Source organism: Microtus oregoni, unplaced genomic scaffold (assembly GCF_018167655.1).
Source record: "Microtus oregoni isolate MIOR12 unplaced genomic scaffold, Mior012 000012F_ref0000307, whole genome shotgun sequence".
Taxonomy (NCBI): domain Eukaryota; kingdom Metazoa; phylum Chordata; class Mammalia; order Rodentia; family Cricetidae; genus Microtus; species Microtus oregoni.
The window spans coordinates 659,672-803,850 of record NW_024543071.1 but is presented as its reverse complement, the minus strand read 5'-3'; the positions used below and the strand labels follow the sequence as shown (position 1 = coordinate 803,850).

General features: G+C 42.3%; 2 protein-coding genes across 6 annotated transcripts; both read right to left on the bottom strand.

The window, feature by feature from the left end:
* Positions 1-16,800: 16,800 nt before the first annotated feature.
* Prlhr (prolactin releasing hormone receptor) lies at positions 16,801-17,988 on the bottom strand. The gene has a single exon (XM_041660727.1). It carries the CDS (start codon positions 17,986-17,988, stop codon positions 16,876-16,878), a length of 1,113 nt encoding a protein of 370 aa, XP_041516661.1. The 3' UTR covers positions 16,801-16,875.
* A 48,802-nt stretch (positions 17,989-66,790) lies between these two features.
* On the bottom strand, positions 66,791-126,349 carry Cacul1 (CDK2 associated cullin domain 1). Of its 5 annotated transcripts, XM_041661210.1 has the most exons (10): positions 125,544-126,344; positions 114,096-114,134; positions 106,525-106,651; positions 105,572-105,674; positions 81,878-81,973; positions 81,204-81,306; positions 76,961-77,050; positions 73,081-73,219; positions 68,854-68,897; positions 66,791-68,641 (listed from the first exon to the last, which is right to left on the bottom strand). In XM_041661210.1, the coding sequence occupies exons 1-10, from the start codon at positions 125,929-125,931 to the stop codon at positions 68,601-68,603; spliced, it is 1,170 nt and encodes a 389-aa protein (XP_041517144.1). In that variant the 5' UTR covers positions 125,932-126,344; the 3' UTR covers positions 66,791-68,600. The 5 variants fall into 5 exon arrangements, with proteins under 5 accessions (XP_041517144.1, XP_041517148.1, XP_041517146.1 ...); XM_041661214.1 differs by lacking the exon at positions 76,961-77,050 and having other exon boundaries at positions 81,204-81,256; positions 81,882-81,973; positions 125,544-126,349; XM_041661212.1 differs by lacking the exon at positions 76,961-77,050 and having other exon boundaries at positions 125,544-126,348.
* Positions 126,350-144,179: the final 17,830 nt, after the last annotated feature.

Below are 144,179 nucleotides of genomic sequence, written 5' to 3'. Positions count from 1 at the left end.
ACTTTCAAGCACTGTAAAAGCTTAAGATTTGGTACACTCATCCATTGCTGGTGGGAATGCAAACTTGTGCAACCACTATGGAAAGCAGTGTGGCGGTTTCTCAGGAAATTCGGGATCAACTTACCCCTGGACCCAGCAATACCACTCTTGGGAATATACCCAAGAGACGCCCTATCATACAACAAAAGTATATGTTCAACTATGTTCATAGCAGCATTGTTTGTAATAGCCAGAACCTGAAAACAACCTAGATGCCCTTCAATGGAAGAATGGATGAAGAAAGTATGGAATATATACATATTAGAGTATTACTCAGCAGTAAAAAACAAGGATTTTTTAAATTTTGCATACAAATGGATGGAAATAGAAAACACCATCCTGAGTGAGTTAAGCCAGACCCAAAAAGAGGAACATGGGATGTACTCACTCATATTTGGCTTCTAGTCATAAATAAAGGACATTGAGCTTATAATTCGCGATCCTAGAGAAGCTAAATAAGAATGTGAATCCAAAGACAAACATATAGGCATCCTCCTGAATATTAACCTTCATCAGGCGATGAAAGGAGACAGAGACAGAGACCCACATTGGAGCACAGGACTGAAATCTCAAGGTCCAAATCAGGAGCAGAAGGAGAGGGAGCACGAGCAAGGAACTCAGGACCGCGAGGGGTGCACCCACACACTAAGACAATGGGGATGTTCTATTGGGAACTCACCAAGGCCAGCTGGCCTGGGTCTGAAAAAGCATGGGATAAAACCTGATTGGCTGAACATAGCAGACAATGAGGACTACTGAGAACTCAAGAACAATGGCAATGGGTTTTTGATCCTACTGCACATACTGGCTTTGGGAGAGCCTACCTAGGCAGTTTGGATGCTCACCTTACTAGACCTGGATGGAGGTGGGCGGTCCTTGGACTTCCCACAGGTCAGGGAACCCTGATTGCTCTTCGAGCTGATGAGGGAGGGGATCTTGATCAGGGAGGGGGAGGGAAATGGGAGGCGGTGGCGGGGAGGAGGCAGAAATCCTTAATAAATAAATAAATTTAAAAAAAAAAAAGAGAGAGAGAGAAGCAGGACAGAGTCCTTGCCTCCCAGAAGAGCCAGAGAAGTAGCCGGACTTGAATACAAAGACAGTGTCTCAATTGAGGGTTCCTACAAAGTCAAAAGCATGTCAGATGTTCTTATTCCAAGAAAGAAGAACCAGGCCACAGTTACGATCAGATCAAAGCAAAAGCAAAATCTAACCATGCAAACAGCTCTGTATCTGAAGTCTGAGGCTTATTTGTGATCTTTTAGGCTCCAGAGGACTTGGGCAGTATTGCCTCGTCAGCTTTGCCATCCGAAACACACACAGCTTGCCCAGCAGTCTTGAACCTTCCCTATTCCACACCAGTCACTGTCTTTGGAATACATCCCATGATCCTGCTATACCGTATATCATGTGATTTCCACTGCAACTGAGCCTTCACCTTTTCTGGCCTCTCATGGTAGCCTTAGTTTCTCTCCATGATCTCTTGAATCCTGGGGTCACCAAATGCAACAAAGGCTGTACCTCACCAACAGCCCCTCCTGGTCTCTCACAGTGCCAAACCTCAACTGTTTTATATGGCCCCTTCATACCTTCAAAACCAGGACCATATGGGAGACTCTTACACATTATCAAGTTTGCCTTCCAGTTAAAGATACAGTTTTACACACACACACACACACACACACACACGATTGGACAACAGCTTCTGTGTGCTGAGCCTGAGGAAATACTCATAGAAAATGTTGCCTCAGTGAGTCTGGTCTCTTGTTAATCACAGCTGATCCTGTAGGCCCCACTGACTAAAACCACAGATTCTGATTACAAAATATCATGTGAACAGCCACTAGAATCAGTGAAGGACTCCCAAACTTCCCTCTGAAACTTTATAAGCCAGACCTCCATAATCAACATTTCTCCCAACATTTCTTATCTTACAAACTTCTAGAGCCTAGCTCATTAAGTTCTGAGCACTCAAAGGCTTTTCCAATTCAAAGTTCCAAAACCCTTCCACAATCCTCCCCAAAACAGTGTGTTCAGATCTATCACAGTAAAATACCACATTCTGTTACCAACTTCTGTCCTGGTTCTCCTTCTGTTTCTGTAATAAAACACTGACCAAACCAACTTGTACAGGACAGTTTACACTCCATCAGAGGAACTCAAGGCAAAAACTTCCAAGAGAAACCACAAAGGAACACTGTTTGTGTGATGGAGCCTCTGGCTTGTTCAGCTACCCTTCTTATACAACTTAGGCCCACATGCACAGGGGTGGTACCACCCAGAGTGGGCTGGACCCTCCCACATCAATCATTAATCAAGAAAATTACCCTATTGACATTCCTACAGGCAAATCAGATGGAGACAATTCCTTAATTTGTCCTTAATTGGTGTTCCCTCTTCCCAGGAGACTCTAGTTTATATCAAGTTGCCAAAAGCTAACCATTGAACGTTTCTTCATAGATTCTATTCCTCTGAAACTGTCAGTCAAATTCAACATTTTCTTTACAAATTGCTTTGCTCATGGTGTTTTATCACAGCAGTAGAAAAGTAACTAAGACTCTCAGGAAAAGTAAAAACAGGGAAAGTTATTGGACTTGATGGAGAACATCTGCAGAGAAGTCACGTTAGGAACGAGGCTAGGATGTGCAGTCTTGGAACAGTGTTCAGTATTGGCGTAGACGTTCCAAAAGGAAATAAGGGGTAAGAAAATTCACATAGACCAAAACAGAAGAATTCAAACAATCCACAATTGCAAATGACATGATTATCAATGTGGATGACTACGGAAATAACTACTAAAACCTCTTAGAATTGAGCAGGTTTCACAACTAACAGATAAAAGATAAGCAAAAGTCAATTATAGTTCCCTATATATGCAATAAAAACATAGACATATGAATTAAAATTAGAAACTATTCATAATAGCACAAAAAAGAAACTGTTTAGGCAAAACATCTTGGGGGTTGGTTTTGTCAACTTGACAAAATCTAGAATAATGTGGGAAGAGAATCAGTGAGGAATTCTGAATCAGGCTGACCTGTGGGCATGTCTATGGAGAATAATTTTGAACGTGTTAGTTGAGGTGAGAAGACAGTTGCGATGGCACCCAGATCAGAGAAGAGGACCGCATCCGCCATCAACTCTTTTGACGCCCATACAAAGTAGAAGGAAAGGTAGTTCCACCACAGACCTGTCCCTGCTAGAGACAACCTGCTTCAAGACACTGTCTGGTGTCAGGAATTAAAAAGCTGGCTCAGGACAAATCTGAGGGCTCATCCCAAGATCCCAAGAATATGGCCGCACAATTCCAAGTATTTTGACAAAGCAAAAAGTTTTACTTCTTTGGGAGGCTGTGAGGAAGGATCCTGAGCCCCACACTAAGCTCATCTTCTTATGTGACTGTCTAATACATAGGGGCACAGTATCTATGGATAAATAAAACATGAGTGTATATTTTTATTTGAAGAAGTGATGGCCCTGGAATTTTAATTTCTGCCAACTGGCTTCTTTATAACTTTCTTTTTTTTTTTTTTTTTTTTTTTTTTGGTTTTTCGAGACAGGGTTTCTCAGTGGCTTTGGAGCCTGTCCTGGAACTAGCTCTGTAGACCAGGCTGGTCTCGAACTCACAGAGATCCGCCTGCCTCTGCCTCCCGAGTGCTGGGATTAAAGGCGTGCGCCACCATCGCCCGGCCTTTATAACTTTCTTAAATGAAGTTTTGCTTTACTTAATTGTAGTGATTTTTCATTTGTATTTTAATAAATAAAGCTTACCTGAAGTTCAGAGAGTAAAACAGTCACGCTGGTCATCCTTACAGACCAGGCAGTGGGGCACACACCTTTAATCCCAGTAGCCACACTAGTTTTCCATAAAAACCGGGCAGTAGTGGTGCACGCCTTTAATCTCAGTACTAGAGAGAAATATAAAACGGAAGGAGACAGCTCTCACACACAGTCTCATTCTGAGGTTTCCTGGAGGGAGGATCACCGTTTTCAGACTGAGGTTGAGGTAAGAGCCAGTGGCTAGCTGTTTTGCTTTTCTGACCTTCAGGTTGAATCCTGATTTCTGTCTCTGGGTTTTTATTAATCATGCTACACTTAATGGTTTGATATCTTTAAAGGTACATTTTGTTACATTTCCTATTGTGTGATGTTTGATGTTTTTGCTCTTTTAGCTTTTTGAGACGGCCTGCCACCCAGTTCCCAAATAAATCACACATGTAGGCTTGTTCCTAGTTATAAATGTCTGGCCTTAGCTTGGCCAACTTTCCCTAACAAATATTATCCGGACTACATTTCATCTCTGGGTCTTTATCTTTCTCTCTCTTTTTTTTTTATACCTTTCTTTACTTCTTTCTTCATGGCTTGCTGTGTAGCTGGGTGGCTGGCCCCTGATGTCCTCCTCCCCTTCTTCTCTTGCTCCTCATTCTCCCTCCTCTCAGATTTCTCCTCCTATTTATACTCTCAGCCTGCTAACCCCGCCTATCCTCGCTCCTGCCTCACTATTGGCCATTAAGCTCTTTATTAGACTATCAGGTGTTTTAGACAGGCACAGTAACACAGCTCCACAGAGTTAAACAAAGGCAGCATAAACAAAAGTCACACATCTGAAAATAATATTCCCCAACATGTCCCAGCAGAGTGACTTGGAGCCTCAGCAGGCGTGTATGGCAGCCAACTCCTCCCAGCACTCAGTACTCTCCACCCCCATCCTCCTGCTTCCTCCAAAAGCTGTTGATCCATTGACACTTTCACTTGCACACTAACTTTCAGTGTGTTCTCTGCGTAGCACAACATGAAACCACACAATATTGTATTCCAGAGAGAGCCACATAAATACACCACTATCATTCAAAACTCAAAAGATGCAGGGGTTGCCATTATTCATCATCTCCATTTTACTCACTAGTCTAGGTCCCCCCAGAAATACACAGATGCTGGAGAAGGCAGTCGAGTATGGAGAGGCTTCCATGGCCGGTACTGTGATGGTGTATTTGCATCAAATATCAGCATGACCTTGGTGTGTGGTGTGTAGCCTCTGACCATTCCAACAGAATGAAAGAGTCTGAAACTGTGTGTATCCAACATACACTGATAACCTTGTCCCAGACTATTCCTGCATAGCAGAGTCCAAGCCAGACCGATTTGGATTTGTTCCCCTGGCCAAGATTTTATTCCAGATCTGGGAACCTATTTGGGCTACCAGGAGACCTGTCCCATGCAGGAAAAGCCCATTACCCCCAAAGAAAGTAAGCATGCCACCAGGAAGGGGAAGTGGGAAGCCCCAAATACAAACATTTCTAGAACAACTCCAAGACAGAGAGAAGGAGGTCTCATTTCTTCCGGCACTTACTCCCCCGTCCATTTACACATTCATCCACTTGTAGCTTTAGGAGCTGGCTGGGCTCTCTGTGAAGTACAGAAGGTGGGATACTAGCTCTCTCTTCAGCATTACAGTTTCCATGGGTTGTGAAGACAGTCAGGAAAACTCTGACCAAACCCCAGAGATTGGGAATAAGCCCAGTTCCACTGGACAGCCCCTTTCTGTCATTTAAGCCTGACCTAGGGACAGGGAGTGGATGAGAACATATATTCCTCCCATAATATTGCACCCCAACAGCACCCACTGCAAGCACATTGCTGGAATTCAGGTGAAATATGCCCATCTCTTGGCACCTAAGTTTCTCTGCATAAAACAGATTACCTCCCATCTCTTACATATTACTAAAAGTGAAAGTGAAATAATAGGAAACCCCAAACACAATTCTTGTGTAACAGGTTAACATATATCAATCCTCCCAGTATCTGTCCCCTCTCCTCTCCCAGAATCCCACAGGTAATAGGATACAAGCCAATAACCTTTCTATAAAGTTTTCCTTAAAGGTAAATCCTCTCGCTTGCTTACCTGTTGTGTGTGTGCAGGAGTATGTGCGTGTTTGCAGGCATATGTGCATGTGTGTGTGCGTATGTGCGTGTGAGCGTGTGTGTGTACGTGTGCGTGCGAATGTGCGTGTGTATGCAGGCATGTGTGCGTGTGTGCATGCGTATGTGCGTGCGTATGTGCCTACCTAAAAACCTACCAACCACCAGGTATTTGCTATTCAGTCCCCTGCCAGTCATTCCCTTCTGATCAGCTACTTCATCCCTCATGGCATCTGAAATGAGCCTGGTCTTGCAGGAACTCTCAGCAATGTTACTGTAAAGCTGGAAGTCTGTATCTTCCTTAAACTTTTATGTATTAGTAAATATATGTAAACATAAGATTGATGATTTGCAAAATCAGAAAAGCAGTATAAGAAAGAACTGAAGCGGAAATCATTGCCCCTGAACTGTCATGGCCTGTGTGCCCTGGGACAAACCTCCCTCTTGAGACTTAGCTCCTGATCAACTCTATAAGGAGTTACACCAGACGTTCCCTTGGAGTCCTGAGATCTTGGATTTGGAGTGCTTTTTGGGACTTCTCGCTCACTAGATAAAGGGGTTTGATTTTGTAGCTGGACCAGCCAATAGGAAGATCTTCAGCTGGCATGCCCCCGCCCCCCAGGCCCTTACATAACCTAGTATACCTATGAATATAGCCCAACACAAAATAATAAACAAACCTGAAACATTATGTTCTAGTTGATCTTAACTCTCAACTCGACACAGTCTAAAGTCACCTGAGAAAGGATTTCCCAAACCAGAGTAGTCAATGGGCATGTCTGTGGGGGTATTATCTTTTTTAAAAATTTTTACTCATTTTACATACCAACCACAGTTCCCCCTCCCCCCACACCTGCTCTCCCTCTCAACACCCCCGAACCAACCCTCCATCCACTCCTCAGAAAGTGGACTCCCATGAGGAGTCAACAAAGTCTGGCACATTAGTTGAGGCAGAACCAAGTCCTTTCCCCAGACCCCTTCTTCCCTCCCCCACCCCCATGTACATCAAGGCTGAGCAAGGCATCCACCATAGGGAATGGGTTCCAAAAAGCCAGCTTATGCACCAGGGATAGATCCTGGTCCTGTGGGGTATTGTCCTGCCCGTTAATTGATGTAGGAAGGTCCAGTCCCCTGTGGGTGGCAACATTCCCTGAGAAGATGGTCCAAGCCTCCAGCAGCATCCTCCATGATTCCTGCTGGACTTCCTTGGCGATTAATGATTTACCATATTAAAGGTCATGCTGTGTAGAACAGCAAGCAGCCCCACCTTCAAATCCTTACCTTGAGATCCTGCCAAGACTTCCTTCAATAATGGTCTTTGACCTGGAAATACAAGATGAAATAAATGCTTTCCTCCCCCAAGTTGCTTTGTATCCGAATATTCTATCACAGCAAGAGAAAAGTCACAAAGAATTATTATGGTTTCTTATTATTGTGTGTGTGTAACTGAATTGTGTGATTCTCAAGTGTGAACATTGTAGATCACAACATTAGGTGGGTAAGGGGAGTTGGAGAGATGGCTTACTTGTTAAAAGTTCTGGCTACTCTTCTAAAAGACCGAGGTTCAATTCCCAGCAACTACATGGCAACTCACAACTGTCTATAGCTCCAGTTCCAGGGGATCCAACACCCTCACACAGGCAAAACACCAATGCACATATAATAAAAATCACTTTTTTAAAACATAAAATATTTTTGTCCAAGGCCCAGCTGCCAGAGATGCAGCCAGAAATCTGCAGCGTGGGCCGTGCCTATGTGGACTACAGCGACAGCCTGTAATGAAATTCAGAACCAGTTTTGTTGCTGTTGCACTGAGGTCTGTTCCACCAGCTGTGGGTGTCAACAAGTTAGTTGTCTTGTCTATCACAAACCTGGTCGTGTCCCTGGAAACATATGATGAGTGCGGAGATGTACATTCAACCGTGAATTACTGAAGAAACTCAAAGCCAAATCCCCTGTAACGAATAGAACACGAAGACACACATCCTAACAACCTTCGCAGTAAACTTGGAAGATGGGCACATGATCCAGTTTTATCCTTTTGTCAGCGCAGACAACCTGATTTCTATTCAGGCTTCAGCAGCTACCCCGAGCATCATTACTTGATGATTATCATAACGAGCACCTGAATGGTAACGGCTGATAAATGACTGCCACATTTGTGTGTTTTGTGGGGCACTCATTCAAGCAGCAGCACACCCCCCCTCCTTCCATTCAAGCACAAATAACAGTAGCAACGCCAGAAAGATGGAGGTGGGTGATAAATGTGTGCCGAAATGGAGCAAAGGAAAAGATCAGGAAGGCAGTGAATCCTGTCTCATGCAAGACTTTCTTGCTTGAGAAGCTTCTGCAAAGAGCGCAGGTTTGTTTGGCAGACCCCCTGAGGACCAGGCTGCCTCACTTAAGAGCAGCTCTCAGTATGTGGGTTGTGACCCTTCTGGGGGTTGAACGACCCTCTTACAGCAGCTGCCTAATACCTCCTGAAAACACAGATGTTTACATTGTGATTCATAACAGTAGCACAATTACAGTATAAAGTAGCAACATAATAGCTTTGTGGTTAGAGGTCACCACAGTATGAGGAACTGTATTAAGGGGTCGCAGGGTCAGGAAGGGTGAGAATTCTCCATAAGAGGCTTAGGAAGGTTGAGAACCCCTTCATGAGAGCCCTGTTTCCCCGCCAGAGGACCTGAAGCTGCCTTGTTTTCATTGTCTGAAAGAATTAGCATGATAAGACAAAAAGAGAAAAAAATTAAAGTAATTGGGACCATTGTTCGTGAACATGGAGTCTCTTATACTATCTTTCATCCATATTCATGGTCTTCATGTTTCACGAATATCTTAGGGCATTAAAAAAAGGAAAAAAGGAAATTAACTTTCTGGCAGCTCTCTGCTGAGAGATAGCTGATGGTACATAAAACATGAGTCACAACACCTTCGGGCACTGGCAGAAATCATTAGTGATCAGTAGTTACTCAGCCCAAGTCTCCAAATCTATAGCTTACCCCATCCCAGAAGCCAGGACGCAGGCTTGCTTCACTTCTGTTCTTCCCTGAGTACATAGCAAGGTCTGAAGAAAAGACACATGGTAAGTTTAATAGGCAGGGCTCAGCTGGAGGAAGTAGGTCACTGGAAGCAAAGCTTGGAAGGATATAGCTCATGGCTGGTCCACCGTGAAGTCAACACTCTTTCCTCTTTACTATGAGGGTCTATACTATACTCTCTTCCTCCCACTATAAAGGTCTGCATCTCCATGGGCCTGCAGTCAACAGCACCAAGGACTGTGTACTGAAGTCACTGAAACCATAAGGCAAAACATTAACAATTTCTTCCTTTAGGCTGTTAACATCAGGAATCTGGTCACATCAGTGAAGAAAACAACTAATACATGATCCCATGCTTTCCCTGTTGCCATAGGCCTAGAGTTGAGTCCTGAACATCATTCTTTCTGCTTCTTATTCTAAACCTTCCATGGCTCCTGACTGCCTCTCCTCAAGGGCCAGGCTCTTCCAGCTGATCCAAGTACAATGTTATTCTTGTTCCAGCTGCGGCCTTTGGAATTTGTAGCCCAGTGCTGCCACCTACCATGGTGACATCTTGGCAAATTTCTCAACTTCTCTAAACGTCTGTTTTCCTCTCTGTGAAACAAGAATAATGTGGTAAGAGATAAACAATGTAAGGTCTTTGGCACTGTATCCAACACATAGCAAAACCTTCTAATTTAAGCAATTTTATTCATATTTCTGGGCCAGTCTCAGTCTCCTGTAATAACAGCCTACACTCTTCTGAAGAGCAGCACCCTGCCCTACCTCTGCTAACCCTGAGCCATGTTCCTTCAAAGCACCCTCTTCGTTACTTAAAGTTTCAGAGTCTGAGTCAAATGCCACTTTATCCATAGAGGCTGTCAGAGTCCAAGGGCCAAGTATGAGAGGGCCCTCTACTGAATGTGCATGACACATGTCACTTTTCTGGTCCTTGCTCCTGACAGTGAGAGTTCCAGTTTCCTGCAAGCTTAACTTTTGCTACAGGCTCCCTCTCCACAGGGACTCTTGGAGCTGGTTCCAGTTCTCAGAATGTTCCGCTAGAGGTGATCTCCAAATTACCCTTCCTCTTGGAGTGTCAACTCAGTAAGAGCTCCTCTGCTCCTTCTAGCCTTGGGTTATTGCCCTACACCACACACTTACTTAGTGGATGAACCTCTACTATATCTATATGTGGGCCAAAACACTCAGCTGTGGTTAGATACGATAAAGTACTTTGATTTCCTGGACCTATTACCATCCAGATTTATAGCCCCAAAGGAGATTCTCCCACCACCAGTCCTCTTCGAGAGAAGGTGCCACCTCTGGCAGTTAAAGCAGGTAGAAGCTCCCCAGATATAGTGGATAATATTGTCAACTTGACAAGATCTAGAACCACCTAGGAGACAAACCTCTGGACATGTCTGTGAGGAAGTTTCTGGGTTGAGTCACATGAGATATGAAGAGCCACCCTACGTGTAGGTGGCACCCTTTCATGGGCTGGAGTCCTGATGAGTCAAAAAAGAGAGTGAGCTGCACTGGGAACAAGCATTCATCGCTCTCTGCTTCCTGATTGAAGATGTAATGTCACTAGTTGCCTCATACTCCTGTTACCATGGTAATCCTCAACAACCATGATGGACTGGACCCTTAAGCTATGAGTCAAAATAAACTCTTCCTTCTACAGGTTGCTTTTGACAGGTGGTTTTGTCACAGCAAAGAGGAAAGTAACTTACACTCTGAGTCTGACCAGATCATTTCCTCTGGTAGAGCTATACAGGGGACTGTGAAAGAAACTGCTCTGGATGTCTCTTCTAAGCTTGTCAAAGACAACTCGTCTCCCAGAAAGTAACGTTGAGATGTAAATGTATCAAATTTTGTGCTTGTGTCGTGGAGAGGAATAACTGGCAGAGGGTATAAAGTAGGTAGGAAATGTGAGTGCACAGAAACCTGTTCACAAGAAAGAGCTGTAAAATTGGAAGGTGCTGACAGTGATCTGATCAACCTGCCAACAACTCTGTTTCTTACTGAATGTGGGCATTGTGCCCACAGCAGTTGTCCTGAAAAGAGCAATGGTCTCAGAAGGACAATCTGTGCTCCTTGAAGGAGCCTGCTGATAAACACGCTGACAGTAGCCTGGACACCAAATCCACCCACCTGGGGGTTCCTCCTATCTTGAGCCCACCCCTGGGGTGAAGACCCAAGGGTAAGAGGGATTTGTCACTCTAGGCGTAACTGTCACTCACACGAAAGCTTGATTTAGTCTTCTCAGCTCAAAGGGAATTTCTTTCTTTTTGCTTTGCTTCGCCTGGCTGTAACAGAGGAGTGGTGGAAATGCTGGCAGCATGGCATTCCATTCGTCAGTGGCTGTCATCCAGAAGGAGGATGTGTGCTCTGGGACCAGGGGACTTAGTTATCAGCAAGCCAAGAAAAGCTTTCGTGAGATCTGAGAGACAAGGAAGCGAATGCTTAAAAGCAAAGGCTGTTTGGTTGCTTTTTACCCCAAAGCCAGATGCTCGAAAGAAACTGTTTGACCTGTTACTGTTTGTTCCTCTTGAGAGCCCTCAGTGATGTTTATCAAGCTTTGGGTCCTGTGAAAATTCTAGGCAAATTTCTGAGGCTGCAGTTTAACTGTGAAACAGGTGATGATGAAGCCCCTGGACCCCACAGGGTACAGGTAACACTGTGAGCTGCAACCCTGGGCACACCAGTCTCATGGCACAAGCTACTCTCTGTTACATCTTCAGTAACCAGTGGGTCTCCTTTATGAGAACCAAACAGAAGATAAGTGTTTGAATCCCATCAGCTCCATATTGCTAGGACAGAATGGACTTCAGACAGGAGGTATCTTATAGATAAATAGAGCAGCAGCAAGGACAAATGGCAAAACAGAGGACTACAAAAGGAAAGGGGTAAGTTTTGAAAAGCAGAGAATAGTCCAAGAACCTGCTAGGAATGTCTGGACTTGGTTGTCACAATGAGGCTTACTGAGTCTAAAGACTGACTTTGAGTGCCAGGCTTTTCGTGAATCACAACCAACTCCCATCCCATCCAGTGTGAACACCCTCCTTTCCCAGTATCTGCACATCCCATCCAGTGTGAACACCCTCCTTTCCTGGTATATGCACATCCCATCCAGTGTGAACACCCTCCTTTCCCGGTATCTGCACATCCCATCCAGTCTGAACACCCTCCTTTCCTGGTATCTGCACATCCCATCCAGTGTGAACACCCTCCTTTCCCGGTATCTGCACATCCCATCCAGTCTGAACACCCTCCTTTCCCGGTATCTGCACATCCCATTCAGTGTGAACACCCTCCTTTCCCGGTATCTGCACATCCCATCCAGTGTGAACACCCTCCTTTCCCGGTATCTGCACATCCCATCCAGTGGGAACACCCTCCTTTCCCGGTATCTGCACATCCCATCCAGTGGGAACACCCTCCTTTCCCGGTATCTGCACATCCCATCCAGTCTGAACACCCTCCTTTCCCGGTATCTGCACATCCCATCCAGTGTGAACACCCTCCTTTCCTGGTATCTGCACATCCCATCCAGTCTGCACACCCTCCTTTCCCAGTATCTGCACACTAACTTATTTTGTGCCCAGGAAGAGTGGGAGCAGAGGAAATGGGTTCATAAATCCATTTATAAATTATTTTTTATTTTATTTATGAGTGAGTGTGAATGTGTGTGAACATTGAGTGCGTGCTGATGTTCTCAAATGCCAGAAGAGTGTCAGATCCCTTGGAGCTGAAATTACAGGCTTTCTGTGAACACCCCATGTAGGTGTTGGGATCCAAACTTAGGTCTTCATGATTGAAGTACCACTGAGCCACCTCTCCATCCACCCTTCAACCCCCATGAATTTGTTTTTAATTCATTGATTTATTAGAGAGTATGTGCATGCCACAGAGTGTACGTGGAGGTCAGATTATGACAACACTAGAGAGACTGTTCTCTCCTTCCACTATATAAGTCCTGGGATTTAATTCAGATAGTCAGTCTTGGTGGCAAGCACTTTTTCACTAGATGAGCCTTCTCACTTGCCAGCCATAAATCCTCTTTAAAATGATAATCTATATTCAGCAAAAAATAGTTTATGACTCTGTCATTAATGTTTTAAAATGTTCTGCATCTTATTTATTGGCCCATATATAGTATGTTTTCAGAATTTTTCTAAGCTACATGTGGGAAATGGTTGATAAAATGCTGACCATTAGATATTTATCTACATTCATGACAGCATCAAAACTCAGCATGAAATACTCCACTTCTCTTTTTGATAGCCTTGTGGATTTAGGCTTTTGTCCCTGGGAAAACCTTAGTACCATAGACTAAAATGCCAGCATCGTGCAAATTGGGGACAGAGGGTCATAGAAAAGCCAACACGAACAGTTCATCTCTGGAATTAGTAAACACTGATGAAATCTTAGTTGGGCACTAAGTTTTTTTTTTCTTGGAATGACTGGGTAGGTGCATTAATCCCAGAGCTAAAGACAATGCAACCAATGTAATATTTATTATGTCAAACACACTACAAGCCCCAGCCTGAGAAATCTCCACACTGACTCAGCAACAAAAACATCTTACACATAAAGTAAAGAAATCAATGTGTGGTCATAAATCAATTACAGACATGCCTTGGGGAACACAGGCACTCCCAGCCCTTCTCTGGGAGAGATGAACAGTGCATTCATTCACCGTCAAGTTACGCTCTTACACAGTGTCTCTGAGGTCAGTTCCTGACCTTGCATCTAAAACACTACTGGATGATCGGGAATGCAGACCAAAGATGGTTGAATAGTTCACAGAGAAAATAAACCTGAAAATGAGCTGCCCTCGCAAAGAGAGCAGCCTGAAATCCATCAGGCAGAAGCTCAAAAAAGGTTGCATCAGTTGGAATATTGTTTACTTCAGCGTTGCCTACCATTGCTACTCCCAGGTCACTATTACCAACACATATTGAAATACTCCTCTGTTGATTTGGTGAGATAAATCTATTGATCACATGCCAAAAGTGAGGTCTGCTGACAATGCTTGCAAAAAGGATTACAGAGCCCCTGTCAGCCTTGGGGAGGCAGGCTGCTGCCGAGTTCCAAGCTGGCTCGGTTCCCAGCTTCGCTCTTGGCTCATTTCCTGCAGGAGTAGACCTGGTTACTCGTCTTGGGCACTTGATACTAACCAAAAACAAATTATGAAATACAATTTCTATGTATAAGCCTATGCCGAGTTCCCTGAAACCATCTCTAAGAGATGTTTTTACAAGTCAGCTTGTTTGGCAAACTACTTCCAAACAGATGTCACAACGAGTAACAATTAATTAGTTGCTGTTCACCTGCCATTTTCACAATTTGCAAAGATACTATAAGTATTGCCTAATTTAACACCCCCAGAAAACTTCAAGGTGTTAAAAATAAATAAAAAGTTCCCTTATTAGTTTAAGACTACACCAATTCTGAGAAGAAAGTGTCCCTCTTAACCTAGAAAGATCGTCACCAGTTTGTCATGCAATGATTTAAGTGAAAAATTTAAACATTTGAAGTTCATGATGGGAAACTTTATAAGCAGTTCAACTGAAATTGAATAATGTTCCTTCTAAACTGACAGGCTACACAGGAACTGACTGAAAAAAGTTGCTGGGTGAATGCCCAAATATTCTAATCACGAGGATTGTTCTCTAAAGTGGATAGATCAGGTGCTGTTGAAGACTGATGGAGTATTCATCTGTGGTGCATAACTCACTGCCAAATTCAAGTACAGATTCTTAACAACTTTGGTAGGTACAAATGAAGATTCACAGGGGCATTTCTGAGCAGCACTAGAAAAATAGCCTTTCTTAAGCTACCGCACCTAGGCTGCACATAAAAGTTTCCAGAAGTGTTTTGAAAAATGCAGACTCTAGGCCCCATCTCAAGCTGATTAAATTTTGGGAAGGGGGTCTTGACAAGGGTTAAGCATCAATGTATTTTGTTTTGTTTGGTTTGGATTTCTAAAAACCTTGGGGAATTCTAAGAGCAGCTATGGCTGAGAAACAGCCATTTCAACAAAACGACCAAAATCAACTACATCTCTCCCAAACTAATCACACCTCTTCCTCCATTTCCTGTTCTCTCCACTTGTGCTCATCAAAAGCATGGCCTGGCTCTGAGCCTCCACAGGAAGCACAAAAGTCCATCTCTGGGGTGCCTAGCAAGTACAATAGTTGTCTGTAACAGTACAATTCTAATGACGGACTACATCGTTAGAATATAGGTTCTCCATGCTCCAGTCTTTAGATGAAGTTCAAAGTCAGTTAGGTGCTACTGCCAGAGGTAGTTACCATCTCCCATTTTTAACCTGCTTCAACTTTTCTCTGAACATCATTTCCCCGGTCTATGGAATGTAGCTTGGTAGCTACTAAAGACTTCTAGAACTGCCTGGCTCAGGAGCAAATATTCTTGCTGTAGGTGTGAGCCTAGTTTTAACCCTTATCATTTTAGTACCACACCTCCTCTCGTACAGCACTCTGATAAATGAGCTAGTCTCTTTCCAAAAGTAATAGAAGAGGAGAAGAAACCTTGTTGAAGAAGCACTAGAACCTCACAGGCTTTTTACAGACACTAATTCCTGCCATACAATTTACAGGGTCTAGGTTAATAGCAGAATTCTATGTATCCTTTCCCAAAGCCCCTTCTCTCACTACCCCAGTGACTGTTTCAGCATACATTGTTGAGGCCCTTGTCCCAGATACATTGCTCATTATCAAAACTCTCAGGAGGTCATTGGTTCATGCCCAGCAGTCTTCATCTGTTTCCACAACCCTGAAAGGGATTAGCATTTGAACTATACATCTTGTGGATAGGAGTTTATTTTTCTGTGCTATCCTTAAGCAATTTTTTTCCAGCCCTTGGCTTCTGGGCTGATATGTTGCAAGAGTCTCCAGGGAACAGGTGCTGAGCAGTCAGATGGCAGCTGTTGATCAGTTGAAATTCAGCAATTAGAGGCTGCAGGAGAATGCTGTCACACACAGTTTGCACTGAGCATTCACGAAGCCAAACATATGAGTTTCTGTATTGTGTAAACAACACACACACATGCATGCACACACACACAATGTCTGTATGGTCTCAAATTCACTATGTAACCCAGGATGACCATAAACTCCTGAGCCTTCTTCCTCCGCCTCCTGAGCTCTGGGCTCGCAGGCACGCACTGTCATACCCTGATATGCAGCAATTGAACCCAGGGCTCGGCAAGCTCTCTACCAAATGACCTGCTTCCTTCATCTTTTCAATATAGTAGCTGAGGAGTCAGAAGGGAGACAAAAGCAGCACCTCCTAAAAGATAACCTGAAACTGGATTTTATACTAGAAATTTGAATGGTTTAAAAATTGAAAATCTCTTGGAGCATAAAGGTCTTATTCAGGCAATGTTGAAATCCTAGGTACTGATTTGGGATACATAATTATCTGAAATAATAGACTCCAAGGCTCAGGTTGACAAAACAATCCGTCATTATATCTCAGCTGGGGCCTTTCAAAAAGATAAGCTGAAAATCTTCACCAACCCCAGCATCACATTTAAATCTCACCCACAGTGTAAGCAAGGAAGAAAAAAAGAAAAACTTGCTTCTGAATTATTTTTCTGAACCCAGAGAAATAGCTGGGTTTTGCTTGCAGGAGTCGAAGGAAGAATTGATAAATCTATTTCCCTCTCCCCAGGCTCTTCTGCTCCAAAGCTCACCTAACATTTTACAGAAACACACACACACAAAAAAAAAAAAAAACAGACAGACAGCTGGACAAGAGAACTGGGTGGGAATTTCACACTGTGTTGGCTTAACTCTGGTGCTGGGAATTAGGTCTCATGTGGGCTAAGGGATACGAAGCTCCCCAGCTCAGGACTGGCAGGGTGACATCAGATGATCACGCTGACGGTCATGCTCTGGCCATGGGGCACAATTTTTCGAGGCCAGGAGAGCAGCATTTTGCGCAGCTCCTCTCTGAAGCTGTCATGCAGCCAGGCGTAGATGAAGGGGTTGTAGCAGGCAGAGCTCATGGCCAGCCAGTGGCAGAGGAGCTGCACCAGCCCGAAAGCGTAGGGGTCGATGGCACGGGGGTCCAGGTCCCGAAGCAGGTTGAAGATGTGCAGCGGCAGCCAGCAGACGGCAAACACCACTACCACCACCACCAGCAGACAGAAGGTGCGGCGGCGACGCGCTCGGTCCCAGTCAGCTTGGCTCTGGGTCACGCTGCCAGGCACCACGCGGTTCCGCAGCTTCACCGACACCCGGACGTAGGACAGGAGGATGGCCAGCAGGGGGAGCAAATAGGTGCCCAACAGCAGCCCCCAGGCATAGAGCTGGCGCTGGCGCTCCTGTGAGCCCCAGAACTCCTCGCACAGGCGTACGTCGTGGGGCTTGAGCTCCACATGGTAGGTGTGCACTGCGGCCGGCAGCGCCAGCACCGCGGATAGCGCCCAGATGCCCAGCACAGCGTAGGCGCTGAGCTTCAGTGAGATGCGCCGACGTAGCGGATGCACCAGAACGACATAGCGGTCCAAAGCAATTGTGGTGAGTGTGAACACCGATACGTAGACGGTGACCGGCTGCAGGAAGAAAACCAAGTGGCACAGGCCTCCACCGAACACCCAACCGCGAGGCTCAAAGGCATAGGCCAGCGTGAGAGGCACGCAGGCGGCGCACATGAGCACGTCGGACAAGGCCAGGTTGCCGATGAGGAAGTTGGTCACATTGTGCAGCCGGCGCACGCGCGCGATCACCAGCACAAGCAGGCAATTGCCCACCAGCCCCACGACCACCACAATGCTGTACAGCATCACGATCAGCCCCTTCAGCTGGTGCACCAGCTGCAGGCTCTGGAAGGGCGTGACTGCTGCAGCGCGGGGGACTGTCACCGACCCGTTGCCCTCCGAGGCCTCTGCGCTCTGGTTGCCTGGAGTGGAGCCGGCTGGCGGCAGCCCAGAAAACAAATCGGGGTCCCCGGGGGTTCCAGTGGGCAGTGAGGTCATGGCCACCTGTCCAAAGGTAATCAAAGTTGTCACTTTCCATCTTCCATCCACCCCTCATGTACCCTCCCCATCACCCAACTCCACTCTTTGACATAACTAGCCCCAGAACATCAAATGCAATAAATGCTGTCCTCCCCGCTCTATAAAATAAACCTAGTACAGGTACTTTAAACCGCTCCTGTTAGTGGCTAGCTCTTGCGGTCCAGGAAGGCAGACCTGAGAGCTGATCCTACCTGTGAGCTGGCTTGGCTGGCAGGAAAAGATTCTCAAAGGCAGGCGCAGACTGCCTGCTATCCCTCGGGAGTCCTCGGCCCAGATGGCCACTCGAGCTGCTCTCTTCTGCTAATGGATCCAGAAGTACCTAGTGGGCCAGCAGCTTTTGAGGGGTCTGAGAGCTCCTCCCCTCCACCTCTTCCCCCACTCCACCTCTCCCTTTTATGGAAGATGGAGGTGGAGCATGTTGCCCAACTCTGTGCTTAGAGAAGGGGAGCTGCGTGTGCAGTAGGGATGGAGCCAGGAAGGGGGCAGGGCCAGTAACCTGGGCCCCAAACTCCAGGGGTGATCTCCACTGCGGAAGTGTGCAGTGTCCAGAGAAGCTGTTCTGGACGGGCGTGTCCAAGGGGGAGGTGAGAGGAGATGCGGGAAGAGTCAAGTTGTGGGGACCAAGAGATGCAGTCTCAAGAGGCAAAGGGTAGGAAAGAATGTGGGGATAGAGAAATCTAGATACACTAGGTATGAAAGGAAGACCGGACAGGACATCTCCAGATTCTGCAGAGCTCCAACTGCAGCTGACAGAGTCGCTAGAGTGGGATAGGGAGTCTAGCAGGACTTTGCTGTGCTGAGTCTGCCGCTGGTCAGGGATTTAAGGGCTGTGGCTCTGCAGAGGACCCTTTGAGCCTTTTGCACGCATTGTGCGCGGTCCCTTTCAAACAAAGGAAAAATTCAGCACCACGGGCAGCTTCCCCAGGGCGCAAAGGGTGTGTGGGTACTGAGCAAGGGGGCGCGCGACAGTCGAAATTACTGCAGCTCCGTGGGTCTGAGGCTTGTTCCCTGGGCCACGGGTTCAGAGAAGTACCGGGTGGAGGTCGAAGAGTTGGTGACTTTGCCTTCAGTGTGGATCAGCACCACCAGGGACCATACCATCTTTATCTTCCTAGCAGCTATCAAACCAGTTTGTGCTTCACAGATTCACTCCAAGATCTGAATCCTGCCACTTCTGGCTCACTCCTCTTTCTCAGCTACAGCAACTGCAGGGCGCCTGCTGTCCTAGCAGAGAATTGTTGAGTTCCTGACCTGCTGTCTCTCCTTTTCCTCCTTAAATAAAAACCCTCAGGCCTCTCTGTCTCAGTTTAGTTAGAATAACAAAAACGACATTTGAAAAGCTTAAGTATCATAACTTTTAGTAGCATTGTCACCAACACATAAATCAAGCCGCACAGTGACAGGTCTGTCAGAAAGGGACTTTGTAACTACTGTTCAGAAGCTGTTGTAGGCCAGGGCTTCAAGAAGAGGCTGAATCCCATGGTCTGACTACCTCTCTAGTAAGTCCTGCTCTGGCCTCTGGGGCTTCAGATATCCCAGCTCCACTGGAAGCAGTAGCAGGTTATCTCACCCTTAAATTTCCAGTGAGTCACTCACACAAGAAGAAAAGCCAGCTATGATACAAAAGCCACCTGTTTGTGTGCCTATTTCCACCTGGCAACCACACCCCCTGAGCCATAATCCATGAAGCAGAAACCAATATAAACTCCTGGTGCTAAGTAGTTCATGTGTGTACTGGGGAACTTTCCAAAGAAGATAATTTACCTCTTGCCAAAACAATGTGGTAAAGGCTCTAGGTAACCACCAATACATGCAAAGCTAAGAAGCTGTAATTTCAATTCAGGTCTGCTTTACTCCAGGAAAAACCTGTTCAGTGTGTGTGTGTGTGTGTGTGTGTGTGTGTGTGTGTCTGGTATCATTCTTCAAAAGCTGTTGTTATTTTGTTGTTTTGATAGCAGTACTCACATAGGGATCTAGGGATCACTGATTAGCTTTAGGCCGACTGATCAATGATACTCAAGGGATCTGTCTCCATCTCCCCAGCACTGAGATTACAAGTGTGTGCCACCATGCCAGACGCTTTAAAGGAGTCCTAGGGGCTGAACTTAGGTCCTCATGCTTGTGAATCAACCATCTTAGAAACTGAGCCACCTCCTCAGCTCCCCACTGCTGTATTTTACTGGCCATGAGTGAATAACAGGTGAACCTGCCCAGACTGAAAATACAGCAGATTCAAATAGGTCTATAGATAGAAGCTCTAGAAAATTGTTTCACCGAGGAAAGCTCCAGAAAGTCCCATTGTAAATCCAACCTTATCATGACCAAGTTCAACAGATATGTATGCCTCAACCAAAACACCGCTTCTACTTCATGTATGGGGACAGACTCTTAGCCATATGAACTTCAGGGAACATTTGCTAAGAATCGCTGTTGTGGTCTGAATTAGTATTTCCCCAAAAGCCTGTGTATTAAAGGCTGGGACTCCACCCTATGGTGCAATGGGGAGGTAACAAAACCTTTAAGAGGTGAGGTTTAGTGGGAGGAAGTTGGGTCACTTGGGATGTGCTTGTCAAAGAGAATTATGGAAAATTAGTCTCTTCCTCCCCCACCCTCTCTGCTTCCTAGAATCAGTAAGATGGGTAACTTGTTCCAATATACACTACCTGTTATAGTGGCCTGCCTTGCCATTTGCCCCCAAAACAACACAACCAGGCAATTATGGACTGAAACAAAACCATAAGCCAAAATAAACCTTTACACTCTATACCTTGGTGATCTCAGGCACTCCATACAGCAATGAAAGGTTGTCTAATACAATGGCAGTGTACGACATGATGCAGAAAAATATAGGACAAAGACAGTGGCAACAAAGACTGGAATTAAGGGGCCAGAAAACTTGATTAAAGGTATTCAAAAGGTGTGTGCATGTGTGTGCACATGCATGCGTGGGTGGGTGCATGTGCACATGTGTATGTGCGTGTGTGTGCATGTGTGTGCATGTGCATGGATGTGTATGTGTGTATACATGCGTGTGCATGTGTGTACACATGCATATGTGGGTATGCACATGTGTGTTCACGCAGTGCGTGTGTGTGCACGTGTGTCTTTGCACATGTGTGTTCACGCAATGCATACATGTGTGTGCATGTATGTGTAATGTGTGGAGTACAGAGGCTAGAATAGGATGTCACCCTCTATCGGTCTCTATGTTAACTTCTGAGCCTGGAGCTCTCCACTCCAGATAGATGGACTGACCAGTGAGTACCTGAGACTTATTTATCTCTTCTTTCCCTGCTCCCAAAGCTGGGGTTATAAACACATACCACCATGCCTTGTTTTTCACATGGGTGCTGGAGATTCAAACTCAGATCCTCATGCTGCGCAGCTAAATTTGTGCTTTTGTGCTGAAGTTATCCCAAATACACAGGAAACATTGCAGAAAGAAAGCAATTATTTAAATTTCATCTAAGTCCAGGCAGTCACAGGGCACATAGCTCTCTTGGATATAAGTTCCAGACCTGTCCTTTGTGTGTTCCAAGGTACAGATAGTCCCTTGGCTCATGGGTTGAACCCTTTAACAGCCCTAGAAGACTCTGCCACAGAGCAGAGCTAACCACCTTGGTCAGATAACAGCCTATAGCAGGCAGTGTAGGAACTGATACAACTAACTCATAAAAATTCCTTGTGTCTCATTTAGATGGCTCTGAACGGGGCTGAGCAGAGTTGCTCTTTTCTGTCTGGACTTTTCCTCTTGTCCTATCAGAAGTCAAAAGCTAGACTCAAAGGTCCTGCTGTCCTCTCACCCAGAGGCATCCCTGAAGTGACATTTAAGGCTGCCTCATTTCAATCTGAAGTCTTTATTAAGTCCCAGACCTTTTGGCTGAATGCTTAGTCAAACTCTGACGACATTCTTGACTGTGTCCTGAACTCTGAAGGAGTGAGTGGTGCCAAAAGTCTTGAGTTCAGGGGACAGAGTGGTAAAAACAGTCCTTTGTTGTTCTCATGAATCACCCGTTGGACTGTATTCTGGGTAGACTCTAGGCAATCTCAAGGAACAGACAGGGGATACCATGCCCAGCATATCCCTAGAGTAGGAAATACTCAAAACAAGTACACCTTCAATATATAATATGGCTCTTTGCATGAGATTGACTTTGCTCTGACGAGAATTGCTGGTTTTCAGTCTTGGTCCATGTAATCGTTATTTCCCAGGTGCACAAAGAACAAGGCCAGAAGTTGTAAGAATAATCAGGAATAAAATATTTTTAAAGATATTATCATCTAAAATTCTGCAGTTCAGTGAATGAGAGAGAAGTCTACAGAAATTGCCGGGATATATGAACTGTGATAAATGCCATCATGATGTGCAATGCAATAGAAAGGTTAATTATCACTGGGAAGTCATTAACTTTTATAACTTAGAGCTGTGCTCACTGTCATAGATCATATTTATTTAAATGTACATAGGCATGCCACTCTTCCCATGTTTGTGTGTAGTGAGTACTACACACATGGGCCCATAATGAACTCCCATAATTTGTTTACATGCTCACATAGCATGAAAGGAATGAGAAGAGGTGTTCTTCATGCCTTCAGAAATGTCCCTCTAAATGTTCACTGGCATGTTCTTCAGGCAGTGCTTTGTATCAGGAAGCTGTGTTTTCTACATTAGCCCACTTGCTCAATGTCTGTCTTCCTGGAGATGTATTTCCAACCATCTCTACTGCTTCTCCAAGCTGTTAGATGGCTCTGCCTGTGGCTCAAATAATAAAACCCAGAGACAGATATTGGGGTTCAAGCTGAAGATCAGAAAAGCAAAGCAGCCAAGCCACCAGAGAGTTCTTACCTATACCAATCAAAGGGGCGATTCTGTCCTCAGTGTACCTGTAGACTGCAATGCTCTCCACCAAACCTCAGACTGCAATGAACTCTTGTCTCCTCCTGCTTTATATACCTCTCTCAGCACAGACATATCATTCCTGTCTCTACCTCCCTAGGGCTGGGATTAAAGGCATGTGACTCCCGAGTGCTGGGAGTGCCTTTGTATGAGATCTATTTCTCTTTTTATATAAATTCAATCTCACGTAGCCCAGGGTGGCCCCTAGGATTAAAGGTGTGTGCCACTACCCCCTGGCCTCCAGTGGCTTAGCACTGCACTCTGATCTTCAGATTGATGTGGGAGTGTCATATATCAATCTGTTGATTTCATTGGTTAAGTAATAAACAAACTGCTTGGGCTCATAGCTTAGAACATAGGTGGGTGGAGTAAACAGAACAGAATGCTGGGAGGAAGAGGAAGTGAGGTAAGATGCCTCAGACAGAGACGCCATGCTCCGCTCTCCCGGGCAGACGCGATTCAGCTCCGACCCAGGATGGACGTAGGCTAGAATCTTCCCGGTAAGCGCACCTTGGGGTGCAACACAGATGATTAGAAATGGGCTAAATTAATATGTGAGAATTAGCCTAGAAGAGGCTAGATAGAAATGGGCCAAGCAGTGTTTAAATGAATACAGTTTGTGTGTTGTTATTTCGGGCATAAGCTAGCAGGCGGCTGGGGTGCTAGGGATGCAGCCCCGCCGCTCTTATCACTACATCAGATAAAATATCCATGTATGTGCTCCATCCTCTTTCCTGACCATCTTATTCAGCTTTGAAATGCATGACTGCTGTAATCTACCAAGGATCCCATAAGTAGTGCTGATGGTGGGGTGGGAGGTGTTGGACTATTTATTGATATGATTATCCCGTTTTGGAACGCAGCCTGAGTGAGTAGAGTTGTCGGGGGGCCCGAACGTGTTTTCCAATGGTCTGTGGTCTATCTGTATTCTCCAGACACAAGTAGCCTTCTATGATGGTGGACTTCACGCTATCCCTGAAGATCCAGTTCCCAGCCAGGGCACCCCAACCCATGGAATTGTAAGACCTATGCTTAGAGTGGTTCTCCCCACCTTAGTTAACTCCATCTAGAAACTCTCTAAAAGCGTGCCCAGAACTTTGTCTAAAAAGATCTAGACCTAGAGGTGATCCTAGGTCCTATGAATTTGATAATCAACGCTAACCATCATAGCCCTATGTCTCCTTGCTGATTGTCTCGGCCTCCCCAAGAAGGCACCTAGGCCTGTCTGTGTTAGTGAGCAGTATCATAGCAAAATGCTCTTAGCCACCAACTGTCCACCAGCACAACACCTGCTCTATAGGTTCATAGAGTGGTTTGAATAAGAATGTCTCTTATAGGCTCACATACTCAATGTGTGGTTCCCAGTGGGTGGTGCTGTTTGGGAGGGTAGGTATAGCCTCACTGGAAGAAGTACATCACGGGGGGGCGGGGGGAGCTTTGAGATTAAAAGCTTCATGCCACTCTGGTTTGCTCTGCTTCATGCTGGCGGTTCAAGATGTGAGTTCTCGGTTTTCTGCTCCTACCTCCACGGCTGCCGTGCCTCCCCACTGTTACGGACTCTATCCAGGATCACAAGCCAAATTAAACTCTTTCTCCCATAAGTTGCTCTCGGTCATGGTGTTTTATCACAGTAACAGAAAAATAAATAATATAGTACACTTACACATGTAGACATTTATACATCATGCAAAAGTAGAGTATCTGAGAGACTTATTTCAGGGGGGACATACAGAAAGAGTGGGGAGGGAGAGGGAGAAAGAACCAACAAACCAATAAGTTTAGGAAGGCTATACATGGAGCACAGGCACCACCAGGAGGTCCCAGCCCAATCAGTCACTCACCACTTCTACAGTGATGAGGTGAATACCATGGAGGGGAAAGGCCATGTGAGTCTCTTATGAGGCACCCTATGTCCTCCACGAGGGAATAATCATAGGCCCGATCTCATGAGAAACTCTTGTGCTTCAAGATAACAATGGTCATGTCCAACCCAGAGGAAACAATTACATTCACAGAGACCACTTAGGGCTGAAAATGGTAAAGGGGACTTCAGTCTTTGAAAAAGCATATTTATATATCTAATCATTGAGGAGTATGTGTGTGTGTGTGAGAGAGAGAGAGAGTGTGTGTGTGTGTGTATGAGTGTGTGTGTGTATGAGTGTGAGTGTGTGTGTATGAGTGTGTGTGAGTGTGTGTGTATCACCATGGTGCATGTGTAGAGGTCAGAGAAAAACTCATAAAAGTCATTCTCTCCTTTCTTTATGTGATTCCAGGGATAGAACCGAGATAATTAGGGTTGGAGGCAAAAGTCTTATCCACTGAGCCATTTTGCTGGCCCCTTATCTTTGTTTAATTAAACAAAAGAATGTGTTTGTTTTCTGGTATGTCATTAAAATAATTTGAAGGGAAAAAGATGGGCTAGACAGAAAGCATTGAAAGTTACCCTTTTTGCATCTACTGCATAGTGTGTGGTTATGGCGGAAGGGACTAGCGTCACTTCTGAACCCTGCAAGTGGGAAGGCTGGCTGGGGTTGACAGTCATTGGTGGTTTGTGTTCTCTAGTCCTGGCCAGCATCTAGACCACAGGGATCCTCCACCTCCTGCCAGGCTGCATTAGTTTATTCTCAGACCTGAGCAAGTCAGAATAACCCAGTCTGTTTGTTATCAATTCAGTTTCCCAGGTTGCACCTTTGGTAGCTCTGATGAAATGAGTCTACCCTGTGTTCTAGCCATTTGCATTTGTAACAAGCCTCAGAACTAACTCTGTTGAAGGAAGTTCATGGTCTAGTCAACACCAGGGAAACAAAACAAAACAACAACAAAAACCAATACTTTCTAGTTATTTTCTCTTTCTTGAGATGTTGCTTCATAATCTCCTTAAGTATGAAAGCCAGGTGTTTTCCTAGTGACAAAGATCCTCTTAACAAGACAAAGCACTGGGAAGATGCAGTCCCCAGGACAGTCATCCTGCCACACTGCTGTCCCAAAATGGTGGATGAGTACCCATGAATATGTCCGTGTGTGTGTGTGTGTGTGTGTGTGTGTGTGTGTGTTCATGTCTGACGAAGTTACAAAAACCAAAAGGGGAAAAAGGAAGAAAATAAAAGAAACAAATAGTCATTTTATCCAGTGAATGAAGTTGGCTGTGCCTAGATAATGAAGTGAGGTGGGCTTAGTGAAATGTTTGTGCTCATAACTGTTTTTTGGGGGGGAGATATATTAATGGAACACTAAATGAGGGTCTTCCCCGGGTCAAGATATCCATCTGAATGTGTCTACAAATCACTCTTCACAACCAAATGTCATAATGCAGATACCAGATGGGCTTTACCACCCATAAAAGCCGTTTCTGGTTGCTAATACAGGACAGTTGGAATCGAAATGGGAGAGCAAATTGGCTAGCCCTATGCTGTTGGAGAAGAGTGCAATCTAAATGGCCTTCAAGTGTTTTGTTTTGAACTCCATGTTTATTTACATAATTGGGGGTCCACCTGTATTATCTGCTCCTAATAAACCAAGGCAGAAACATGCTGTTCCTTCCCACTGCTGATAGCTGCATACCCAAAGCTAAAGTCAGAAATGTGTGAATAGCTGCTGAGTGGTAGGCCTTCTCTCTTTGCTACCAAGCCTGCCCCACTATGATGGACTACACCCTCAAACTGTGGGCAGAAATAAACCCTTCCTTCCTTGCTTTGTCAGGTATCTTGACAGAGCAGTGATAAAAATACTAACAAAGGTTCCAAAATGCCCTCACCAGCATCCTATGACCTTCATTTCGTTCAGTGAATCACAGGAGCACACCCCACATGCCTTCAGTTTCTTTAATAGTTGGGGAAAGTGGAGATCCTGATACTGAATAAGGAAGTATTATTTGGGGATGCTAAAAACCCCATATTCTTCCCCACATCTTATCTTTTCTTTTGGTGAGTACCTACATTTGCCCAGAGCTTCCACAGACACCAAAATTTTCCATTTTTGTACCTAGCACACAGTCAATCAGGGCCTCATGAGGCTCCTGGGAATGGCAAAATCTCCAAGGATGAATGCCATGTCTCCCATCAGGACCTGGATATACTATACATGTCATATATGTACTGCTAGCCACTTGGTTTTGGATCAGCAAGGAACCTCTATTTTAATCTACTTTTAAGTTCAAATGCCCATGGGAGAGTTTTGGGAGAATTTTCTCCCTGAAGAAGACTAAACACCACCTATCCCCCTCTTCACAAGGTCCCAATAACAAAATAAAGTTTGCTTCTACCAATACTCACCCTGGAGAAACGATGAGTTTATTAGAATTACTTACAAGGTATGAGTGAGAAATTACTGACCTCTTTAGGTGAGCCTAAAGCAGCCACCCTGGGAGGTCTAAACCCAGCATGGATGATGGTTGTGCCCCTTTACCCTACTCTTCCCCAACTTATATACTCCGTTCCCTCCCTGAACCCCCCAGGCAATGTAAAAAATATTTTTTAAAAAATCATACAGCCGGGTAAAAGGAATGGTTGTTTACTCAGGCGAAAGTCCCATAACCCTCTTTGTCCCCTCTTCTGTGAGAGGACATCAACAGCCAGCAAGCCCAGCTATGATGATCTTTTGTAAGCAGGCATTGCTGAAGTTATAAAAATGATAGCAGTGTGCCTCAGAGAACAGTCACGTACAACTAAGACTTCATGTAAGCCCACAAATTCATGGATAATTCAGTATCTCGGGCCAGAATTTACTTCACTGGATCCCTGAATCATTGAGGCCCAGCCAGGGAGCTCCAGCTAAATCCTCACAAAAGCAATCCGTAGGGAGGAGGGGTACAGAAAGTTTGAGGGGAGATGTTCAGGTTCTGGGTTGACAAATCAGATAGATGCAAATGGATCTCCATGGTTACCGTGCCCACTCAGGTCACCCAGGATAAGTTCTTCACAACTCAGGAACTCTGTTTTGATCTCACCATGAACCACATCTCATTTTGCCCACCCATCCATAGTTACTCAGACATTTCTAGAATGAGAAGACCCTGTTGTGTCTGGTTCATGGTTATAATGATCTCTGGAATGGTCTTCAAGGTGTTTGGCCATTGAATCTCACACGTGTCCTTGACATCTCTACCAACCCTGATGGTCCAGGATTAAGACACTGTGGTCCTGAGATGCTCTTGGTTGCTCTAGTTGCTTTCACGCCATATGAAATGATAACTTTTGTTTGCAGTTTCATCTTTCCTCCTGTGTGCCTGGACCTCTCTCTCTCTCTCTCTCTCTCTCTCTCTCTCTCTCTCATCTATCTATCATCTATTTATCTATCTATCTCTGTGTTTGTATACACACATGTACACATGTGTATGGGGGCCAGTTGTCATTCTTTAAATGCCATCTATCTTGGATTTGGGGGTTTTGTTGGTATTGCTTTGTTTTGTTTCAGACAGCATCTCTCACTGACCTAGAATTGATAATAGGGTCCCAGATTAGTAGGCACTGAGACTTTATCACAACTGACTCTGGCTCCATAATTGAAGAACCATTCAAACTGTAAAACTCAGCATGTAGACAGCACCACCTGTCAAAATGAAAACAAAGGTGTAATCCATCAAAGTCCATATAGTTATGGCAAAGTCTCTAAAAGGTACTGACCTTGTTTGTAGGAGTCTGTAGTTCTGTTTCTGGCTAACTGTTCTTGTTAACTAAAGTATGTCAACCCAGAACATGGTTTTTGTGCTTAAAAGCTCATCCTGAGAAAGGCTCAGGCTACACTGGAATCCCAAACACCCAGTGTAGTCACCAGCAGGCTAATAAAGGCTTTCTATTGGCTTAAATCATATCTGAGCAGTCTTCTCTGGTGAATACCCTACACCAGCATTCACCAAGTAGGCTAGGCTGGATAATCATTAATTCCCAGGACTGAAATTACAAATACGCTCCTACCAAACCTGGATTTTTGACATAAAATTCTGAGGCTCTAGCTCAGGTCTTTGTGCTTTCAAAGCAAACACTTTACCAGGCCAACTGGCTCCCTGCCCATCTGGGCATCCTGTTCAGCCACACTTAATGTTTTATCTTCACTGTCCTGCTCTTCCTGGATATTTAAGAAACAATCTAGTCCCTGGGACTTACCCAGAGAGAAACCATTCAGTCTGCATGTACCCTTATCAAGGTTTCCACTCTCTTGCTTCAGACACCGGGGGGAAAGTCAGCTTGTATGATCTCTGGCAGCCTTCACAGATTAGCGAGCACTGTTTTGTTCGATTCTATGACTCAACAGATTTAATCAAAACCATTGCTCACTTGTACTCCACAGGTGCTTTCTACCACCGACACTGCTGCTTCCCATGGGGTTTCTGCATGCAAGACTAGGATAATTGTTTTCTGATTGCTTTCCTTCCCTGACTACTTTCCTTTCATATCCTACAATTCATAAACATAATCAATGAATTCAGTAGTTTTCTTTTTCCATCAAATCAACGAGGATAAACACCACTATGGGGTTCCCTGAGATAGTTCTTATGCAAGAATCTTCATTAACAAAAAGAAAGCACCCAGGGAGCAAGGCAAAGCCAGTTTCCTAGGAAACCACCACAAAGCTACTGTGTAACATCTGACAATCCTGAACACGCCAGACTCAAGAGCTTGTTTCTGCTTTCCCCATTCACTCATGTATTTGTTTAGAGTTTTATTTCGGAACAGGGTCTCAGGTAGCCTAGGTTGTCCTCAAACTCAATATGCATTGAAGGATGACCTTGAACTTTTGATCCTCTTGCCTCTATCTCCCAAGTGCTGGGACCACAGGTGTGTGGCAGCAGTATATGTGATTCTGGAGATCGAACACAGGACTTCACGCACGCCAAGGAAGCACTCTACTGAGTAAGCTACTTGCTCAGCCCATCTTCCTTCTATTTATTCTTACATTTATTTATTTATTTATTTATTTGTGTGCGTGTGTGCATGTGTGTGTACATATTTGCGACATAGTGCACGTGAAGAAGTCAGAAGGCAACTTGAGGAAATCAGTGCTCTCCTTTCACCCAAGTGGTTCCCAGTGATAAACTCAGCTTGCCATTGGCTTAGCGACAAGTGCCCGTATCCACTGAATAATCCTCTCTGCACCCCTCAGTGTTAACTTAACTGGCCTGCTGAAAATGGGCTTGCACGTTTCAGGAACTCGTTTCTCAAAGGATGGCCCATGAGACAGCACCTTGGAGCGAACAGAAAGAAGACTAAAAGAAAGTGCTCAGACCCTAGTCAGTCCAGGCCTCCTGGATTAGGATCTGCAGACTAACAAGACCTCGGAAAACTGGCAGCAGTATTCCTCTTGAAGATAATCTATGCTAGAGACTTCTTTATCTTGTTCTCAGCTGGATGCTCAGAACTGTATCGTCTCCTATATCAGAGCAAACATACAAGAATCCCTTAAGCAACACTCTTTCCCCTGGGAGCTTTTATATTCAGCTTCTACCCAGAGTCACATACCACCAATCCTAGCCAAGCCCTTGGTGTATTTCCATTGTCACCTACCATGATGAGTCATTGGGATGTGTCTTGGGCGGGGGCTATTTGCAAGACAGAGTTCCAGAATCACTTAGGACACTTTCGTGTTGAGGACAAGAGAGAAGGTATCTGGTTCTAAATGTTCCTGCAGTCACAGAATTGCTCAGAATTCATGCAACAGGGTGGTGGCTTTACCCTTCATAATGGTACTGGCTATGATTTTGAATGGGAGAAATTTGGTCATGAGAAATTTATGCTGAAGCATTTTGTTCATAGAAAATACTGTAACAGTCACAAATAGTTCCCTACCAAGACTGTCTCTAGATGGCAGATCTGTGACCTTTGGGAAGTTGACAGAAGGTTTGAACATGGTAGAAGCCATGACATTTTGGGTTCACAAGTAGCAAGATTAGCAAAAAGGTCATCCCTGCCTGCAGTAAACATATAACAGACCTGACTAGTTTATTCTTACCTCCAGATTAGCCTTCCTATAGCTCAGAACTGGCCCACTCCACCTCTTCCAAACTTTCTGGAATCTGTGTGCTCTTGCCACAACTCTTAAGGTTCATGTTGTCCTTGTGCTCCTCCAAATCTAGCTGGGCTGCAGAGCTGAGCTTACAGCTAGGAAACGAAACAACAAAAGAACAAAGAAAGAAAATCTGCCAACAAAGCTTTGGCTAACACCCAGGTCCTAAAGAGCCCTGACTATGTTTAAAGTCTGCACCATTCTAGGTTTTCCAGTGGGAATATCCCAACTCTGACACAGACTACAGTAAGTCACCCACACCTCTCCTCATTACCACTCTCTACAGTTCTTTCCATGGTGGGAAAAAAAACCAGAAGAATTAGGTCTAGTAGCAATCCTGCAATCCCAGCACTGAGGTACAAAACAAAACTGTCTCAATAAACCAGAAAAAGGAATAAAGAGAAAGAGAAGGAAGGGAGGAGGGAGGGAGGGAGGGAGGAAAGGAGAGTAGAGGAGAAAAAAGAAAAAGGAGAAAGGGAAGGAGTGGGGGGAGGGAGGGAGAGGGCAAGAGATTGATAGCCACATCACTGTCCCTTGGTACAAAAGAAGCTCAGGGATGTAGCCTGCCACTCAGCTCCAATTTCATTTCTTACAGAGGAAGCAGTGACCCTGGGGACATCTAGAAGCCTTTGAAACACTCAAAGCATTGTTCTTCCTCTTGGTGCTGAGTATTCTCCCCCTCCCCATGGCCATTCCACTTGAGCATCTAGGCTCCTCTTGCCCTTATGCCCTGTGACTATCTCACCCTTGCTCTTGTATACACCCACACTGTTTCCTCGGTCTGTTTCACATTTGTCTTGCTTTTGTAACTGAGTTTTTGTATGACAGAAAAATTATCTATTATTTATAATTCATCTGCATTTTAAGAAGACTCACACCCCCCCAAAAAAGAATTCTTCACTATATGTGAAGAGGAAAACAAAGAAGGAAAAAAAGAGGGAAAGTTGACCTAGTTGGGGGACAATATGGTGGCATGGGAGGAGAAGAGAAAAGGGGCAGCATCTAGAAAGAGCAGAGATCTTTGGAGGGAGGTCTGCAAGGAGCAAACTGTTCCTCCCTCCCTCCTTCCCTCCCTCCCTCCCTCCCTCCCTCCCTCCCTCCCATGTGCGGGCAGATCCTGTGCCTTCACAGTGTTCTGGCCATTTGATAGTGAGGGAAAGAAGGACCAGATATAAAGAATTACCTTACATGGTGTGCCTGGGTAGGAGTGGACACTGTCTTCAGTGATCCAGTCATTCTAGGCTGGAACTCAATCCATCATAAAACACCCAAGTCCTTCCAGCTGGAAGAGGTTGAAAGATATGCCACTTCTGCTAATGTTAGCGCCACCAGAACATAGATACCATGTGACCAGCCCATATGTCTGGTCAGTTGGCCACACTAAAATCTATCCACAGCACCCAGGTGTTTCCCAAGAGCCCATGAAGAGAGACAACCATGGGTATTAGAGATTAAAGATTCTTCTTTACAAAGGACAGCTGAGGGTGAACTGAATGACAGCGAAATTCACTTAGCTATTCAGTAGCAAAGGGAAGAACTATGGGACCTTTCCATCTTTTTTGGAGGATGTTCTTTGGACACTATGACTACCTAAAAAGTTAACAAGCTTCATATGGCCTCCCACTTGGCTCTTCCACCCATTCAAACTAGAAACATGGAAGGGAAGAGCTACTGGCCCCAACTCAACGCTATGTCTCCGTCAGCCTCACCCCAATAAACTGAGGGTATCCTTGTTGTGGAATGTTATTTTAAGATGGATTTCATTCATTTATGCTGTGGAATATTTGCTTAATGATGCAAAGATATGTTGAATTCTTTTATGTTGCATTTGTTTAACTCTATAAAGCTTGGTTACTTTGCCTGCCTACAATACTGATTGATCTAATAAAGAGCTGAATGGTCAAGAGATAGGCAAGAGAGGGATAGGCAGGGCTGCCAGGCATAGAGAATTATTAATAAGAGGACAAATATGGAGGACATCAGGAGCCAGTCACCCAGACACAGAGCCAGACATGCAGAAAGAAGAAAAGAACGATATATAGAATAAAGAAAGGTAAAAATCTCAGAGGCAAAATGTAGTTAAAGAGAAACAGTATAATTTAAGTTAGAAAAACTGGCTAGAAACAAGCCAAAGCCGGGCATTCATAAGTAAGAATAAGTCTCCAGGTGTTTGCTTGGGACCTGGGTGGCAGGTTCCCAAAGAGTAAATAAATTAAAAAAAGAAAGAAAGAAAGAAACTCAACTACACATCCTCAGTCATTTTCATCTTTTAAAGTACTCTTCAATGTGGATGGAAGAAATTTCACAAGGTCTCACGTCTAGATGAAGAAGTACAGACAATCAATGACTCCTGAGAAAGAAAGGTTCTATTTTCTTTAGGGACAACTCCCTGATAAGTTATCCAACCGTAAATGGTCAGCCCGACATCACTGAATGAATTCAGTAGGTTTTTGTGTTTTGTTTTATGGGCCATGTGTATGTGTCCATAATAATTAGGAAGAGGTCATGAATTGAGAGGGAGTGGGGGGAGCGTGGGAGGAGCTACACGGAGAAAGGAAGGGGTAGAGATGATGTAAATAGAGTACACATGGATGACTTTAAATTACTGTTTATCTTATAAAACCAAGAGAAATGTGGAGGATTCTTTCCACTTCAAGCCCACGAGGGCCTCCCTTGTTTCCCAGAAATTCCCAAGTCTACAGCTTTCTTGTCACATGCCCCAACTCCAGTCTGCACTTGAGCTTCATCCCTCTCTTGGGTTTTATTTGTTTGACTTAATTGCCCCCAGGAGACCAGCTGGAGCTGGCGGTTTGCCCTCCCATTTCCCCACAATACTCTGTAAATGCCAGTGAAGTCACAGCAAAAGAAGGAATTGCAGCTATGAGCAGCAGAGTACTCAGAGGAGACAGCAGAATGTTAGCAAAAAATAAAGTGCGCATGCAGGAGGATGGAGATGATATCATGTCTGCTGCAGAAACCCCACTCACCCCCGACCCCCACTTTGATTCCTTGAAGACAGAGCATCTGTTTTACAAGGAAAAGAACCATTTCTCACATTTGTTCTCCTCCCTTTTCTACTCAAAACAAACTTCCAGCGGAAGCAGTGGCCACTGACTGGAAAGTTCTGCCTCAAGTGTTAGTCTCCTGTATGATATGGGCTGAAACAGTAACTGTGCATGCCTAGTGGGTTTTCTGTCCCATATTCAGTGTCCCTCTCGAATGTTCTAGCAGCATTAATGCATCAGATACGCTGAAGGATGTCATCAGTGTGACTATATTTCCTGTCTGTGATCCTGTGGCCTGTCCTAATTAATGACTCTTTGTGCCAAGGTCAGTCACAGTCATGTGACCAGCAGCATTCCCTTATCCAATGTTTCACAGGTTGCAAACATCCAATCCCTTGGAGAGCTCGAGAATCAAAGCTAGAAGAACAGGTTAAAGAGATGGCTCCGTGGTTAAAAGCACTTACTACTCTTGCAAAAGACCTCAGTACCCAGGTGGTTCAGTTAAAATCCAGACATCTACATGGTGGCTCACAATATCCTGTACCTGCAGTTTCAGGGCATCCAACACCCTCTTTTGACCTCCATGGACTTCTGCACATGTGTGTGCACACATATTTAAGCAGGTACATGGGCATGTACATCCATGTATGTGTATACACACACACCCATGTAAAACACACACACAGGCACACACACTTTCAATGAAGAACTCGGAGCGGGAACTGGAAGTAGAAATGGCAGGAAAAAGTCTTCGCGGTCATTTTATTCCCAAGCAACAGAAAGTGAAAGTTAGCAGATTCCTCCAACCTTTTGATGTTGGAACAAGATGTCATCTACAAACTTCATACTCAAGAACCTCACAGCCCAGCCCAACAGATGACTCATCAGGCTAAAAGAACTTGCTGCACAAGACTGATAGTCTGGGTTCACTCTCCAGGGCTCCCATAAAAATGAGAGAACTGACTCCACAAAGTTGTCCCCTGACCTCTACCTATGCTTTGGGACATTTGTCCCCCTCCCCCATGACAAAGTTTTTAAATTAAAACTGTTCTTAAAGAACCACACAATCAAGTTACTCACAAAATTGCTTGAAAATCTCAATGTTTTAACTAAATTTACAGTTCTGTATTGGGCCATATTACTATGTATCCTGGAGTACATGTAGCCTACTAGTCACAGGTTGGGCACCCTAAAAGAATCACATGGGGTGAATCAGAGAAGGGTGATGGAGAGGATGCAAGCTCAAGAATAAGCTGGCGGTTGTAATGGGTGTGAGGATGTTCTTGGGGAAGAGGAAGGACCCTGGAGATACTAGATGAGAAGCCTCCATGTAGACAGCAGCAGGGCACTACAAAACCACTCTGTGTGGGCATCTCTTGGGAGCACCATGCCAGTGATTGCCCACCCGGGAGACTGTGTGATGCTGGAGACCTTTATGGACTCATTTCTCCATCTACAACACAGACTTCCTATCAGACTTCATTTTTTCCTTATCATTCCAATGAGTTTAAGGAAAACACAAGGTGAAAAGGGTTTTGTGTGGTCCTGATCCTATGTGTAGATGGTACAAAGTAAGTTTGGGTGGCCATCATATGCCTTTTATTTTTGTTTGTTCCCAATAGTTATTGTCTGGTTCCCCACCTTGTAGCTGCCCTGGGCAGTGTGAGATTGCCATGCCCATTTTACAGATGTAACAAGAGATTGGTTTCTGGAAGATACTATACAAATGATGCCTCACCCTGACATCTAGAACATCAACATTGAGTTTCTGCACCAGCAGAGCTACATAAATAGTGATGTGTGATAGGGTGAGTTGTTCTCATGTTTCATGGTTGGGGATTAATTATGTGTATGATGTAGAGATTCTGGGTCTTAAATACAGACCCCTCCACTTACCAGATATCTGGTGTTATTCCTTAACCTCTTGTCAGCCTCCATTTTGTGGTGGTTTAAGTAAGAATGGACCTCATAGGCTCATAAATTTGAATGCTTAGTCATCAGAGAGTGGTACTATTTGAAAGGATTAGAAGGATTAGGAAGGGTGGCCTTTGGAGAAAGTGTGTCACTGGAAGTGGGCTTTGAGATTTAAAAGTCTATGCTAGGCTCAGCATTTAACTACTGCTCCAGGGTCAGATGTGCTGCCATGCTCCCCACCATGATGAAAATAAACTAAATCTTGGAAATTGTAAACACGTCCCCCAACTAAATGCCTTCTTTTATAAGAGTTGCTTTGGTCCTGGTGTCTCTTCACAGAAATAAAATAGTAACTAGAACAATTTCCCTATCTCAATAGTAACTTTTATACCTCCTCCCTAAGACTGAACAGTCAAAGGGCTTAGAATAACAGCTGGAACTGAGTAGGTAAATAGTAAGTTATTATCCATATTTTAATGGTAAAATGACAGACGTGCAAAAGGGGGAGAGGCTGAAAGATTTCTAGTATTCTGCCCATTTTCCCAACCCTTCTGCTGAAACCAAGTCTGAAGCCCTGAGAACTGAAGCCTCTTGCATCTCTTGGCTGCCCAGCAGCTGCTGTCCAGTGCATCTGCCACAACCATCTAATTCAAGTCATGCACAATTCCTTCTTCCATCACTGGGCCTTTTATAAAAATATGAATAGGTGATTTTTCATTTCCCGACACCTTGTCACCTTTTAGCATACAATCAAGAATTAAAAGTCTCAAGGGGTTAAAAGCTGTGTCATGAATCCAAAGATTAAATCAGGATTTAAAAGCTAGTTTTGACAGATGCCTTGAACAACAGAAGCCAGCTGTGCTAAACAGGTTGGGAGATCAGCAAACGAGTACTCAAACTCTTTCCTTCAGTGAGGATTCTTCGAGTTCAAGTGAAACACTGGTGGGAAATGCAATATGCTTCCCCCCCGCTGTGGCAAAATAAAAATCTAATTAAGTCACAGAACATGCCACTGAGAAATCTGTTGCAGCCATAACATGATTAACAAGCTAGGCACTCGAACAAGTGCTGTGATCACAATCAGACTCAAGCTATCACAATGGCGGTTGTGGGGAGGGTCAGCACTGGGATTTGTATAAACCTAGTACCAATCCCATGCTATAAGTATTAGAATATCACCAAAGTATGGCATTGGAGTCATTGCTTCCTGATTCAGAGGGAGTGTGTGTCCCTCTAAGCTATCATATGTGTGCATGCATGCAGATGCATGGGCAGGTAGGTGGTTTCTGAGATAAGATTTCCTACAACCCAGGCTATGGCCTCCTGATCTCTCTGACTCTCTACCTCTCGAGTTTTGGGGTTTCAGTATGCACCACCATAGCCAGATCAAAGGTAGATTTGGAAATCAATTGGTGATGTTGGGAGGCAGTGTGGTGCCTTCAAGAGGCAGCACTGAAAGGAAGGTTGATAGGTCACTGTGATGCCAGCAAGTTCCCAGGCTTGGACTGGCTACAATTGTGCTTGCCCTTCCCCCTCTCTGGCTTTCATCTAACCACACAATATCCCTGACTCCCTTGGACTCCCAGCAAATGATATCTGCCACAGGCCCTTGCCAGACTAGTACCATCTGTTTGGACTTTCAGCCTCCAGAACCTGAGCCAAATAAGCCAGTTTTCTTTATAAATTATCCAGTCTTGAGTATTTTATTATGGAAACAGAGAGCAGACAGCACACTCTCCATTCAAAGATAAGGGTTTAAAATACTAGAAAGGAATTTTGCATTTACTTTTCAAGGGTCCCAAATCCTAGGGAGAGAATCTTCTCTCCCCCCCCCCACCCATGTGAAATTATGCCAACAAGATATGAGGGTTTTTCTTTGTTTTGGGTTTTTTTGTTTGTTTGTTTGTTTGTTTGTTTGTTTTGGGTTTTGGAGAAAGGGTTTCTCTGTGTAGCCCTGGCTGTCCTGGAACTCACTCTGTAGACCAGGCTGGCCTTGAACTCAGAGATCCACCTGCCTCTCTGCCTCCTGACTGCTGGGATTAGAAGTGTGTGCCACCACAGCCTGGCTTGGTATGAAGATTTTATCTGACTCAAAGTCCAGCGCACATTCACTAAAAGGCATAGTTACTAAGAAAACTAACCAATGTGCTTAGCAACATGTATGATAATCTCTATGATAATAGTTAACAGGGCAGAGTGTGAATTCAAGGCCTCTGTCCCATTTCACTCAATTATTTACATACATACATCTAAGACCCAGCCTAGAAGAAAGATAGGATCAGTCACCTATAAATGACAAGAGTATATGCAAATTGATGAAAAATCTAGAAACCACATACTTAAGCAGATGGGAATAAAGAAACAATAGGCTCTCAGCTCAAAAGACTTGGGGCAGAGGAGGGAAAGATTCAGAGACCCAGAGAAAAATTAATAAGATCATCTTGAATATAAAGATTCCCTTAAATATATTCTTTATTAACATATTATTCATAAGACAAATCTAGCCCAAAGAATTGCTTGTACCTAGGCACAGTTTTATGAATTTATTATATAAAATACAATTATATGAATATATTTTTCTGGAATAGGTTTTGAATAAATTAATTATATCTAGTGAATTTATCATCTGAAGGCTACACTCTCATGGAATGTTCCTTTGAAGCTGTGCATAATTCCCACTCTGCTTCTCTCCCCCAAGGCTTCTTCCCTCCACCTCCCTTGTTCTTCACTATACAGCTGCGGGCTTTGGTTACAAGGCGCCAGGGCAAAGATGAATTGAACATCCCTGAAGCTAATTCTACGAAGACAGAAGGAAACTCAGCATACAAAAGTACCCCGTTGTGCCAGGCATAATGGTGCATGCCTTTAATCTCAGCATGTGGGAGGCAGAGGCAGAGGCAAGTGAATCTCTGTGAGTTTGTGACTATGTTGGTCCACATAGTGGGTTTCAGAACAACCAGAGCTACATAGTGAGAACCTGTCTTGAGAAAAAAAAAGTGCCCTGTTTTTTATCATTGCAGTTTTGTAGAAAACAGAGTAAACAATTGAACATCTTGAAACTTCAATTCTCTGTCTATTGAGTTATATGAAAAAGGTAGAAAGGTGTGATATTTAGATGGCCATCAGACCAGTGGGAACCCACCGTGAGAGTTACGAGATAAGAAGAAAACTCACACTCTGGCTGTATCAAAAATGGCATTGACCTTAACCATGGCTGGTTGAGTTGTAAGCAGTCAACCAACCCAAGCAAAGCTAGGGTTCTCCCCCAATACTCTTCAAGGTGAAATTGGGAAGGAACGTGATCCTTCTTTGAGTAGAAGACTTGAGAAGAAGGATGGAGCTGTGGGCAATGAGCAAACGTATTTCCTATCTGGTGAAGGAAGTTACCACCTGCAGGGAGTGAATAGACTGAGCTGTCTCTCAGACTAAAGCAGAGGTTTGACAGTGTCCAGGAACCTGAGCATTGCTTTTCCTGAATCCCTGCTGTCTTCCCCCTTCCCCCAATCTACCCAAAGAAGGAAGTGGCTGGCTGTGGCCTGAGATGAGTCAGGTGATGTCTGGAGTGAGTTTGGAAAAAGGAAATTGAGATGAAGAAAATGCAAGGACCTGAAAGGTAGCCGCTTAGATCAGAGTACCAGCAGGACAGGAGGCTGAACAGACAGTCAAGTACACAGGGCCAGTTGGACCTGGAAAGGACCCACAACCAGGTAGGGAGTTTGCAGATGACTTAAGTGTGTAATGCAGAGACTCCCTGAAGCAAGGAGGCCCTAAAAGAAAAGTAACAGACCATCACTGTTAACTTCCCAAACCACCCACCAGGTTTTCCCACCTCTGCATAAGCCAAACTTCCCCAGGTGGAGACACCATTAACAGGAAGGGAAATCAGAGCTGTCTGGGTAGTTCCAACTGCTATCCAAAACTTCTGAAGTATATACACCGTCCTCTGCCCAGTCAAGGCTCCTGCAGTGTTAGGTGACCATGTGATCACTAACAGGGCCAGAGCCCTGGGCCTCTACCAGAGTCAGTAGAGTCCCAGACTAATGGCTCCCAGAAGAGTTGGTTCTCCTCTGAAAGTGGGGGGTCCTAAATCTATGAATCTCGGTCCAGAAACATTCTATGTGTTCCATAGCACAGTGCAGCCCAGATGCCTATGTGAAAAGGATCCCCACAAATGTGAGGTCTTCCCATAGCTTGGCCCTAATTAGTCTCCTTCCCTGGCCTTGGCTTTCTCCCATGTTAGTCCAGTATGGGAAAATGGAAGCTTGCCATCATATCGTGGGAGAGTAGCTTTGTACAGGCCCACTAGCTCTACCTGTGACCTGACCTCCATCCTGTCCTGGGCCACCAGCAGAATGCAGGCCATTGCCAAGACATCTGTCCCTACATGTAAGTCATTCTGTCCAACTCATCTTGGCTGTGAACGAGGCACATTCTGCTTTATGTGTGTGTGTCAAGGAGGCAGATGGGGTTTTTCCTCTTACCTATTTTGTTGTATTTCTGCCTCATATTGCTCTGTACTAAAAATAAATGCCATTTACATAATGATGTTCAGGCTAATGCAATTACCCATATTATGCTATATAACCAACTCAGGCCTTGTCCATAGTGCACAGATCTGCAGCCTCATTGTTCCACCCAGAAGCATCTTTCCCCTCTACAGAGAGAGGGCTCTGGATGGCTCTTTTGTTCTGTCTTCCACTTGCAAAATTCCTGCCATTTGTCACAGTGGATTTTTGAGTGCAGCATTGTCTGTTGTAAAAGTCAGGTTGCTTTCCTCATGAGAAGGTCAGTTCTTAGGGTCCTCTGGGATGTCAGTGTTGAGGTGCTTAACAGCTCCTGTTCGTCATAGCAGGGATGGAACCTGAATTGAGAACACTGTGAAAGTGGCACCTACAGAGAGACCTCTTCACAGGGCAGTTTCTCAGACAATAACAGTATATTCTATTGTGGGGTCACTTCAGTTATTTTCCTGGCAAGGGCTGCAGATGAGGGGTGTACACACTTCAAAAAGGGACAAATCATGTTCCTCAAAAATCCACTCAAAAAGGAATCTAGTGTTGACATTAACATTTTAGTTCCGTGGTGGTCTCAATGTGGATGTTCTCCAGTTTCATTACAAGTAGTTATATTGTCTCCTGCATCACAGAAGTTATAGCTACACAAAAAAAAATACAATAAGACAAAACTCAGGATCTCAAACACAAGAATTTTGGCATAGTCAACTAATAGTTTGGCATGGACCAACATGATGCTCCTCTGTTCAGATAGGTTTTAGCCAAGATAATTGATCTACTCCAGTTCAGGAGTTTTCCACTTGTAGCCCTTCACCTAGCCCCTTGATCCACAAAAGTTGGAGGCTTTTGTTGGGAAAGCCTCAGCAGACACCACCCACACCTTTCTTGGTGTCCAGACCAGTCCTAGGAGCCAGAATCTTTCTCTCTGGGCTCCTTTACTTGCACAACCATCATGAGTGAATGAAGACTTGGGTGTTGCTTTCAGTCTGGTTCACAGTCCAATATGTGAGCCAGACTGAGCCCTTTATCACATGACCATCCATGTTTACCCACAATCCAGGACTTTCTTAGGATTTTGTGGAATGAAAATGACGAAGATCTAGACAGACCGGGGCAGCTGACCGTGCCACTTCTAAGAGAGAAAGAAACCACCGTGATTGGAATTCAGAAGCTGTCAATCCTTATTATTTTTTTCTCTGACCAATGGATTGTTTAAAATTGTCTTGTTGGGTTTAATGGGCTGGAGAGATGGCTCAGCTGTTAAGAGTGCTTGCTGCTTCTGCAGAGGACCTGGGTTTACTTCCCAGCACCTACAGCAGGAAGCTCACAACTCCCTGTAACTCTAGTTCCAGAGAATCTGATGCCCTCTGGCCTCTAAGGCCACTTGCCTGCACATGGTGCACATAAACTTACGTAGGCACACATAACTTTTAACCTTTGAAAAAAAATATTATTGGGTTTGGTATGAGGCTCAGTTGGACAGCACTTGCTCATCATTCATGAGGCCCTAGGTTCATCCCCTAGGATGAAAAAATAAAAATAATATTGTGTTGCTTAATTTCTAAGTATTTGCACTTTCAAGGTATTTTGTTTTTGCTTTCATTCATTTTTGTTATCATACAAAATAACATTCACTATGACATGTATATCACTGCTCTGTACTGTGTTTACCCTGTTACTCTCTCTTTTATGTCTTCTCTCCTGCTGGTCCTTTCTTCCCCTAAGTAGTCCTCATTATGTTTTCTTGCCATGTGTATGTTCTAATACATGTGTGTGAAGTCATTTATACATTTGAAATATAGATCCTCTCTATTGTGAGAATAATATACTTTATAGGGAAATGTACTTAACAGAATTCATAACCTTGAAATTTTGTTTTGTGACCCAGCACAAAAAGCTGTCATGGGTTGAGTGTTCCTTTTAAATGGGAAAAAGACTGTGTGTTCTCGGCAGAGAGGTCTATAAATGTCAGCTAGGTCGAGGTGGTTAGTAGCACTGTGATGGTCTTCCACAGTCTTTGTCTACAAAGCTCTGTCCTCTATCAGTTACTGAGAGGGGAGTAAGAGTGTTCCTGTAATGGCCATTTGTGATCAATTTCTCCTTTGATGCTGCTGATTTTTGCTTCCTGTATTTTGAAGCTTTGTTATGAAATACATGCATATTTACAAATATTATAGCTTCTGACAGAACACATACACACACAAACACTTTTCTTTGTTTCCCTCATTATGAAATGTCCCTCTTCATCTCTGGTAGTGTTCCTTATTTTGAAGTCTGGGTTAAATAATTCATAAGCTTTTTTTATGACTCTAAAATAGAAGAAGGAAAGGAAGCATGCTTGTCCCTGAAGCTACCTGACTCATTTACACTCAGAGGTATCTGCGTTTTCATTCCCTCTCACGGCGTGACAGATCTCAAGGCTTAGAGCATCATTAACGCAAAAACCAAGGCTCTGTCAGAACAGACCCTCCCAGATGTGATTCTAATGTGGCTGCCAGGAAAGTAGCTGTTTCTGTCTGCTGAGCTGGCCAGAGGAAGTGACAGTTTAGCAGTTCTCAGAAAGTGAACAGAGCACATTAATGAGGCAGGTGCTAATGGTACTCTTTGTAAGCCTCAAGAACACAAGTGACCTTCTGGGTGACACTCTCTTTCCTCCAGCTTGTTTGTCCTCTTGTCTGCACAGGGGTAGAGTGGGGTCTCAAGGGTCTTGAACCTGTAGAATCAAATGATCAGTGTATCAAGATCCACTCTGATGCTCAAACTTATGGAATAGCCAAAGGGTCAAAGGCAACTGTGTTAGTTACTTTTCTCATTGGTGTGACAAAATATCTAACAAGAAGCAACTTGAAAGTGTATTTACGTATATATTTGAACACACAGTACATCACGGCAAGAAGTCATGGTGAAAGGACTTTGAGGTCCACAGCCAGAGAGCAGAGAGAGATGAGAGGGATGCTGGTGCTCAGACAGACATGTTTTTATCCAGTCTGGGACCCCAGTCCATGGGATGACATGACCCAATTTCAAAGTGGGTTTTCCCTCTTCAAGTAACTATTTTTACAAACACCCTCCAAAATACACTCACACATGTGTTTTCATGGCGATTCTAAATCCTATAAAGTTGATGAGATTAACCATCACAGCACCCGTGGTTTTAAGTTAGAAGACAGGGAGGATAATGTTCCCAAGTGCTGCTATGGACCATCTTATTTTACTGTTTCATACATACTTTTAGATGATTTGTTAAATAATTTTAAGGCATTGATGTTAACCTGTGTTCTTAGAGGAAAAGGCAGGGGTGCACTGGGTGTTAAACATTCCATTTCTTAGAAACTCTATTGGTCACATTCCCATTACAGACAATCAGAACCACTCTAGCTAATGTGTGCTAAAATGAACGTTTCAGAGAGTCATGTGGTTACAAAGAAAGAATAATCCCTAACCTAAGTGACAATACCCAAAGACATCCACAGAGCCCTTCCACTGAGTGAAGAAATTGCCTCTTCTGTTCAGATCAGGAAGCAGAACTAGTAACTAGGACTTCTAGGTGTATGCTACTAGTGGATAGGGCAGGAAGAGGCGCCAAGACTTCTGACTCCAAGGCCATATGTGTCTGCTAGAACCTACCACAGAAAATAGATACTGTGACTCTTACTTGCTGTGGGATAATGCTCATGTACACTATAAAGCTTTGTCACTCATTAGTTTAATAAAATTCTGATTGGCCAGTAGCCAGGTAGGATGCATAGGCAGAGCAACCAGACTAGAATTCTGGAAAGAAGGCAGAGAGTCACTCACCAGCCAGACACAGAGGAAGTAAGATGAGAACACCTCACTGAGAAAAGACACCAAACCACGTAGCTAAACATAGATAAGAATTATGGTTTAATTTAAGTTCTAAGAGCTGGTTAATAATAATCCTGGGCTAATAGGCTAAATAGATTATAATTAATATAAGCTTCTATGTGTCTCTTTGGGACTGAATGGCTGCAGGACCAGTCAAGACAGAAACTTCTGTCTATACTTACTGCTTAACTCTGTCCTGAATTCAAGACCCAAATAAGTCTAGCTGATCAATGATCTGAACCCCATCTAGAGCCACACCTGCAGGAAGCTGGGGACATACAGTGCCCAACTTTCCAAGTACCACTAGAGAGGAACTTACCCTAGAAGGAAGCTGGAATGGATGCTGAGTGCACTAGCATCTCTACTAGGTGCCTAGTGAGAGGGAAGTTCAGGTTCAAAGTGCCTCAAGAATACCATGCTGGCTTCTATGTAACCCAAGAATGGAAAGGCTAGAGCACAACCTTGAGTGAGCGAATAGGGAAGAGCAAGTGGACAAAAACTGGGAAAGGAAACAGGAACAGTAAGAGCACTCATGGGAAAAAGCCAGAGAGGTGTGAGTGTAATCCATCTTCAGAAAAATCTAAGCTGGCCAATGCTAGCATAGAGGGGTCCCTGTAAGATTAGAAGGGCAACAAGGGGAATTGTGATGGAGCAGTTTTCAAAGTTACAGATGTTTGGCAAGACCTATGTTGGAATTTGGATCATAAAAGTTCCCCAAAGGCCATGTATTAAAGACTCTGTCCCAGATGGTGGCACTATTGGGAAATGCGGGAACCTTTGGAGCTGGGGTCTGGTGGGCGGAAATTGGGTCATTTGAAGGTATGCCCTTGAAGGATATATTGGGAGCTGTGGGAGCCCACAGATGTGACTCCATTTCATCTTTACTTAGGGTCAAAAGTTCAAACCTACTCTTGATCCTCAAGGCCAGATAATTGGATGTTCAATCTAAGGTGTGGTTATTAGATGCCTTGATCATCAAGGCCAGATCACAGGATGCTTGACTAAGGGCATGGTTACTAGATGTTCTGAGTATTAAGGAAGTTCCTTGTATCATGGGAGGGAAGTCTTTTGCCTTCCCCTTTTGCTTTGTATATAAGGGCTATAAGGAATAAATTTGGGCAGATATAGTATTCACTGGATGCCCTCCTGACTCTTCTGTCTCTTGTCTATGTCTTTTCTCAATCTTCACTCCCCCTTTCAGACACAATCGAACAGATTGGATGGTTTCTGACAGGGAGCCTTGACATTTCCTTTCTCTCTGTTCCAGGAACCATGAAACAGGCAGCTTCTTTCTCTGTATATTCCCACCATGATGCTCTATTTCACCAGTCACAAAAACACAGTCAAGTGGGAAATACCTCTGAAACCATGAGCCATCAGAAACTTCCTTCTTCAAATTGATTCTGTCAGATATTTTGTCATAATGATGGAAGTTAACGATAAACCTGCCTCATCCTTTCCAAAAGACACTTGCACACGCTCAGAGTAAAAGTGCAGGCACAGCAACACAGAATCAAGAAAGATGGCCTCCTGGATCCCAACAGGAAGCATCACAGATACCATCATAGCAGGAGACTGTATGGGCTTACTATCCCTTATCTGAAATTTATGGGAATGGGAGAATTTCAGACTTCAGATTATTTTTCTTTCTTTAAAGTATTTGTCTATTTCTAATGAGATAACTTGGCACTATGGCTGGCATCTAGAAGTCTCTCCCAAAACTCATGTGTTGAAGTCCCCAGTACAGAGTGCTCAGAGGTAGGGCTTTGGGGAAATGACCAGACCAAAAGGGACCTGATGTCATCAATCAATTGTGGATAAATTCATAATTTGATGGACTACAAGGAGGTATATCCTTGTTTGGGGAAGGGGTCATGATGGTATATACTAGGAGAGTATATCTTGTTCCTGGCCTCTCTCTTCCCCTCTGTCTCACTCTCACGTCCTCTGCCTCTAGCCCACCATAAGGCAGGCAATGCTGCACCATACTCTGTCCATTGTGGTGTTCTATCTCCCCACAGGCCCAGAAACAGATAAACCTGTGCTGAAGTCTCTGAAGTCATGAGCCACAATAAGCCATTTCTTTTCTGCGTATTTTGTCACAGTGATAGAGGGCTAGCATAGGTTGGCATAGTATCAAAGCCCAAATGTAAAAAGTGTGCATTTCATATATACCTCATGCACATAGACCAGAAGTAATCTTATGTAATATTTTGTACATGAAACAAAGTTTGTCTATTGCACTTGAAGGTATTGGGAGCATCTTTTCTCCCCTAGAAATGCTGAGTAAACTATGTATTATATACTTGCATTTTGATCACAGCCTGTAGTAATAGGAGTGGCGGGGCTGCATCCCCAGCACCCCGGCCGCCCGGCTAGCTCAGTCGGTAGAGCATGAGACTCTTAATCTCAGGGTTGTGCCCCACGTTGGACGCCAATTGAAGGCGTAAGTCACAAACAATGCCACACCAGTTTGGAATTATGATTAATAGGGTGGTATTTATTTAAAGGGGAAAAAACTTACAGATCACTGTCCCAGACAACAGCCCTCTGCACAACCAGGAAAGGAGTCTAGTCACCGGCGGAGCAGGAAGTGAAGAGAGAGAGGAGAGGGAAGTGGCCGCTTTTTTAAAGGGAGAGAGACCACGCCCCAATGGGCTGATATCTCAGCGGCTATAGGCTGGAGGAGCAGAAGGACCTCCCGCAACAACAGCCTACCACAAGAAGTCAGATATGGAATTTTCCATTTTGTGGGCCAAGGTCTTTTCAACACTCAAAAAAAATTTGCTTAGTCCAAGTACACACATGTATGTATTCTACATTTGCACATCTGTGTATTAGATCACATAGAACATAGACTTATCATAGGGTTAGAGAGATGGTTCAGCAATTATCCTAACCCCTAACCCTAATCCTTACCCTTACCCTTCTGCTGTCACAGAGGACCCAGGTTCAGTTCCCAGCACCCACATCAGGTGGCTCACAACTGCCTGCAACTCCAGTTCTTGGGAATCCAACATTCTCTGTCCTCTTAGGGCACCTGCACGTGCATGTTGCACAGAAACTCAAACAGGTACATATACATATATTCTTAAAAATGTTCAGGAACCAGTGGAATGACTTACTGGGTAAGCTGCTTGCCACCATATCCTGGGACCCATGAGATAGAAAGAGAGAACCAATTGCCACAAGTTGTCCTCTGACCTCTGCGCATGTGCAATGACACACATACCAAATAAAAGTCCGTCAAATTGCACACACTAAATAAATAATAAAAATTAAAAACGAAAACAACATTGGTCTGGAAAGATGACTCAGTGATTAAAATCACTGACTGCTCTTCCAGAGAAACAGAGTTCCTTTCCCAGAACCCATATGGCAGCTCACAACCATCTAGAACTCCAGTCCCAGTGGCTGTGGTGCCTTTTTCTGGTCTCCACGGTCACCAGGCACACAGGTGGTGCCCAGACATGCAGACAGGCAAAATATCCAAACTTGTAAAATAATAAACAAAAATAATGTTGAATGAAAATCAAGATGTCAAAAGTTACAGATAGGATTTTTTAAAAAACATCGGTGCACTAATATACATCCTGCTAAAGGACACACAAGTGTGGGCATGCTTGTGCAAATGTGTATGTGTGCAAATTTTATCCAAATTGAAGCATTCCTTCCAGAAGGGCTAAGGGAGGCTCGTGAAACTCAGGAAGTAAACAAACTTCATACATCCTAGAATATCAGAAACCTCCAAGATTTGCAAGGTTCCTCCTCAGGTTATAAAAGCAGCAATTTTCTGAAAGAATACATGCTGAGACCTAAGGAACTGTCTGCAAGTAATGGAGAGAGCTGGAAAGATGCAGCTTCTGTGAACCATAACCCAGGTTGGGTGGGCATTTCAGGAACTCAGAGCTACCTGTGAGTCATCCCTGTTCCTGTAAGTAACCCCAATAAAAACCAAATTGACTTTAGAGGAATTATTACTTTGATCTGTTGTTGATGTTCTCTCTGGGGTGAGTAGACATTTGTGTCGTATAGTACACTTCCTGGCACATGAATGCAGAGGTCAACTCAGCTGCTTGAAGGATCAAAGTAGAATTAGCCGATGTCATGCCAAAGAGCTTTATCTCCATTCCCAGGGTTCAGTTTTTTAATGTGTAAAAGAAAATAGGCAATATATCACAGCTATTAATTTAGGGGGATGATAACATGACTGCCAGATCCTCTGTGTGGTTCTCTATGAAGTCTGACTTCGCACAAAATAGTTTTTGAAGGTGGTTTCACACATTTAATGCAGCTTGATCAGCGTTTGTTTCTGGCGGACACATTGGATCTGCAGGATAGCATGATCCGGCACCGCAATCTGTGCTCTCCTGAGGTTAGGCAAATTGATGAGACTTCAGGTGGCTTGTCCACATATGGAGATGCAATTTAAAATCACCTGGCTTCTGCTGTCCTCTGGAGGAGGGCAGGTGGGCCAGCTCTGAGCGGTAGTAACTGCTTTAGTCACAAGCAAAGAAGACAGCCCTGGAGGACAGAAGCAGAAAAGATCCTCTCCAAGGGTCAGCTCACAGAAGAGGGAAGAGAGCTGGAGAAATGGGAGAAGTCTTCGATCTAAGGAACAATCTCTCTCCAGTCTGGGCACTGCTGTGGCCAACAGAACAAAGAGCCTTGGTCATCCTGAGGGTGTCCCCAGAATCACTCATATTGCCCAGGTTGATTGCATGCCCTTTCCAGCCTCGCAGGGGCAGAACACCTTGCTTTCTACCCTTCTGGGGGTATATACAAGCGAAAGAGGTTTCCCTAAAAGGAAATCAAGGAACAGTCTCAGGCTTTGAGAGATGCTGAGAAACATCCAGGGCTGACCAACACACAGGATATTTATAATCACACTCATTTTACCGATGAGGGAAGTAAGATCCAGAGAAGGTTAAATCATTTTGCCACAACCGCACACATGTGAGAAAGAATTAAAATTCTAGCTTTGCTCCTTGAGTCCTAAGCTCGTCCGACTCACTGCTCCAAAGTCCCCAAAGAACACGAGAAGGGCACAGGGGATGAATTCTTTGCCTGACATTTCCCTTGGTATACTGGTCATCTGAAAGCTGCAGCTTCTCAGAATGTCCGTGTTTTCTCAGCCAAGATGGAAATTAAGGCCATGAGCAAGCTCAGGATGTGCCGCTGTGCTCCAGGATGCTGCTGAAGGCATTGTCTTATTACAGGCTGGAGACACAATCCCTCAATTTGTGTGGTTGGAATACGTGCCTGTGAAGGGCAAATTAAGATGGCCCTGGTGAGACTAATCACATAATAAATGGCAGTCACACTCCCAAGAGCCCAGCTTCATGGAGAAGTGGCCCTGCATGCTGTTAAGAAGCCCTGGATAGGCACGCCTGTGCACACCTGCCTTTATGCCCATCCTTCTCCCAAGAGGAAATGGGGAGGCTGAGGGTGGCAGGAAATTGGGTACCAAATAGGGTGCTTTGGCATAATGAAATAAGCTTGTTTGTCTCCTGAAGAGCCCAATTGAGCACACTTGGAAGGAAATGTTTTAGATGAAGTCCCATGGTAATCCTGTCATGATGATAATAACTAATGCTTACGCTGTACAGCGGGGCTGAGAACAAGCAGAAAGGGGGAGGGACAGTGTGGGGCAACATTTGTGACATCTTCCATTTGAAAATTACCTTCTGCATGAGAAGCAGGCAGCCTAGAGCTGACCAGAAAGTGCTTCAAATGAAGAAAGGGCACCAGCTATGCATCCAAGGACAATTTCCTACCAAATCACTCTGGGGGGGGGGGAGAGAGAGAGAAAGAGAGAGAGCGCTACATAGAGCACCATAAAACAAGATATTTATGTGCTTTAATGATTATATGAGAAAAGCATGCCCACTACTTAAAAAGAAAATCAGATAATGGGCCAGAGAAATGGATCAGTGGTAAAGAGCTTGCTGAGTAATCGTTAAGACCTGAGTTAAATCCCCAAACCCCATGTATAAAAGGCTGAGCAGGGTGGTGGACACCTGTAATCCCAGTGCCAGGGGAAGTGGAAACAGGTGGGTCCCTAGGGCGATCACTGTCAATCCAGCCTAGTCTAATCAGTGAGCTCCAGGCCAGTGAGAGCCCAGCTGATAATACCTGAAATAGAATGTTTTAGATCCCCTGGTAATTGTGTTACTATGACAATACTAACACTTAGGCTGTACAGAGGCACTAGCTATAAATGGTGGGCAGCAGGATGTCTCAGTGAGTAAAAATGCCCGCTGTCCATCCTGACAGCCTGAGTTCCATCCTTGGGACCCACATGGAGGGAAAGAACCACACACTGTGGTTTGCAAGTACCATACCCAGATCCATCATAAATGATTGTGATTTTAAAGAGAAACGCTAAGGAAGGAACAACGCCCAAAGGTGGTCTTTCGCCTCTACTTTCACATCCGTACACACGCACGGGCACACATACAACAAACATATGCACATACACGTGTACGCAATACAATCTAATAACATCAACTTGTAGGGTAATTCTAACTCCTATCCCAGCCAAGTGGGGCTTATTTTGCATCTTGTATTTTCATATCAAAATACTTACTGAGTCATTATGTATTTCCATTCCTTGTATTTAATATTCAATATCTCTAATATTGAAACATTTCCTATGTACTGTGGGCCCATCATGCCTGCCCCTGACACAGACTCAAAGGTGGTTGGCAGAACAAGGCAGATTCACACCCCTTCACAGTCACAGCCTCCAGCTCTGCTAGTTTTGGGGGATCTCCTGGTTTTTGGTCTTCCTCACACTGGTTCCTCACCCCACCTGAATCTGCTTCCACCACCACAACTCCAGGTTTAGTGCCTCTTCTACTTAGTTCACTTCTCCATTGCTGTGATAAACCATGACCAAAAGCAATTCAGAGATCAAAGGATTTGTTTCATCTTACATTCCCAGGTAAATCACTGAGCAGGGGTTCGAGGCAGGAACCTGGAGGCAAGAACTAAAAAACACACCACTGTAGCATGATAAATAAAAAACCAGAGACAGACATAGGGGTTCAACCTGAAGGTCAGAAGAGCAAAACAGCCAGTCACTGGCTCTTACCTCTACCTCAGAACGAAATGGTGATCCTGCCTCCAGATAACCTCAGAATGAGACTGTCTGAGAGCTGTCTCCTCCCATTTTATATTTCTCCCTAGAGCTGGGATTAAATGCGTTCACCACTACCGTCTGGTTTCTATGGCAAACTACTGTGGCTGCTGGGATTAAAGGTGTGTGTCACCACTGCCTGGTCTGTAAGGCTGATCATTGCAGCTGTTTTACTCTCTGAACTTCAGGCAAGCGTTATTTATTAAAATACAAATGAAATATTATTACACACCACACTGCTTACTGGCTTCTGCTCTCCGGCTTGCTCCATTTGTTTTCATATACAGCTCAGGCCCACCTGCCCAGGAGTGGTACAGCCCACAGTAAACTGGTACCTCTACTAGCAATCAAGAAAATGCTCCCCAAACAGGCCAATCTGAGAGAGGCAATTCCTCAATTGAGGGCCTGTCTTCCCAGGTGACTCTAGTTTGTGTCAAGACTAACCAGCACAGAACCTGATGGCTCCACCAGTTTTTCACGGGAAGTCCTCTCATGCATTTCAGGTTTTCTGAATATGTGGGGGTAGGACATTACCCCTGTGGCAACCTTCCTGTGTCTAGTTTCCACACGATTCCCTAAAGCAGCAGGTTTGCCTAGCCCTGAGCAGAGCAACCAACCTGGAGACCCTTCAAGGATCCACCCACCATATCTGCCCTCCTGAGACCAGCTGTCTTATAAAACTGACAAATCCACCACCTTCTTGACGGAACTGTATGTTCCCCTCCTCTACCTCACCCTGGAGCCCCGATCCCCAATGTAGCTGGATCAGGAGATGGGGCCTTACAAGAGGTGTTATGATTTAAACGAGGACATGCTTGAATGGTCGGTGGTACTGTTTTTGAACTCTGTGGACCCTTTAGGAGGCGGAGCTTCATTTAAACAAGTGGGTTACTTTGGGTGAGGCTAGAAGTTTTACAGTCTGGCCCTACTCCTGTCTGTTCTCTGCTTCTTGTCTGTGAATACAACGTGAAAAACCACCTAGAGGTAGCTAGAGTTCCTGCTGCCATGTTTTCCCCTCAGACCTGTGAGTCAAAAAATAAATAAGCCTTCCTTGCTGACAAGTGGCTTCTTGTCAGGTATTTGGTGATAGCATCGAGAAAAACAATTAATACAGGAGGCCATTAAGGTTCAGTGATGCCTTGAGGTCCTAAGGTCCTTCTGGGCTGCCCTAACTAATTCCACAGGTGAACTGGTGTCTTTAATAGGAAGAAGAGACCCTGGTTCAGTCCACATCAAAAGGAAAGACCACATGAGAATGAACTAAGAAAGTCCCTTCTGCAAACAGGAAGAGAAATTCGCCAGAAATCAGGCCTGAAGGCCCCTTGGCATTGGCCATCCAATGAGAAGATGCTGAGAAAAATGAAAGGCTGTTTGAACCAACTATCCTGTGGTGTTCTGGCATTTAACACACAGTGCCCACTGTCATGCCACTCTTATTGGTAGTACATGGAAGACATCTTTGGGTCCTTTCTTGTACCAGCTTCCTTATCATTCCTAATGCTTCAACTTAACCATTCCTGAGAGCAAGACTTTTCAGGTAGCAGCAGGATAAAAAGAAAGGAAAACTATGGTGATCTGAGAAAGAATCCCCTCACCTTGGAACCCGATTGAAGTCTCTCCTACCAGCTGAGCACCTCCAACGACACAATTAATGGCCTGGCTGAGTAGGCATTTAATCCTAGCATCAGGAGGCAGAGGCAGGCAAACCTCTAAGAGTTTGAAGCCAGCCTAGTCCACATGCACAATTAATATTTATTTAAGGTCTTTTTTTCTTCCCAGCTGTGAACCTGAAATCAATGCAGAATCTCAATAGGAACCTGTTTACAGTATAAGGAAATGCCCTGTATGTCTCCTGCAACCCTAGTCGCTCTTGGTTTTATTTTACCAGATTATAGCCCTATCCTAGGTGTCTCTGGAGCCTCCCGATAATCTCATTTATTGAAAAAGAAGGAGGAAAAAGTTTCTTAGCAAATTGAGAACTTGGTGCTTGCACTGATGGTCAAACAGTTAACTATGACTTTTCTTTGATAAGGCTATGCTTCTCAGTGTGCCTTATTCTTTCTCTCCAATGCCTTTCTTTCTATTTTTAATGAGCTCCAATTCTACTTCATACTGGTTGATCCTGAAATTCTTTTTCTGCAGTGTGCTTAAGGATCCAGTTTTACCTGAATCAGGGTCCCAGGATGTTAAGGGAACTCCGTGGGCTACTGGCCTGACATGTGGAGCTGTACCTCTCTATCTTACTCCCACTGACAGTGTGTGTCCAAATACATTCTTCTGAGGTCAAGAATCCCTTAGAGCAGTCCTCAGAAGCCTCATAATGCAGTGTCCACATTCTGACACTCTGGGTGAAAAAAAAATAGCACCTACCCTTGGGTCCTACTGGTCCACCAGCCCCTCTGGGACAAACTCCTTCCCAAACATATTTTACCTCACAGGAATCTTCTCCAGCTCTGGAGAGACTAGGTCTGAGGAACAAAAACAGATCTGAGGCTTCCAGCCTCTCCCTCTCAGCCCATGCCCCAATCACTGCCATAGGAACTTGTTCTGATAGAGGTCAGGCCTCTGTGATGTGATGATTAGGGATAATAGCACTGAATCAGACACAGGCCTGCTTTTCAGCTGTTTTTCAAATAGGATGGAGAAAACATTGCTATCACCACCTAGACTGGCTGTTTACAGTCTGCTCCAACTACCACCGTCCTTTCTGGCACCAGCTTCTCAGAAATAAAAAAATTCCCACTTGCAATTAGAAGGTGAGAGAAAGACCAGAGTTGGTGGCTGAGCTGCAGGCTCCCTAAGGATATGTGCTTCCAACGTCCAGGATCAAGGGTCTGTAAAGCCTTAATAATAATTTTAAAAAGCTCCTGCAGCCTTGATGAACACGCCAAGGTCCCTGCCAGAGTCCCTACGACTCATCATGTGGGTGGGGTAGCTTCCATCACCCTCACCGCCACTTGGGAGATGGAGAGGAAGTGATCAACAGCTCCCTGCCTCTGTTTCCTCCTCTAAGCCATATTCTGAGTGAGGGTCAGAGTGGACTGGACCTCATCCCCTCAGTCGTCTCCTAAGGCTGAAAGTTGCCTCTAAAAGCCCCCATTCCTCCCCATTCCCAAAGACAGTGACAATGAGCAGCAGGCTCCCTGCTCCTAAGCCTTGCTGAAAGCACAGTGTGTCTGTGTGGGCTACATTAATCCTCTCCCCACCCACAGGAGGGAACAGAGTGAAAGAAGATGCTCCAAAGCTGAGTCTCTATGCACTGACATAGCATTGGTGTTCCTAGGGTGTCAGAGGGACACCCACAGGATGGGAATATAAGGGCTCCCCCTTATATGCTATTCCAGTCTCACCTGTGTCTGCCTTTGGGCCGGGTCCTTAATCAGGACAGAGGGCCCTCCTCACACTGGTCCTGTGATCACAGGGGCCACAGCAATACACACACACACACACACACACACACACATATATACCCTTATCTGCTGTGGGTCTCAGTGTACCTCTGAAAGAGCTCAAGCCAAACAGAGCAGCCAGGTGAAGGTCCCCAAAATGACTGAGACTATGCCTGCCCCTGTCATACTCAGGAATCTGGGGTAGCCCAAACAAACCCCACATCCCAAAAGCTGCTCCCTCCCCAGCATCCACAGCACATACAAGACATTTCCATTTTAACTTTCTTCCATCCTTGATGTATCCACCCTATCCTGTCTGCTTTCTGTTGGGAGCCTGGGGGAGGGGGGCTGTGAAGAGTGAAGAGCCTAGAGATACTGTGTGGCCCCAGAACCTCCACTCAATCTAAAGACTCCAGGTCCAGAACGGCCTCTCCAACTCCTTTTCATCCCCCAGGCTCTGTGGCCCTGTGTACACAACAGCAATGACACTTGTCCATGTCTTGAAGGCAGAGGCTGGACCAGGTGACCTTCTGAAGGTGCGCCCTATCTCAGGCTTTCTAATGTGCTGATCATTGAGTCGGTTACCACCTTCTAGGTCCCAAGTGGCACCAAGACTAAAGTTAATTCCTTTTCCCATGGCTCCTGGACATGGTTGAGGTCTTTCCTGTCTGTGTCAGTACCCAGGCACTGGAATAGGCCCTTCAGGCTTACCCCTTCCCCTCTATACCTCCCAGCAAGAGAGGTACAGCCCAGCCTACAGGACAGCTGGCCCGTTTCCAGACAAGGGCTGAATCGCAGATACCAGTCCTTCATTACAGCTGCCCTGTGGCCAGCGCTAGCATCTGATAACAGCAGGAGGCTCATCCCCTACAGAAACCAGCAGGCAAAGGCATAGCACATGGAGGCCTCATGTTCTAGTCTCCAAAGTTCCCCTAGTCATGGAGGAAGACAGGATGTAGAACTCAGAGGTAGACAGTCAGGGTCACTAGGATTTGGGGACAGGAAGGTGCTGAATCCACACTCACTCTGGCCTGCTCCACCTTGTCAGCCAAGTGGCCTCCTTTCAAAGGTGAAACTGGGTGTGACAGGCTTTGAGCCAGGAGCCGTACTCTGCCATGACCTGGCACTGCAGGCATTTGCCTGGGCAACCTCAACCAAACGGCTCAAGTTTCTTGAAATTCATTTCTCAAGTGCCAAGTGCAGCATTTAGATTAAAAATTCAGTTTTCAAGCATGGTTGAAGGGGAAAGGTGGCCTGGGAATTTCTGAGACAGTTGGGGACTCACCCAACTGCCTGTGCAATTTTACTGCTCCCTCTTTCTGGGTTACCTGCAAGCTCCTTCATGGAGATCTAAAATGGGCCACTCGCTAAGAGTCCTTTGCCAAATATCCACCAACCCAGAGAAGATAAAACACAACGTATGTAAATTTCATGCAAATATTTAAAGCAAAATTAGCATAAACACTAAATTTCTTACGTGGAATGTGGGTAAATGGCTTTCTTTCCTCTCATAAGTCACTAACCACCGTGTTCAGCAAATCAAGCAGGACATCTAGTTATGCAGACACATGGGTCATTTGGCAAATTAATGGGCGAGTTTGGTCAGAAGGGAGATCCGCTGGAATGGAATTGGGTCCTACAGTGGCAGCCACCACAGGACTGTTGGATATTGGTGTTCGTTGCATTAAATAGACATAAACACCAGCTCCCCTGTTTCACTGACCTTGTACCCAGGGCCCCAGTGGACCCTGAAATTCTAGAGCATTCTCATCTGCACACAAACTGCTGTTGGACAGTGCATCCCACAGCCTCCTGTACTGATGATTCCTGGCACCTCCAGCTGCATGCACTCTAGTAGGGCCCTGCGTGACCCATCTACTAGACCCTCCAAAGCACTCAGTCTCTTTCATTATGTGGACCTGGCATTCTGTGTTCCTATCAGCCCTGACCCAAGTCCTCCTCCATAAAGAGAGCTCAGGGCACAGAGCCAGAATGGAATAAAAAGGTCACCCAAATTGAGAGTCTAATTTTAGCCCTAAAATGAGAAAAATTCAGCCATGACTTAAGAATTAGTCTTCAAGCAGGTTGTGGTGTCACACACCTGAAATCTCGGTCCTTGGTAAGTGGTGACAGTGGAATCAAGAAATCAAGGCCGTCTGAGTTACTGAGACCTTGTCTTGAAAAGAGAAAAAAAAAGTCTTCAATTAGACAGTATGGAAACTGGACTCTTAGACTTGATCCAGCTTCTGTGTCTCCAACAAGTAGGCTTGCTATGCACACCTGAGCCATGTGGAGGGTGGGGCTGAAGAGCAGGTGTTGGGACTATAGAACATGTGCAGAATCAAGAACCTCAGTCATGAGTGACAGGCAAGAAAGCCCCATGATCGACAAACCCTGTTAGTGACAGCTCTGCACACAAGAGCTGAAGGAGCAGTTATGTGGCCAGGGTCTCAGCCAAGCAAGACCGAGACCTGGAACTCAGCTGTCACTGAGCTGGAGCAGCTGGGCAGGCCAGCCCTCAATTTATAGGAGCCTCTGGACTCTTGTAGTAAGATGATCTTAGATGCCTATAAAGGAAACCTGGGTGGCAAGGCAGCTGGGTCACTGCAGTCTGTCAGCAGGATCTCCAGGGAAAGGAGTGGCCTTCTTGATCTCGTGTTGGGTGGGCTCTGCCATCTGCTGGCTGATGACACTCTTCTCGGGATAATCAGGCCACCAAGTTTCTGGGTTAGGGTGGTGTTGTGAGGAGCTGCGGACTGCTTCCCTGCCGCCCCAGCTCCCGGCCGCCAGCTAGCTCTAGCTTATGCCCCGAAATAATTACACGGAAACTGTATTCTTTTAAACACTGCTTGGCCCTTTAGCTCTAGCCCTTACTGGCTAATTCTGATATCCCGATCAACCCATCTCTAATAATCTGTGGGCACCGGTCTTACCGGGAAGATTCCAGCCTATGTCCATCCTGGGTCGGAGCTTCATCGCGTGCGTCTGCCTGGGAGCGGGGCATGGCGTCTCTCTCTGAGGCGTCTTACCTCACTTCCTCTTCCTCCCAGCATTTTGTTCTGTTTACTCCACCCACCTATGTTCTAAGCTATGAGCCCAAGCAGTTTGTTTATTACTTAATCAATGAAATCAACAGATTGATATATGACACTCCCACATCAGGGTGGGATGGGTTAGGCTGTTCTCAGAGAACTCTAAGGGCTACATGAATGATCCCCAACCTCATTTATGAGCAGACAAGGGAGGGAACTCCATCTTCCAGATTGAAGCACCCAAGCCAGAGCCAGAGGGAGTCCTTCCATCTCTTCCCTCTCTGCCTCATCAGACTCCTGACCTGGGAAGAGGATTCTGCTCAGACTAGGGTCAGCTGCTACCAGCAGCTTTCTCCCTTTGTCATGTTGAATAACCATTAGGTTATTTAAATAACCATTGGGGCCACTTTAGCCTAGAGAAGTCAAGAACTGTTGCTTGGCATGGACGGATGTTTCAATCCCAGTCACACTACCTAAAGAGCTGGCCGAATACTCCTGGAGAGAAGTATCAGGATCCAGTTAAGGGTCTCAGCATTCTAAAGTAGCTCAGTCTCCTTCCACTGTGACATTCCAGATCTGCAGTGTGGCCATGTACCTAGAGCTGCTGGGTCAGACCCCAAGCTGATCCAACTCTATCCTCCCCAGGCTTTAGAACATGGGATGACACAGAATTTCTCTGTGTACACTGACTACCACACAAACAGGAGGCACTGGGTGTAATTCTCCAGTGCTACATCAACTAGGAATAATGATGTGTGCCTATAATCTCAGCAGTACAGCGGAAGGCCGAATGACCAGAATTTCAAGGTCATCCTTAGCTACATAGCAAGTTTGAGGCCATCCTGCTCTACCTAAGATCTGATGGGTTTTTTTTATTGATTTGCTTATTTTCGTTTTTTAAAAATGCCATCAGTTCCCCCGCAAGACTCTTTAAATTAATGTCACTGATCATAAGTGGCGCTTCCTCAGCCCCAAAGAAACACTCAATAACTAGAAGCCATTGCCCAAACCCAAGGATGAAGCCTTGGTAGAACTATAATAAGATGTGAGTGCTTTGAATTACCATGGCAATCGCCTAATCCAGTACACAGAGGATGCTGAGTAAACATCCACTAAGTTAAAAGAAAAAAAAAAGACTCTAATTTTAACTTTTCAAAAGAAAGTTAAAAAGCAATGTGAATAATGGTGTAGGGCTAGACAGCCCTGTAATTTGGTTCTTCAACACTTCCCGGAAACTGCTTTCTTCTAAAGAAAAATGCCTTCTATGCCTGCTGATTGTAGTTATATTCATTTTCTGCCAATTCCAGGTAGGGTGTGTCCGCTGTGGAGATTGAAGATGGGGTCATACAGCTGCAGGAGCAGAGTTCAGAGACTGTGCTCTGGTTTCCCCAGCTCCCTTCAGCATCCCGTGCTCAATACCAGAAAAATGACCCAAGTGTTATGTCCTCACTCTGTCTCATGGGAGGAATAGAGGGACGTCCACAAAGCTCTCTAGGATGAAGACACTATGGGCATTATCCATATGGGGGAAGTGGTGGCTTGGGGAGGAACAGAAGGCCCAAACCAGCTGACCCCTCTGAGGTCAGAAGCCTTGATCAGGCCCTAGCAGTGGGATTTCAGGAGGAGAATGGAGAAAAGACAGCAACCTTCAGTGCACAGCACCATGTGGAGACATGTGGAACACTGTGAGAAGGGCTGGGCACAGGGCTTGTCAAAAAGCTCTCATTAGCAGCCTGTACAGGGAATGGTGTCCTGCTCAGAACACACTGAGCCCACAGCAGCTCCTCTCTGTGTTATGTGACTGGCGGTGAGTAGGCTGTCTCTGGCTGTCACTAAAGCCTGCTGTACAGGGAAAGACTCTCCAGTTGGGGCCAGTCACCTGCCCCTTCTCTACTCCCTTGGCTGGCTCCCATCCTGCAGATGATGGCCAGTCTTCTAAAAATCGGGGACACTCTGCACTGTGGACCCTCTCCAAGGCTGCAGGCCAGCCCTGTGAGCACCTGCTGTGGTGGCAGCCAGTATCCTCCTGCTGCTGCCTGGAGTTGGGAAATGCGTTTTTCACCTTGTCAGAAAGCAGGGCAAAAGCAATTTACAGACGGTCAGCCAGAAGCGGCATGCAGCTAGAGGTGTTTGGCAGTTCATTGAACAGTGTGGACTAAGGCTTCCAGACTTGTCCACAGCGTGTATCGGCGTTCAGTCATCCAGAACTGGCAGGGGCTCTGAGAGACTCGATGTGTGGGCACTGCATTCTGTCCTCACCAACTCATACAGAAGCTCTATTCCTTAGTGCATCAGAAAAGGATGGAGGGGCCTTTATAAGGAACTATGAGGTCATTAAGAGAGATTATTTCTGTTAATTGATGGATCTCGTTCATGGGAAAGTTTCCTATAAATGAGACCACCCAGAAGGTGATCTTTTGCCCACGAACATCTCCACTTCCATTTCTCTACCATGAACCAATGCCCCAGGCTCTCTCACTGGAAGCCTTGCAAGTATTCTTTAAATTTTCTGTCTCTATAACTTTTAAGCTAACTAAATCTGTTCTTCCTGATGTACTCAACCTCAGGAATTTTGTTGTTACAACACCAAGAGGACCGAGACAGGGAGCAACCTAGAAAGTGTCCCCTTTGTATACAAACAGATGAAGACTGGCAAGTAACTCTCTTCGGATGCAACTACTCACCTGCTCACCCTTTCCACAACTGCCCTGAAATGGGCAACAAAGACCTCACTTAGGGGGAATGCGTTATATGGAAAGCAGAAGCCCCCAGAAACTTTTCGAGGAGTCTCAGGGTACATAGCCTACAAACAGCGAAAACAAACGCACCTCTCAAGATGAGTGAAATAGGAAAGGCGTGGGGTCTAAAGACAAGCAAAACTGCACCTTTCAGGAGTGCCAGTACCAGACAATGCCAGGATCTCCACAGCAGGAATCCAGCAGTGTCCACTCCGTCAGCATTGCAAGTAGCTGTTACAGAGTCCTGGGACTTCAGTGCGGGTGGAGGGGGTATCAGTAGCCCTGTATGGGCCTAAGGAAGCTGTATAACTTCCAGGAGGAAGCCAAGAAATGGGAGGAAATTCAGAGGCCCAGAAGGCTTAAGGTGGTTTCTGTGGCCCAGACTTGGGCCTAAGGAACTGCAGTTCCCGAGAAGGACGGGTGTGACTGGTTAGAGTGTTGGAAAGGCTGGTGTGCGCCACTGAGTATTGACTCCCCCCCCCCCCCCCCCCCCCCCGGCCAGGCTGGACTGAGCCATGCAGAGTTGACAGTGCTAACACACACAGTGCTAACACCAGAGTGAGTGTGGCCAGGTGACAGATGGGTAGGGAGGAGGACAGGACCTGTTATTGGAGTTCGGGCAGAGTAAAAGTAAAGTGGAACTCAGGTAGCTGTGGGCAGTGGGGACTGCAACAGCCACTGCAGCAGCTTGGGCCTGATGGGTGTGGCCTGCCCCGTTCTTGCACAGGCTGAAACTGCAGGCAGCATGGGCAGTAAGGGGGCTGTGTGGCTGCACAGTAGAGTGCCTGGCAGTCAGTATTCCTGCATTATATGGAGGGGTGAAATAGAACATGAAATTGTGCAAAGGGTTACAGTGGAATTTGGAAAAGTTCAGAGTGAAAGAATCACACTGAGGGTTTGGTGCAGAGAGAGAAGGCAGACACATTCAGTGCCAGTTATAATTGGGTGCTAAAGTGCACCATTTATGGTTTTCAATTGGAGGGTAGCATTTTCATCACCAGTGGAAGCTGGTGAACCAAAGTCAAAAGTATTCTCTTGTCTCTTGAGAGGGCAAGGACAGAAATCTCTGGGAAAGAGGGGTCATTTATCACCAAGAGAACAAATCCAGAACCCGCCCACAGTATCCTACCCACAGAGAATGGATTCCAAAAAGCCAGTTCATGAACCTAAGTCCTAGTCCCACTGTAAAGCAACCCCCCCCCCCTTCCAAAACAGATCAAGCCACGTATCTGTCACCCACATTGAGAGGGCTTAGTTTGGTCCCATGCAGGATCCCCAACTGTCAGACTTCAATACTTTGATAGCTGGACCTTGGTAATAAGTCTCAGGAAGTGGCCAAATAAGGGATTAGATGTTGGTGACTAGCTTTAGGAATGTAATCTAGTGGCTTCTGGCAAGGCGAAGGGAATGGGAGAGAGGAGTAAGGTCTGCCAATGCCATGTGCTCAAGTGGGCTAGTGTCCCTTCAAGACCAAAGTACAGGTACCACTCAAGTCCAGCTTGGTGAACCACTGAGTTTTAATGGAGTTACTTACAGAAGCAGAATGACTCACAGACAGCTGCATCACCAAGGCCCACTCCAACGTGGGTGACAGTTCACAAGAGCTGGGAAACCTGGAGCACACTGCACCGCCTGCAGGCAGCTCAACAGGCTGGAGGGAGTGACTCTGGTCTAGACAGAGTTTTCTAGAAAGCCAAGCTGCCTTCTACTTCTTCTAGGCAGCTTGTCTGGTCAGAATCTTCTTTGTATGTCTCCCCCCCCACTCCCCCCCCCCCCCTTTTTTTAATAGCTCAGCTTGTCTTGAGTCTTCTCTGCAGCTTAGCTTTTTCCTCTGAGGGGGACTCTCAGCTTTTATATACTCTGGCAAAGGGTGACCTAGGGAATCTGGTCAGTTTTAGGGACTTCCTGAAGCTACTCTGAGTTTTTGCCATTTTGTTTAAGGGGCTTACCTGTAGAGTGGAATGTTTTAATTCTGGAGGAAACTGCTACACAACACCAACTTGCTTTTGGTCATGGTGTTTCAAAATAGCAACAGTAACCCTAAGATGAAGTTTAAAAAATAGTTTGTGTCCAAATGTATCCTGTGCACACATGCGACGGTTCAAAGTCATCAGGGGAGGACCCCAAGTGTGGCTCCTTGTCTTTCATCTTGTATTTTTGAGGCATGGTCTCTGATTAACACTGCAATGCCAAGTTAACTGGCTGTCAAGTTTCCAGGGATTCGCCAATCTCTACTTTCCATCTTGCTGTAGGAATGCTACCACACACGGCTTTCACAGGTCCTCAGGAGTCAGACTTCAGCTGTCACACAGTATAGCACACTACCGGGTGATCTCCTCAGCTCCAAACCATTTTTGAACTGCATGGCTCAAGTTCCTTAAGAACCATTTATTTGGGGGGTAGGCAATTCCTTTAATCCCAGCACTAAAGGGGCAGAGGTAGGTGGATCTCTGAATTCAAGGTCAACCTGGTCTACAGAGTGAGTTCCAGAACAGCCAGGGGCCACACAGAGAAACCCCTCTCAAAAAACGAAAAAATAAAAACCACTATTTTTATCAAGAATAGCTTTAAAAGATACCAATGCCACCCACAATAGTTTTCAAATACGTTACCACATTCTTTTCTTTTTCTTTAGTCTTCTGCATATTAGCATGTGAGTAAACAATTTGGGGGTGGACAGATGGCTCAATATTGAGTGTATACTCCTTTTGCAGAGGACCCGGGTTTGGTTTCCCACACACACACACACAACTCATAACTGTAACTGTAGCTTCATGGTTCTCATTCCCTAACACTTCAGACCTATAATACAGTTCCTCAAGTTGTGGTGACCCCAACCATTTTTGTTGCCACTTCATAACTGCGATTTTGCTAGTTATGAATCACAATGATCTGTTTTGCAACCCTGTGAAAGGGTTGGAACCCATAGGTTGAGAGTTGCTGCTTTAGTTCCAGGTTAGAGGTCCTCTTCTGATCTTTGCATGCACTATATGCACACGGTACACAAACTCATGGATCCGTAAGTGCACACACTGAACACTCCATGGAGCACAAAGGCCAATGACAGCATGTCTACAACATTTGTATCTCATGATTATGTCTTTAAAAGAAACTTCTCCATTCCTGGGGGTGGGGAGTCATATTGTCTTTTTTGTGCTGTGCTTTTAAATTTAATTTTAAGCTCATCTGGGCTTTCTTTGAGGAATGGTATGACAGCAATCAATTTAATTTTCTCCAGCAGTTTTCAATGAATAATTCCTTATGGCCAGAATAATTTTAAAAGCCAGTGTTAACACATGCCTTCATTCCTATTTTTACCCATTTCCCATTACCCCGTCTATGCTTACACTACTATAACTGTTTTAAATTTAATTGAACTTTTGAATAATGTGATGTATTTTTTTTTGGCACAGCAATTTCCTTCTATTTCTTTCTTCTTTCAATGGGTATTTTCCTATTTTCATCTGTTACACTTCCATATGAGGATTTACATCATATTAAAAACAAGGGTTTTGGTTTTTGGAATGGCTTTGTATAAATTCATATATTAATCCAAAAGGAAATGACATGTTTACAACAGTCAAAATGTTCTTATTATCAAATGCTTATAAGCTTCTGGGCTTCTCCATAAAGAAAATCATGCCCATTATATATGCTTATAGCAATGTATACAAACATAACACATGTCTAAATCACATGTGTACATACTACACCTACAGTATATTCATACATATACACTACACCCACAGTACATTCATTCATACTTACTATATATACCCAGAGGACAGATGTGCACATATATCACCTACAGCATGAATACACACTATACCTACAGTACACTCATACAAACTATAAGCTACACCTACAGTACATGCTCACATACACACTATATACAACCACAGTACACGTCTGTGCACACACTACAATGCATAAAGCACATGTAAACAAACAATTTTGTAGTCATTGATCTAGAGGTTAAGGCTGACTGTGTCTGAGTTGTGGCTACCGTGTTACAGAGTACCTACCCTCCCTGTAAGTGGAACTCAACATGCATGTTACAACAGTGAATCAGGTTATCAGAGCCAGGACATTTGCACAAAACTTATAACAAGACAAGTTTAAGGACATTTGTACAAGATTTATTTTTCGTTAACCACAATGTTTTAGAGTGAGAATATACACCCAATACAGAGGAGTGATTCAAAATCCACCAAATGTTTAGGAGAGAGCCCAGGCCAGTGGCGTTGTGCCCCAGCTCAGGAAGTGAGGAGAGGTGACAGACAGTACCAGATCTGCCATGTCATAAGACAAACAGTTGGGAAACTGGACAGCAACGCCTCATTCACTCTGCTATGCACCAAAAGCTTGGTGCCTGCATGGCATTTCCATACTTTGTATGAGCATTTGTTTGAGCCACAGTTTCTCATTTTTAAGTGACATTAAATAATTTCTCCCCAATCGCACGGCTGTAACACTGACAAAGACAAAGACGAGCCAAGGGTGCCGTCAACCATTCACCCAAACACACCCTGGGAGAACATTCAGTCTTACTGCACTTAGTATAGTCCCAATAGTTAAGTGACATATAAGAACCAACACAACTACTGTTTTCCAAACCACTCAACTCTTAACCCCATGCTGACGACTTTCCCAGAGGTGCAATCCATCAGCACTCTTCTGAAAATGAATCAAGCCTAAAGAGAAGTTCTTTACAGCAGAGAATGGTTCTGTAAAACAGCAGGTCCTGCAGCGAGGTGGTGGACCCCTCTGGAAAGAGGTTCAAGTTAAGGTCTCAGTTAGGGCAGGAGGGAGGAGGCAGTGACTACAGTTAAGTAGCAGGGGGACCAGAGAGGAGACATTTCCTTTGGGAAAGAACAGGTACCTTCTTCCAAATATTCTGAGAGTCAGGAGGCAAGGGAAATTTTGATGTGGCAATTAAAGCACAAGAGCCATTTCTCTACGAACCTCTGCAACTTCTGGTAAAAATGAACTTTATTTTGCACAGTTTTTCTGAACGCAGTGATCACAACAGAAAAGGTTCTCTACACTGGGTTTCAGCTGTGTCAGTTACCAATGTCACATTCCAACTTTGAATTTTAAAGTCCCCTTAAGAGATTACCACTTGGATAAAAGCAAATACAATATTCCAAGCTACGAGCTCAAGGGATACACCATAAAAACAAACAAACAAAAAACCCCAAAACTCTAAACACTCTAACAGTTGGATAGCTAATGCAGGCTTTTTGTTGTTTCTTATTATCTCAGATTAGTATATTCTATGAATATACATCCGTAGAATAATGCTTAGTTTAATGTTGGCTGCTTAATAACTGAATCTTAGCTCAAGGGCAATTAACCAGAGAAATAATTAATTAACTACTGTGAGAGGAAACAGGAGAAAACAAAACAAAACAAACACAGCCTCAATAAGACAGGAAAATCTGGAAGTTATTTACAGGGAGAACCGAGAGGTCATTTAAACACTATGTGCTCCTCTTCCCATGACCTGCAGAAACCAGTTTTGTTTGCAAGCTCACCACGGCCTTTGCTAGTAGGTGTATGAAGCCTCTTGTGCCGATAACCTCTGATGATGTTTGGGCTATACAGAGTACATTGAAGTGAGGAGTGTGCAAATTGTTCCTGAGGAATCATTCATGTGTGCAAATTTGCAACCTGACAAAAAGCAAACAAGGGGGGCAGCAGCTACACAGGTCTGAGCACTAGAGACATATATGCAGTGTCATGACCAAGGGCACCCATTCCTCTGCACTCTGCACCTACACACAAACCAACTTCATCCTAGCAAAAATGGAGAGTAAACGACTTGTTATGGGAACCAGTAACTAGAAACAACGCACAATTTGTGGCTTTCTTTTAGGGCTGACTTCCAGGCAAACGCACACACTTGCCAGCTTGGCCAAATAACTGCACTACAATGACTGGCTAAGCGATCTATATTATTTGGCCTTTGAGGATCTGGTTAAGTAGTCCTCAGCAGGAGTAGAAAAAGTGCACACTGCACTGGCAAGAACACATTTTCTGGAAATACTAAGTGGGAGAGAGCAGGTTTTTATTTCCTCATAGTTGAGGACTAAGAATTCTGTCAAGATTTCAATTAATAAGCTAGACCAATTTCACCTTGAGTAAGTTTTACAGACTGTACGGATCACACTTTCCCCACACCTTTTAGCATCTGTACAGCTGTAGCCAACTCTAACTCAAAGAACTTCACAGGCTTTCCCTGCACATTTTGTGCTAACACAGAATGAGTATGATTACTTCTCCATTAATTTAATAACAAAAGCACTCACTTTAATGCCAATTTACATAATATAATGCTTTTATAGGGAAGGTTCTGTTAGAGAAAAAAAGTGTACTCTCTTTCAGGGGAGGAGTATAAATTAAGACACTGAGCTACTTACCTATGTTTCAAGAAATGTTCCAAGTTTGCTGTCAAAAATATTAAAGCCATGTAGAAGAAACCAGTTCCAAATGATATTACAACCGTGCGGCAAACATCCCAACAGAAAAGCAAACTTTGGAATTCTTGATAAAATGAAAATTTCCCTTGCTATTAGAGTAGAAAAGGCTGTGCAGGCCACAGTAAGAGCCTGCCTGTCCCTACTCTAGGTTCTTCAATATAACCCAAATGAAACTAAGTCAATTAAAAACCCCACAAACTACCAACTGCAGAGAAGTACCCAAAAGAGCCAAGCTGTCAGCTCTTACTATTCCTCCCCTAGACCATCATTTACAAATCCTGAACTGATATAGGACAACGTTCTTGCCCCTGTATCCCCATTTCTAACTCTCTGCCCACTGAGTTCGCAGCAGTAGCCTGAGGAGGCATTCTCTGAAGGCTCAGAATCACTGTCGGCTAAGCCTGCTGAGCACAAAGCCAAGGCTCACTTCATATTCAAGCAAAACTGAGGAGAAAAATATTTTCCTTCACCATGTCTATTTGTTGTTTACCACTGGAAAAACACCTGGAGTAAGCTTCAGACTTTTGTGCGGACCTAAAGAGCACTGTTGGTGCAGTGAGACAGAAAATCCAGCTGAAGGAAGCCTTCAAAAACCAGTGCAAACTCTCCCCTACTGTATTCAAATATCAAACATGATGTTTACAAGAAACAGGGCAGAGTTGACCTTTTACAAATACTAAATGCATCGATTAAAATGAGATGGACCAAGACTACTCACCATATTTGGCTTTACTAACACTGCTCCCTAGAGGGATTCAGGGAGCAGCTCCCCCTGTTGGGCAATCTCTACAGTAGCACAGCCCTGGACCAGAGCTCCACCCACACTACAGACGCTGGTAAGTTCAGATGGGGAGATGGCAGGAAGGAAACCACTCAGTAAGAGTTGGTCCCCATGAGAACTGGGACAGAAGGTGAATTCTGACGCCTATCCATTTTCTCAATCAGGTCCTGTCAGAAGGCCACACCAGAGGCCTTGGTAGGTCAGTATGGGATATCAACTTCTCCAGGAAGCATTTTGAGTTTGATGACATGGTCACACAGTTGCAAAAGTGCACAAAGCTCAAGGCACAGAGTTAAAACCGTGAACTGATGGGGAAAGTTATAGTGAAAGCAGTTATTAGCATTTTCCTCCATAAGACTAGTGCTAAACATAGACCGATTCTGAATTTAAAACATTGTTTGGGACACAGGTAAAAACACTGTACTGTAGCATCTGCTTGGTTTTAAAGCAAAAATATCTTGACATGAGATACCATGTGCCTAGTCTACAAAAGAACAAGACAAGTGCTTAAAAGAATTCTTTCATTTTTGTATTTTTTGGAGGAAGCTGATTTGCATGTTGGGCTTCACTTAGCAATGGCCACTCTCCAAGACACTTGCTCTGTAGATGAACTTAATAAAAGATTGTCCCATTTCAAAATCACCCTCAAGTCTAGCAGCAATTGTTTTTGTTAGTTCTTGTTTTTTAAAATTGAAAATCAAAAGAAAGAAGTGTGGCATCCTCTCTGCGAACAGCCTCTGACAGAGCTCCTGAGTGGTGCAGGCCCCACTGTGCCTGGAACAGTGTCTGCAGCTCCAGTGTCTTCTCTCCGGGAGAAAAGTCTTCAACAGTCACTATCTGTATCCCCTGGAACCTGCACAAGCGGACTGGTTGTCTGGAAAAAAGGCCAGAAGAAGAAAAACTGTGAGAGACAGAGAGCACTCTGTTCACACACGCTATTTCTCTCCTGATTCCAAGGCCAGGAGTCAACTTCACGAATCGTCCTGTGCCGCCTGGACCATCAACTCCACCCCAGGGATTCCACACTTATCCTCAGAAGCTGGCCCAGACCAAAAACACCAACACAGGAAAAGCATCACTACTCACTATAAGCCAACTCATCCCCAGCTCTCTTCCGGGACTGGTCACCTCTAGGGATAAGAAAAGAGAAAGAAGTCAACAAAACTGACTGGTTTCTTTACACACAAAACCAGCAGAAATAAATCGAACAGCAAATGCTGTCCTAACCCAACAGCCTGTTTAAACAGATATTAAACGTCAGCTGAGTCATTTACCCCAAGTATTTGTACCTCAAGGGTATGTAGTCTGTAAAACATAGAAAGTTATTAAATCTATAAAATCTATAAGGACAGTTTACACTGAGAACTAGAAACAGGTGGAAAGTAAAATATGTCTTTGATGACAATCTTGGGTTCTGTTAATATTATCCCCAAGAACCTGCACACAGTAACCAAACTTTAAATATCAAACAGAGAGAAGTTAAAAATCTTGCCCTCAAGCCCCAAACTGAGACCCTCCAAGCCTTTGGAAGTCAGAAACTAAGGTGTCTGCAGACCCTTGAGGTGGAGACCACAAACCTTCAGATATCGTGCCCAGTCTAGCTTCATAAGCCTAGAGGCAGTCAAGAGTGGTTGTGAACAGGCCTTACGCCTCCTATGAATCACACTCTGACTTCAGACACTAACCGAAAACTCCAGTTCTTAAGCAATGAGCAGTAACGGCTCCACTTGTCTCAACCAAGGGTACAATCAATCCTCCTTCCTGAAATACTTTTTTCTTAGCTTCTTCTGACCCTCTCCCACCCACTGTTGGTTCCTTTGCTGCTCTGACTAACACAGCCATGGACCACCTTTGCTTCTCCATACACATCCTTCCCTTTCTTCCAAGATGCAGACCTTGTCTGTTTCCTCTCACAGTAGTTAATTAATTATTTCTCTGGTTAATTGCCCTTGATTTCTGTCTGCCTGAGATCTGTAGGTTCAGTATTCTCATTATTAAATACACAATGAAAACTACCATACCGAGAATATAACATCTGTTCAGCTCCATCCCCAAACCTTCCTCAGGCTTGTATTATTCTTGACAAAGAGTCAGAGTGAGCTTATACAAGGTATAAGATCAGTTCACACCTCTGATTAAAACTCTTCATAACTTTCCACTACAGTTTAAAATCAATTCCAATTCATCTCCCAGCCACTGTCAGGCTCTGGACTACATCTCCCACCTCATTTTCCAGCACTTACCACCTCTGCTCACTTTGGGGTGGTAATCTTTTTCTGTTTGCTGCTCTCTTCCAAGGCGGTTACATAGCTTGTCTCTTCCTCCTCACCTCACCACGTCACTGATAACCCCTAACTCTACTTCATTCTCTAATTCTCTCACAGTGCTTACTTTTTACTTGAAACTGTATGTACTTTTGCAAGTTTATTATCTCTTTGCCAACAGTAGAGAGTAAGTACCACGAAAGTGAGAACTTTGCCTGTCTTGTCCACCCTAGTGCCTCAGTGTCTAGAACATAAGAGACACTGGCAATCTATCTGCTCAGTCAACAAATTGGTTAATAATTCACAATCTTATATATTACTAAAAAGCTGACCTGAGCATCCCACATTTCAATTAACCAAACAAAATAATACCTGATTACTAAACCAATGCTAATTTTGAAATGTTGTAAGATTTTGAACAATTTTCCAGATATTCGAAGTTTATTCTTTCCCTTATTTGGTTCTGACCAAGACAGACATCTCTTGCTAATCTAAGGATCCTTGATGACTGGCAGAGAGACCATAATACATGCCTGGAAGGTATATGGTTCTTTACAGTGAACATCTAAAAGAAATTCCACTGTATTCTCCAGGGATAGTCCTGAGCAGCCTAAAAAGATATCCAACTTTGTGCCCTACCAAATCCGGCCGAGCAACTTCTGTGGTTATAATACTGATTAAAACTGAAGATTTGAAACCTTTTATCAGAACCTCTACTTCTAAACAAAGTATCCATTCCTACCTCCTCTCTCGTTAAATAGAAAACAAAGACAGACCAGTAATAGGGGTGAAATGCAAATGTGGAAACAGTAGGCCAGAGGAAAGTAATTGATGCAGATGCAAAAAACAAAACTGATTCATTAAGTCTGCCCGCTACACACTGCTCTATGAAATGGAAAAGCCCAAATCCAGGGGCCTCACTCTCAGCAGAACAAACAACAACAACAACAAACCAAAAACACCAGTATCTTTACACGGTTTTACTATATTCCAGAAACAGAAGTCACTTCTTCTCAGGCAGAACATCTTATTTGCCCTTGCAAAATGTTTGGTGGGACTCTAGGCTGGCCTGAACAGTATACTCCAGCCAAGGGCCCATGTTTTCTGTTTCAAGGTATTTCTGAAAGCAGACATCAACCTATCCTCCTCTCCAACCAATTCAATTACCCACAAGAAGATCATAATGCTTCAAGACTATATTACCACTCTAGTTTCAAAATAAGTCTTCCCTGTACTCCCATGCATCTAAAGAGCTACTGCAGAGGAGAATCTATCTGAAGACATTTGCATAGTATGTAAAAACATTTCAAAGACTTTGACACAAAATGAAGAGCTTGGAATTCCAATAAAGAACCACAAACTTGGTGAAATAAAACTCACAAATTATTGCTCAAGTCCAAAGAGGCAGTCAAAGAGTTATCTGAGAGCCTATATATTTTGGGGGTTTCTCCCCTTTCATATCAGTGAACACTATGTCTCTCTAAGACAATCTTAGCTAGATAATGACTCAAGAGAACATCAGTCTGACAGGGTATTCCAAAGAAGGCCCATGACACAGAGACAGGCTTGCAACAGGGCTGAGCATGGCAGTCCTTTCTGATAGGTGGTTAATAAGCCTAAAAGTGGGTCATAGGATGTCAGCTCTGGCAGGGCCTACTCTGCTCAAAGTACCTGTCAGAATTACTTAGAAGGCAGAGTTTAATCCTCAGAGTAAATGTGTAATATAGTGTCAACTATAGAAGTGGCTTAAGTTTGTGCTACAAGACATCTCAATTTTACTACCTCTTAGAATACAACCTAATGTTTAAAACTCAGTCAGAAGCTGTTTTAAAGAATTCATTATGAGTAATAACAATTCCAATTTACTTCAAAAGCCTAAGGCAGTTCCCTGATCCCCTTGGCCTTGGCAGCACAACACTACAATAGTTCTCTGAAAGCAAAAGAAATACTGTATGATGGCGCTTCCAGAGTCAGCTACTCATTTCATCGCAACCCAACTCTGACATGATACATTACGTGCATCCATGAAACTGCCAAAGAATGTGGCATTAATGGCTTCACTCCATGCACAAAATACTTCAATACTGGAAGATACAGGATTCCTCAATCTCAAACAGAAAAGCTACCTCTTACATTCAAGTAACACCTGTCTGCACTGACACTTCTGGTGTCAGCTACTAGGGAGGGAACTAAATGACCAGTGGGATTCTCAGTACCTCCACTACCTCATGACTACTGATGTCCCCCTACACAATGAAGTCCAATCTGTGGACAGACAGACAACAACATTTCCTTGCTTTCTTAACCCGAAACAGATTAAGTAAGCAACCATGGTAAAAGCTATTTTTGTTTTGTTTTCCTTTGTTTGTCTGTTTCTGAAATTCAGTTTGGTCTCAGAATTTTTTAGAGAAATGCCCATCCTGTCCCATCAGATAATCAAGATTCAATCTGCTGCTTGGGTCTTCATTCTCACAAGTTTCCTTAACACTAGGTATTCAGATACCAGAAGATAGGAGAGACAGATAAACATGAAAAGTTATGAAAATATAATTAGTGTGTCCTTGACTTCCTAACACAATCAAGTACTTTCCCACTGAAGATCACCAGATAATTCATTCTAATTTAAAGAAAAAAAAGACCTGTGTTTACTATGATTTCTCTAGGGTACAGCCATAACTGCAAACATTTTAGAAAAATAAACATAAACACCAAAAGCAAGGGAAGAAAAATTTCTGGACATTTATAAAGAGAGACTTTACTTTTAAAGAAAATTTAGATTTAGAGAAAACATGACAATAACGTTTTTGCGTCGTTTCAGGATTAATGTGAGAGACTCTAACCTGGAAGAAGGCCTTGTCCCATCTAACTGTTTATTCTTCAAAATGCACACAGAAATGCACAGCTTCCTCCAGCTTAGCACCCAGCTGGGAATGTCCAGATAAGGAGCCTGCAGTTCCGGCTCTCAGACAGTGATACTCGACACTCTCTCTAGCTAAGCTACAAGCCTAGGAAAATGGGCTTCATTGTCACTAAAGGAAAGCCAACTTGCCTGGTAAAACCGTTCTGTATAAGTTCTCTTTGAAGCTTCTGATCTTGAGCGGCATATTCAGATAGTTCAGATTCCACAGCTGGAGGCAGAATGTTTGGAATAAACTTAGAAAACAAAGTCGGAGCCATCTGAACCCATTCTGTAAAAGGAAACATATGATTTGTTAAGAAAATAATAAGAAATTTAAAAAGCAAGCTTCTTATTTAAGCAACAAGAATATATATTAAACCAAATGAAAACTTAGTCCAGCCCTATTTTGGTGAACACACAAAAATGTATATTTTTCTTTCTAAAAAGTATAAAGAAAATTGACATTTTTACATTACTGATTCAAGAAAATTAAATGAAAACCTATAACTTTTGTCTAAATCTTGCAAAAAAATTATAAAGATGTAGGAAAACACAAATGAGATACTGTACAATGCTGAGTGGGAAAGGATGTGCTGAGAAGCAGCTAGATGGCTAAACCAGCTCTCTATGAGCCAGTAATTCAACAAGAAACCAGTCCCAGAACACAGCACTTCAGAGGGAACAACAAGTATAACCCAGAGAGGAAAAAAATCCAAATGGGGCAAGGAAGTGGAGAACTAGTTAGTGCTTTGCAAATAAATCTCTTTTGATCCCTGTTAAATGACAAGTCTGTGTGGGAGTGGGAATACAATAGTAAAGAGAATTACATGGTTATCAAGAGAAAGACCAGAAAAATAAAAAAAAAGTAATTGTTATCTTTTTGAAGCATGTTTTTCTGATTAGAGAAAGAAATTGGTTGAAAATGGATGGAATAGAAGGTGGGGAAAATCTGGAAGCAGAAAGAGAGGGAAAATTCTGTTCAGATTAAATCTGGTGAAAAAATAATCTATATTAAGCACAATAGGAAAAAAATAAAGTGTAAAAGAAACTTAATATGTTACCACAGCATAATCTAGAAAATGGAATACTTGGTATAAATAAAAAGCTAAAGAAAAAAGTAAAAAAAAAAAAAATAGAAGAGCAAAGAGAGGACATAGGGATACATTTCTACCAGACATAACAAAAATGTGTATTAGAGTATTTGTACAAATCAGGTTCAGAGAAGAGTAAAAGACAGGATAAGCCAGGTGGTGGTGGCACACACCTTCAATCCCAGCACTCAGGAGGCAGAAGCAGGCGGATCTCTGAGTTCAAGACCAGCCTGGTCTACAGAGTACATTCCAGGACAGTTGGGATTGTTATACAGAGAAACCCTGAATCAAAACAAACAAACAAACAAAGACAGGAATGAATTATCTGAAGAAAAAATACACAGCATTAAGTAGGCTTGCTAATATTAATTATTCAAGGTAAAACCCACGTGCACACTGGTCAGGGATGGCACTGCACCTGAACTTCCTGAATAAGGTCTTCCATGGGCACTATTTAGGTTTTTCCAAGTATTTCAGGTTAGGGCTTTCAAAATGCCCCCTTTATAAAAATTCTGGCTGTTTATACTGAAAGAAACATGACAATGCTCTATAAAGCCGGCAAGCCTTCTTTAAAAACTGCAATCTGAATCTGAAAGCCCACATTTTTGATTCTGTGTGGTGGCGGCCAACAGCAAGTAAATAGTAGAAAACAATGTGCAACTGCAGAAGGGCTAAAGAGAGGAAACGTGTGGGAGCCGGAGCAACGGCCAGCCAGTCTGAGACTCCAGGTGGTTTATCTTCAAGGAGTCGTTAACATAAAGATAATGAAACAAAAGCCAAAAGCGTATGTATTAGATGAAAAGAGGCAGAGTAAGATTGCTGCAAATGCTCCAAAAGTGAGTTTTTAAAAACTCTGACAGAAAGTTAACATCAACGCTAAATCCTCTAAATTGCCAGTGGGTGAGGACAGGGTGAAGGCTGGAAACCTACCACGGTGACTGAAATGTGGCACACAAAGACTAACATGATTAAGGACACCTGTGGCAGAAGAAGCTTCTATGTTTCAAATTCAGCTTTTGAAATATTCCAACCTTAATCTGTCAGGTGACTAAATTTTACTAGACCAGGAACATAATGAGTACTGGCAAGACATGGAAATGTCAAAACATTTAACAGCGTCTCTGAACATGCCTAGGGTAGCAAAAGGTTAGTCTGTGATAAAATTCACCTTTTGAAAAGGACAATTCTCACAGAATTCTCCTCACAAGGAGTATAAATCCTATTTCCAGAGCTCAACCTGGATAAAATAGCATTTAGATAAATAGGCATCTAAAATTTTTTTCTACCCATATTGATTAGCTTTATTCTGTAATTTTGCTGCATATATTAAAGGCCATGGTTGATAAACCTGCCTACTTATGAGGCAGAATTTGTCATTCTACACTGGGAAGACTTCCAACATATAAGAAAAAAATCATTCATAATCTATTATACAAAAAATTCATGAGGATTCTTAATAACACTATAGGAAAATGAAATTCAAATATCAGAAAAGCTAGAAGAAAAATAATTACTAGAAAATGTAGTAAGATATTTTTAACTTTATAAAAGTAATTACTTGATACAAATGATTACTGTTAAAAGTTACAAGGAATGAGCGCAAGACCAAAGTTAGATAATAAACATGAAAACTACAAGTCACTAATCATTTTATAGTACCTCAAGAAAAAATAATTTCTTGCCAGACAGTGGTGGCAAATGCCTTTAATCCCAACACTTGGGAGGCAGAGGCAGGCAGATCTCTGTGACTTCGAGGACAGCCAGGGCCACAGAGAAACCCTGCCTCAAAATATTAATAATGATAATAATACTAGTAATTTCTTGATAGCAGTTTCACTTGGTTCTTGGTTCAAAATTTAGCAAACTAAATTTGCAGTGTCTTTTAAATCAATTATCAATTCATCAAAAATAATCATGAAATTCAAGTGATGAATACCAAGTTAAAAATGCTTATTATTGGTATCAGGTTAAATTCTTTTTTTAAAGATTTATTTATTTACTTTATGTATATGGATGCTCTGCTGACTTTATGCCAGAAAGGGGACCAGATCCCACTAGAGATGGTTGTGAATTGAACTCAGGACCTCTGAAGAGCAGCCAGTGTTCTTAACCACTGAGCATCTCTCCAGTCCCCAGGTAAAATTCTTCATTCACATTTTATTTTTTTGGATCTTCAGATAACAAAACCTCACAAAACAGTAATTTCTGTACAAAAAAATAAAGTATCTTTTGTGTTTACTGATTGCAGGACAATGTTTTAACCTGAGATTTCTACAAGCTTCTCCTGCGGGCATGCTGTAAATGGTAGATAACTCGGTGGCAAACTTGATGTCCTACAAAGGCTCTTTGGATTGCTTTGCATCCACCCTGTTTTTCTATGAATAGACACAGTAAGGTCATTTACATGCCTCCCTTGTGAATATGGGCACTGCTTATGTTTCTTCCCCCAAATTCTCATGACATAACTTTATCAACTGTTCTAATCCCTTGTCAGTTATGTAATGAACTAAAAAGGTGTAATTTGAGTGTGTATTCTTACACATACTTACAGTGTGAAATCAAAGAGAAACTCCATAACAACAAACACACTATTCACTTTCTTGCTTTGTTAGCTATGAGGCTTTCCGGCTGGCTTTAGAATCACCCCTCCTGCTTCAGTTCACAGATGACTGTACTTTCAACTGTCAGTACAGCAAATTATTCTGTGGATCTCTCTCAGGTGCTACAAAAACCAAAGCAGCTGCTTTTCACTGGTAGAAAACGAGTTCCAAGCAAGTCCTAAACCAACATTTCACGCAGATTTGAGTTCCAGGATTTTTACTACAGTAAACCCAAATGTCATTTGGCCTTAGAGAGCATGTAAGAACCAATGCCCTTTGGATAAGGCTGTAATAAATAAAAACACAGGCCCAATCCCAACAGAAATGACAGGTGTTTACCTGGTCTGAGAGTGTACAGGCCTTTCACAATATTTGCCATAGTTGAAGGTGTGACCTGAAATGGTGTTGACTGGGCTTCTAAAAGTAAAGCTGGAATAAGAAGAAAAAACAGGTAAAAAAAAGAAAAAGAGAGAAAAAGAAAAAGAAAAGAAATAAACAAAAATGAAAAAGAATTTTTTAAAAAAGAAAAAAGCATGTAACACTTGCTAACAGTAAAAATTTCTCTCTATTAGCATTTTGAAGGCCGAAGAGGTAAACACCACAAGAAGAGCAGCACAAGACAGATCAAAAGTTTATACATACAGAACGATTACAAAGCCTTTACACAGCACTCAATAAAACAGGAATCTGTTGCTGACTAGTAACTGAAGCAGGGCAGAGTCTGAGAGAAGTAAAGCAACAGAACTGGGGGACTCATTACGTAGCTCAAAGTGTCTGCCTGTGTGGGGAGAAAATGACAGGTGACCCTTATTTCTTCAAATCACCCTCATCTCAAATGCTTGGATCACAAGTTTTCTTGGATTTTATTGGCTGAGCATCCCTAATGCAACAAATCTAAATACTCGAATTTCTGTCATGCTCAAAAAGCTACAGATTTCAGCTGGGAATGGTGGCACATGTCTTTACTCCTGGCCCTCAGAAGACAGAGGCAGGCAGATCTAAGTCAGAGGCCAGCCAGAACCACACAGTGAAACTCCCTCCCCATCAAATACAAAGTAAATTATAGATTTCAGAGTACTTTGGACTTTCAGGATTAGGGAAACTCAACCAATAATAATTTTATTAACTGTATCAAAGCTTACTTTCCCAAATGCCATAGCTTCATCTTTCTACTAAAAAAATCTTCTTATGCAAAAGGGCAGAGATGATGACAACTCACCTTTTCTACTTCAGCAACTTTGAACAGTCAACTTTCTTTTATATAACCTACACTTCCTCCATTTTTAAAACAAGGAATTACTTCAATAATACTTCTATAATCATTAACATACTAATTCCATGTCTATTGGGAGACCAAGTGCCACAGCCCTGAAACAGTTCATTTTTAATTCGTCTCTCAAAGATTAAACAAACAAAAATACCCACTACAGAAATATTGTACTATCCAAAACAAAACAAAGGGGGGGGGGGGGGGAGGGAAAAAAAGAGAAAACTAAATGGTGGGATATTTATATACGCCAGGTTTGTAGTTAACTATTTTCCTTTATCCTTGTCTTTTTAAAAATGGAAATACCTCCTTACACTTCAAGGATTTGGTAACTTCAGACATGGGGTATGACCTGCTATGGAGTCTGCTAATAAAGATCACCAGAGGTGCTTTGTTTACTCTTCCCATCTCATTATCCAAATATAATTTCGATTCTGAATAACAAATTTTAAGGAAGACAAATGTGAACTGTCATAAAATCATGATATGTCAAAATTTAATGTTTAAAAACTGAAATTCTAAACGCTGTGTTCCGAAAGCCTTAGGTACTCAGCATGTACCCCAAATGTAAGTACTCCTTTTACCAATCTAAGTTCTTAATTTTTTTTGTTTGTTTTTTGTTTGTTTGTTTGTTTTTGTTTTTTCGAGACAGGGTTTCTCTGTGGTTTTGGAGCCTGTCCTGGAACTAGCTCTTGTAGACCAGGCTGGTCTCGAACTCACAGAGATCCGCCTGCCTCTGCCTCCCGAGTGCTGGGATTAAAGGCGTGCGCCACCACCGCCCGGCTTAAGTTCTTAATTTTTGACAAATACCTGAGGTCTTCATGCTTAACCACATCCTCAATATGTGGCTAAGTACTGACCTCAACAACAGTCTCTCCATATTTCTATGTCAACTTAACAGCTATGAAGAAATGGCAAATTTAATAAAGACATACAAGGCATATGAAATGTGCATAAATAATCTGGGGTGGACTATAATTAATTATATTCAAAGTATAAATATTACTACAGCTGGGGGTATAGTTCAGTTTGGTAGTGTTTGCCTACCATGGACAAAGTCCTGGGTTTGACCCCCAGCACCACGTAAACCAGGCATAGAATGTGAAAGAAGGGGATCAGAAGTTCAAGATCATTTTTAAGAGTTCCAAGCTAGCCTGGGCTACAAGAGACTATCTCAATAAAGCAAACAAAACAAAAGAAAAAGGTTATCAAGAGCTGATAAAGTATTTTAATAATTTGATAGCATCTTCTTGTCTATTTATACTCTTGGGAGAAAGTATTCAAGTTTAAAGGATTCTCCAGCTTTTTTCCCCCTAAAAGAACTGGGATTTACTAAGGATGCAAGGGGTGGGGTGTTTACTGCACCTAGCAAATTCTGGCCTTTGCTATCTTTGCTTTAATCAGAGGAGCATTTCATATGGTTAGGAACTTGTATTCCCTCTGAACCCTATACTCACTCTTCCTTCAGTACACATACCACAGAGACACTGGTTTTACATGGGCTGGAGCTAGTAAAGTGTTGTTCTTAGTAACTGGTTTCTTCTGAAAGTCATTTATCAAAGAACAGGGTGCTTCAATAATCCTGTTACTCACAGAAGTGTATCAATCACAGGGTATTCTAATCTCTCTTCCCATGTTATGGCATTAAACTCTTAAGTAAATTGCTGAGTCCTGAGCTCCTCTGATGTTTCAAAGATTCCTTGGTGCTAAAATCTTGCAAAGGGTTTTCTTACTTTAAGTTTTCATTACATGTACTTACAGCGTGTGTGATGCACACACGTGCATGTGTAGAGATCAGAAGACAACTTCAGAGAGCCACTTCTCTTTCACTCCTACTCCAAGGATTAAGACCGCCAGATCTGGCAGAAAGCAGCCTGACCTACTGAGCCATCTCACTACCTTCATTGTCCAGAGGATTCTGACATCATACTTTCTCTGAAATGTCCAACCTGATTATGAATATATTTATTCTCACATCTGCTCAGTAACAGCACCATCTAAATACTTCAATTAATGTAAATCCTCCTAGCTCTACATTCAGTTTAATTCAAAGTGAAAACTTTTTTCTAAAAAAAGCGATTTTGTTACAGTCAAAACCATGTCACTTTATATTCCAAGGACACATGTATGCAATGACCATGCACTGTGCCTCACCTATAACAGAAACTGTTTCTTATTCACAAAGTATTAATTCATGAACATGAGGACATCGAGTACCAATCTGTCTGTAACACACACTCTTGCCTTATTAGTTTAAGATATGAACTCTCACACACTAGTCTGAAATACGCCCCCCCCCCAATGAGAGATGGGGGTCCATGATGTCCCCTAGTAGTCTACCCAATAGGATGCAGGAAATCTTTCCTGTGTCCAGGACTTTAAACACAGTTCCAAGTTTCTACTTTATGAATCTTGGAACATTTCACTATTGGAGAAAGTCTAAGAAACTAAAACTGCACTAACTTAGCAGTCATGCAAGCCAGCAATTTTGTAAAAACTGTGCCTTGCAAAAGTAAACTGGTCTAGTATATAAATCCCTTCTCTTAATTTAAAATCAAAAGTAACAAAAAGAGTTTGTGATCAAGCTTAAAACAATTACTTTGTAAATTTCAGTAAAACGTCTGTGTGGCAACAACTAATTACAACTGAAATACTGCAAGAAAATATAAACTACAGTCTACATTAGTACCAAATTACTAAAGAATGCCTTGCTGGGTAATGACCAAAACATGAGCTTTCTTGAAGGTGCGGAGAGACAAGTGAAGGAACACCTGGAGTCTACTCCTTTAGATGCAGAGGAAACGATGCCACCTACTGTGAGCCAGGAGTGGGGAAAGACTGAGCTTGGCACCTGTCCCTTATTTAGCTATCTACACAGCCATGGTAAATACTTTACAGATGCTCATCCACAGGAGGCTAGCAGCTCGCTAACACGGTGACTAACAGTAGAAACCAGATAGACACCTAGCACCCCTCTGAGAGTCAGTGATACTGCAGTCACATGCAACCCTGCTAATCAAACTTCTGCTCAGTGAAGAAAGGCAACACAGATCAGGGCAGGCACAAGACACTGTCCAATACATGACCTGCCTAAGTATTCCAACAACAACAGATGACTGGTAAATTAAAATTTCAACCCCAGGTGTCTCTCTCTGCAGACTGAGGTCTGGTTCTAGAGATGTCAATACTGGAATTCAGAAGACAATGTTCTCAGATGAAAGGAAAAGAGTAAGAATGAGCTGGAGAAGAAAGGGAAGAAGGAAAAGGAGACCATGGCTAGTACTGTCTCCCCCCATAAGAAGTGAAATTACTTACGCATTAGGCTGTAAATGTGCTTTTCTGCAACGTGTTCCGTAAACAGCTTTATAAGATCATCTTTTAAGTCTCTGTTAAGTTTAGTTTCTATGTAAAACTTATTCTGAAAAATAAAATAAGTTTTTATATATCAACATGGGAAAGCAATCATACCCATGAATGGGAAAACCAAATAGTGTTTAAGGGAATAATGTATAAATGTACTGATTAAAAAAATAATAAGGCCGGGCGGTGGTGGCGCATGCCTTTAATCCCAGCACTTGGGAGGCAGATGCAGACAGATCTCTGTGAGTTCTTCTCTCAGCGAGAACGTGGGAATGGGACCTGTGTATGGGGGTGCGGGGTAACACAGAGGGGGATAAGAGAGGGTTGTAGAAGAAAGTAAACAGAAAGTACTATATATAGGATGAAATGGTGAAAGAACAAATTTAATAAAATAAAATTGTGAGGGGGAGAAGAAATGCCTTTCTTCACTCTCAAAATTGGGCATGATTTCTTCTGTCACCTTCACTTTTAGGCTCATTCCATTTAGATGTGAAGAATAAGGTATTGATTACACCTCCTACTCTCAACTCCAGATTCATGAAGACACCCATCGTTAATCTGACTCAGGAAAAGAAAACCAGAACACAATTAACCACATGGTTTGGGAGGTAAACAGAGCTCTAACTTACCATATATATGAAAAGAGGCACGATGCTCTGTAATGCTCCCATATACTGTCCCAGAGCTATATTAAATCTCTCAATATAGAGGTCTGGAGGGCTGGCCTGTAAGAAAGCAGAACAACATAAGCACTCTGAGAAACCAAGTAAAAGTCCTTCTTCAACCTCCTGCAATACAAACCAACTTAGAAAGAAATCAAATTCCCATAAGATGTGTAGTGTGGTGTGTGTGTGTGTGTGTGTGTGTGTGTGTAAGAGAGAGACTTATATTTTAAAGTCAGCTAAGGTGTCTTTGTTCCAAATCAGTTTAGTCACCTTTAAAAACTGTAGAACTTTAACATATTATGTTTTTAATAAATCACCATTGAATTAGGGAGACAGTACCTACAGGAAACAAGCTATATTGGGAAAAGGGGGGCTCAAACATGTAAAACAGGTTCAAGGTTCAAGATACTACTAGAGGGGCTAAAGAGATGCCCAGCTGTTAAACATGCTCGCTGCTCTTGGAAAAGTACCCAGGTTCAATTCCCAGCAGCTTACAACCATCTGTCCCTCTGGTTCTAGGGAACCCAATACCACACAAGCACTGTACACATGAGGTATACAACATACACTCAAGTAAAACACTTATACACATAAGAAAAAAAACCAACCTCTTTTTTTTTTAAAAGACACTGTTAGAATGGCTAATAAACTTTATAATGCTAGCTTGGTTGTAAACAGCTACTCTAGCTAATAAACTATCAACATGAGAAGTAAGAACTCAAAGAATTCACATATACATGCAGGTCTAGACTGAAGTACAGTATAACTTCACCCACTGCTACAAAATACTAAGCCACAAAAGTCACTATGGAAACCTCTTTTTTACTGTGTGTTGAGTGAACATGTCTGGTCTCCCAGTATAGCTGTATCTGAAATAAGGAAATAATTAAAACTCCATGAGGTCATAAGGGCATGGCCCTCGTCCTACAAGACTGTGTGTTCTTAAAAGGATACCAAAGGGCTTACTCCCAAACATTTGCTATCAAAATGTGGCACAGAGGAAAGGCTTTGGTGAAAATGCTTCTTCCTACAAGTCAGCAAGAGTCCTCACCAGGAAACCCCTAACCCAGAACTTGATCCTGAACTTCTCTGCTTTTAAATTACTATAAGAAATAAGTTTCCCAGGCTGTGGTATTCTGCTGTAAGTTGAAGGCGTAAGTCACAAACAATGCCACACCAGGTTGGAATTATGATTAATAGGGTGGTATTTATTTAAAGGGGAAAAAACTTACAGATCACTGTCCCAGGCAACCAGGAAGGGAGTCTAGTCACCCTGCGGAGCAGGAAGTGAAGAGAGAGAGGAGAGGGAAGTGGCCACTTTTTTAAAGGGAGAGAGACCACGCCCCAATGGGCTGCTATCTCAGCGGCTATTGGCTGGAGGAGTGGGAGGACCTCCTGCAACACCTCCCCCTTTTGTTTAAATAAGAGAGTTCTAAACCTACTATGAAATTATATACAATAAGTACAAATATCCTATTCTAACTAGGTCTTGTATAATAAATAACTTGGCCAAGTCATGAGAGAAAGTAACTACATTTATATAGTATTCAACCCCATCGAAGATCTGAGAAGGGAAATAATGTTACCTGGGTAATTAGGAAGTTCAGTAAAACAACTTCCAAAACATGCAACAAATCACAGAGACAACTAGCTACCTGGGCAATCACCCAAAGTCACATTAGCAGCGTTGAAACACCCAACTTTGGCTAAGGCCTAACATAACTGACATACCATTTTCAAAGGCAAGCAACTTTTCAAAACTATCTTACCCTGTCTTGGCAGGATATGACAGTCCTGTTTTATCCATTGATGCACGCTCTGTATCTTTGTCAGTGGTTGAGGTATGGGCATTTCTTTGCCCAAAGGCCAGTTCTGCCAAAAAGAAAGGCTCTAGGTGGAGTGTCTATGGTGCTCAACATTCTCTCGGGAATAGAGCAGTGTTGCCAGGAGCAATTGTGTCTCACTACCACAAAACTCTGAGTTAGATTAAAGGCCATTTTCTACAGCTCTTTAAGAAGTTGAAGATTATCTATCTATACTGAGTATAATCTCTATATATCTAAAGAACCTGATTAGTCTAATTATAAATGACAAACTTAGATGACTATTTATCTATATAATTCTCAATATCTATCTAACTTAAAGACTAAGAAAATAAATGACTGTAAAACAAATGAGGACAATGACCTCCAAATATAAACAATGTACAAATATACATTGCAGTAGGTAAATATATATCAATACACAAACATTATATAAGTATCTTAATCAGAGGTAGAAATGTACACTGCAATATGGTAAATATATACAATATATATATCAATACAATATATGTCAATACATAAAAAAAGTTTTAAACAGAGGTAGAAACATGCATGCATACAATAGTCAATATAATTTAACTTTGTGTCAATATACAAGAATCTATACCAATATATTTGTCTAAAAACAGTAACTCACAATTACAAATCTATTATCCCATCATCCCTCTTTTTTTTTTTTCAAAATGATCCCTGAGCTTATAAAATTCCTCCCCAAACCCTCAATCATATACTAATTATAATCAACCCCTAAATGATGTCCCTAAACCCAAGGGCAAACTTTACTGGGAGAGGGGACGTCGTCCTCTAGAATTACTTGTCATGGGGGCGACGTTCTTTCTGGGGGATCCTGTGAAAGTAAAATGATGGTTCAATTTCAAGATCAATGTCTTTTAAAATTGCAAATAGTCTCTGAGTATTTTGTGCAGGTCTGGCCAAAATGTTGTATAAGATGTGCACCATTTCAGCTAACCAAGTTGGAACTGTCTTGTGCAGCTGTACCCAAAGCAGGTCTTGTAGTAGCGCTATCAGTATCATGACGTCATAACAACCAGGTGGAGTTGTTGTTGTGGGGCCCCATCTTCTTCCTGGAAACTTCAAATGTCACTTCAGGAAAAATTCATTGTTCATTGTGAAAAACTTAAACATTAATCATACAGACATATATGTATATATTCACTGAAAGGCATGATAGATATATTCAATGAAAAGTATGATAGATATGAAGAAAAGCAAAGATGTTTTCTAAACTCATATTTCTTTCTGTCCCATATCATGGCTCTTGACATGAGACAGAAACTCCAGAAACTCTGGGTTTTTCTCTTACTAATAGGCTTGGAATTGGAGAGGGACTGAGCCAGAGTCCCACTTCAAAACCAGCTTTATAAATTTAGAAATATGGTTTAATACTACTTACACAACCCATTCAGTTTTCTTGATATTTCCTATTGGGCAGGTATTTTTCCATCTGTCAGTATCCAAACATCCAGGGTCCCTTGAATTTTTCAAAGATGAATGTTTTCCTGGGGAGATAGGAACAGAACCCTGCCCCCATTCTATATGTTTTTCTTACCACCTGTATGAATATCATCATTGTGGATGAGTTGTCATTTCTCCTTTCCAAGAGGTTTCTCCTCTTCAAATCGAAACTTTATTAATTTTGATGGAATCCACAATTTTTCTTCTCCTGTGGAAACAAGAGCAAAACCCCTTCCCCAACGTAGCACATCTCCTGGCTTCCATTGAGAGGTCAGCACATCTTTGAAATAAATCGGTTGATTTAGTTCAGCAGACTTTTCCATTATCCAATGTCTTTCTGCTGCTGTCGTTCCTTTCTCATTAGCGTTAAGAAAATTCAAGGTTAATAAAGCATTATGTAATCTATTTCTGGGGGTATTTTCAGTCCCTTTCTGTTTGTTCAGCATATCCTTTATAGTATGATTTGATCTTTCTATAACTGCCTGACCTGTAGGATTATTTGGTAAATCTGTAATGTGTTTTATATTATAATAATCAAAAAAGCATTTAATTTTCTTAGATACATATGCTGGACCATTATCTGTCTTTATTTGTGCAGGTATACCCATGATGGCCATAACTTCTAATAAATGTGTGATTACTGAATCAGCCTTTTCTGAGCTTAGGGCAGTAGCCCAGTGAAAACCTGAATACGTGTCTATGGTATGGTGTACATATTTTAATTTACCAAATTCCATAAACTGGAACACATCCATCTGCCAGATTTCATTTCTCTTAGTACCCTTTGGGTTACTCCCTGCAGGCAACGGTGTTTGATTATAGAAAGAACAAGTAGGACATCTCTTTATAATGTCCTTAGCTTGTTGCCAAGTAATGGAAAATTCTTTCTTTAGGCCTTTACTATTGACATGATGCTTCTTATGAAATTCTGAGGCCTGCAACACACTTCCAATCAATAATTGATCAATCTCAGTGTTGCCTTGTGCTAGAGGACCAGGCAGACCTGTATGGGACCGGATGTGTGTTATGTACATCGGACAAAGCCTGTTCCTGATTATGTCTTGTACCTGGATAAACAATGAAGTCAACTCTGTGTCATCTGGTATAAATTCAGCGGTTTCAATATGTAAGATAACTCTTTCTGCATATTGTGAATCTGTAACTATATTAAGAGGTTCTTTAAAATCCCTTAGCACCATAAGAATGGCATATAATTCTGCCTTCTGGACAGAATTATAAGGGCTTTGTTCCACCTTACTCAATTCACCTGACTTGTAACCTGCTTTCCCTGATTTATTTGCATCAGTATAGAACGTACGGGCTCCTGTTATTGGAGCATCACGTACAATTCTAGGAAGAATCCAAGAAGTTCTTTTTATGAGGTTAAACCTACCACTTTTGGGATAGTTGCTATTAATTTCTCCCAAAAAATTAGCACAATCTCTTTGCCACGGTTCATTGTCTTCCCATAACTTTTTTATTTCTTTAGTAGTAAAATGCACTATAATTTCTGCTGGGTCTATACCTGCTAGTTGACAAAGTCTCAGCTTACCTTTTATAATTAATTCAGAGACTTTTTCCACATAAGTTTTTAATTTTTTACTTGGTTTATTAGGTATAAATATCCACTCTAAAATAATATCTTCCCTCTGCATTAGAATCCCTGTAGGAGAAATTATGGAAGGCAATATGACTAGGATGCAGCTAAGATTTGGGTTCACCCTATCCACATGTGCCTCCTGTAATTTTTCCTCAATCATTGTCAGTTCCTTTTCTGCTTCAGCTGTCAGTTTTCTTGGACTATTCAAGTCTTTATCACCATCTAAGGTTTTGTTTAAATGAACTATTAGATCAGGTGTTATCCCAACAGCTGGTCGTAGACTGGAAATGTCTCCTAACAATCTTTGGAAGTCATTAAGAGTCTTTAAGCGGTCTCTCCTAATTTGTGCCTTTTGCGTTTTAATTTTCTCTAGCCCTATTCTGTAACCTAGGTAATTAATAGAATTTCCTCTTTGAATCTTTTCAGGGGCAATTTGTAATCCCCACCTAGGCAAGACTTTCTTTACTTCTTCAAACATCCTTTCTAAAGTATCTTTATTTGAATCAGATAACAAGGTGTCATCCATGTAATGATAAATTATGGACTTGGGGAATTGTTTACGAATTATTTCCAATGGCTTACTTACAAAATATTGGCACAATGTAGGACTATTGAACATACCCTGTGGGAGGACAGTCCATTGATATCTCCTATTAGGCTGAGAATTATTATAAGTAGGCACTATGAAGGCAAATTTTTCTCTATCCTTTTCTTGTAACGGTAAAGTGAAAAAACAATCTTTCAAATCAATAACTATAAGAGGCCGTCCTTTTGGTAACAGAGAAGGCAAAGGAATTCCAGATTGTAGTGGGCCCATAGGTTGAATTACTTTGTTGACAGCTCTTAGATCTGTCACCATTCTCCATTTACCAGATTTCTTTTTTACAACAAACACAGGAGAATTCCAAGGGCTGGTTGATTCTTCAATATGGTGAGCATCTAGTTGCTCTTGTACCAGCTGTTCCAATGCCTGTAGTTTATCTTCAGCTAGAGGCCACTGTTTGATCCATATTGGCTTCTCAGTTAGCCATTTTAAAGGTAGGGCTGTTGGTACCTCTAAAGGTTTGGTATTTGCTGTATGTTCTTGTACAGCCTGAATGGCTGGTGACCTTTTTCCATAATACCTCATCATATCCTTCCCAGAATTATGAGTTCCTGGAACTACAGGAATGTTAATCTGGGTATTCCATTGCTGTAGCAGGTCACGGCCCCATAAATTTATGGCAATATTGGCTATATATGACCTTAGTCTTCCTATTGGCCCTTCGGGCCCTATGCATTCAACCCATCTTGTGCTTTGTTTTACACAAGATAGGGTTCCAATTCCCAGGAACTGAACATCTACCTCTTGAAGAGGCCAATTCGGATGCCAAGATTCTGGGGTAATGATTCTTACATCCGCACCTGTGTCTAATAAGCCTTCAATAAAAGTGCCATTTATACAGACTCTTAGCTTTGGTCTTTGATCATTAATAGAAGTCTGCCAAAATATACGTTTACTCTGTCCTACTGGGTTTTTTGACTCATCCTCCACACGTAATTCATCATTTAGACCAGTATTCCTTTTTACAGCAGAAATTGGAGCTTTTAATTTTCTTGGTGAGGTACGTCCACTGTGACTGGGAATGACTGGGCCACTGTTGGCTTGGGGGCCTGCGAGAGGCCCCCCAAGGAGTTTCCCGATTATATCAAATTGCCCCGTCTGTCTGTTGTTGACCTGATTTGTTGGACCAATGCCGGCCTTTACCACATCTCCTACATATACCTGAAGGCCGAGGTCTCCTATTTTTGTCATTCCCAGAAGAGATATTATTCCTAGGAATTCTTTGCCTGCAATCCCTTTGCAAATGTCCTAATTTACCACAATTAAAACACCTGGCAGTTTGATGTCTCCTCATTGCTTTGGAAATCGCTTCTCCTACCCAAGATTCATCATTATAGCTAAACGTCTCAACATTCATCGTATGCTGAATCCATTCATCCATAGGTGCTGATCTAGACTTTAAAGGCCCAATTATCTTTTTGCATTCTATGTTTGCATTCTCAAAAGCTAGAGATTCAAGAAGTATTCGTCTAGCTTCTGGGTCTGTTACCCCTATGTCCAGAGCCTTAATTCATCTTTGCAAAAAGTCAATAAAGGGTTCTCTCTGTCCCTGCCTAATTCTGGTATATGATTCAACCCTTTTTGCTGGATCTTGTATCCTATTCCAAGCATTTAAAGCTGCTTGGTGACATAGACACAGTACTTCATCGTCATAAAGAGCTTGGACCTGTGGATCAGCATATTCTCATGCACCAAGAATTTGATCTTGGGAAACCTCAACACCTTTTGCTCTTCCTTGCTGTTCCATATGTTTGGATCCTTCTCTGAAATAAATTCCAAACATCAAGGAAGGTCCATTATCTAAAACTGCAGACACTAACTGATGGAAATCATGGGGGGGTAGCTCTAGCATTAGAAGCCCAAGTCCTTATCATTTTCTTTACATATGCATTGTGGAAGCCAAAATTAACAACAGCTTTCTTAATTTCTTTCAGATCATTCATTGCTATTGGCGTCCATCTAGCTTCTCTGACTCCCTTTGAGCCTTTAGAAGTTGACACTTTGTCAGAATTAAGTATAGGGTATGTCGCTAGAACCCTGGGTAAGCCAGTTCTAATAGCTGGTGGAGGCATTGTATCCTGTCCTTGTGCCTCCTTACTCTGTTCACCAGCTGCAATAATTTCTCCAATCTTTTCAAATATTTTTATCATTGTCTCTCTTAAATCCTGAATCTCCTGACCTGTATATATTTCCAGTGATTTCACTGAGGTATCAATTTTTTAGTCCCCATTCTGCACCTGTGATTCCAAAGCTTTAATTTTTTCCTTCAAAGATAACATGTCCTCCTTAAACTTTTCTTGTATATCATGTAGATTCCCAACCTGGAGGTACATTCTGTCTGTTACCTTATTAAAACTTTGTGATAAAGTCTGAAGGTCAAATTCAACAGCCTGAACCTTTTCAGGTAACTTTCTAATACCCTTGGATATGGAGTCAATTTTGTCTGTCATAGCATCCACTTGTTCAGATAACCTCTGATTTTCAATAATTTTAATCCTGTCAATTAGTTGTTCATTATTAGTTCGTAAAGATTCTGTCGTTCTTAGGAGTGCCATATTCTTCTGTTCATTATTAGTTTGTAAAGATTCTGTCGTTCTTAGGAGTGCCATATTCTTCTGTTCATTATTAGTACGTAAAGATTCAATCGTTCTTAGGAGTGCCATATTCTTCCTTAATGATAGAATATGGAAAAGAAAACTGAAACCTAGTAACAAGCAAATTAAGGTATCCCCATAATCATATAAACCTTGTATGATGTAATCCATTGTATTAGTAAATATAAATTTACTAATCCATTGTATTAGTGAAAACAAAGCAGTAAAATTTGCGTTAGAAACGAAAACTGCCATATTACCTATTATCCAGCAGGTGGCGCTGTTGCTGAGTCGCGATAGAAACGGGGTCCTGTTTCAGTGCCTTAGTAGATGTTAAAAACTGGAAAATGCAAGTTTCTCAACAAAGTAAATGTAATTAAATCAATTCCAGAGGCGGAACCAGAAACCTAGAATCCAGGGGTAGAGAAGAGCAACCTGGAAGCCGCTTATGCCTCCACGTGACAGAGTCACCCTGAGGGGTTGCAGCTTTCAGCAACCATGTGCTCTGGTTCGTGCCACTTAAGAGCTGTGCTTGCAAGGGAGATTTAAAAACGACTCAAAAAAGAGCAAACCACGCAGGCAGAGACTACACAGGCCTGTGGAGTTTAAATCCACGTGGGGAGGCCAAGGCGGCCGCTGCAAGGCACAGGCAGCGGCTGAGGAAGGGAGGGCTCCTGCCAAGCTGAACTCGCGGCCGGCAGCCGAGGGAGGAAAGGAGAGGTTCTAAAACCAAACGTTGGGCACCAAAATGAAGGCGTAAGTCACAAACAATGCCACACCAGTTTGGAATTATGATTAATAGGGTGGTATTTATTTAAAGGGGAAAAAACTTACAGATCACTGTCCCAGGCAACCAGGAAGGGAGTCTAGTCGCCCGGCGGAGCAGGAAGTGAAGAGAGAGAGCAGAGGGAAGTGGCCGCTTTTTTAAAGGGAGAGAGACCACGCCCCAATGGGCTGGTATCTCTGCGGCTATTGGCTGGAGGAGTGGGAGGACCTCCCGCAACAGTAAGTTAAGATGTTATGCTGTGGTGCTTTGAGTTGTTATGTTTTACAGAAAATTTATTCATGTACTACTTTTACCTTATTCTTTAATTTTAAAAGAAGCCTAAATGAAAGAGTAATTTAAAAGACTAAAATATTAGCAAATGTAAAATACACATGTTCAACTAAAAATTAATTCCTGGGTTAAGGTGTTGGGGAATGTATAAAATACAAAAACATGAAGCCTGTCCTTTGGAAATTTCACCATCTGGCAACCCGACCTTAAAGACAAATCCTGCTTTCCAGTTCGCCACACTAAGACTCCTAAGTAACAAGTCCAACAACGTGAAATGAGGAGGCTGGAGAAATGGCTCAGTGGGAAACAGTGCTTGCTGCTCTCCCAGAGGACCTAAGTTTGGTTTCCCAAACCCCCATTATCAGGCAGCTCACAACCACCTGTAATTCCAGCACCAATGATCCCATCCTTCTGATTTCTTCAGACACATTCATCCATAAACATACAGAAATACATATAAAAAAATTAAAAATTGTTTTAAAGTGAAATTATAGAAGCCATGTCTTAAGCTATTTGAGAAACATTTAATGTTCTAATACTCTTAAATGTTTTTAATTTTTTAAACTCATAATTTGTAAAATCACCTCACAAATGTTTTCATTTCTACCTAGAAGCTTAGAATACATGCAGGGAACTGTCTCTATTTCATCTTTCATAACAGAACACTTAAAATCTGGTGTTCTCTTTCCATGTCTCTTCCTAGTCCTCCTAACTGCTTAGGAATAAAGGTTGTCCCCATCACATGTAGCAGGTAAACAGCTCAGAAATATTTAACTATTTAACTGTGATCCCAAGCTAAGCTTAATATGTACCAAGACTCAATCTGATCCTGGGGACTCTGGGTTACTTTGTGCCGAAACTCCTTTCTTTTTTCTTTCTTTCTTTTTTTTTTTTTTTTTTTTTTTTTTTTTTTTTTTTTTTTTGGTTTTTCGAGACAGGGTATCTCTGTAGCTTTGGAGCCTGTCCTGGAACTCCCTTTGTAGACCAGGCTGGCCTCGAACTCACAGAGATCCACCTGCCTCTGCCTCCCGAGTGCTGGGATTAAAGGCGTGTGCCACCACCAACCGGCCTCGAAACTCCTTTCTTATTACTCTCAAATCCGCCACCTTTTATTTTAAGTTCGGACTTCTCAATTGAAGGCACACTGTCTACTTTTCTGCATCTACAGCCTGTAGCTTTAATACTGCCCAGCCCAGCACATGGACCAACCAGCCAATCCCAAGAAATATCAGTGTCTTTTGTCGCCCAGACATCTTTCTCCCCACCTCCATCAGACCTGCTTTATTCCTTCAAGATCTACTGTAGCTTTCTCAAAACATCTGAGTTTCATGACCCTTAGTTGGGCAACTCACCCTGTCACTAACTGCAAGCCCTGAGGCAGGATCTGTGCCTTACCTGTTCCTCTACAATCTGACCAGAATGTCTAGAATACAGGACACAGAGAGATGTATTTTTCAAAGACAGAGTCTTTAGAAATCTAAATTTTATAATATAACCTAGCTCTGTTTAAATCTAAATTTCTATTTTACTATTAATAAGGGTTTACGGTACTGAGTAATTCATCCCTTAGAATTTTCATTTCCATTCTGAGGAGAGATTCCCACACTACGTTATTTCTAAGGATGTGTCAAGAATCAGACAAACAACCTCCTATCCATGAGTAGGAGTAAACAGCAACCATGTGCCTAACAATTAGAAAAATCCAGTAGCATTTCAAAAAGCAGTCTGTCAACCAGAGAAACTGGGGGAAATGATTCCGCATTACAGGCTAACTACCAGAAATGAACAGACACACGCAGCATCTTTCTCAAAGCAGCTTCAAAGAATTCAGGAATTGATATTTAGCATTCAAAGAAGTAAATTTTATACATATAGAAGAAAAAAATCTGAAAATCCATTACATTAAAATATTTTTCCCTTTTCATGAAAGGACACTTCGTCTAAGAGTTAAAAACATGAATACTGATCAAAAGGCACACTGAACAGCAGAGAGAATGAGTAAAACTGAGCTCCATATTCCTTCACAAAGTCCCCAAGCCTTAAAGGCTAGGAGTATAAAAAGCACTTTTTGTGCTGAATCAAATGTCAGAACACTCAGCTTCTTTATTCCACATTTCATGCAGCACTTACTCACTTAAAACCTTGGAAATAACAAAGACCATAAATTATTACGGTCTGAGAAATAAACTTCATCTTTTCCAGGAATCTAGAAATAAATGTCATTTTGAGAATACAAATCAAACTGTTCCTCTTTAAAACTTAAAATCAGTACACTGTGGTCTCTACTGGGAAAAATGCTGCCTAGTTTCAGCTTCACTACTCCAAAATGACAGTACCTGGCTTGGATATTAATTAAATAAAAAAAAATTGCTCACATCAAACAAGAAAAAGGAATCTGAGGGGGAAAAAAACAAAACAAAAACTACTATTCTAAACTCCTCCCAGTCTTTAGGGGAAGTGGTGCCAGTGTTTGGGCAGAGCCGAGAGCCTCACCCAGTGCCAGACAAAGGTGCTCTACCACAGCCCCACCCTCGTCAGTTCAATGGGTTTAGAGTTTTACTTTCACTTCTTCCTCCCTGAAAACAACGGCCATTTAATTATTTTCTATCCTTTTGAAATATATTGCTTGTAGAATTAAGAGTCTAATAGTTCTTTGCACAAATGTGAAATTATTCAAGTACCAATTTGTACTTTTTCTAACAATCTATCTTAGAGTAGGTTTATTTTATTGAGTCTAAAACATTTTAATTCCTGGAATGATTTACACTATTTAAAATAACTAAAGATGGAGCTGGGTACATGGCTCAGCAGTTTGGAACATTTAGGGCTCTTGCAGGGAACCCAGGTTTAGTTTTCAGCACACACATGGCATTTTACAAGGGATCTGATTTTGTCTTCTTGCCCACACAGGTTCCTGCACACACATGGTGCACGTGAACTCACATGGGAGCACAAATACACATGAAAATAATAAATGACAAATCTTTAACCTTAAAGACTCCAAAAAGCCTTTTCTACCTGGAATTAATGAAGGTACGGGGAGAGCATCTGTACTCCCGAGGAAGCTGAATCCCTTGAGCCCAGAAGTTTGATAATAGCCTGGGTAGCTCAATGAGACTGTATGGCCCCAAAACAAATAAAACTGGGCTTTACCAACAGGTTGTTCTCAAGAGACACCCCAACTCTAAACTATGAAAAGCCTAGACAACAAGGTAGATTTAGTAAATATTATACTACCACTCACCAAAGCATACACAATTTCCAAAACCAAATTACAGACATTTTAGGATGAGTAACTTGGTCAGCAATGCTGTTTAGATAGACTCACTAGTTCCCAGCACATAACAACTCTACTGCCAAGCTCAAGGCTGGGACAAATAGACATTTGCCATTTGCTGACTGAGGAAGAAGTACGATAAGGCAAAGCCCAGATATAAAATGTTCAGCACTTACCAGTACCCATCAGGTACTGCCAAAGTGGGAAATGAAAATCACCGAGACTTTGAAACTCAGCAGAGAACAAGCACCTTGGTTTTCAAGAGACATATAGAGTCAAGGAATGTGAATTCTATGTTGTGTCAAGAGGAAGAACAAACGAAGCAGGATGTTTGTATAGCAAACGAGGAGAAAGGAGCCATTTTCAAGGAAGCTAAAAGAGTTCACCAAGAATGAGACTTAGTTTTTGGAAGAAGCAACTCTGTGCTAGAAAGCAAGCTGCCTCTGAGCTCAGGCATTAGGTAGTATGTTAAGAAGGACAAAGGCCAAGAGAACTCCAGCTTTGTGAAACACAAAAGTACAAGAGCATAGACAAAAGCTGGTCAGTTCAAATTAAGGCTATGCACTTTTTTCCCCTCCTAACCAAGGTCTTCAAAAGTTCACCAGTGCAAGCAATCTACAGATTCAATGCAATGCCCAGCAAAATCCCAGCAACATCCTTCACAGACGTGGAAAGAACGGCATTCAACTTCATATGGAAAAGCAAAAAACCAGGATAGCCAAAACAATCCTGTACAATAAAAGAACTTCTGGAGGCATCACAATCCCTGACTTCAAATTCTACTACAGAGCTACAGTACTGAAAACAGCCTGGTATTGGCCTAAGAACAGACAGGAGGACCAATGGAACCGAATAGAAAGCCTAGATATTAAGCAACACACCTTCAAACACCTGACTTTTGACAAAGATGCAAAAAAAATATCAAATTGAAAAAAGAAAGCATATTTAACAAATGGTGCTGGCAAAACTGAATATCAACATGTAGAAGAATGAAAACAGGCCTCGGGGGCTGGAGAGATGGCTCAGAAGTTGAAAGCATTGCCTGCTCTTCCAAAGGTTCTGAGTTCAATTCCCAGCAACCACATGGTGGCTCACAACCATCTGTAATGAGATCTGGTACCCTCTTCTGGTCTGCAGGGATACGTGGAGGCCAAGTGTTGTATACATAATAAATAAATAAATAAATATTAAAAAATAAAATTAAAGCAAAAAAAAAAAGAAAGAAAACAGGCCTGTAACCATCACAGTGCACAAAACTCAGATCCAAATGGATCAAAGACCTCAACATAAAGTCAGCCACATTAACTTTATAGAAGAGAAAGTGGGAAGCACACTTGAATGCATTAGCACAGGAGACCACTTCCTAAATATAACCCCAGCAGCAACAGACACTGAGAAAAACAATTAATAAATGGGACCTCCTAAAACTGAAAAGCTTCTGTAAAACAAAGGACATGGTCAACAAGACAAATCGACAGCCTACAGAATGGGAAAAGATCTTCACTAATCCCACATCAGACAGAGGTCTGATCTCCAAAATATACAAAGAACTCAAGAAATTGGTCATCAAATGAACAAATAATCCAATAAAAGAAAAATGGAGTACAGTCCTAAACAGAGAACTCTCAACAGAGGAATCTAAAATGGCTGAAAGACACTTAAGGAAATGTTCAAAATCCTTATTCATCAGAGAAATGCAAATCAAAACAACTCTGAGATTCCATTTTACACCTGTAAGAATGGCCAACATCAAAAACACTGATGACAACTTATGCTGCAGAGGTTGTGGGGAAAGGGGAACACTTCTACATTGCTAGTGGGAATGCAAGCTGGTCCAACCCCTTTGGATGTCAGTATGGCGATTTCTCAGAAAATTAGGAAACAACCTTCCTCAAGACCCAGTAATACCATTTTTGGGTATATATCCAAAGGATGCTCAATTGTGCCACAAGGATACGTGCTCAACTATGTTCATAGCAGCATTGTTTGTCATAGCCAGAATCTGGAAACAACCTAAATACCCTTCGACTGAAGAATGGATAAAAAAAAAAAGTGGTACTACACAGCAGAAAAAAATGATATCTTGAATTTTGCAGGCAAATGGATGGAGCTAGAAAACATCATTTTGAGTGAGGTAACCCAGACCCAGAAAGACAATTATCACATGTACTCACTCATAGGTGTTTTTTAAATATAAAGCAAAGAAAGCCAGCTTACAAACCACAATCCTAGAGAACCTAGACAACAATGAGGACACTAAGAGAGACTTACATAGATATAATCTACAAGAAAAGTAGAAAGTAGAAAAAGATGAGATCTCCTGAGTAAATTGAGAGCATGGAGATCTTGGGGGAAGAGTTGAGGCAGGGAGGGGAACAGAGAAAAATGTATAGCTCAATAAAAATCAATTAATAAAAAAAGAAAAAAATAAAAGTTGAAATCACCTTTCAAATTTTTAAATAATGTTATAATTCTAGAACTTATTTCATCATATACTTAAATATTTTAGCAATAATTTCTTTATTTCATGAAATATTCAATCAATATTCTGATTTCCCCTAATCACATTGTAAGCCCTATTTTTTTTTAACATTTTATTTGGGTCTATGTCAAAATAAGACCTGTATGTTGTGACATTGATGGCAATTTCCTTCCAGTCTCTTTCTAACTTATAGGCTTCCACTCTCTTCTTTTCATATTCCTGCAAGTTCCATGTTGATAAAGCAAGGGCATTAAATACTATGGAATTTTCTAAGCTGTTTTTGCTTCCCAATTCATACAAATGATCTATTCTAATTCTTTTTTATTTGTGTAAAGATCAATAAAAATCAATAACAAAGTTCGGAAGTCATACATTTTCTATGCTTGCTGCTACTCTGCCATGCGTAGCTCTTCTGCTGCAGCCAAACCACTGTCACCTCCCTGTCTAACACTGAAGGCTCAGCATCCCTACAGCCACACAACTGCTTCACATCAGAAACAGCCGATAGCATGCTTACTCCAGGATGGACCTTCCTTACAATACACCAAGCAAAACAACACGAACAGCAACAAAGGAACATGCTTTGCAGGATCAACATAAATGGAGAGCTTTCCATTTTTTGATAAAATTATTCAATTGGCAACATACCAATTTGGCTACATTATGTAAAACAGTAATTCTTTATGCTTCAATATGTCTTAGGAAGTAGGTATACTGCTATGATGAAATAAGTTTAAAAGTTAAAATATACCTTTGAATGGCAGTCTGTTATATTACATTCACAGGATCTGTTATACAATGGTTCAGGGAAAGGGTAAAACAATAATTTTTTAAAAATTTTTCTTAAAAATATAAATATAAACATCTGAATTTTAAATGTATAAAAACGTTGATTATTCATATTTCAACTGATATCTGCATTTAGTGCTTTAGTAGCCCTAGAACATTTTAACTTTTCTTTAAATAATGGTCTGAGGCATATAGTTTTCATTCTTTTGTAATTGAATGTCTATATTCTAAATAAATGGAAACAATTTTACATATTAAAAAACCTGAATTAATTCATTCCAACATGACAATAATAAAGTCATTACATAAAATCATACTGTTTATGAAAAATAATCTTCCAAAACAAATCCAAAAGTACTTAAGTAACTTTAGTAATTATTGACATTTTAACAATTGTTACAACTTAATTCTTGCATCTGCTTCACTAATCAATTATTATGTGTTTTGAATTAAAGGAAGAAAATCTAACCTCAAAAAATTGTAAATGGGTGAGGGAGAAAGCTGTATCTGAATAGACTCCTCTCCTTCTTTTTTCCGTGTGTGTGTGTGTGTGTGTGTGTGTGTGTGTGTGTATGTGTGTGTGCACGCACACACACATGTTTTTTTTTTTCCTGAGACAGAGTTTCTGTTCAGCTCTGGCTGTCCTGGAGCTAGAATTTAGGGATCCACCTGCCTCTGCCCCCCAAGTGCTGGGATTAAAGGCGTGTACCTGCTGCCAACCACCACCCAGACCTGATTAGCCCTTTCATGACACAACAAATTCTCTTTCTCAGAAGCTTAAGAGATGATTGCTTCTTGAAAATTTGTTGCAATACAAATTAAGTCTCCTGAAACTACCAATGGGTGCATTAAATATTATATGGTGCTCTGATTTACATTCTACTTGGAGTCTTTTTACATATTTACTACCACTGCACATTGGTCACTGGAAAACAATGAATTACATACATCTTCTAACAGCTGACACATTTCAAATACCTAAGTCTTAATAATCAGTCTGGTCTTCATCCACCCATTCTTCAAGTAAACAGGGTGTTCTATAGAAAAGGGTAGTTTCAACACTCGGACCATACTTTGGTGTACAACTAAGCATTTAAATACGAGACCATAGGGACCATTCTTATTTAAACCACCATAGCCACTAGATATGATAAGATAAAGGGATAGCTTATTGAATCTACTCTGAAAAGAAAAAAGGGAGGATATAGATATAAAAAGATAGATTACTGGGGCTGGAGAGATGGCTCAGTGGTTAAGAGCACTGCCTGCTCTTCCAGAGGAGCTGGGATCAGTTCCCAGCACCCACATTGCAGCTCACAACTGTCTTAAGATCCAGTTCCAGGGGATCTGACACCTTCACACCAGTGCACATAAAATAAAGTAAATAAACAATAAGAAATATTTTTTAAAAAATAGATTACTGATTCTACTTTTTAAAAAAAACTATTAATTTTAAATATTTTACATTGGGTTATATTTTTGTATATTATATACAAATTTTATATATGAAGATAAATTTTGTATATGGAGATTAATTGTTAAAACATATTATTTCAGAGAAGAGGCTAAAATTTTAGAACAACAGAAAAAAACAAAAGAACTTGAGACTTCCCAAGATCAAATTCTTGGTGAGGGCACTTATGTTGACCAACAGGTTAAAGCTCTTTATGATGAACAAATCTTGTCCCTATGCCACAAAACAGCCTTAAATGCCTGGGACATGATTCAAGAACCAGGAAAAAGAATTTAATCATAGCCGGGCAGTGGTGGCGCACGCCTTTAATCCCAGCACTGGGGAGGCAGAGGCAGGCGGATCTCTGTGAGTTCGAGACCAGCCTGGTCTACAAGAGTTAGTTCCAGGACAGGCTCCAAAACCACAGAGAAACCCTGTCTCGAAAAAACCAAAAAAAAAAAAAAAAAAAAAAAAAGAATTTAATCATATACCAGGGTTAAACAGGGCCAGAGACAACCCTTTAGGAACTTTTAAAAATGTAATGTATAATTAAGAAATACAGGTTAGTAGATAATCATCTATAATAGTCAAGCTTATAGTCATGTTTGTTAGGTTTTCTAGATATATAGAGATATATTTCAGTTAGGTAGGTATTCTTCAAATCTTTCAGAGACCTTCAGAATATGGCATTTAAAATGTTTTAAGACCTTAGGACTTTTCATGACAATAAGACACATCTGCTCCTGGCAGCACCAATCTACTTCAAGAGGAAGATGGGCATCAAAGAGACTCCTTATGAAGTTGGTTAACCATTTGGGCAAGAAACTGCTCTTGTCTGGACTGCATGATCAACTGGACATGCAGGACCCACAGAGAAATGACTGCTGAACTCGCCTAAAGGTCTTCTGGGGTTCCTGCTTCATGAAAAAATAGAAAAAGTCTGCTAGACATTCTGCAGGACACAGAAGAAAGTGACTGACAAATTGCCAATATAGGTGGAACTGTCTTTGAAATTTCCTGTTTCGTGGAAAAGTCTGCCAGATACTATGGGCCTGTTGGCTGAAGATGGATGCCCCAACAGTACAGAAGAACTTTGGGTGACTGTCCAGGCAGGGAGATGTCTCTGTCAATTCTAGGGTTCTGGAAGTTGCATACAATGCACTTCCTGTTTATTTAGGTAATATTAAATCCTGTTGTGGTCTTTGATGGAGTTGAAGAATAGATAGTTATGGTTTTCCTTAGTTATGATAAAAGATAAAATAGATATAAATATTGTAACTGTAATTCTTGACTGATACCTGTTTTGTTATATGTAATTTTACTATGTTAAAACCTTCCTTTTTCTTTAAATATAAAAGGGGAGGTGATATGTGATTCCCCTCTGTATGCATTGCTTAATAAAGGAACTGCTTTGGCCCATAGCAGAGCTATAGAAGACAGATCCACTGCTAGGTGGGGAAAACGAAACTGAATGCTGGGTTAAGAAGGGAGAAGTCAGTGAGAAGCCATGTAGCCCTGCCAGAGCTAGATATAATTTTACCTGGTAAGCCATTGCCACAAGGCAATATACAGATTAATAGAAATGGGTTAAATTAATATGTAAGAGTTAGTGAATAAGAAGCTAGAACTAATATGCCAAGCAGTGATTTAATTAATACAGTTTCTGTGTGATTATTTTGGGATCAAGCAGCAGGAACAACTAAGCGGCCTCCTTCAACACCATATTCCAGTCCTGCACAAGAGCTACAAGAACTCTTAGCCACCAAACCATTTCTCCAGCCCAATAATTTTATTACCTAAAACCTTCAGTCTAGTAAGGAAAAAACTATACTGGAAGTAAAGAGGTTATTTATTTATTTATTGGTTCTTAAGGCACACTGTATACTTCAGCAGAATTAAAAATCAAGATATTTAATTTTTTTACTTTTTATTTTTGCTAAGACAGCTGTAAGCAACCAGTTGGATTGTACTGCCACCCACTGGGGAAAAAGCAAATAGCAATGCAACGCCTGCCCAGATCTTAACACCAAGAAGACATGGCTGACCTTTAATGGCAGTTGGGTAAGAAAAATATAACTTATACAATATACAATAAAGTAATATAAGCTGGTGTTTGTACAGCCTGAATAAAGTTAAGACTAATTATGGCTTACTTTCCACTAATTTCATTATTTATTGGTTTGTCAAATATAGTATCTACAAACCAAGATATATTTAGCTTAAAAGGTACCAAAATTACTATTTTTTAAAAAAAATTAATATCTTAAGTATACCCAGTCAACTTCACTTTAATTAAAACAGCTGATAAACACTTCCATAAAGTACTGTTTAGTGGGGCTGGAGATATGGCTCAGCAGTTAAGAACACTGACTGCTCTTCCCAAAGACCCAAGTTCAATGCCTAGCACCCACATGGCAGTTCACAACTATCTGTAACTCCCAAGATCTGACACCCTCATACAGACATACATGCATGCAAAACACCAATGCACATAAAATATAAAGAAATAAATGTAAAGTGCTGTTTAGAGATTTAAGAATGAGAACTTATACCATTTTCCTCCCCCTGCTCTACTTTGGCTACTCCTTACCAGGACCTGAATGCAGCATTACCTGTGCTGTTTCCCCCATTTTAAGGTTTTTGTCTTTCCCTAAAAACAGTCTCTGCTTAAACAGCTAAGTGGGTAAGATACAGTAAAAGCTCCAACTGATTGAAAGCGAGCAACTGTTAAAGGTTAAACAGAACTTTGCAAAACTAAGCAGGCCAGGAGTGGTAAGGCACATCTCTGCCCTTCAGTTCCAGCACGGGGGAGGTAGCCTTGTCTACACAGCAAGTTCCAGATCAGCCAGGGCTACATATTAACACCCTGTCTCGGCAACAAACAACAAAAACAAAACTAAGTTGGTAAAACAATTTTCTGTATATAACTAGTTCCATTCATTTGAGAATCAAAAAAAAAAAAAACCCTAAAAATTCAATACTCCAGTGATATAGAAAAAAAAGGAGGGGGGAACCCTGAATTTCTTTATATTTAAAAGAGACAGAAGTTATAGGAAGAGGGATATAAAAAAATGGGCAGGATAAACTGTCACAATCTCAAATAGAAACTATAGACAAGAATCAAGTGAAGCAACAAATGAGAAGACTGAATGGGTTCAGTTATTTGTTTTACCAATTCAACAACGAGCAACTTCTTAAGTTACTGAAGGGGTAGAAAAGACACTATTCCAAACTGAAAGGTGTATGTGGGAGTGTGAGGTCTGTGTTTTACAACAGTATGTTAGATTATGCTACTTTACAAAAATATTTAGGTTTGATAGACTAATAATATTAAAATCTGAAAACTATATTCTCTATTTTTTAGGTCAACACCAAAAATAAATATGGAATGCTATTTCACACAGCACTTCTGAGTCTCTCCAACAGAATGCACCTTTATTTTTATGTTCCCTGGTGTTTTGCCTGAATGTATGACTGTGTGAGGGTGCCAGAAGCCCTCAAACTGGAGTTACTGACAGGTGTGAGCTGCCATGTGGGTGCTGGGAATTGAGCCTGGTCCCCTGGAAGAACACACAGTGCTCTCAACTGCTGAACCATCTCTCCAAGACCCACAACATACCTTTAAACTTGGATAAATAAGTCAAACCAGTACCTATTTTAAGATGTCCTTGACAGAGGATGATGCCCTGTGGCTTCAACCCATTGATCTGTCAATGCAATGTTCAATCTTTGCTTATCTGCCAAATGCAACTCAGACCACAATACTGCTCTGGCTCAAGAACTTAAAAACCAGGTTGGCAAATAACATGCCCCACCCAAACACAATGGCCTGCCCTGTAAGACTTGCCATATTCCGGTTATCACGAAAACTACCTAAACACCTAGAGAACATGAGGATCAATTATCAAAGAGTAATCGTGATACCTTCCCCATTGGTACAGGTCAAAAATCAGCTGATGAGCATTCACTCAAGTGTCTGAGTACGGTTGTGCCTGATACTAAGGTTATCAAGAACAATGGCAATGGGTTTCTGATCCTACTGCACGTACTGGCTTTGGGGGAGCCTAGGCAGTTTGGATGCTCACCTTACTAAACCTGGATGGAGGTAGGCGGTCCTTGGACTTCCCACAGGTCAGGGAACCCTGATTGCTCTTCGAGCTGATGAGGGAAGGGGACTTGATCGGGGGAGGGGGAGGGAAATGGGAGGCGGTGGTGGGGAGGAGGCAGAAATCCTTAATAAATAAATAAATTTAAAAAAAAAAAAAAGAGAGAGAAGCAGGACAGAGTCCTTGCCTCCCAGAAGAGCCAGAGAAGTAGCCGGACTTGAATACAAAGACAGCAACACAGCTGCAGCCCTAACAAGCTTGTTACTGCGAAGAGGCTAAGAGTCCATAAACAAATGCCAACTGTCTGCTTTGTTCTGTTCTGTACTGTCTTGAGAGCTAGACAAGAGTTCCAGGAAGGCTGTCTGTCCATAGGTGAACAGAAATGAATGTAATACTGAGAAAAGGCAGCTTTGCAAGGCAGGAAGCAGAAGGGGAAAAAAAGGATCTTAAAACTTAGTGTAAACTTAGGTATCACAGATATTTCAATAAGGATATTTCACCTTAATGTTGAAAATCTGACAAGATGATTTGAACACATTTAATGAAAGGGTCTACAACTGAGGAGCGACAAAGCTGGAACCAGGGTCTGAGGTCCCCACATTGTTACCTACTTTACCTAGCTATTTAAAACTGGTTACCATCTTCCAACAGAAGTCAATTAAAGACTGGCGGGTTGGTGTGTGTGTGTGTGAATGGGGTGTGTGTGTGTGTGTGTGTGTGTGTGGTGTGTGTGTGTGTATACGCGTGTGTGTATGGTGTGTGTGTTGTATCGTATGTGGGTGTGTATGGTGTGTGTGTGGTGTGCGTGTGTATGTGCATGCCCAGAAGTCAAGGCAGAAGGATCACTAGTGGTCTGACACAATTCTAATTCAGCAGGTGTTTGTTAGATGAAGCCCAGATGAAGACTGTCAAGAGCTAGTTCAGTTCACTGGGGAAGCACTTGCTTAGCATGCACAAGACCAGAGAATATGATACCCAGGACATCAAGAAAAAAAGAATTTAAAGAAAATAATGTTTTTTAAACTAATGAGATGTGTATTGACTCTAAAAATAAACTCTTTTGGGTTTTCATGATATACACCTTTACATTTACTGACAGTCTTTTAAATACTAAAAAGAGCACAACACCTTTATCTTGCTTTAATCTTTAATAAGTCCTTCCTAATAGGAAGTTAAAAATTTAGTTTTGTAAAATGCTGCATTAGCTGGGTGAGGAAAAACAAACTCTGACAGATATGACTAAAATTTGGGAATACCAGTACCAGTATCAGTCAAAAGCTGGATAAATAAACTTAGGTACAACAAGTAAGAGAGAACAATCAGCAAAACACTTGTAAAAGGACAGTGACAGAAAACAGAGGAATGGCAAGTCACAGGACAGACAGACCAGAGCAGCAAGTTGCCTTTAGGGAGAATTTGGGGAGAAAGGAGAGTCCAGAATTAAAAGCAAACTATTTAAGGCACAATAAACTTCTACAACTGACATATGATATATAGGCAGTAAATATCTGTTAATTATTATGGTATATTCAGTTACAAAAAGATGGAGAAAACAACAGGCGAAGGTGTGTATTTTATAGAATGTAGCTCTGTTGATAATTAAGGGGAAAAAAGGAAAACAACAAAACAAACTTTGGGCCAAGCAGGCGGCTCAGGATGCAAAGATGAGAAGATGCCCGACACCACACATCCTGACCCGCACAGCGGACACTCCACGGCACATATGCACGCTGCCCCCAAACACAAAGATAAAATGTGGGAGACAAAACAAAACAAGGTAAGTGAGAAACAGTATCAGACACAAAGCGTACTATTGGAGCTGTTCCTCACCTTGGAGGGAACCCTGGTCACCTACTGTGAGTGAGTTTTGTAGGTCCTGTTAACTTCTACACCAGAATCCAAGTGTGGCCTGGCTCTTGCCCAAAGCTAGTGACTGAGGCCAGGCACTCCACTCAGGGTGTTACCTAACAGCATCATCCGCAAGGGTTTGTCAATAGCTTTAGTTGTTCATACAACAAGGGTTAGAAACTCGGAGGCAAACCACTCACACTTGAAAGATAATACAAATTCAAAAAAGAAGTTAAAATATATTGGATCTATTTTTTTTAATTTCACCAGATAGTAAAGTTAACAGAGAAAAAACATTATTTTAAATAAAAAAAATGCTGACATTGTGGTATCAGTTATAAACTGAAATATATTCCAAATAAAACGTTCCATAATTTGTCAAATTTTCAAATATTTTTTCTAAAGATTAGACCATTTAGCCAGTTATCCAACTAGAAAAGTATAAACTTGTGTGGTAAATCAAATTAACAAGATCCCAACTGTTCATGAGACAGCCTAGTTCCACCAGACACACTAAAGCAACAAATCCTGATGCACTCAGCTCCTTACCTGCAGCTCCTTGGAGACTCGTTCTAAGTGACTGGTTATCTTCTTAATCAGGTCACTGTACATCTGTTCCGAGTGCTGCTGGCACACACACTTATATACACAGCTGCAAGAAGGAACAGGCACAGACACCAAGTCAATGAAGAAGCATTCCCGGCAATCTAATGTTAAAGTACACTTTCAAAATACAACTCAACTTATAACAGGTGATCAACCAAAAACAAAGAAAAATCTACCCTCCCCATTCAGTGTTCTGATGGAAAGGACACTGTCAATTAACTTCACATGACCTGGATAGTACACGTGAAATAGGCATGAGATAATCCAAAATGAGGATCTGAATGTACTAACTCCTTGTAAGTCAGCTTTTCTCTCTTTTTTAAAATACTTGTCAAAATGAGAAAGAGAATGATAACTAAAAGAGAGACGGTTTCTGACTTACAAAGGTGTTTGCAATACGTCCTCCTGTACACCAGTTGTGGGGAATGACATAGCTGTCACTTCTTCCTGTCACTGTGCTGATCTCATTTCCCACCCCAGTTCCTAATCTACTGTTTCCATTGACTAAGAGCTAGGTACAGTTAGAGCTGATGTCAGTCAGCATCAACAGGGCTAACTAGGATCTCCCAAACAGAATTGATGTCAGTCAACATCAACAAGGCTAACTAGGATCTCCTAAAAGCCATGTATTTTTACAGCAGACATTCCACTAGCTTCTCTCACTGGCCCTGGAGGTTTTTCATTGTATATGACAGAGACAGGCAAGCAGAGGTGGAAGTTAATAGTGTGGTCTACTAGATCTATCCTGACATGAAAACCACTTCTGAACGGAACATCCAGTTCACCAGTGTGGAGAATATACACGTCCAACGTCATCTAATATACTTTATATATCACATTCATGTTGTCAGCAATCAAAATCCATCCAAACCCACACAAATTAAATAGTCACTTACCTGTAAATCTGTTCATAGGATATAGGTATATAGTCGCCAGGACTCTGGGTTAAAAGTTGGTCTATGGCACCATCTAATTTTGGCCAGTATGTGCTCTTATAATCTTCGATTGTTATGACATTCATCACTACAAATAGAAGTAAAATAAACATTATTATGCACCACACAGAAATACAAATCATAGCAAGTGTATACACATTCAAAATCTGTCCTTCCATTACTTACCCAACCTCTATCAGTTTTTAAACAGAAGAGAAAGTTGGAAGATGGAGGCAGAGGCAGACAGGTATCTGAGTTCCAGGAAGCCTGATCTACATAGTGAGCTCTGAGACAGTGCAGTGACACTGTCTCAAAAAAAGATGGGGGAACTGAGGGGGAGACAGGAGAAAGAGAGAGATGAGATGGGGAAGAAAATGAGCAGAAGAGAGAGTGAAAGCACAAACACACAAACACACACACACACACACACACACACACACGAACTAGTCAGGAATGTTAAGCAGTCATTGGCTGCTTTCCCAATATGCTATAAGCTTCTATCATCAGTGAAGCATTCTCAAAAATATCCTGACCCTCAAATACATATTGTCACAATTATGTGACATAATGAGCCATCAATGAACTACAAGAAGGTTCCAGGAACTATAGCCTTTCATAATTAATCTTTATAGACATCCCTGGGGGGGGGTCTATCTAATAACCACAGGGCTGGAGATTTAAACAACACTGTAGTCCCAAAAGAGGATCCCACAAAATGTACTGACATTTACAGTATCACAGTGCCGTACCTAGAATTCGACAAGACCAAGGAAAAAAAGACAATGACCTAGAGACCTTACACTGAAGGGTCACTTCATTTCAATGGACAAACTCAAACCCTCATCACAAATCCTTTCAAGGCCTTAGCAAGCTGTTCCTAAGTTCAGGGGTAACACATGCTTTACAATAAGATGCTAAAGTTAAATAGTTACCTAAGGATTTCTAGATACCCAAGAAGATAAGAGGTAACAACTTCCAGATCAAGTATTTTACTGCTCATTTTGCCAAAACCTGGGAAGCAAGGAAGTTAACTGGCTTCCTCCAGAATACATGGCTAATTCCAGACAAAGAGGCCAGGCCAGGAAAAGCCTTATCATATTCCTAACGTCTAACCTTAGCCATTAAGGATATATATAAAATACACCACTGCTATCATTATTATTCAATTTCCTATAAATCATTTTACTTTTAGTGCCATAAAATACAAGCCAAAGGGCACTTAAAGAATGACTTGCTGACTCTTAAGACAACATGGTAGATTTTTTTTTCCCTTTTTGAGACAGGGTCTCATGTAGCCCTCAAACTCCAATGTAGCCACGGATGAACTTCAACTCCTGCTCTTTCTGCCTCTACCTCCCAAGAGCGGGACTATAGCTTATGCCAACACATTCAGTTTTAGTATACCATTAACATTAAGTACATTTTGTAAATAAGGCTCAGTATAATACTCGTCTAGTATATAAGAAGCCCTGGGTCTAGTTACTAAAACTATGTGGTTGAGGGCAGTGCTAAATAAATGTAAGAAGCCATAATCAAAAAAGTCTCCATATTTGTAAGAGTTCCGTGCATATAATATTAACTTACTTAGGTGAAACTGTGAGGATAAAAACATATCACTGATTGCCAGAGATTTGTCAATAAGGAAAAGGCATATCTACAAAGGGCCAACAGGGAGATTGCTAGGGCAATGAGGTGCTTTGTATGGAATTGAAATAACAATATACCACTCTATCTGTGTCAGAACCAAAGGAACTGTGCACCATACAATGAATCAACAAGGCTATAGGTTACAGAGGCAGAAATGAAATGGAAACCTGACAAGTCTAATGACAAATGAATCACAGAGACAACAATAAAGGGTAGAGGTTTGCCTAGCATGTATTAGACCCTGGGTTCGAATCTCCACACTGGGGGGGGTGGCAATTCTCCTAAAGACTTAATATTATAAATCTCCTTTTAGGAAATTTAACTCAGTGGCTGACAACTCACCTAACATGTATGAGGCAAATTCAATACCTATTACTTCTGATTAGAAAAAAAAAAGTGTCTCATATTAAAGCCTGACATAGTGGTGCACACCTGCAGGCTAAGGAAGGGGGATAGCCAAACTGCATAGTATGCATAAAGCCAGCCTGGAATGCATGCTGAAAAATTCCATCAAGGAAGGAAGGATGGAGGAAGGGAGGGAGAAAAGGAGAGAGGGATGAAGGGAGAGAAAAGAATGAAAAGCAAATAAACCAGAAGGTGTGAGTTCACAAAGAGACATTCCAATTCAAAATAAAACTTGTGTGATTCTCCAAACAACTGCCACAAAGATGAAACCTCAAAATACTTACAGGGAAGATATCAAACTCACAACCAGACTCCTATTGCAAAGGTAGTTAAACTGACCCTTACTATAACCAAATGAAACTAAGTTTAGAGCACAAACAGCTGGAACCTAGGGTTTGGGAGATACTATACAGCTGTCAAGAACTAGCAAACTACTAGAAATGTGTCGTTCATGGCAGGCACTTTCATTAACCAAATAACTTATTAAAACTTGACAAAAGTCAGGAGTAGTGGCACATGTCTTTCATCCCAGCACTCCAGAGGCAGAGGTAGGCGAGTTCAAGGCCAAACTGGTCTACAGAGCGAGTTCCAGGACAGCCAGGACTAAAGAGAAATCCTGCCTGAGAGCAGGGAACAGAAGGTGTTGCTTTAACACCAATACTACTGGCAAGAAATTAAAAGCTAGAGCCCCAACTCTGAACTGCTGATGGGCAGTCAAAGTCTGTGAAGTGGACTAACAAAGTAAGTGTTTACTGGAGAAACAATCCTAGGCATACTATTTGCTGTTTAGAATTCCATTTCACATGGGGTCCTACTCCCTAATCTTTTCGCAATGACTTCTTGTGCTTTTGTCCGGCTGGTATAGCTACTGCAGAGACTGATCATTACACTCCAACAGTGACTCTCAAAGCCTGGTTACTTAACAGGGAACATCATGGGGAAGGCAGTTTGTCATAGGAACTGTGAGACTTCACTTGTCCTACTTAGTTAGGGTTTCTATTGCTGCTACGAAACACCATGACCAAAAGGCAAGTTGGGGAAGAAAGTGTTTTATTCAGCTTACACTTCCACGGTGCTGTTCACCACTGAAGGAAGTCAGGACAGAAACTCAAATAGGACAGAAGCTGATGCAGAGGTCGTAGGGGGTGATCCTTACTGACTTGCTTCCTGGCTTGCTCAGCCTGCTTTCTTACATAAACTAGGACCACCAGTCCAGGGACGGCATCACTCACAGTGGGCTGGGCCCTCCCCCAATGATCACTAATTGAAAAATTGCCTCTCATGGAGGCATTTCCTCAACTGAGGCTTCTTCCTTCCTGATGACTTTAGCTTATGGCAAGTTGACACAGAAAACCAGCCAGTACACCACCTTAGACCTGATCAGAACTCTGGAGTCAGAAGAGACCCTAGAATCTGTTCCATATTCTCTTCCCAAACGACCCTCAAGACTGCTCAAGTTTGAGAACCACTGGCCCACATACACAGTATAATGTAGCTAGAGAAGGTAACATTCATTTTCTTCTCTGGATTGCTAGTAAGGGGTCTGTCATCTTTGCACTGTGGTCAATGAAATGTATAAATATATCAAAGACAATATTGAAAGAGCAGGCAGAAGTGCTTTCATGCAAACTCACCAAAGTTCCACATGGTACCCCTATTCCCCATCAAGAGAGTTAGCTTATAGTATTGATTCTCTGACTTGCTAATGACAATTTTAAAATAAGCCAAGCTTAGCAAACTAAATTACATCTGAAACATAGTTGGTTTTTTAATTAACTATTGGTGTAGGAAGTCCTTCTGTATATATGTTGCTTTTATTGGTTAATGAATAAAGAAACTGCCTTCGTTTGTGATAGGGCAGAGTAGAGCTAGGCAGGGGAACTAAACTGAATGCTCGGAGAAAAGAAAGCGGAATCGAAGAGAAGCCAGGTAGCCCCACTGGAGACAGAGACTGTATGGAACTTTACCGGGTAAGCCACAGCCACGTGGCAATAAACAGATTAATTTAAATTGGTTAACTAAAGATATAGGAACTAGCTAGCAATACACTTAAGTGATTGGCCAAGCAGTGACTTAAATAATATAGTTTCTGAGTCATTATTTTGTGGTCTGGACAGCCGCGAATGAACAAGCAGCCTTCCACAACAAACTAAGGATTAGGTACACTAAGGCTATTTGTGACAGAGACACACATCTGCTCCTGGCAGTACTAATTTACTACAAAAAAAGATGATGGGCATCGAAGAACCTCTATATAGCTTGCTTTTGTTGTGACAAAGCCAGTCATTTGGAAAAGAAACTACCTTCACCTTGACTGCTGACAGTATAGTGTTCAAATTGGACAAGCAGGACACAAAAAAAAGCAACTGCCAAATTTTGCCTAGACAAGATAGGACAGTCCTTCAAAATTCCCGCTTCATATAAAAGTCTGTTAGCTATTAGGCCCATAGGCCAAAGTTGGATGCCCCATCATTACAGAGGAACCCTGGGGTGACTGTCCAGACAGCCAGATGTCTGTCGTTTCTTAGTTTTGGAAGTTGCTTGCTCTGAACTTCCTGTTTACTCAGATAATATTATATTCTCCCCAGGTCTCTGATGGGGTTGAAGATTAGATAGTTATGTTATAGTTTTTCTTAGTTATGATGAAAAGCAAATTAGGTACAAAACTTTGGACTTACCAAGATATGATAGATAATATTTTCTCTGAATTTGCCAAAAACAAATGGACTGGACATTGTGAACATAATTCTTACTTGAAAATTTTTCCTATTGTATGTAATTTTACTCTATTAGAATTAAAACTTTTGCTTTTTATTTAAACAAAGGGGGAATTTTGTGGCATATTTGCACACTGTGTGAAGATGTGTCACTGTGACTGATTTAATAAAGAACTAAATGGACAATAAGCAGGAAGAGGTTAGGCAGAATTACCAGGAACACAGAGGATTCTAGGAAGAAGGCAGAGTTGCCAGGCAGACACAGAGGGCACAGGATGGGCAGTACAGAATGAAGGTAACCAAGCCTCATAAAAGAACATAGATTAAAAGATACAGGTTAATTTAAGTTAAAAGAACTAGTTAGGAACAAGCCTAAGCTAAGGCTGAGCTTTCATAATTAATAGTAAGTCTCTGGTTTGTTTGAGCTGGCAGCCCAAAGAAAACTCTGTTTACAAATCAGGTGAAATGGGCCAGGGAGAAAGTGGATATTTCTTTAAAAAAAAAAAAAAGCCACCTGTTATCACAGTTTGCTCATCTCAGTAACAAGCCAGTTAATGGCATTACTCAAAACATAGTATCAGACACAGCATTCTGCTCCCTCCATCAAAAGGGGTTGACTGAACTCATTAAAGTACCGGACAGAGGAGCTGAAGGCCAAAAATTACACTTTCAGAGTGGGAAAGAAGTCCTTGGGAATAAGGGGAACAGACGGTCAGAACAAAAACAAGATGATGTATTCTAATAAACGAATGGGAGTATTTAAGAAGCAAAACCCTAGTTGTAAAGGGAAATAATTTTGCTAGGGTGTAGCTTAGTTAGCTGGCAGAAGACTTGCCAGGCAGGCATAAAGCCCTAGGTTTGATCCTCAGCATCACAGAAAGCATTTACTGGATGTGAGGTGAATTCCTCTGACTTCAGCACTCCAGAAACAGGCAGAAGGATCATCTCAAAACAAAAAGAAAATAACTTGACACAGAACCGTAACACTTAGTTGTTACTAGAACTGGCCAGTTTAAAAACAAAAACTATCCATTGTAAATAGTCTGTTCGTGAGGAGAGAAAAGTCTAACTCTGAGCCACCGACTTGGTGATGTTTTGATTTGCCAGTAGAGAAGAGCAGCTATCTGTATCTAGTGAAGCTGCATTTCTTTCTACCCAGACAAATTCTATGAAAAGGCTTTGGGTATTTGGGGACTTCTAAGTTTGGGGATTTGGAGACACTATTGAGAACTTAAAATGTCTACTGTGGATACTTATAAAGTCACTCTTCCCATAGCTTCTGAAGCTATTTTCACATAAACATATTACCAGATAACACTGGCATCTGGTTTTTATTAAGGTCCTCATTAATACATTCCTTGGGTGTTCTACCCTACTCAACTGTCCACAAAGATACACTGGTCTAGATAAGGCTGCAGCAAGTTAGCTTCATGTGAAATGCTCTTCCCGACACTGGAATGTTGTAAATAGCATTTCTGTTCTATTGCTTAGAACCCATTTCTGCAAGAGGAATAGACTAGGAGAGTACAGATGCCCCCAACAGAAGATAGGTTAAGAAACCAACACTCTGTTCCTACAGAACAGTGTTGTGTGTGTCCTACACAACACTGCTCTACAATTCTACCATCACATTTCAACTTGAGACACAGCTGTGTACAAAAGCCCATCGTGACAGCACATGTATGAAATGGTTAGGGTTATCATGACATCTATATGGTACCAACTCCATCTAATTCAAACTCTCACCAAAGTAAAAAAGTATTTAAAATAGGAAATCTGTTCTCAACTACACTAACTACAAGTATCTCACTAATTTAAAATTCTTAATTGTCTCCTAACATTTCAACAGGGTGATCACTCCTTAACACTAAAGCCAAAAATGTCTGAGTTCTGAAGATGAAACAAAGACAGGTGTTGAGGTGAAGCCCTGATGTCGGATGTATATATATATATATATATATATATATATATATATATATATATATGTGCTGCTTTATTGGTTGATGAATAAAACTGTTTCGGCCAATGGCTTAGCAGATTAAACTAGGCAGGAAGTCCAAACAGAGAGAGAGAGAGAGAGAGAGAGAGAGAGAGAGAGAGAAGTTGGAGTTGAGGACAGACATCATGTAGCCACTGAAGGAGATGCCAGAACATTACCAGTAAGCTACAGCCTTGTAGTGATGCATGGATTAATAGAAATGGGTAAAAATTAAGATGTAAGAGCTAGCTAAGAATATGCCTAAACCATTGATCAAACAGTGTTGTAATTAATATAGTTTCTGTGTGATTATTTGGAGCTGGGCAACTGGGAAATGAAAGCACAGTAACTATTTACAAAGCCCCAGAGTAAAAGGAATGTTCAAGTCCAACCAGGAGAAATATACTTCTTCCTGCTCCATTCATCCCCCCTCCCTCCTCAGGATGAAGATCCTTCTCTTGGAAACCGAGCATCCCAGAGAAAGACACTCATGCACTAGCACCTGGCAGTTCTTCAACAGCAGTTCTCCATCCAATCAACCTAAAGTGAAGTCAACACTTAACAACTTAGCAAGGTCCCCTTCAGAGACCTGCTAAAGTCTCTTTCAATTTTAAATATGAATAGACAGTAAAGGATGATCAAATTTCAGACATGAACAAAACAAAAAATGACAAACTTAAGAACAAAGGTAATTCAAAGGATAGAAGAAATCATTTTTTAAAAATCTAGAATTACTATTCTCAAAAGGATACAATTAGAGCTGGTAAATGGCTCAAAGTGCTTACCAACAAGCCTAAGGGCCTGAGTCCAATCCTGGAATCTACCTGGTAAAAGGAGAAAAACAATTCCTGTAAGTTGTCCTCTGACCTCCCACATGTTACCATGCTAACACAAACACACACACAGGGAGTGTTATTTAAAAAAAATAAGATACAATTAAAACCTGTCTTAGCATAGAAGCAATCCAGGTGCTTCTAAAGTTAAAAATACAGCCAAAATCTAATAGAGAGATAAAGAAATCATCAGGGAACTTTCCCAGACCATTAAGAGAAATAGAAGATAAAACCTAGCTAACTGACAGAAAAACTGGAAATTCTACATGACTACTAATAATTCAAGAGAATGAAAGAGAACAGGAAAAATGTAAAGGCAAACAGATACTGACATATTATAACATCCCATAAGCTCCCTCAAAAATGAAAGTCAAAGTAGCATTTGATATCATTCAATGTAGATAGCAAGCTTGAAGTCAAAGATGGAACACTTTAAAAGTTCCAGGAAAAATTTCAGTCAAGATTTCCTGTGGTACACGCCTTTAATTCCAACACTCAGGAAAACAGAGGCAGGCAGATTTCTATGAGTTTGAGGCCAACCTGGTCTACACAAAGAGTTTCAGAACAGTCAGAGCTACATAGTAAGAGACTTGTTGGGGGATGAGGGCGGGAGGGATTCTCCATCTCAACTATCAATTAGGTAAGTATGAATGCAGCCCCCCCCCCTTTTTTTTTAGCTAGGCAAGATCTAACATTCTTATCAGGAACCTACTAGAAGACTTCTTCAAATATGCATACATACCCAGACAGGAATATACCAACGAAAAATGTAGATGCAATCATAGAGGCTGAGGGTGTAACTGAGCAGCAGAGCCCTTGTCTGGCATGTAGGGATCCTAAGTTTGATTTCCACCATCACCAAAACTAAAGAGGGAACGGGGAGAGGAGAAAGGCAGAGTGGGTGTGGCCACTATAATACTTGAGAAGCTGCTGAGTGACAAGTATGCCTTAGCCTTAAGGAACCAAAAGGAAAAAGAGGACTGATAATTTCATAAGCAAAGACCAAGTTAATGGAATGACGCTGTTGACAGGTTTTAAGAATATGTTCAAGCCGCCCATGTTAGCATATGCTTTTAATTCCAGCACTTAAAAGGGAAAGGCAAGCAGCTCTCAGGAACTTCTAGGCCAGCCAGGGCTACAGTGAGAGCCTGTCAAATAAAATAAAATAATAAAATAAAATAGAGTATGTTCAACAAAAGCATGTCAAAGTTCCAGATCAAAGAGAACGTATCTATGTACATTTTTGGTCCTTCAGTGACTATCATGTCTTCTATGAGAGCAGCAAGTGCTCTTAACCACTGAGCCATCTTTACCGCCCCTCCCAATTTGTATTATTTTAATAACAGCAAAGTTTTTTGATGAAACTACTGTTTTAGGATTTCCAATATTCTAAGGTGGGAGAGATAAAAAAGTTCAGGAGTTCAAACCATTCATCCTCTCTTCCTCAACCCAAAATTCTATAGACTTCAAACCCTAAAGACCTCTAAACATCTGAAAACCCCTACTCCAAAGCTTTAATTGTCCAGGCTCCAACTCTTGTCTACAATTATTACAGCTTAAAATGGTCATTGTCTTTCTCCACTCACATTAAGACACAACTTAACCAAGGCACATACTCCTTAACACTGAGTGGAGGAGTCCCTTCCTGTCCAACCACATCTATCTATTCACATTTAATTGTGCCATTCCATCCTTACACCCTGTGCTCCCAAAATAATCATGGGTCACATCTGAGTTCTCCCTCCCTCTCCTTCCTCCCCATGCTATCAAGTATGTACGCAACACTAGCATCTGGTCATAAAGCACCAGCATTATGTCTGTTCATCATCTCACATTAATTTTGTCTCATTCCATGCGCTCACTATCAGAAGCTGAAACACTACTTTGCATAAAGAAACACTTGCTGAATAAAATACCATTCAGATGTCTAATCACCACATCTGTAACTAGGTAATATAAACCTACAGAGGCTAACAGCCACATGTCACCAACACCAGAATGAGACACGAAACCAGTTTATAGTTCTAAGACACACTACAAAAGGCTAAGAAAAACAAACTTCACAAAGTGCCTAACAACCTACAGTGCAATGAGCATGGTTTACAGCTCAGGTACTTTACAAAAGAAGTAAACTGTTTTCTTCAGAGATTTGAAACTAAGCTTTATCATACAAATCAAAAGCAGGTTTCTCTTTATCAATGACATTTTATGTGATACCAGTTTGTAAAAATAAAAAGCAACACGGCAAAGGAAGAGCCCCAATAATATCCTGCAGTTCAGCTAATGGATCACATTCATGTGATGCTTGCCAAACAAAGCCAGTAAGCTAGAAGGTGACAAGTCACACACCACATTCGGAGTCCATCAACCCATTTGCAAACTGGAAGACAGGCCCTGAAAACCAAAGGACAAATTTAAAATTTAGAAAAATCAGTTAATACTTTTCATCAATTCAAAAGTTAAATTTTACTTAATACTAGAAAAAAAAAGTATTTCATTAGGTTCAAATTGAAGTATTATAAATTGCCTTCTCACTTAGGGACAAGAATTATTAGTGATGTGGATTGCTAAGTCTCCTCAGATCAAAGATGCCCACGGTTGCCGTCTGACAACTACACACTCTCATATGTGTGCGTGTGCACATGCACCTATACCCACACCACACCACACAGTCTCTTTATACCTGGACACATCAGCATCAGTTACAGGAAGACCCTTTCACTCATTTAGCCATCATTCAGTTATTATTTGTCCCAGCATACCCTAGTTCATCATGCTTCCTAATATATTCCGGAACTACTCTATTTAACATCTATGGAATGTGAGCAGGTGTAGGCATTCTGATAGAGTCTTACTATGGAATTCTACTGCTGCCACAAAACACCATTACCACTGTTAGGATTCAGGCATTATGCTGGCTCCTGTCACCTGGCAGGATGAACCCAGGCAGTACCCTGGTCAGTCCAGGGTCCTATGACTGCTACGTCACTATGTATATACACAGGTGCAAAAGGTCCCTTTAAGAGACCAGCTCTGCCCATTCCTGCTTTCTCTTTCCACCACTCTTCTGAATAGGTAGGCTAATCCTTGCCTCTTTTTCCTCTTCCTCTTCCTCTCTTACCTCCTCCACTCCCTTTATCTCAATAAAACTCCCACATACATAAGCTCTGCCTGCATGGTGTGTCTGCTCCTCACCTGCTGTGGGCTCTCATGTGCTGTGTGGCCCCTTAGCCAGCCGAGGTCTTTCTTCTGCTGCTTTACAACAACCATAAAGCAAGTAGGGGAGGAAAGTTTAGTCAGCTTAACACTTCGACATTGCTGTTCACCACTGAAATAAGTCAGGACTGGAACTCAAACAAGGCAGGATCCTGGAAGAATGCTCTTTACTGGTTTGCTTCCCTTGGCTTGCTCAGTCTGCTTTCTTATAGAACCTAGGGTTACCAGCCCAGGGATGGCACCATTCACAATGGGCTGGGCCCTCCCCCAGTGATCACTAGGTGAAAAAATGGTTTACAGCTGAATCTCCTAGAGGAATTTCCTCAACTGAGGCTCCTTCCCCTCTGATTAATTTAGCTTGTATCATAAAATGTGCCATTACAGATGGGCTACATCACACAGGCTAATCTAAACAGAAAAGCATCTTTAAAAAACTTGTTTTTCTGTCCCCGCTTTGTCTCTACAAAACAAAATAGGATCTAAAGTAAGCTCTTCTCAATAAAATGACATATGAAGGGCTGCAGCAAATTTCAGCCATTTATACTGCTCAGCTGGAACCTCCAGCTCGCTCCTCCTTGATCATGAAAGCCCCATTCCTCTCTCTCCACAACCCACTCTCTCAGAAAATCTCAGGCAGCTATTTCCTCTGCTGAAGTTGCCAGTAGGCCAAGACCCCGACTAAAGCGGTCAGTTTTTAACCATACTTGGGTACAAACTCAGCATATCACCACCCCCTCACTTACAGGGTATATATGCTCCTTGCTTTAGTTCGGTCACGTGACCTCTCTGGCTCCAATCTCTGGGGCCGGAGAACTCACCCAGGAGTTGTTTTGCTCAAATAAACATGTTCTTTTGCTTTTTCAACTCGGCTTGATCTGGCTTACTGTGTCAGCAGAGAAACCTATTATCAAGTTACACAGAAAACCTATTAAACATAACATGAGCAAGAAAAAGAGAGATATAAACAAAACAACAAAAACCCTTTGTTATATTATGTAAGCCCCTGAGATTTGGAGGTTATTTTCATAAGAAAACTCATTAATTTTAAATGGAAAGTTAAACAAAAAGTTACACTTTCCAAATTAGGTTCTGCCAAGAGAATACACTTTAGCGCAATCTGGAAGGCCAAATCAAAGCCAAGGGCCTTGCAGTACTGCTGATCTTTCTGTAGACACTAACAAACTCCAAATTCCAGGACTTGATCACTAACCTCGGGATGAGACAGGTTACAGAGTTGGTGTAAAAAGGTGACAAGGACAGCAGACCACTCTCTGGAATGGCCACCGACTTCCATCCTTCCAAACTGCCAAATATTCCTAAAGCACCTGAGTTCCTGTCCTCAATTCCCTCTTGCTGTGGATACCACAGTTCCTGCACTGAACTGTGACTGGTAAATGGTGCTACCCAGAGGAAACTGGCTCAAAGGTTCAGAACCAGCTTTGGTTTCCTCTCACAATTGAGTTTCACAGCAGTAATGTCTTGCTACCATTTTAGAAAAAGCTCTAGCAGCACATGGCATGCAGCCACAAAGAGTTAAATTATCACCTGTGGATATATTTTTAAAAAAATTTATAGAAAGCAATCTGGTGGGCTGCTGAGGTAGTGGGGAACTAGAAATACAAGGACTACGACATCTGATCGGAAGACGGTAGTAGGCTCAAGGAGAATGTCCAGTTTATTTTGTCTTAGAGCATGTACGACCTCTGCAAAACCCATAACGGATCTCCTAACCATTAGATTATTTTGTCTCAGAGCATGTGCGACCTCTACAAAACCCATAACGGATCTCCTAACCATTAGCAGCACTAAGCTGACATACAAAAAAAAAAAAAAATTACAGACAGAAAGACATTAATATCATGAAATTACCATATGAATTGAATCCAAAGTCTAAAGGAAAATAAGTACAATACCTGTGATACAGCAGAACCCTGAGTCCCAAAATGAAGCAAACTTGTTGAAAGCCAATCAGTCTGAGAGTGAGCCCATGATGTCTCCAGGCCTCTAGTTATAATCAGACTTCACAGAAGAGCAAGTGCCAAGAGTAATGAAAAAGAGGTGGGTAACCTTCCATAAAAACTGCAGCACCTGACACTGGCAGAAACCTGGGAATGCACTGGGAATGGGCGTGTTACTGAGGACTCCCTCCACTCATCACTCAATTAACAACATCTGGACTTGATGTCTGCCTGCACTCAGTCAGAATTCCCAAGTAAATCTGTATAAGCAGATCAGACACTAAAAATGAAAAGATCAGTAGTGAGCATGCATAGCAATAAAAACTATCTGTGGGCTGACCATGGAGTTCAGCAAACAAACTTGCCCTGCAAGTCTGACACCCTAAATTCAGTCTCCAGAACCCACATAGAGACAGGAGAGAAATAATTCCATAAAGTTATCATCCTCTGGAGCACACACACACTTTTTAGGGAACTATATTTGTATGAAGAACAAAAAAAAAAAAAGGGAAGTGAACAGTGCTTCAGTACAGTACTCATGAGACAGAGCAATCTGTCAGAGGGAACAGGGGATGGGAGTGGGGGAGATAATCTGACAACTCTAAATCCAGGAAGTTCAGAAAGACCAAGGACAAACACTTTTAGAAAAACTAGAAACATCACAGTCAAGCTGCTGATGTTTAAAAAGATAAAGCAGAGCTAGGGATGTGGTGGTTTAGCTTGTAGTGCTTCAAAAAGCCCTGGGTTGGATAATCAGCTGATATAACCTGGGCACAATCCCAGCCCTCCTAGGGTAGAGGCAGGAGTATGAAAAATTCAAGGTCATCCTCAGGTACAAAATCAATATAAAGATGGAGTGGGCCAAAAGAATGGATCAAAGATTTAAAAATATATATTAAAAGTAGCCAGAAAAAAAGGGAAATATCATAAAGAAAGGAACAAAGACTATTCAGACAATCAAGATAAGAAACAGACACTGGAGGAAGGGGGCTCACAACCTTAGTGGACGGTACTGACACAGTCAATGTTCTTTAAGGCTGTGAGCTCTGGTAGGCTGACAATGCGTGGACAATATGCTTAAAGCCCCAAGAACTGTCCTGGGTGGGTAATGAAAAAACCACACATAAAGTTGGTAAGGGGTGAGGATATGAAAGTGGATCGAGAAGTAGTTAGGAGGAAGGAGCAGGAGGTGAATGATAAAAATACATTGAATGCATGTATGAAATTCTCAAAGAATAAAAATTGTAGAGAAACAATGAAGGTCGAGAGAAAATAGAAAGACAGCTTTTAAAATAATAATGGGAAAGGGGTTATAATATAAAATCTATAGCCAGTAAAAAATACTCTTAGAAAACAAAGACTTCTACAGACATGCAAAAGCTGACTAAATCCAAGGTCAACAGAACCACATCTAAAAAAACATTAACAAGCCAGTCGGTGGTTAATCCCAGCACTTAGGAGGCAAAGGTAGGAGAATCTCTTGAGTTCAAGGCTAGCCTGATCCACACAAAGCGAGTTCCAGGGTGTCCAGGACTACACAGAGAAACCCTTCTTCAAAAAACAAAACAAAGCAATAATAATAATAATAATAACAACAACAAAATAAAAAAAGGAAAAGTTTTTATGGAAGTCCAGAACTAAAGAAGAGAAACACAAAGAATAATATAAAAGATTTCTTTCCCAGTTGTCTTAATCTTTGTTCTACTGCTGTGAAGTGACACCATGATCCAGCAATCCTTATAAAGGAAAGCATTTAATGGGGGGCTTGCTTACAGTTTCAGGGGCTTAGCCCATTATCACCATGGTGGAGAGCATGGCTGCAGGTAAGGCATTGGATTGAAACTACTTGAACTAGTTGAAAGCAACATCCTGATCTACCAGCAGAGACAAAGGCTTCTCTGGCCTAGGCTTTTGCCACTGACACAATTCTCACAAGGCCACACTTACTCTAACACGTGTGAGGTAGTCTATGAAAAGACTATGCTTTACTCAAGTTAGATTTTCACAGTGCAACTCTTAGAATGATCACTAAAGAACAAAAAAGGTCAGTGATAAGCCAAACTGAAGACAAATTTCATCAAAACTGAGCAAAACACTTAGATATGCCTTTCCTGAGACTGGAGAATCAGCAAGCAATTCAAGGTCATCCTCAGCTAGAAGATTAAGTTTAAGGCAAGCCACGAAAACAAACAAACAAAAACCACAATGTATACACACACACACACACACACACACACACACAATCAAATGATTAAAAACAAGTAAAAGAAAGAAAATAGACAATGGACTTCAACCTTACAGTAAATGTGAATAGCCTTCTTCAACAAGGTTTAGAGGCTGGAGGTCCATGCCTTTAATCTCAAAGGCACAGGCAGATCTTTGAGTTCAAGGTCTACAAATTTCAGGACAGTCAGGGTTACAAAGAAAAACTGTCTCAAAAAAAACCAGAAGGAAATAAAAGATGAAAACAGAAGGGGGAGAGGAGAGAGGAGGGAAGGGAAAGGGAAAAAGAAAGGAAGGAAACACAGGCGGACAGAGGTTGCCACAAATAAATCTTTACAGCGGCCTAACTAGTATAAGAGGCCACGCCCACTTGGTAACTTAAAAGCTACTGGCTGTAGGAATTCCTACAGCACATGTACACAAAAAAATGCACTTTAATTTAAAAACAAATGAACTGGAAAAGACACAGCATACAATGAACCTGAACATCTCAGATATCAGACACTACAGGGATAAAGACAGGTATTCATTCCATCATGATGAAACACCCATGGTCCAGGACACAGCAGTCCTGAAAATGATATACCATAAGGGGATTAATGGACAGAACTGAAATCTATACATATACAGTCAGTTACTTTCTTACAAAACTGCCAAAAACAGCAGGGGTAATTTTTCAACAAATATTGCTGACAGAACTGGACATATATATGGGGAAAAAAATGTCAATCTCACACTGCACATACATATCAACTCCTAATTCAGACCACAGATTAGAAATTAAACCCACAAAACTTCTAGGAAAAACTCTTCCTGACTCTGGATTACATAAATATTCTTAGGATACAAAAAAAAAATTAGGCCATAGAAGAGAAAACTGATAAAAAAAAAAATCAGTTAACATCAAAACTAAAACTACTACTCTTCAGAAAACATTAAAAGAAACACGTAGGGGAGAGGACATTCGGAGTGCAGGTTATCTGACAAACATGCACTCAAAGTTCACAAGAGTGTCTTTAAACACAACAAAACAAACAACCCAAGAAATGAGCAGCAGATCTGAACAGTCTCACACAACTGTAAGAAAGACCAGAAATCACTGGAAAGCGCCAAACCGTGTAAATAAGGGACACAGCAAGCCTACTACTGTCTACTCTGTCAGGACAAACTTTATGACTGACAAGACAACATGGAGACCAGCCAGTGCTGTCCAGAAGCACCAGAGAAACAAAAATCTGGTTTAGGTTACTGAGTTTGTCAAACAAATCAAACGTAATGTTGGTAATATTTAAATTGAATTTCTAGATTAAAATGGAGACAAAGGGAATTCTTAAAATAATTTGATTCAAGAGCATGGAAATTTGAGCCGTTTAACTAGAGTCCACCTTAGTTCCTTAGTAAAGTTTCCCTGTCTCTCCTTAAAAGTCTGTGTATTCTTGCATTATTTTAAATATAGACACCATAATTTTGTGACTGTTACATAGGCATCCATTTTTGGTATATTGCTACTAGTATAAATATTAACTTTTCCAGGCTGGTCTTCAACCTAACAGTCCATTACACTGAGTTTCTCAAGGTTTCAAAGCTATTACTGCCAAGTTCTAAAGGGTTTGTTTTTGTTTTGTGAGACAGGGTCTCACACTATATCACCTTGGCTGACCTGGAATTCATAAGATTCCCATGAGAAGGTTTAAAGGTGTGAGCCATCAGGCCAGCAACCAGGATTTTTCTTAACATATTAAACAGTAATAGAAATAAGGGGTATCTATGACTGGTTACCATCTTATAACGAATATATTGAAAATTTCTCCATTATTCTATTAGCTACAGGTCTGGTAATGACTTTTATATAGTTATCCTGCACTCTTTGCCTTACTAAATTTTTATCATAAAAAAAAAAACTGGTACTGGCCGGCTGACATAAAAAAAAATGATCAAATCATGTTTTTCCAATCTGCTGAAATAAATTACACTAATATATCGACACTGGAAAAAAACTGGAACAAACTGTGAATCATGATTCTTTTGACATGGCTAGGTCTGACAAGCTAATGGAATACAGGATTTCATTTCTACACTAATAGGTGAACCACACCTATATATAATCTTTTCTAGTTTTAGAATCAAGATTCCACTATCCCCATAAAATGGCCTTGGGAGTTTTGGCTTTGCCTTGCTTTTGTGCCCTATGTTCCAGAACTTATAAAAAGGAAAGGTTATTGAGTACTGAACCAAGACAAGAGACTTGGAAGGGAAAGCCCTCATCACTACTACTAAAAGTCTAAGCATAGTCCAAGTTTTCTACTGATAACTGTTTCGAGTTAATAGTTCCCTAACAATCATGGATTTCTTCATCTACCTTCTCAAATTTATTACCATATATTAGCTTTTTAAAAATTTAATGTTCTATTTTAATTTTTTCATTTATTTGCAAATTTTGCCCTGGACCAATCTTTAACAGGCCTGCATAGCTTACTAACCTTTTTGTTTTCTAACAAGATCTCATATTTCACAAGCTGGCCTTTAACAGCATACACAGCAGAGGAAAATGAAATTCTTGATCCTCATGGCTCTACCTCCAAAATGCTGGGATTGTAATTGTTAGTCACCATGTTAAGTTTTATAAGGCACTGGAATCAAACTCAGGGCTTCCAGGACGCTAGGCAAGCACTCATCAACCCAGCTGCATCCCCAACACCCCAAATTTATTCATCTTTTCAAGGTATAATCTTTTGGTTTGGCAAGTTCTTTTGCTCTCAGCTTGGCTGATGACTTCTGTTCTTTATGTTCATTTCTTAACCCATCAAAGAAAGTTTACTTAACCATTAACACAAACTTCTTCAGCATTTAAGGTAAACCACACCGCCACTATAAGGTCTATTTTCACAACGCAACCTTCAACATAAAAACTATATTAAATAAATGATAGTTCCGTCTATGCGTAACAGGGAACAAAGCTTCCTATCCACACCTACACAAGTGCCTTTGCCTAAAGCAGTTATCTTGAAGGCATGTAAGTAAGGTGGTGTGCTATTTCCATAAAAAAAATTTTTTTCTAAGGTTGTGACTACACATAAGCATCAGGACAAATAATTTTCTCTTCATAATTAGGTGGGCAATTACTGTTATGGCTTAATAAAATTGATAACTATAAATAAAATCTGCAGTTGCATTACCAGATGTTATTTTAAACTTGCAGTTAACAAGGACCTGGCTACCACTAGTGGTCACGTTCCTTTTACCACACCATCTCCCGGGGTTAAAACAACACTTTCTGGTTCTTTCCCTAGCTGTGGAACCGCACCACCAGACTGTAAATGTTTTCGAATTACTTTTTGTCTTCCGCCTGCAACTGAATGTTAAGGCAGAGCGCTAAAAAGCTCAACAAGCGGCAGGGCCCTAGGTATGGTCACTTGAATGGCTTCTCTGAAACGTAATTTTTATACATCAGGTTCAAAACAGTGGCAGCAGTTCCCGCTGCATAAAGAAACAACTCAAGAGTTTCGTGAGAGGATGCAAAAAATCCACAGAGCAGAGAACAAAGTACCAACCTAAAAAGACAACGTTCAGATTCCTGATTTGCTTAAAGTACAGCGGCTAAGTATACAAGAACACAAGCTGTCAAATGTCTTTGCTTTCTGGTTACCAAAAAGAATTCTTGCTAACGAAATTCAAGACCGCCTTATTCTTCCCCCCTCCTCGCCTTGTAAGGTGAAACTTTGAAGGGGACGCGTGAGAAAAAGAGCTTACTAATGTTGAGAGATGATCAGGCGTAATAAAGATCTTGTCTGAAGCATAATCTGGGGCTGCGGGCGAAGGTAAACGAGCAGCCCGGGCTGGTCGGCCAGACACCGGCTGCAGACACCGAACGAGGGTGGGAGGTAAGAGGGGAGAGAGAGACCTAGGCCTGGAACAAAGGAAGTGGAGCTGCTCCCAGGGCGGAGGGATTCGGCGAGCCCAGGTGGAAGAGCAGCCGAGGCTACGGGGAAAAGGCCAGACTCACGGAACTTGGAAGTGGAGGTGTTGATGTTGATGGTGGAGCTGGGGGTGGGGGCGGAGGCCGCCTTGGTCACCGCGGCAGCCGTGTCGCAGCTCTTCAACATCATGATCACCCCGTTGGGCTCCGGCAAGGGCGGAGGCCCCAGCGGGAGCCCCTCCTTAGGGTCCTTCCCGTCCACGGAACCCGCGGGCATAGCCAGCAGCTGGCCCCCCGGGGCTTCTCGGCCGGGATCCTGGATGGACGACGAGGGCGGTAGCGGTAGCGGTGGCGGTGGCGGTGGCGGTGGCGGCTGCCGGAAGTTGTCCGCGGCGGCCTCCCAGTTGTTGTGGTTCTGGTCGTCCATCATCGCCTCGTAGCTGAGCATCTCCTCCTCCTCCATGCTCTCCTCCATCCTGCCGGGCCTCCCGGCGGCCTCCCAGGCACCTGCCTCCCCGAGGCCCGGGAGCACAGCAGCCGCCTCGAGTTCACATCGCCCGGAGCCCTCGCGGGCGCGGCGGACAGGCCAGGAGCGCGCGCGCCCGAGTGCTTTCGCCCTCGCTCAGGACTCCGCTCAAGGAACCGCTAACTGCGGTGGGCACTCCCGGGCTCGGCTTCTCACAGAGACGGCCGCAAAGCGGCGACGTCCGTCACGACATTTTACAGCAGCTTCCGCAGGAGCCTGGGAAGAGCTCTCGGGGGGAGCGGCCAGGAAGACACGTGGTGCGAGGGACCGGCCCAGGAAAAGCTGGGCGGAAAGGGGGCGGGAGCTATGGGTCCCACTCCGCGCGCGAGGGACCCAGCTGCCACCTCCCGGGCTCGGCCTAGGCCAGGTGGCTAGACCAGCATCCGCCGGCCCCGCCCCGCTTGCATTACGTCATAGAGGACTGGTCTACGCACGCCCGCGTTCTCTGATATTGTACCCGAACCCTGCGGGCAGTGGTTATGTGCATCAGCCTTTTTTGTTTTTATTTTTTAAAGAAAAAAAAAAAGTCCCACTCTGTAGCCCAATCTGGCCTCCAACAACTGGCATTCATTCTTCCTCAGCCTCCCGAGTGTCCCATCACGATCTGTGCTGGCTAATCTTTTATAGGGGGGTTCCCTCACCACCACCGACACGTGCTTTTTGCCACCTAGGTCTTGGCCTCCCAGTCTCAGCTTTTGCTTGGAGACAGAAGTACAGGGTCCCAGCAGGCCCTGGGTACAGACTCTAAATGATCCGGGTAGGCTGCTGGTATGTGCGTTTCTTAGCCCTTGGTGCACAAAACTGAGACATACAGAATACTGCTTCAAGAATTGCACAATATACATTCCTTCCAAGAATATGTGAAACATTTACTAAAGATAAACATACTGGGTCCCGAAGCAAGTGTCTCTGCGTGTCTGAGGACTGACATCACGGCAACCACGTTCTCTGCCCACTGTGCAGTTAGAAACCATTAACTGAACAATAGCAAGTCCCTGTTATTTCCTTGATTAACTCGTGGATCTGAAAGTCAGAATACTAGAAAACCTTAGAACTGACGAGAACGGTACAAGCATAGTAAACGTTTCTAGGAAGGCCCTGTTCAAGGAGGTTTCCCCAGCACACTAGTAAATACTGAACTCTCCATGTGTATTTTAAGATACTCAAAATAAATGCTTTCACTGATTAAATATCATTATGGGAAAACCTAAAAACAGGCAGGGCCAAAGAAATCATTGACAGGGTTTATAGGTGGTCGTGGGTAAGAAACGTTAAAGGGAAATCGAATGGGCCGGTAATAACTGGTTGACTCTTAGAAGTTTAAAGTATATCATGCTTTAGTAGTTATTAACGTAAAACCGCTGCCGGTTTGTTCAGTATGTAGAGACAGATATAACAATATCGGGAACACTGATCCAACAGTGGGCCCAGATTAATAATTATATACCCTTCCTTAGTTCCAGATGTTAACCTCTTTGTGTACCTGCAAAATATACATGTAAGTTTATATACTTAAAGAGAAAACTAATTTAAAACATCCATAGAAGTTTATCTTGAGGGAAAAAGGACTATGGATGCTTCAATCTTCTATGTATCTTTTATTTTTTTCTTTTTCCTCTACAACAAGCACTGTTGGGAGCACAGAGGTCCTTACGCCCACAGAGAACCAGGGAAACCAGGAATGTTAATCACACAGGGCTGTCTCCTCTAGGGAAGGAATAAAATACCGACATTCCGCGCAGAAAGCTGGGACTGGAATACTGTTAACGACCTGGTGATCCCAAACTTTCCCTCCCTAGACCTTTATTTTAGCTCCCAGTTAACAGTGCCCGTCCTTAGGAGGGATGCCACATGTACTTTATAGACTGCTGACCTCGACCACACCAGATCTTAGACCTTAAGCTACAGAATCCATCTTCCTTTGCAAAGGGGTTTCTCTGCACTCATGCCTAAGTTTTATTGTGCACCTGGAAATGGGTGATTGCCTGGAAACCTTTCTTCCAAATTCTGTGTTTAAATATGTTTACAGTAAACTTCCTGGCCTCAGACAATAGTGAAGCACGATTAATAAAATCTCAGAGACAGGTGTTGAACCTGAAGGTCAGAAAAGCAAAACAATTTAGCCACTGGCTTTTACCTCTGCCTCAGTCTGAAATGGCGATCCTGCCTCCAGGAATCTCAGAATGAGACTGTGATTGAGAGTTGTCTTCTCCCATTTTATAATCCTCTCTTGTTTTGGGATTAAGGGCGTGCACCACTACCATCTGGTTTCTGTAGGCCCATATTTCTATTTGGTATGGCAACCAGGCTCTAAAGCCATAGTCAGTATCTGAGGATGGCCACATAGCCTTCCAGACAGGCTGTCACTGCCCTAACAAAGGGTCAGGATGTTGTTTTGCTCCTTTCTTTGTAATTTGGAGGATGCCTGATAGAAATGCTAATTCAGCCTACATGACAGGTAGCACACAGGTAGTTGTGGAAATGACTAAAAGCCATTCACCTGGTTACCTAGGAGACAGAATGCTAATGTATTAAGTTTTGGTATAAAGACTGTTTGGAGAATAAACAGAGGAATTCTTCAGGACATGAGGGATCTCTGAGAATCTCCCTCCCGATGAAGCCACGTGAGTTGTGTCTTTATTCCCACACCTTCACGCCAGTCCAGAGAGAGATAGTTTATGTTGGGGTCTGGTCGAGAGAAATAATTTATGGTCTGGGCTAGCACCGGACCCTGACAGGTTTCTATAGCAAACTAGTGTGGCTACTGAGAGTAAATGTGTGACTCGTCATTGCTGCCTGACCTGTGAGGCTGGCAAGTGTGGCTGTTTTACTTTTCTGATCTTCAGACAAGCTTTATTTTTTAAAATACAAATGACTTGCCACTACATTCCCCCTTTTTGTCTAAAATAAAAGATAAGGCTATAACTAATATAAGAAAAACTATATACAATAAACACAATAACTATATACAATATATACAGGCAATAAATATATCAACAATGTCTAGTCCATTTACATTTGACAAATTGAGAGAAAATACTCCATATCTGTCCTACCTTGATGAGTTCAAAGTCTTGTACCTAATTTACTTCTATTATAACTTGCTTTCTGCATCAGACAAACAAAGAAAACTATAACTATTTAGTCTTCAAATCCCTCAGAGACCCAAGAAGGAAATAATATTAACTTAGTAAGCAGGAAGTACAAGCAAATGACTTCTAAAAAAAAATGAGTAATGACAGAAACAGCTGGCTGCCTGGACAGTTGCCCAAAGTTCCTCTGCAACATTGGAGCATCCATCTTTGTTTTACAGGTCTGGTCTTTAAGACTGATAATTGAAGCTGTTATACTCTCTGAACTTCAGGCAAGCTTTATTATTTATTTATTTATTTATTTATTTATTTATGATATTTGTAATGAATAATCACTACAGGACATGACTGTAAGACCTGAAGATGTCACTCCTGAGGAAGTAGGATGGGACACCCTTGTAGTTTAACTTTAGGAAAGAAACAGAAAGGAGCAGAAAGGAGGCCACCATCAGACCTTCCCTGTTGGGAGAATATAGTTTGCCCTCAGAAGGTAACAAGGGAGGGAATACTCAAAGGATTGCTAAATTCAAGGTAAGACAAGGGAATTGAACAACAACAAAAAAAATCCATTAAAATGGGTGGGAGGGCAGCGGAGATGTATCATCAGTTAAGAATTGTTACTCTTCCAGCCCACATCTGTAACTCTGGCTCCAGGGTATCTGACACTCTCTTCTAGCCTCTGCAGGAATTGCACATGCATGGTGTATGATTATACATTCAGCCTAATACCCATCCACATAAAATAAAATAAAGTAATATTTTTTAAAAAATACAAAAGGCTGACCTTGGAGAAAGAGTTCTAGAAGTTACAATGAAGGGAATGGAGCATGCAAGAGAAAAGAAATAAAAAACTTGCCTCAGAGGATTACAGGAAAGTTTAGAGATGAGAAATGAGAAGTGTTTTCAGGGTAATTGAAATTCTGGTGATGAAATGTCAGAGTAATAGGGCATGCCTAATCCCAGTGGCATTTCAGTGGGAAAGGGACCCAGACCAAATGCAGCTCAGCTGTGGCCTGCAAGGTCTGGTCTGATGGAACTGAAAAGCAAAACTGGTCTTCTACCATCAGCCAGCACTGCAGATGTCAGTGTCTGTGATTGGCACCACTGAGCCCAAGACACCCGACTCTTCGTGGCCAGTGAATTCAGGCAATCCTCACCAGCATCCCAGGAGTTTGGACCAAAATGCTTCATGAGCTTATCTCCAACATCCCCCAGAGATTAACACTAGGCAGAGGCCATGGTTCCCTTTATAGACATGCTGATTATCTGGGAAGAGTTGTTTCTGTCTTGTTATAAGGAAGAAGAGGCCCATACAAACGAATCCCAGTTTCTATTATTTCGGACAGTCAGGGCATCACTACCTGAAACTGCCTCCTGTACTCTAACCCCAGACACCTCTAACTTTGGTGCAAACTGGCCCTGTCAGCATGCAGGTCAGCATTGGCAGCATCCCTGTCATATACTCTCCGTCACTAGTACATATAGATGAAAATTCCACATTTCCCCTCCCTGTTCTTTTAATTTTATTTCTATTTATGTATATGTTGGTATGCCTGTGTGTGCCATGTGTGCGCAGGTGCCTGCAGAGTTCAGAGGAGGGTATCAGATCATCTGAAGCTGGAGTTTAATAGTTGTGAGCTTCCTGATGTGGGTAGTGGGGTTCAAACCCCAGTCTTCAGCAAGAGCTACACACTTTTAACTGCTGAGCAATCTTTCAGTTCCTACTCCTCATTGCTTTAGAAAAATAAATAGAGAACGGAAAACTTGATAAATTCATACTAATGATTTTCTCTCACTATGTAGCGGGGCTACATACTTCTGGAATTCACTAGACCAGGCTGGCCGAGAACTCACAGAGATCCACTTGTCCCTACCTACCAAATGCCAGGATTAGAGGCATGCACCGCCACACCCAACACTAGTAACTTTCTTTTTAAAAAATGAAAAGAAGCTGGCTGCGGTGATACATACTTTTTAATCCTGGCACTTGGAAGGCAGAGGCAGGTGGAGTTCTGATTTCAGCACCACCCTGGTCTACAAAGCAGTTCCAGGAGAGCAGGGCTACACAGAGAAAACTTGTCTTAAAAAAAAAGAAAGAAAGAATATCTTTCTTTTATATGTTGGGTATGGCGGTGCCAGAACACTGGGCAATCATAACACCAATGATAACATTAGCAAACCACCATTGTCTGCTATCTCCATGCCAGACATTCAGTTAACCATGTTCTACTGATTATCTTATTTATTTAATCATCACAAGAAGCCTAGAGGTACCTGAGGCTAAACTGGTGGAAGGAAACCCCTTGGGTTGGGGTAAAAGAAGCTGGAGTGTAAGTACACTCCATTCCCCTGGCCTATCTCAGCCGGTGGGAAGCTTCAACCAGGATCCAGGGTGAAGGGCTCTTGTCCCTTCTCTTCTTCAATTTTCTGCCTTTCCACTTCTAGTCTCTACCACCTGCCACAGATCTCAGGAAACTATGGGTCCCAAGATTAAATCCATGATGGATGTCACTAAGAGTTGACTCAAAAAAATGTTGGTGCCACAATTCTGGCCAAAGAGTCTAAAGAGGTCTATAGACGCCAACAATACGTATGAAGAGACATGAGACAGGAATGTTCCCCTCTGAGGGAAAAGCTTGGGCCAGGACCAGCCATCAAAAATACAATAAGTCAAGCTGAGATTGGAAGCCAGTACTTGATAAGTCTGCTGCCCAAAAAAATTGGAATGTGTTTGAGTCAGAGATGTTTCAAAAGTGGACCAGCCAACCCTGGAACTGGCTTACCTCTGAACTTCTTATTGCATGAGATTCAAGCCCTCCCCTGGGGTCTGAGCCACTTTCCAGTAGGGTCCTTATTACTGAGAAAGCCTTTGCCACCAATGGGATACATACTAGGTCCAAATTTGCATCAGACTGAGGGTGCCCAAGAACTTTAGTTACCAACATTCCAGACCTGCGGAAAAAATGAAATGTGGAACTTTCTCAGAGGCCAGAAAAATGGTCAGAGTGGTATCAAGCCTAATTGAAAACAACAGCTTTCTTGAGTTCTCTATATATTTTGGAGATCAGACCTTTGTCTGTTGCGGGGTTGGTGAAGATCTTCTCCCAGTCAGTAGGTTGCCTTTTTGTCTTAGTGACAGTGTCCTTTGCTTTACAGAAGCTTCTCAGTTTTAGTAGGTCCCATTTATTCAATGTTGCCCTTAATGTCTGTGCTGCTGGGGTTATACATAGGAAGCAATCTCCTGTGCCCATCTGTTGTAGGGTACTTCCCACTTTCTCTTCTATCAGGTTCAGTGTGTTCGGACTGATATTGAGGAGCTCACCAAGGCCAGCTGGACTGTGACTGAAAAAGCATGGGATAAAACCGGACTCTGAACATGGCGAACAATGAGGGCTGATGAGAAGCCAAGGACAATGGCACGGGGTTTTGATCCTACTTAATGTTCTGGCTTTGTGGGAGCCTAGCCAGTTTGGATGTTCACCTTCCTAGATATGGACGGAGGGGGGAGGACCTAGGACTTTCCACAGGGCAGGGAACCCTTACTGCTCTTTGGACTGGAGAGGGAGGGGAAGAGGAGTTGGGGGAGGGGAGAAGGGTGGGAGGAGGGGGAGGGAAATGGGAGGCTGGGAAGAGGTGGAAACTTGTTTTTTTTCCTTTTCTCAATAAAAAAAGAAAGAAAAAAGAAAGAAAACAACAGCTCCTTAATCTAAATTTACAGCATAATCAGCCTCCTGGTTACCTAATCATAACTAAATTAGACTGGCAGTATATTTCATATATGCTAGTTAAAATCACAGAAAGGAGAAGCTGCATTTGTAATCTAGTGTCTCTATTGCTTCCTCCTGGAATTGGGGGTGAGAACTGCATGGCCTGCAATGTAGGAGATCTGAGTTTGAGTCCTGTCTATGCTGTCCATGGCTGTGTGACTTGAAGCAAGCACCTCAGACCCTCTGATCATCTCTGTCTTCTCATCTAACAGACTCCAAATCAAAGGGACTGGACTCTCTTGGAGACAGAAAATGGCATTTCACAAAGGGTCATCATCACTTAGTTTTGCCAGTTTTTGTGTGCTTACATGTTTGTGGAGGTGTACACATGTACATATATGTATGTGTACTTGTAGGTGCATCTACGTGCTGAGGTCAGAGGTCAACCTCAGATATCCCTTAAGATGTTATATCCACATTGTTTTCTGAGACGGAGTTCCTCACTGGCCCAGAAGTTACCCATTCAGCTATACTAATGATCAACCATCTGCAGAGATCCACTTATCCTCATCTCAAAGCATGCCGTGACACCTGAATATTTTAATATGGGTTTGGGAATCTCAGGTCTTCATTTGCTCAATAAGCACCGTAGTGCCTAAGCACCTCCCAAACCCATTCTGCCTATTTGTGAATGTCATGTAACTAAAATATGCAGTAAGTATTGGTTTGAGTCTATTAAGAAGCCTGGCTAATACTTTTTAACACAGGGTCTCACTGTTTTGCTGAATGGCCTCAAACTAAGAGCTTGTCTACAAATGCTTCCTGAGTGCTGGGATTAAAGGCATGTACCACCATGCCTGGTCTAGCCTATGACATTTTTGAGGGCATCTTATTGCCAGGAAATTGATAAGTCCAAAGTAGCAAGGATTTTGACTGTTCAAGCATTAAGCAACTTGGGTTGGTGGGGGAACCTGCATGGGCAGGAAGCCAGCTTATGAATGCTGTGTACCCTCTGAGTAGGGCAAACTCTCCAAAACTCAATTTGCATGTGACTCCAGAGAAGCTTAGCAAGAATAAATCTTCCAGAGTGGTGTCAGAGCCATAAGGACCAGTGGACCTGATAGCCCTTCTCAGTATCAGAGGTGGCTTGACGGTGGAATTTCTCAGTCATCTTTACATCTCCTCCATGCCTGTCAAGGAGAATCTCAGATATCCAGGCCGGTGGCCTCTGTATTGAACTTTACCTGGAAGTTTGCTTGCATCGTTAAAAAAGAAGCCTCACCTTCAGCCTGGAGTGCACTGTCCATTCACTTCAAGAGGGAGATGAGGAAGATGGGGAGGTGGTTAAGTGCTTTCTCAGAAGGTTGAGGACCTGAATCTGATACCTAAGTCCCACAGAAAAATCTGGGCACAGTGTCATTCACCTGTAATTCCAGTGCCAGAAAGACAAGAGGTTCTCTGGGGCTTGCTGGCCAGTCAACCTAGCTAGTCAGTGAGCTCCAGGTTCAGGAAGAGACTTGGTCTCAAAAAGATAAGGTAGACCTTGGGCCTCCACATACATGGGTAGTTCCCCCCACTCCTCTCTCCCTTTCCTCCCCTCCCTTTTCCCTTCTGCTTCCCCATTTCCCTTCTCTGTTTCAAAACAGAACTTGTGTGCACATGCACTAAGCATGAGTACTGAAAATATGTGTTGGAACATGGGGAAGCAGCAGAAATGTGAACACAAACACTGACTCCTCACCAAAGACACACGTGCCCCTTCTAGAGTGCAGGGGTTTGCGTCAGGAAGCAAACAGCAGCCTCCTAGCCAGGAACTTCATTTCTTAGTCCCCTTGCATATTTTAAAATATAGATGAAAGATGTATAACATAGCATTAACTTTTGTAAGGAGTCCTGTCCTATGGTATGTAGTTCATTCATAATGTCACCCAGCTGCTCCCTACCCAAGTTGTAGAATGCTTTCATCAAACCGTGTTGAGTTTACAGAAGTGAATGACAACATCTGGCCTGTTTAACTGTCTGCAGAGAAAGTACGTTGCTTCCAGAAACATCAGCTGCTTGCGTTTTAGTGAAATTCAGTTATTGCTTCTCCACAGTGGCAAGCGAGTGGCAGAGATCTTTGTTACATTTGGGCAAGAGAGCTTCCCCATAAGACAGTGGCTCTCAGTCTGTGGGACGCAACCTCTTTGGGGTCAAACAACCCTTTCACAGGGATTGCCCAAGACCACTGGAATAGATATTTACATTACAATTCATAACAGTAGCAAAATCATAATTATGAAGTAACAACAAAAATAATTTTCTGGTTGGGGGTCACTACAACAGGAGGAACTGTTTTAAAGGGCCGAAGCATCAGGAAGGATGAGAACACTGCCATAAGAGCAGCCCACTTAAGGCTGTATGCAGAAGACTCCAAGGATTCACAAAAGGGAAGAGCCACAAGGCAGATGAAAGGATCTTGTCTCTGGATGAAGCCTAAATAACCAGGAATAGTCACTCGCTGTGGCATAAACAAGAATCAGCCGAGGCCACTGAGGTCCAGGTTTTATCTATCATAGCAACCTTTGTCAACTAATGTCCCACTCTTAATGCCCTGTTTCCTGGTAGACTTCAGTATAGTGTTCCTTTACATACTCAAATGTCCATCACTTCTCCTCCAGGAAGGATGTGTGCATTGCAATAAGCAAAAACACTCAAACCAAATGAAACACACTTGACCAGAAGGCTGTCAAGACCTGGTGAACCTTGGAGACAGAATACAGTATGATATGAGCCTCCTGAAAGTTATTTGATATACAGCAAGGTTTTTGGTTTTCCCTTCCTTCCATCCTTCTTCCAAATAAAATATCACTATAGGCCTTGAGTGCTGATCCACCTTCCTCCACTTCTCAAGTGCTAGGATTATACGCATAAACCACCATGCCTATAATAGTCAACCTTGTAGTCATGTTAGTTAGGTTTTTTTAGATGTACATAGATGTATTTCAGTTAGATAGGTATCTTTCAAACCTTTCAAAGACTAACAGAATATGGCATTTAAAAAGTTTTAAGAACTTAAGACTTTTCATGAAAATGAGACACATATGCTCTTGGCAGCACTAATCTACTTCAAGAGGACAATGGGCATTGAAGAGGCTCCTTACGGAGTTGGTTAGCCATTTGGGCAAGAAACTCCTCTTGCCTGGACTGCTTGATGTTATGCTGTATGAACTGGACATGAAGAACCCACAGAAAAATGACTGCTACAGTTTTCTAAAGGAGGTGAGACAATCCTTCGGGGTTCCTTCTTCATGAAAAAGTCTGCCAGACATTCTGCAGAGGCAGAACAGATCCTCAAGTTTCCTGCTCCAGGGAAAAGTCTGCTGGATACTAAGGGCCTTCAGGCTGAAGATTGAATGCCCCAATGTTACAGAAGAACTTTGGGTGACTATCCAGGCAGAGAAATGTCTCTGTCAATTCTAGAGTTTTAGAACTTGCTTACAATAAACTTCCTGTTAACTTTGACAATATTATATCCTTCTGTGATCTTTGATGGTTGAAAAACAGGTAGTTATAATTAAGCTTTCCTTAGTTATGATAAAAGATAAAGTAGATTCTTGCTTGATACCTGTTTTGTTATATGTAATTTTACTATGTTAAAGTTAAAACCTTCCTTTATATTTAGACAGAAAAGGGGAGGTGATGTGGGATTCCCCTCTGTATACTGTGAATGTTTTTTTTTAATGTTTATTGAAGCTACTTGGGCCTATATCAGGCCAGAATCGAGCTAGGTGGGAAAACTAAACTGAATGCTGGGAGAAAGTAGGCAGAGTGAGAAATCATGTAGCCACTGCACGAGACATATGCTGGACGGAACCTTACTGGTAGGCCACAACCACATGGCAATATACAGATTAATAGAAATGGGTTAATTTAAGATGTAAGAGCTAACTAGGAATATGCTAGAGTCATTGGCCAAGCAGTATTGCAATTAATACAGTTTCAGTGTGATTATTGCAGGTCTGGGCAGTTGGGAAAAGGAACAAGCAGCCTCCGACTACATCTCTGAGCCTATACTTACTATTAAGTGAGTAAGATAGTACTGGCCACATCAGCATCGTGTGTGTGTGTGTGTGTGTGTGTGTGTGTATGTGTGTGTGTTAAAAACATGAGAATCAGTATGAGCTCTCAATGGTTCTTAAACTTCCACCAATTTGTAGGACAATTCCTTTTCTCTATCACCACACTCAAAAATCCAAATTCCAGGGATGGGTTTGGAAATACAAAAAGCAAATGACTCACCTTCAGGAAGGTCCCATCAACCCTGCAGGGCCACCTGCCCAGGGCAACTTGGAAAAAGCACCAGCCTCATCCTATGGAGGTTTCCTCAGCAAGCACAGGGACTCTCTTCTTTTTTTTTTTATTGAGAAAAAAAAATTTCCGCCTCCTCCCAGCCTCCCACTCCTCCCCCCTCCCCCCACTCCTCTCCCCTTCCCCTGCTCCTCTCCCCCTCCCTCTCAAGTCTGAAGAGCAGTCAGGGTTCCCTGCTTCTATCAGGTTCGATAAAGGAGCTAAAAGTATAAAATGGAAGAAAGAAAGCATCTTCAACAAATGGTGCTGGCACAACTGGATGTCAACCTGTAGAAGAATGAAAATTGACCCATATCTATCACCATGCACAAAACTCAAGTCCAAATGGATCAAAAACCTCAATATCAGTCCGAGCACACTGAACCTGATAGAAGAGAAATTGGGAGGTACCCTACAACAGATGGGCACAGGCGATCGCTTCCTAGGTATAACCCCAGCAGCACAGACATTAAGGGCAACATTGAACACATGGGACCTACTAAAACTGAGAAGCTTCTGTAAAGCAAAGGACACTGTCACTAAGACAAAAAGGCAACCCACTGACTGGGAGAGGGACTCTCTTCTGGTGAAGACCTTGCTCCACGTCCCCTCCTTGAACAGGTAGCTGTCTCTTGTGTCCCATTGTGGTCACTGACAGCTTTATGCACTTGCCAGACTGTCTTGTTTATTCTATAGTCTTTTTTGATGAGGTGAGAAACCTGGGCAAGAGGGCCCTGGCCTTTATTGTGGGAATGTTTGGTGAGGACTTACCTAACCAGGCCTGAGGGTCTCTCCTTCCTCCTCTTTGAAAAGACATGAAGAGGCTTATTCTACCTTGGACACCATTCCTCTTTCCTCCAGCATCTTGGGAGTAGAGTAGCTTAGTGTGGCTGTGTGTTCCCTATGGAGGGGTTCTGCTTACCTTGCCCTCCAGATGCTGATGGGTTGTTGCATGCAGTCACATTTGCATGGACCTAAGGGGTGTGTTCCCTTGTTCCCTCCCTTTTTTGAGCAGCCTGTATCCATTCTACCACCCTCCCAAAGCTTCACCAGCTAGCAGGTATAACCTGAGTTATACCCACAGCTGTCCAGAGCTGGGGGCCCTTTCCCCTGAAGGCAATTGTTCCTTCTATGCACTTGAATGCACAGTAGGCTCATACCACTGGGTTTCAGGTCTTGCCAGCTTTACAGGGTATCACAGAACCTGCTCCCTAAGCTTTGTGCCAGCCCTGTTCCTGTTACTCCTACTTAATGGAGCAACAACAAAAGTTTGGTTCATCCAGGGCCTGAGTCCTATCTAATCAGCCTGCAGTGACAGTCCACTGCCCTCGCCTTGGGAGCACTCCAACAACTCCTAAGAGGGATTCTTTGCCAACCTTCCCTCTTTACTTGGCTTCAATACAATCCAAGGTGCAGCAGATTATACAAACACGTTGGGGAGGGAAATAAACTCCCACTCTCCTATGAGACATACATAGAGTAACTTTCTGTCCTCATCAGCCCAAGATCCAGGTCACAGGTAAGTCTCACTTTATAAGCTGTCCTTAAAGGAAGCCGTCCTTGATCCTCTGATCAAAGCTGCCAACCCAAAGGCTCTGTCATGAGCAGTGAGCCATGGGTGTCAAGAGTGGCTTCAAACACAGGGATGGAACAAAATCCTTCCCCTTTCTTTCCTTACGCCTTCAAGTAGAAGGAGAATAAGCTGAGTCGTTGCATTTAACTTTTAGGAAGTGGTCCTTAAAGTGGTGAAGACTTCCTTCTTTCTGGTGGCAAGAAGGTAAATGTGATGGTTGGGAGGTACAGACGCTGTCTTAGACTGTAATCTAGACGAAGTGCCAAATCAAGGACTAGGAGTCCTAATTCCTGACAAAGGGGGGATTAGCTGCCTTTCTAATCCTGGACTGCTGGTTTCTGTCTCATTTTCACGACTTACTTCCCAAACTTTCTGCCTCTCTCTGTCAAATCTCTCCATGAGAGTCTAATTCTGAGTTTGAAGCCTCCCTTCCCTGGAAAAAAAAATAATCTCCTAGATTATTAGAACAGAAAGGTATCTGAAGAGGAAATGTTGTTTGGGACCTTATTGCTTTCCTTCAAAGAGGTCTGTGCACTAAGCAAGGTCTCCCTCTGACCACCAGGGGCACCTGCTTAATTAACCCTCGAAGAATGGTCCTCACAGTTTTCAAGTCAGTTGAACATGGTGAGATTATATTAGCTTTGATGGCTGTTTGAATGTGAGAACCTTACTATCCTCTTTCACTAAATTAGTGAAAACAGGGATTGGAAAGATAGCTCAGTGGGTAAGGAGTGCTTGCTTTTTTCCCTGTACCCACATTACACACACACACACACACACACACACACACACCATTACCACCACCAACAACAATAATAATAATAACAACAACAACAATGCCTGCCTTCGAGAACTGACCTTATCTGGTATGGAAGTGCATACCTGAAATACCAGACTCAGGAGTCAGAAGCATAAGGATCATAATTTTTCAGCTGGCCTAGGCAATATCAGAAATCCTGTCTCCCAAAATACTCATTTGATTTTTTTCTTATTTCTGTGACAGGGTCTTCCTATATTGCTCAAGCTGGCCTAGAATTTGAGGTTCTTCTCCTTCAATATCCCAAATCTGTGATTACAAATCCAGGCCCCCTAGCAATTTTTGAAATATTTTAAGAGTGTGTATTGTGTGGGGGTGGTCATGAGTGCAAGTGTAAAGGAGGACAGAAGAAGACACTGTGTCTCCGGGAGCTGGACTACAGGAAGCTATGAGGTACCCAACATTGAGGGTCCTCTACAAGAGCAGTGAGTACTCTTAGCCTCTAAGCCATCTCTAGCTCAATACAAGAAATTTTTTACTTATGTTGAAGATAGGATGGAGAAAAAAACAAAACTTTTACTTTCATGGAACTTGAGGTTGGTGGATAGAGAAGGTTTTTTAAAAGCCCATAAACAGGGTCTGGGGATGTAGCTCCAGGATACTGCACCGTGTGTGTGTGTGTGTGTGTGTGTGTGTGTGTGTGTGTGTGTGTGTCTGGGGGCAACCAGACTAAGAGAATTCTGGGAAGAGGAAAGGCAGAGAGATATGCAGTCACCAGTCAGGCACAAAGGAAGCAAAGATGAGAATGTCTCACTGATAAAAGGTACCAAGTCACATGTCTAAACATAGGTAAGAATTATGGGTTAATTTAAGTTGTAAGAGCTAGTTAGTAACAAGCCTGAGCTAATAAGACAAACAGTTAATAATTAATGCAAGCCTCTGTGTGTTTCTTTGGAACTGAATGGTTGTGGGAGTAGGTGGAACAGAAACTTCCATCTACATGTGAGAGTCACAGGTGTGGTTGAGGAAAGACAAGATAGACAGAGGGACAGAGCACAATGAAGCAGACAACAGAAAGGAAATTTGGGAACAGAGACATCATGAAAAGCTCTGGTGAACCACCAATTACCAAAAAAATCTTCCTCAAGAAGCAGCCAGCAAGGACTAGAGGCCACCATTACCAAAAGCCCAGTGGCCCAGCATGTGGCTTATGCACAGACCCTACCTAGCTCTCCAATCTGTGCTGTTTCTGTCCTTCCAAACCTGAATGGAAAATAGGATTGACAAACATAGGGCTTTACACAGACCACCCTAGCACAGTAATTGCCCATTCCTGTCTGGCACAGGCCCCTCCACTGAAGCTGGCTTTAGTTCGTCACATAATGGGCACCACCTGGGTCCCAGGGATTGCATCTGGCATCAATTAGTTCTAAGCCCAAACTGGAGTAGTACCCTGGCTCTCCTCCCAGCTACTGGCTTTGGAAGAGGCCAGATCCTGGCTGAGTGTCTTTTACTCCTAATGGCCTCTATCAGTGACCTCCACTGTAGACCCACCAGGCCCACAGCTGTCACCATCATGAGCAGCCTGGTTCCAGGGAAAAATCAGCTGTCAACCTTCACTGTGTGCCCTAAGGACCTGGTGAACAGGGACAGCTTAAGCAACAGCGAGAGGGTGAGAATGCTATTTCTAGCTTCCACAGCTAAGAGCACATTCCATGTTTGGAATGGTGGATGGGCTGGAATCTTTGGTAATGTGCACAATGCTTATAAAGCTGCTTGAAGACAGGTGGATGGGAGAGATCTCATCCCTACTTGGCTGTTCTCATGGTCTGATCTTGGGCAAGTAACTTACATTGCATTACTTAAGCTTCAAATGCCCTATTTTAAAATTGACATGATAAAGAATTTACTGCATATGTGGGGCAGAAATTAAGTAAAATAATTCATGCAACGCACTTAAAAATATTTAATGTATGTCTTTTTGGACTCATCTTTATTCACTACCTCAAAAATATTTTAAAGCCTGCACTATGTGCTAGAATAAACATTCAGACATGTCCAACCTTTTAGCATGACAATAACAGATCATTCTTGAAATGACTAACCCTCCCAAAACAATCATGTACCACACAAAAAAACTCATAATATTTTAAGTATGTTTATGGCTTTCACATATTTGACAACTGTATTCACAGTTGTCTTCAGTCTCATGTGGCCTTTGGGCAGTAGGTTGGACACATCTGTCAGCTAGCCTTTGAGGATGCAACAAGAAATAAATTTGGAAGCAATATTAAATCATAACTGTAAACCATGCATTGTGTGAGCTTTGCAATATTCAACCTGGGCTGAAGATCTCAGGCTCGAACTAAAATGCCCCTGTATGCCTGAGGTTTTCTGAGTAACCAAAAAAAGCACCCCAAAATATAGTGGCTTGAAGCAATAGCTGCTTCTACTTTCTCCAGACTTTCGGTGATCTGGGTAGTTGTTGTGGACTGGGTGATGCTGGCTACAGCAGGTGGTGGAGGATGACCTTAAACATGAGCCCTAGGCCCTAGTACAGATATATGCAATTCTCTTGCCACAAGGCTCTCAACCCCCATAGAGCTGTGATGTCTGACAACAGATGTCAAGAAATTCCACAGTAAGATGGTCCCCAATGCCTAAGTACCCTCCCAAGCCTCTGCATGCATACATAATAGTTTTTGCTTCATTGGTCACAGCAAATCACAAGACATGGAACCAGTAAGCAAGAACAAATGATGTTATGAACTGTCACGGCCACATTGACCCATTCCTAAGTGGTTCCCAAACGGTATTGTTCATATAACCTATATTAGTCAGTTCAAGCAGCCATAACAAAACAACATGAATTGGACAGTTTAAACAGAAGTTTCTCTCATAGATCTGGAGGCTACAAGTCCAAGAACATGGCACCATAGTTATTGGGGTCTAATCAGAATTACTGGGGGTCTAACTAGCCTCTCTTCTTAGTTTACAGATAACCACCTCCTTGCTATGTCCTCTCTGGCCATTGGTTCTTTTATGTGGAGAAAGAGAGTGATATCACTATTTATTGTCTGTGTGGGTGTGTATGTACATGTGTATGCATGCATTCATAGCTTTCTTTGGTGGGTAAGTAAGAGGATCCTCAGCCATCCATTAAAGGACTGGAAAAGTATAATTGCTTTCTTATTTTTTTAAAAATAGTTTTAAGTGCATTGGTGTTTTGTCTATGTGTATGTTTGTGTGAGGATGTCATATCCCCTGGAACTGGAGTTACAGACGTTGTGAGATGCCATATGGGTGTTCAGGATTGAACCCTGATCCTCTGGAAGAGCAGCCAGTGCTCTTAACTGCTGAGCCATCTCTACAGCCCACTTTCCTGGTTTTTAACCTCAAAGTCCCCATAATTTTCCTAAAGCCCAGGAGATCATATTGAGTCTCCCTTTTGAAGACCATTTGGACTTGCTCTGTCAAGGAAAAGTATTGGTTTTTCATATAACTAAAATTTGAAATGTCTGTGTAGATGGCTAAATAAATAAAGTTCTTGCCACACAAGTACAAGGACCTGAGTTCAGATTCCCAGCATTCACATAAAAATCCAGACCTGGCAGTGCTGAGTTGCTGGGATGTAGACAAGCAAGCCCCTGAGGCAGTGTGGAAAGAAAGGCTTGTGACAGCAGAAATCTGTGTCTGTGGGAACAGAACTGCAAGCTGAGGTGTGAGTAGGCAGTGCTCCTTAGGAGACACCAGAAGAGGATACGTCCTGGCCCTCCAGTCCTTCGTGCTATCACCTAGTATTCCTGGATTCTACTTCTAGGTTCCATCCTTGTATTGCTTTTCCCTTATGGCTGTCATCACCCCTGTACATCCTGGGAAAAGACCCCTGATCATGCTTGTTAAGGACTTTAAAAATAATCTTTTTCTTGAAATTTTGATATATGTATACAATATATTCTAATCATATCTACCCCTACTTCCCGGTGAGGGATTTTCTTAATATATATTTATTGAGTTAGGAAGACCCACCCTAAATGTGGGTGGCACCATTTCATGAGCTAAGACCTGAACTACATAAAAGGCAGAAAGGGAGCTGGGCACAAACATTTGTTTCTGCTTCCCTACTGTGGATGCCAAGTGATCAACTGCCCTCACGCTCTTGCTACCATGCCTTGTTACCATGGACTATACTCTCAAACTGTGAGCAAAAATAAAACTTTTTACCCTGAAGTTGATTTTGTCAGGGAATTTTATTACAGAAACAGAAAAAGAAATACACACACACACACACACACACACACCAATAAAATCAAAGAGGAGAGGAAGGAAAGAAAGAAAAAGGGAGGAAGAGAAAATAAAGAAGGGAGAGAGGGACAGGGAAAGGAGGGATGGAGGAAAGGAAAGGAAAGGAAAGAAAAGGAAAGGAAAGGAAAAGAAAGGAAAGGAGCTTTAAAACCTGTTTGCAAAAATGCCTCTGAGATTTGATACAGGGGTTCTGCCACAGCCTGAGTCACTGTGATGGTCCAATGATGTAGGAGCCCCTAATGAATGACCTTAGACTGATCCACAAACACAAGAAAAAAGCCAACCAGCTACCAACCCCCTGGTAGTAGTTTATCCTCCCAAACAAAATCCCTAGATGCTGAAGCTCTGGTTGTGGAGGTGAGACTACCAAGTTGCATCTAGTGACAACTGAATTAATTTAACTTTTTAAATTGATTTTTATTGAGTTATACATT

Bases quoted from the DNA above. Each gene is read 5' to 3' on its own strand.
- Cacul1 (XM_041661210.1), bottom strand. From the start codon at position 125,931: ATGGAGGAGAGCATGGAGGAGGAGGAGATGCTCAGCTACGAGGCGATG. The intron at 81,974-105,571 runs GTAAGGAGCTGA...GCTTTCTTACAG, and splicing joins GAGTCTCCAAGGAGCTGCAG to GCCAGCCCTCCAGACCTCTA. The intron at 81,307-81,877 runs GTAAGTTAGAGC...TTTATTTTTCAG, and splicing joins TGCCTCTTTTCATATATATG to AATAAGTTTTACATAGAAAC.
- Prlhr (XM_041660727.1), bottom strand. From the start codon at position 17,988: ATGACCTCACTGCCCACTGGAACCCCCGGGGACCCCGATTTGTTTTCT.